Source organism: Phyllobates terribilis, unplaced genomic scaffold (genome assembly GCF_046119375.1).
Source record: "Phyllobates terribilis strain yellow unplaced genomic scaffold, ASM4611937v1 Scaffold_8__6_contigs__length_399053987, whole genome shotgun sequence".
Lineage (NCBI taxonomy): Eukaryota > Metazoa > Chordata > Amphibia > Anura > Dendrobatidae > Phyllobates > Phyllobates terribilis.
In genome coordinates this window covers 128,614,887-128,759,065 of record NW_027362768.1, presented here as the reverse complement: position 1 = coordinate 128,759,065, position 144,179 = coordinate 128,614,887, and the positions used below count along the sequence as shown (strand labels likewise).

The following is a 144,179-nucleotide window of genomic DNA, read 5'->3' as shown; positions in this document are numbered from 1 at the left end:
TGAGTGTTCTGCCGGTCGGTGCGGGTCCCAGCGGTCGGACACCCATCAATCACCAGGTTATCACCTATCCTGGATAAGTGATAGCTTGTTTTCACTGTACAACCCTTTAAGTCTGAGACAAGTAATCTAATAAATAAGATGCATGCAATCTGCTGTACTGCCTTCTTAGTCACGGTGAATTACCCCATACTATTGTCTGTATTGATTCTTCTACATTATAAATGATTAGGACCCTCATCAGTCTGTCCTCCTCCTATAGGTGCTCGCTCAGCTGACAGCTATACTTCCCAACTCCCTGTACACATGAACATGTTCTCTGCATGGGACGACCAGAGTAAGTTTTTGCCATACACTTCTGGCGGCAGAACAGAATGACTGATCAAACCAAGCACCAATGACGTGGCAAAACATTTAAGTACACCTTCCCACCTGCTTTTTTCCTCTCCATCTCCTTCTTCCCCTTTTCTTTGATTGACAGCTCTGGCTTTAAAGATGCACTTAAATATTTGGGCATGCCAAGGGTACACCGAGTGCCTGTGCTTGGTTTGAACAGACATTCTGTGCTGACCAGCTCCCTTTAATAAAAGGATCAGGCATATGGATTCACACTGCCCTATTCTTATCTGCCCCAACATCATTCGAGTCTGGAGACCCCAATACAAATTATATGTTTTGCCAGTCCTGTTGAAATTGGATTCAGCCAACTTTAATCTAATGTGTGCAGGGAGCCTCTACTAAACTGAAATATTCTGCGTTCCAGAACTTGTTTGTTTCTAGAAAGACTTTAGGTTCAGTTCACAAGATTGCGGTTGTGCACTCTGTGTGTACAGCAAGAAAATCTTATGACATACTCTATGTACCTTTTAGAAAAAAGTGCTCTTTGACATTTTTTCCCCTTAATAAATTTGGCTCCTGCTGCCCTAAATGTATTCAAAAGTGCAGTTGACAGCACAATGTACAATTTTTTTTCACTTGCGTACTATGGCAGACACACACAGTTGTATAGTCTCACATTTGCATAGTTCTGGCCATACGTGTTTGCATGGGTTTCCTCCTTGTTCTCCGGTTTCCTCCCACACTCCAAAGACGTACTGATAGTGAATCTAGATTGTGAGTCCCAATGGGGACAGTAATGATAATGTCTGTGAAGCGCTGTGGAATTAATGACGCTATATAAGCAACATTTGTTTGCAAATTCATGGCGATTTACTTCTACTTTAATATAGTATGCTTTATATAATAAGTCGTTTTGTTTTTTTTCCTTGATTATAGTATTTATATTAATGTTTAACTCATTTATATAGCGCCATTAATTCCACAGCACTTAACAGATATTATCATCACTGTCCCCATTGGGGCTCACAATCTACATTCCCTATCAGTATGTCTTTGGAGTGTGGGAGGAAACCGGAGAACCCGGAGGAAACCCACGCAAACACGGGGAGACCATACAAACTCCTTGCAGATGTTGTCCTTGATGGGATTTGAACCCAGGACCCCAGCGCTGCAAAGCAACAATGCTAACCACTGAGCCACCAATATTGAGTCAGTTCCCACGATGTAAAGTCTGTGAATGAGTTACACACATAGACTGGCATAATGACTCTACACACGGGCGAGAGTCTTGTAAACCAACTAATTGCATGTGATACGTCTATATAAAGTCCATGTTAACAAGCAGATTATTGGCCAACGTCACACCTAAGGTTAAGTCTTTTAACAGTAGTAGTTCTTTTGGATTTTGTCTATATACATTATTGGAGACTCAATTGGCCCGGAAGGGTTTAGTTAAATAGACAACCAAAAGCGCAATGCCCGACTGAATAATCCTCTCTCTTACTGGTCAATAAAATATAACTTTTATTTATTTAATTAAAAATTGATATTAATTCATATTCACCCTTATACGCTATTGTCTCATCCCCTGATGATGCCGAATTATTGGTGAAACATGTTGGAGGATATGTGCTGCATAACTGAATCTTATACACTGCTCAAAAAAATAAAGGGAACACTCAAATAACATATCCTAGATCTGAATGAATGAAATATTCTCATTGAATACTTTGTTCTGTACAAAGTTGAATGTGCTGACAGCAAAATCACACAAAAATCATCAATGGAAATCAAATTTATTAACCAATGGAGACATGATGTCCCAGATGTGCTCAATCGGATTCAGGTCTGGGGAACGGGCGGGCCAGTCCATAGCTTCAATGCCTTCATCTTGCAGGAACTGCTGACACACTCCAGCCACATGAGGTCTGGCATTGTCCTGCATTAGGAGGAACCCAGGGCCAACCGTACCGGCATATGGTCTCACAAGGGGTCTGAGGATCTCATCTCGGTACCTAATGGCAGTCAGGCTACCTCTGGCGAGCACATGGAGGGCTGTGCGGCCCTCCAAAGAAATGCCACCCAACACCATTACTGACCCACTGCCAAACCGATCATGCTGAAGGATGTTGCAGGCAGCAGATTGCTCTCCACAGCGTCTCCAGACTCTGTCACGTCTGTCACATGTGCTCAGTGTGACCCTGCTTTCATCTGTGAAGAGCACAGGGCGCCAGTGGCGACTTTGCCAATCCTGGTGTTCTGTGGCAAATGCCAAGTGTCCTGTACGGTGTTGGGCTGTGAGCACAACCCCCATCTGTGGACGTCGAGCCCTCATACCACCCTCATGGAGTCGGTTTTTAATCGTTTGTGCAGACACATGCACATTTGTGGCCTGCTGGAGGTCATTTTGCTGGGCTCTGGCAGTGCTCCTTGTAGCATCGGCGTCTCTGCCTCCTGCCGGGCAGAGACGCCATTCCCCTCACCGCCGCGGTCCAGGTCCGGTGTCCTTCCGCTCCCCTGCTGCTGTGGCACGCACCGCACGCAGCTTCCCGGGCTCTGTGCTTAGGGCACGCGCTCCCTCTTAAAGGGGCCGCGTGCGCCGTCCTATAGAGTACCCGGCCAATGGCCGGAGGACTGCACCTATATGAGGCACCTCCTCCAAAATGGAGGTGCCTGTGCAAGGTTGTTGTTCCATGTGCTAACACTTGCTTCAGCCCTCAGGTCCCGCTGTCTACAGTCCTGCCCGCGATCCTGCTTACCTGGAAGCACCTGCCAGTTACCTGCTGTGCCCATCCGCCTGCTTACCTGGAAGCACCAGTCTGTTACCTGTTGTGCCCGCCAGCCTGCTTACCCGGAGCACCCATCTGGCTATCTGCCGAACCAGCCTGCTTAACTACCCAGACCACCCGTCAGCCTTCCTGCCGTGCTCATCCGCTGTACCGGTCAGTTCCTGCCATCTGACCCGTGGGAGTCACCTGCTCTCACACAAGGTCGGTCCCAGAGTGGCACCTGGTCCACTTGCCCGGTCCCTCCCTGGTTCACGGAGTCGATTGAGCCGCCGTGCGAGCTTGGTCAAGCCGAGTAGGCACTTAGTCACGCCCCTCTGGTCCCTCCTTGCACCGACGGACAGAGGTTCCACCACCTGGACTGTAACATTGCTCCTGTTCCTCCTTGCACAAAGGCGGAGGTAGCGGTCCTGCTGCTTGGTTGTTGCCCTCCTACGGCCCCCTCCACGTCTCCTGGTGTACTGGCCTGTCTCCTGGTAGCGCCTCCAGCCTCTGGACACTACGCTGACAGACACAGCAAACCTTCTTACCACAGCTCGCATTGATGTGCCATCCTGGATGAGCTGCACTACCTGAGCAACTTCTGTGGGTTGTAGAGTCCGTCTCATGCTACCACGAGTGTGAAAGCACAACCAACATTCAAAAGTGACCAAAACATCAGCCAGAAAGTATTGGTACTGAGATGTGGTCTGTGGTCCCCACCTGCAGAACCACTCCTTTATTGAGGGGGTCTTGATAATTGCTAATAATTTCCATCTATTGTCTATTCCATTTGCACAACTGCATGTGAAATTGATTGTCAATCAGTGTCGCTTCCTAAGTGGACAGTTTGATTTCACAGAAGTTTGATTTACTTGGAGTTATATTCTGCTGTTTAAGTGTTCCCTTTATTTTTTTGAGCAGTGCATATTCATTAGTTGCCATACTATCTTTCGATGGCACCCCATGGTGCTGTATTAACAATTAAGAGATTAGCTATTGCTACTCAATAGACTAATAATAATGGAATAAAGGGGAATATAAATTAATTGTTTTATTTGACACCTCATAATATCAATTTGAAATTAATTAAATAAAAGTTATATTTTATTGACCTGTTTAGGTTGATCTTTTGATTTCATTAACAGGTCAATAAAATATAACTTTTATTTAATTAATTTAGAAATTGATTTTATGAGGTTTGAAATAAAACAATTACTTCATATTCGCCCTTATTCCATTATTATTAGTCTATTGAGTAGCAATAGCTTGTCTCTTTATTGTAAAGACAGCACCCCGGGGTGCCATCAATAGATGGTATGGCAAATAATGAATATATGAAATTCAGTCATGCAGCACCCCCCCCCCCCCCCAACATGTTTCGCTGATAAATCTGCTTCATCTGGGGATGGGACAATAGCGTACAAGGGTGAATATGAATTGTTTTATTTCAAACCTCACAATATCAATTTTTAATTAATTAAATGAAATGAAAGTTATATTTTATTGACCTGTTAGTGAAATCCAAAAGGTCAAAGTCCCACTGAATAATCCCCTTTCTAAGGATCCCAAACACATTAAAGAGGTTGTCCACTATTTTTACATTGATGGTCATTGGAGAGTCGGGAGGTGGGGGCCTTTACCTGAACCTGAATGAATTTGGGTTCAGGTAATAAATCTAAGCAGCCACAGTTTTCTTAATGAATCCATGGGCATTATTATTTATAAGATACAACCATTTTTTTATTGTACCAACTTAAAATACAAAAATGAAGAAACTTGATAAAAAATGATCCTGTAGTTTTAGGCTTACAGCTCCAGTGCAGACCTAAGCAAATACAGTGCCGTCATAATCCTCTCCAGTCTTCTTACTCATACTACAGTAGACGCAGAACTAACACCTAGAGCGATAGGAATATTACTAGTAAGTTTGTATTAATAGTAATTTTCTTAGTAATTAATGTTTAAGGAAAATCTGGGTGACAACCAAGGGGTTTTGCAGTTTTCATGGGGATCGACACTTTGCTTTCCTAATATTTTCTGGTTATCTAATTAAAAAGGAAAGCAGTCGCTGATATCTATGTAAATATCTCGTCAATAAGGGCCATCAGGCTTCCATTGTGATTTTCAGTAGGCTGCTATCAGGGACCAAAAGAATAAAAAAAAGTCATTTTACTGAGCCCCTCCATGGTTCCTATTCTTGGGGTGCAAACATGTAATCGCTGCTACCGATCACCGACAACAATGGGCACATGTCATCTAGTGCAAATATACAACAGAAAATAATGGATTTTAATATTTAGAATATCTTTAGCATTTTCTTAGACCGAGACCCAATTTACACAGCTATAATTTCTTATTAATTCTACATTGTTTTAGAATTTGTTATAGTCACAAGACATTGCCACTCCATTAATGTGCTGAACATATCTTATAGAAGTGAAGTATGCCGGCACCAGTTCCCAAATCTTGCTTGTTTAGTCAAAAAAACGTATATGACGGTTTTTCTAGCCCTCGGCTTTCCACATCAGGAGGTGCAATGTCTAAATAAGCAGTGCTAATCAAATGTCCTAGGAAGTATGAAAAAGACAGCACTCACCAATGGATGCCAATAAAAGATCCTTTTATTTCAGATCCAGCGTACAGACGTTGCGGCTGGTTCAGGTGTGCGGGGGTGAAAGAAGGACGATGGCCGTTTCGCGCACGACCAGCGCGTCCACGGGTCCAGTATTCAGTAGCCAGTCATACTGGACCTGTGGAAGTACTGGTCGTGCATATCTTAGCTTAGTCTTCTTTTAAACAACAGAGCTTTATGTCTTGAAGCCTTAAAGAGATATTCTGGTTTTGGAAAACCCTTGTGCTCCAGCTGCAATTTGTTTTAGAAGAAAAAAACTGTGCCTTACTCACCTTCCCTGGGTCCAGTGCTGAGTCTCCACCGCTCTAGTGCTGATGTCATGTTGCCAGCGCTGTGGCCCGTTGGTGAGCTCAGGGGCTCATGCCATCAAAGTGGACACAGACGCTGCGCTTAGTTATTGGCTACATCATACAGACGATAACAGAAACGGAAGCAGCGGCAGAGACTCAGCACTGGACCCGGAGAGGATGAGTAAAGCACAGTTTGTTTGGTTTCTTAAACAAACTGCAGCAAGGGCGCAGGGGTTTTTCCAAATCGGAAAACCATTTTTAAAATGCGTTAGCCTTATGTACACTTAACTGAAACCCTAGGAAATCAATCAAGTGAAGAATATTTTTGTATACCTTCTGTGGTTTCCTAGATGGCTTCTCAGCCATGTGCGTATTCATGTAACCCTTACTGCTGAAACTTACGACAGCTGAGGGACATCTGTGGCTCATATTTAGAGAGTAAAATCTGGTTCTCCTGGGGTAGGGCTAAATTTAACGAAAAAAAATGTTAGAAATGTCAGAGGACCGCAGGCGCTCCCAAATTCTGACCCTTCTCTAAGCTTTTTCATTGGTTGAATCGGAGTTGTGCAACCTGTAGGTCAGGTCGGGCCCCATTAAAGGGTTTTTTTTTGTTTAGATATTCAGAGATGTAACAGATTCCAGTGGGAAATTTTCTGAGGCTTTGGTACATTCTCACAGGGCTCAAAAATTGCCAAAACATCACTGGGTTAAATAGTTTAGAATAGCTAATGAGCTGCTTTACTGATAGAGCTGGTTCTTCTACTAGATTTGCTTTTCATTGCTGTTAGGATACAGATTACTACCTGTTTCTCTAATAAAACCTCTTGGAGAGAGTCGAGATGACTGACTTCTGAGGGTCAGAAATGAGTAAGTGATAAATGAATAGAAGCTGAGCTGCAGTACCCAGGAGGTGCCACTAGACAGTGTAGCGGCGCTGTGGTGTCCTGCGCGGTACATGGCTTACATCCTGCTGCTGCCAGAGCTGATAACAACTGATCGGACCCAGTGACAAGTGTCAGACCCCACTGATCTGATATTATGCTGAATATCATTGTAGTGCAAACCCCTTCAAGGGGGTTTCCTCACCTTATGTAATTTGGGCAAAATGTGGGGTCATTGGGGTCCGATTTCTGAAAATGAATGGAAAAAATACTGATATATCGTTGTGTCCCTTTAAATATTTTTCCCCTGTACAGCGGCCCCCTGACACAGAGGGATCTGCAGGACGTCATTATTTAAGTGAATGGGGCTAGCTGCAGTTCGCTGCCCAGCTGGGTAAATAGGAGATCTGCTGGACAGCAAAGTAGTTATTATGGTTAGTTGGTTGATTTCCTGGTAGTTATTATGGTTAGTTGGTTGATTTCCTGGTAGTTCCATAAGAGCAGAGCTGTTATTTATGACTACAGCATACCTAGAGTTCCCATAGGAAGACTAAGGTAGTCTAAGACACACCTCCTGACTCATCTTTGGTTCACATAGCTGCTGCCACTTCCTACTGCAGCTGTGTCTATTCAGCTTGGCTGCTGAGTATAAGCACAAGCTCACCATGAAGTCAGTGTGAGCACAAAAAAGCAATAAAAGAGAAAAAAAACTGTTTCCGTCTGTAGGATTGCAGCTGGAAAGGTCCTAGAAGGGAGGTATGAGTCACCGAGGTGGCAAGCCTCCATGATGTAGGACCCAGAGAAGCAGGCTCCAGCATGTACAGTGCTGAGAGGTGTTTTTTAATGGGCCTGGATTTTTGGGTCCGGCTTTTAGGAACACCCAAAGAGCTGGGTGGGACTGGCCGTTCCCTTACCTCCAGTTCCAGGACTTGGAACTGGCTATAAAAGGCAGGTCAGCTGTCTCATTTAGTGCTGGGAGTTGAGGTGGAAACATGTTTTGTGTACGGATCAGCTGTGCAAGAGGCTGACAAGGCCTGCGAAGCCTGTTTCTGGATATATGGATTGTTTTTTTTTGTTCCTTTGTGACAATACAAGGCTATTTTCCATTATGTCTGAGAGGTTTATGGACTAAAATAAATCTATCTCGTTAATGACCAAGAGACTTTGTGGCTACCTGAAACTGCTGCCAAAGAGTGGAACATTTCATATATTAAATGCACTTGCAAAAACTTTTATCCACTACAAGTTTTGGACACTTTCCTGGATTTAGGCAAACATCACTCAAACTGCAAAAGCGAGACTGTAAAAGCAGCATAGGGGGCTTTAATTCATTAAAAAGTAAGGAAACCAATGTTAGTACCAGATATGAACAATTGTGTCTAGAAATGAAAAATCTGTGCAGCTTTAAATGGCAGCCTGCCAAAACATGGAAAGAAAGATTCACTGTAGACCAAGAACTGACCTAACCCATAATTGTACTGGTGGAAAGCTCTTAGAAACCATAGACAAAGGGTTTACACTGTGGTGGGGAAAGGGGTGAAGTGGTGAGAACACAGGAGAGAGGGAAGAGGAGATGCAGCACAAAAGGTGGACAATCTACTTAATTTTACTGAAAAATCTGCGATCTCTGCAATTTAGATGATTCTTTCAAGTCTATACTGTTTACTGTAATGTGCAAAGTAAAATTAAACCTGATGAAAGTACACAGGGAAGAAGGGGGACTTCTCAAGTAAAAGGCCGGTTTAGTCACCCCATCAGGTTTCTAAAGCACAGGTGTATTGAAAATTTGCAAGGACAGCACTTTTAAAACAGGTTTGAAAGCTCTCAATGCACTCCACCCCAGCTGGATTCAAGCATCATATTGACTAAAAGGCTATGGACAACTTTGTATCCATATTTATTACATTGCACATATTTTTGGAAATAATACATTTGTGTATGTGCAATTTATCTGTTTGGCTTTTACAGCTTGCATGTAATACAATGCATTGAAAGCTGCTCAATGCCAGTTCAAGCCTTGCAACATAATTCAGGATATTAGCGAACCTGGCATGCTGTATGAAGGCAGCATGAGCTGAGCAGACTAATTGTTTAGTTTAGTGGAAAAAGATTCAGTATAGCTTGTATTTTATTCATTTTCAATTTTTCTATGCTTCAATCACTAAATAGGACCGCCCAATGAACTATTGAATATAGAAACAAAAGGATTTAAATAAATAAAATATAAGTTATACTGAATCTTTTGCCATCCAACTATGGATGAATCAGTGTAATTGGCAATGTCCCATGGAAAAACATGCAAATTAGCGATTTCTTGTAGGCCACGTTCACACGTTCAGTATTTGGTCAATATTTTACATCAGTATTTGAAAGCCAAAACCAGGAGTGGGTGAAAAATACAGAAGTGGTGACGTGTTTCTATCATACTTTTCCTCTGCTTGTTCCTCTCCTGATTTTGGCTTACACATACTGATGTAAAATGCTGACCAAATACTGAAGGTGTGAATGTGACCGTACAGAAAGAACATGAAAGGCAGCATAAATAACAGTCTAGCTCCATCATTTTCAGCCAGGTCAGCAGCAGCGTTAAAAGCCGGGTGAGTACTATGCAGTTCAAGTGACTGATCACCAGCGGCTTCTCCACATCTGCATATAGGGAGAGACCTGTCACTCAACAGGTGCAGCGTGGGAAGAAGCTGCTGGAGACTGGCCTTTTGGACTAGTCGCACGAGCCACATGTTCTTTGTCTGATTTTTAAATGTATGTTTTCTCTTAAAAGTCTCAGAGTTAAGCATACTTGGCGGAAATGACCTAGCCAGTGTCTGATACATGCTGCCTGTGGTTCGGGCAGCATGAATCAGCTGTCAGGTTCCCTTTGAGGAGCCTTTCAGCATGACCAAGGATCTTTGCAAAGCAAGACACCCATCTACAAACAGCTGTTTCAGGACAGTTGCACCTCATCAGTGCATAGCACGCTTAGGCAGGCTAAATGAGATGTCCTTGATGCAGCTTTTGAATTGCAGTAAAAATGCACCAGAGTCATTCCGAAAAACTCAGGCAGAACATCACCCATGTAAATCCCCAAAAATATCCATTCATTATATTTTCACCATGAAAAGGGATTAAAGGGTCATCCTGATGATTCTGCTTATTTCACAGACCTTTTATTTTATGCTACAGGGAACAACCTAATTTGTATACAGTACATGTCTGGGTAAGTATTTTAGAAACTTTCTCAAGAAAAGCAGCGGGAAATAAGACAGGAGTGCGGTAACCTCCAGCCTAATCAATAGCCCTTTTTAGTATTTTCTACGTGTTCGAGCAACGTAACAGGAGAGGAGACGCCGGCAGGGAAAGGGTAAAGGCGCAGGAATGTCTGAAGAGACAGCAGGATAGAATTCCACCAGTCCAGGTCTCATTGTATTGCAGGTTTGTGATCAGTTTGGTCTTGTCCATAAACTATGCATGAAAACCTAATCCTACCTGGATTACACATGAAGCTGAGGACTAAGCATGACGAAGCTTGCAAATAACCACTTCAACACAGGAGAGTCATCCGCACCCGAGGAACCGCTGCTAAATCCAACACTAATAGACCAAAATCTAATTTCATTTATAACAGTGTCACAATATTCTAAAGAAAAAAAGCAGCTGATACAAATGTAACATTAAAAAAGAGATTTTTTTTTGTTCATGTTGTGGGATGAGATGACAGTAAAATCTCCACCGCTGTTACAGATCTGCATTTTTGTAACATGCTCTCAGTGCAATGGTCCATTTTAGGTCACAGCAGTAGAGCATGTTCACACATGATATTTTTCAGGCGGACAATTCCGACGTGGTTTCGTAGAGAATCCAGGTGGTCAGGATGAGATTTTCGGATATGATGCAGTTTTTGAGTTTTTTGACTTGACAGTATAAACTGAGTCACTTCTTTTTCTTACACGGCCAGGTTTTCAAGACCTCATCGGAAAAAAAAATTGCCAAAAAATAGCTCACTGTATGAACAGCAATGTGGATTTCCCATTGAAATCAATAGGAAGAGTATATGAAGAACATAAATTATCACCTAATCACAGATGTATAATGGTGGGGGTCCATCTGCTGAGACCTCCAAAGACGGTGTGAGTGAAGCATTACAGAGGAGATGTGATCACCATGGCTAACGAAAGGCAATGGATAAGTGGTAGCACATGTTACACACTTCGGGAATTTTCTGCTCCCTTGGGGTCTCAGCAGCCAGACCCCCCTGTTCATATATTCTTAATTTTCCTTGTGCACAGGTGATATATTTTCATTGTTTGCTACAATCATGTCTGATTAGAATAGTGCTATGGACGTATTTGATTTAGCACCAGGACTGGATTTAGGGGGGGTTGCAAACTGGACAATTGTTTTCAACGTCCCCAGAAACTGGACCCCCAGCAGCCACCTGAGAATAAAAACATATTCAATAGAATTGTAAATGCCTAGCTCAGCAGAGAAGAAGCTATTAAGATGGCTTCACACATCCATGAAATGCAGTCCATGCTCGGATTGTAATACCTGGTCAGACCGCATGGTCTCCTGACCTGAGTTTGTTGCCTCCTAGGTGTATAAGAGGTAGTTGGCTCAGGTGAGGACATCCGGCGGTCGGTCGGGTAGTGCGATGCGAGCACAGTTCATGTTTCATGGATGTGTGAATCTGGCCTCATCCTGTACCAGTGGAATCAGCACCATTTTAAACTACTATCAGTATCCCACACAGGACTGCTATCCCACACAGGACTGCTATCCCACACAGGACTGCTATCCCACACAGGACTGCTATCCCACACAGGGCTGCTATCCCACACAGGGCTGCTATCCCACACAGGACTAGAATCCCACACAGGACTAGAATCCCACACAGGACTAGAATCCCACACAGGGCTGCTATCCCACACAGGGCTGCTATCCCACACAGGGCTGCTATCCCACACAGGACTGCTATCCCACACAGGACTGCTATCCCACACAGGACTGCTATCCCACACAGGACTGCTATCCCACACAGGGCTGCTATCCCACACAGGGCTGCTATCCCACACAGGACTGGTATCCCACACAGGACTGGTATCCCACACAGGACTGGTATCCCACACAGGACTAGAATCCCACACAGGACTAGAATCCCACACAGGACTAGAATCCCACACAGGGCTGCTATCTCACACAGGGCTGGTATCCCACACAGGACTGCTATCCCACACAGGACTGCTATCCCACACAGGGCTGCTATCCCACACAGGGCTGCTAACCCACACAGGGCTGCTATCTCACACAGGGCTGGTATCCCACACAGGGCTGGTATCCCACACAGGGCTGGTAACCCACACAGGGCTGGTAACCCACACACGACTAGAATCCCACACAGGGCTGGTATCCCACACAGGGCTGGTATCCCACACAGGGCTGGTATCCCACACAGGGCTGGTATCCCACATAGGACTCGTATCCCACACAGGACTGGTATCCCACACAGGACTGGTATCCCACACAGGACTGGTAACCCACACAGGACTGGTAACCCACACAGGGCTAGAATCCCACACAGGGCTAGAATCCCACACAGGGCTAGAATCCCACACAGGGCTGCTATACTACACAGGGCTGCTATCCCACACAGAACATAATGTGATCCGATTCTCTCGGATGAGGAGAAGATGGAGAATAAAATTTCTCCATATTCTCCATTCTGTCAGTCTGTGGAAATTGGACTGCACTCACATGTCATCTGAGTGCAGTTCGATGTTTTCTGAGGGCTCATTGACTTACATGGCCGAGTGAGATCCAAATATCTGATCAAACTCGGGTGCGCTGCAATTTTTTTCCTCTGACAGACTCTGTCCAAGGAAAAAATCAGACATGTAATCTCCAGTTATGGAAACCAGAGGAATCAGTGCATACTGGGAGTTGTAGTTCTGGAGAAGCTCGAGAGTACAGGATGACTTCTACTCCAGACCAATTACCTGCCTCAAATGCTAAACTGCATACATATCGGCCTGCACTTCTGTCCCAACTACAAATGGGTGAGTGCTATTGGACCCTCCAGCTTAGTGTTATTACTGTGGTTAATAGATGCATTAATAGAAAGAGACCAGAGATCTACCTGAACCTGAATTCCCACGAATCCTGAGCACAGGAGAATATGAATAAGTCATTGTAAGCAGACGGGATCTTCAGAGTATACAGAGGAGCTCATGTTACCTTCATTTACTACCCACTCAGTGACAGTCGCCTAAGGTGTATGATTACTGTGCTATATATAGCTTTTATAGATGTAATTGATCAATTACCATTACAGCTTATACACAGCAATCAGGTTGATTATGTACTATCTTTTTTATTTGGAAATAGTGAATTTACTGCTAATGCATCCTCATAGGAATTCATTCTCTCCAACTGGGTCACCAAAAAAAAGTAGAGAACTCTTAGATAAAGGGATTGTATAATTAAAAGCTTAAAGAGGACCTTTCACTGTATTTTTTTTTATATTTAGGGCACAGTCAGATGACCTTATAACACGGGCAACGATCGCAACACAATTCTTGGACTGGCCGGCGGCTCTCCTGACCTGAGCGTGACGGAATGTATTTCTATGTAACTGTCACGCTCGGGTCAGGAGAGCATCCGGCCAGTCCGAGCATTGTGCTGCGATCATCTGTCTTATACGGCCGTCTGACTGCCCCCTTAAGCTGAGTACCTCCTGCAGTTGGCACTGGTCTTCTGATTCTAGGACAGTTTTTCTTTTTATTCTGTGCCCCACCATTCCAAAGTTATGCCCCCTGGTAATTAGCTGCACATTTTACCTCCAACCGACTAGGTGGATACCACAGAACTTCTCTGTGGTCATTTGATTTTTCTCCTCTGAGGCTGGCCAATCAAAACATGGCCATGCCCACAGATAAGTTCTGTGGTACACGCCCAGTTGGTTGAAGGAAAAAAATTGCATTTTTATTTCCAAGGGGGATAACTTTGGAATGGAGAGGCATAGAAAAAAATAAAAAAAAAACTGTCCCAGAATCAGTGGAGCAAAGCTAATTGTAGGAGATGTTCAGTTTAAATTAAAGTCCAGGAAAGGTCCTCTTTAAAGGGGTCATATCTTGGACATAGGAAGAGGATTTGTTCAAAATGTCTGATAGATGCAGATCCCATACTCAGAATTGGGCTTAGTCTTGTTCCTCCAGGAATGGAAAGGTGCTCGTACTTCAGAAATTAAATTGAGAGAGCCATACCTGCATGGTCACCTCTCCATTTTCAGTGGAGCAAGATGAGGCTATATTCTTGAGATAGATGGGCATCCCAAAAGTTGATATGCCATAAATGTTTGAGATGGGACTATCCCTCTAATCATCATTCAATGAAAAGTTACACAAGTTTCTAATAACCTTTATCTATTCCTATGTAATAAACTGATTCTGAGACATTTATCTAGGTATCTGACCTAACATTACATGGCCTACGTTTCCGATATTGTACCCAAACTTCATCAAACAAAAGGTACATACAGAACTCAATCCCATCACATATCAGACAGTCAATGAGGTTGATATCTGGGTACTGGTTCTTTTTTAAAGAAGTCTTTCTGTACCTTCCAGAACCTGAATCAGGGACTTTTCAGTCCCTTTAAAATATGAGTGAAACTTCATTTTTTGTGTTAAATTTTCAGACAATTTATTACCCTGCCCAACCGTCCCATGTCCTCATCCTTTAACAACATCCCCATCCAGTTTGGGCCAGTCTGCCTCTTTATTTCCATGTATAGTGTTTTTCGTGTCCACCAGTTCCTCTCGCTCTTCCTTTCCCATCCAGATATCATCCTTCCTCTCGCTGCCACACTCTGCCAGATATCCTGAGGGGTGTGCAATGCTTTCCAGTGACCTCTGACTCTTGGCGAGGTGCCCTGTGGCTCTGGCTGCTCCTTGCATTAATCTCACACTAAGCTGCTGTCACGTCAGAGACAGACGGTTATGTCTATAAGACAATCTACTCTGCCAGTGCAAATAATGTAGATGAGTCGGGGATGTGTGACTGACACATAGCTAATGATCGGATGGATGGCCGCCCAGGCTAATGACGCTGGAATACTGCAGAGTAAGGTTCGGATCATCCATGATATGGATGATTTTCCCCATCAAAAACTGGTAATGGTTCTACCGAATGGGACTGGACTTCCCACTTCTACTGCACTTTGCATGGCCAATTTTAAAGAACTTGGAACGCACAATCAATTAATACAAAAATGATCTGCTGGAACAGGACTCTCACTTCATTGCAACAACTGGTGGGGGTCCCAGCACCCGTGACATCCAGAGATCAAAAATTCTGACTCGTCCTAGGTTCACGGTGGGCAGTGTTGGGCTGGGATGCCAATGGCCCACCAGTAACACTGACTCAGGGATCCCACTGTTCAGCTACATAGAAATATAACATTATCCTCATTCACAAATTTACCTCTGCTTCTATATAATGATACACTGGGTAATTTATTAAATTAATGAATGAGATGGTGAATCAAGCGTATAATGCCAACTACTGCTCATGTAGAGGGGTGGGGGTCACACTCCTGCATCGGGGCCTACCAGAGAATTCACCTTTTCTCCAGTGGGCCAGTCCAAGCCTAACAGTGGATAGCCTTTAATGTGTCCCTCCCTACTTCATTTCTTCTTTTAAAATTTTTTATTTTTTAAACACTGTTGCATCACCCAGTTATATGAAAAATGAGCATGATATGTTTGTAAGAGGGTCGGATTATATAGGAGGCTCGATTTTATATGCGTGGCCTTGGAACCTGATCATCTGATATTGATAATAGATTATCAATATTATTAGCCTGGGCAACCCTTTAATGGTTACAGTCAGAGACAGTTTGGCAATTATGGCAAAGGGTGCGGAAAATTGGTGGATACAGTTTATCAGCACAGATGCTGTCGGACTGGGGTGCCAAGGGCCCACCAGTAACCAACTCCAAAGCCCCACTTTTCAGCTCAATCACAAATTTATAAAACAATGAACTAGGTAGATTGTTAGATGAATAAGATGCTGCCTTTGTCTGTATATGGTGATTCAGGTATATTGTGCCAAGTACTGCTCGTATAAGAAGGTGGTGGCCAACTCTTGCACAGGGGACCACCAGAGGATTCTCCTGTTCTCCTGTGGGCCAGTCCAAGCATTTACACACCAACTCACAGGAACACAATTGGCAATCAGTGGGTGCAAGGTTGGTCAGTTTCATCGGGTCATACTTGCTGTTCGGGGTCATGAGGCTTCTGACCATCATTGGTAGAACTGCAGTCAGTCACAGGCTGCATTCACAATGATCTCAGACCACCCAAACCAGATACACAGAAGAACACTGGAGGTGGTCCAGGACAACTCAGACAGAAATGCCACACTTTTTAGCAATCGGAAGCTGGAAAATGCAAAGTTTCCAGTTACTCTGACATTGCAACAATGAAAGCTGGTTGGCCACAAAAATTTTCCACGGGACACAGATGCCACAGACAGGGTTGCACATTGTGTCTCAAATCCCTGCAATTTGAATCCTAGCTCCACCCTACAATAGAGCCTGTGCTGTGCCCCACTACCGCGTCTGAACACTTTACCAGGGCCGTAACATTGCTTACAATGGCTGCTAGTGCATGATGATCATTAACGGCAGATTACCCTGAAATCATGCATGTTAGTAACATATAGAAAAATAATGTACTGGCTCAAATAAGTAGACATCAACATAACACTCTACATGATCCCAATGTGCAAATTACCAGTAAGGTTCAGTTCACATATCATTTTGTAAGGGTCACAGTTTCACACACATACAAAACTCGAGCACCCCCTTATATACATGTATTGTCCTTCAATATATCATAAATCAAACTGTCCTCAGTTGCCCCGTGAAAGTGCCAGCAGAATGGAGACTGCTATTGTCTGTATTCTGCCTCTAAGGAGTAATTCCTCGCCAACTGCTACACTGACGCATCTACCCTGTGCCAGTCGTTGCACTGGTTACACATTTGCTACAGATCAATATAAACTCATCATTCTCACCCACAAAGTGCTCCACGCTTCAGCACTACACTACATTTCCTCCCTCGTCTCAGTCTACCACCCTACCCGTGCCCTCCGTTCTGCTAATGACCTAAGATTAACATGCTCAATAATCTGAACCTCCCACTCCTGTCTCCAAAACTTCTCTCGAGCTGCGCCAATTCTCTGGAATGCACTAACCAGGACAATTTGATTAATTCCCAATACCCACAGTTTTAAGAGTGGTCTAAAAACGCATTTCTTTAGATTGGCCTATCGCCTCACTTATCTAAGTATCCCTGTTTTTCCCATACAAAATTTCCTTCCAAATCAGGACCCTTGTATCATCTGTTCGCACACCCTAATGCACTTAATAGCCCTCTGTGTCTGTACTTGTTCACATACTGGTTGGCGACCGGTTCATGCAGCGTTATGTGATTACTCTATTTATTACATTGATGGATAACCGTACAATACAAGCAATTGTTACCATCCACCTTTCGCGTCTCCCCTGTTTCCTCATAGATTGTAAGCTTGTGAGCAGGGTCCTCTCTCCTCCTGGTATCTGTTGATTTATGTAATTATTGTTATTTTGTCTTTTAATGTCTGTACAAGTCCCCTCTAAAATGTAAAACGCTGTGGAATATGTTGGTGCTATAGAAATAAAAATTATTATTATTATGATAGGATATGGTTTACATTTAGATTCGTAGAATACCTTTACCCTTTATGGCGAGACATTTCCTACATGTAAGGTATAACACGTGGAGCGCTACACTACATGAGTAGTAGTGGTTGTGATAAGTGATTTCTCTTTATAAACCATAGAAGAAACCTCCAGAGCCTCAATAGATCGCACAAAACTCCTCTGCTGGTCAATGGTATCAGAACCGAAAACGCGTCACCCACACATGTGTCTATGACATTTGTCTAAAATCAGCCCCCTCTTCCTGTTCTGTCTCAGATCTCGGAGATAAGGAGGAAACCACAGCTGCAAATCTAAAGGAAGAGGAGAGCCGCAGCTGAATACGGCAATCAGCACAGCACAAAGCGGCAGACCGCCTATTACTGATGAAGCCGAGCTGCGAACGGAATCATGGGGTCCAAATCATCGCTTTCTTCTAATACCACCTTACATTGTCCAGAGGACTCCACTATGGCACGGCTCAGTTTAGGTCATTGCTACGGTCTTTGGGGGATCTAAGGCATAGGTTTCCATCTAACAGTCTTTAAAGAGCGGGGGCACAAGCCCTAAGGCACAGGTTTCCATCTAAAATATAACATTTGTAACATATGACCAGCCTAGATAAACCACCTCAGCTGTGCCCCGGCCCTGAATATACATTTATAACCAATATCCGTACTGTGTGGCCTACAGACGATTTGCCTCATCATAGACACTAATATGTGTATGATACTAAAAGTCTAAATGATATTCATGCCAAATAATAATATACTACAAGCAAATATTAGCATCATTTATTACTAAAAAACATTATTGGTAATATTGGTTTTAAAAACGTCTAACACTATATAAGGGACAAATAATACCGCCACACCATGACCACATAACGACTGAACATAACTACCCTACAGCTACTGAAAAAAAAGCACTAAAAAAGGGCCATTATTACCCCCATACCGGGAACAAATAATATTACCCCCCATATAGGGAACATATAGTATTACCCCCCATACAGGGAACATATATTATTACCCCCTGTAGGGTTTTTTACTCACTTCAGCCATGTTAGAGGTAGGCACAGGACACTGTCTCTTTAAAATGTCCAAGGCAGGTTTATTATGCTGCATAAACCTCACTTTCAGGAGTAAACAAAAGAAAAGCATTGTCCTGCACAGTGTAACAAAAACAGAATACAAACAGCCCATACAATATGGCGGGTTCACCCGCTCACGGTCACGGTCATAGTCATAGTCATAGTCATGGTCATGGTCAGTGTCCTTTTGGCAAAACCACTCTGGAGGTCTCCACACCTCCAGCCACAGACAATGAATGAGACACTTGGTCTCCATTTTATATACATGCCCTGGGGGTGGGGATATGTGAGCAGCCAATCCCCCCATCTCTTATGACTGCTCGAAAAAAAACAGCCCTGATACACCTAATTAACCCTCTCAGCACTACTTGTGCTGGAGCATGCTTTTCTGGTTTTACATCACTGAAGTTGCCAACCTCAGCGATACATATCACCCCTCAAGGACATGTCCAGTGGCCATTTTACACCCCATACAGGGAACATATAGTATTACCCCATTCAGGGAACATATAGTATTACCCCCATACAGGGAACATATAGTATTACCCCATTCAGGGAACATATAGTATTACTCCATTCAGGGAACATATAGTATTACCCCATACAGGGAACATATAGTATTACCCCCATACAGGGAACATATAGTATTACCCCATTCAGGGAACATATAGTATTACCCCATTCAGGGAACATATAGTATTACCCCTATACAAGGAGGAACATATAGTATTACCCCCATAGAAGGAGAAACATTTAGTATTACCCCCATACCGGGAGGAACATATAGTATTACCCCCATACAGGGAACATATAGTATTACCCCCATACAGGGAACATATAGTATTACCCCCATACAGGGAACATATAGTATTACCCCCATAGAAGGAGGAGGAACATATAGTATTACCCCCATACAGGGAACATATAGTATTACCCCCATACAGGAAACATATAGTGATAGTAACTAGTATTACATAGGCGATTTGCAGACCATATAAGTGACACATGTCTCCTCTGATTTTAAACTTTCTCTATTTTTTCTTCTTCATCCTGTGAGTCTATTATAATGACTTCTTTCGTCCACTACTTATGTCTCCCAAGTTTGCTGTTCAGATATGTTTGGCTCCTCATTTTTCCATCCACCTCCCCATCTCTACACAATCTTTCCATTCCCAGAGTCCCTGATAGAAGTAGTGCCCACTGTGGTAATATTGTCTCTCTTTGTGACAAAAACAGTACCCATCCTCAGGCCTCACACAGTAATAGTGATCCTTTGAGCACGTTCACAAAGTAATAGTGCCCCTTTAGGTTCCGGCCAGTAATAATGCCCCCATTGTGTCCGGTACAAAGTATTGCCTCTTTTCATGCCGTTACATTAGTAATGTCCCTCCTTTGGGCCCCTACACAGTTGTATTAGGGGCAGCACGGTGGCTCAGTGGTTAGCATTGTTGCTTTGCAGCTCTGGCGTCCTGGGTTCAAATCCCACCAAGGACAACATCTGCAAGGAGTTTGTATCTTCTCCCCATGTTTGCATGGGTTTCCTCCTGGTTCTCTGGTTTCCTCCCACACTCCAAAGACATACTGATAGGGAATGTAGATTGTGAGCCCCAATGGGAATTGTAAAGCACTGCAGAATATGTTGGCGCTATATAAATAAAAAGATTATTATTGTCTCCACCTTTGTTCCCCAGCATAGTAGTAGTGTCTCTTTTCTGTGCCCTCAACGCAGTACCAGTGTCTCCTTTAGGCCACATACATTAATAAGGCCACTTTTAGTGCCCCTTTATAATAGGGATCCAGAGGACATGGAGACAGTTGAAAGTGGCACTTGTCTGAGGGTACAAAACACAGGTCCAGAGATGCCGGGCACGTGCCCCAGATGATCCGTGCTAGCTCAGATGCAGTAGAGCTGAGAAGTGATCCATTTTACGTAGAGTTGGTGTTAATTGATTCCCTGAATGGGAGCCCCGAGAATCACCTCGTACATGACTCCAGTCCCGGCTCTTCTTTTGATTAGCTGGCCTGGGACAACCTCATTGTTGCAGTGTGATGCACATGTGCCGTTGTGCCAGTTCAGCTAGTCAAAAGAAGAGCCACAGATGCTGTCAGGTAAGAGTTGTTTCTTAGGTCTCCCATACAGCGACCACAGATCACTGAGGTGACCGGTGGACCGGGTCCTGCACATTGATTCTTATTTTAAGTGATCCATCTTTTTTTATATGATCTATTAGATAATTTTGAGTGAATGAAGGGTAGAGGGGGGGGGTCCTTCATTCAGGATCCTTATTTCTTGTCCATGGTAGAGAGCACTTACAAAGAGTGTCCCTCATTCTGGAGGACCTCATTGCCCTGTATTACACGACAAGACATTGATTTAAGCGGGCACTGTGAAATGCTTCATTTTCACTGATGTGGAGCTGCAGAGAACTTTGATACTTAAAGCTTATTTAAATGAGCTGATAGAAGGCTCAGCAGGGGGGACACTTTAAGATCTGCTTATCGTTAATGGACCTGTAGGAGTGGTGGAGGTGATGTTTGGCTCCCTGACACTTCAAGGGGTTAAATGTATTTTATATTAATGTATGTTTCTGAAAGTAAAACCCTCTGGGGATGCCGTTTAGCCTAGATAGGGTTAACTGTAATGGCCAGCCCAGGTTGGGGAGGGGGAATTGAGAGTTAGCGCCAAGTTCAGGAAGTGACAGTTCAGTTAGGAGAAGTAAGGAGAAGTGACAGCAGAGGTCACAGGCAATAGGCTGCTAGGGACAACATGAGGCTATTACTCAGGGCAGTGGATTGCCAAAGAACCCTTCTGTGCGAATCCGTTTGTCCGCCTAACACCTGCATCCAACACATACCCGCAGTGGGGGTAGGGCGAGATTAGTCCTAAGGGAGAGCACAGTCCCGGGTCCCTAGCCGAGGGGAGGTGCTATGTAGTGGGTGTGGGTGGAGGACGTAGTTAGGGGAGCACATGAGAGGAAGGTATATATAGAGAAGCCATCTTGTTTAGTGAGAGAGAACAGTGAGCAGTGAGTGAGAACAGTCTACAGGAGAGGAGTGGAGCAGGGCTCTGCAGGAGCTCTGCTCAGGTAGAGGGCCTGAGGAGAGGGCCAGGACTGAAGGAAGAGGAGAGGGAGCAGGAAGGGCTCCAGGAATGAGGAAGGGACCCCAGGGGTACGGGCAGTGCTGGAGGCCACCCATACGCCCGAATCTACCAGAAGGTGGAGGGGTCAGGCCCCACAAAGGAGGACTGGTCCCTCAACTAGCAGAGCACTTTATGTCTCAACTAGAAACCGGAGGCTGCAGTATTTCAAGTTCTGTAGTCAACAGTCCATATCAGTCTCACCAAGAAGGTAACTATAGAGGACCCAGGGGACGGAACAGACGTCACCCAACAAGGCCCGCAGGTACCGGATTGGGACACTTGGTATGAGGTGCAGGGAAATGGCCAGAGAAAGAGCACACAGAAGGGGGTCCCGCTAAGTACTCCGGAGATATCTGATGGTGGACTGAACCCCTCTCTGAGTAAGCGCAGCACGACGAGGGAAGTTACACTGGTACCTGTAACTTGGACTGCAATAGCCGTGAGTAAAGACCCTGAGGACTGCACTCCACCTTCTCTGTGATTATTAACTGCGCCATCACCCCTGCACTACAACGCCCAGCATCACCTATAGCATCTACCCTGCCCTGGAGTTAAGCTCTACCTGTGGAGAGCCACACCTGCTTTGCTGCACTAACATCAGCTCCAGAGGACCTGCTCCACAGCGGCAGCTCCCTTTAGCCGCATACCACAGGTGGCGTCACGAACTTTGTACATAAATCCCCTGTAAATATTCCCCTTTTGATTGACCGCCCTGGGTCACGGACCGGGTCACCGCCACTGTGACATCTACCCCCCCAGAAACGACCAGCCCGGCACCAAGTACCCCACGGCCCAGGGGGCGCGTCATCTTTGGCGTCACAAACAGGATATGAGCCCACCCGTTATCACTGGGTATTGTGCGCCTAGAGACTGTGTTTTATACTGAATGTGGCGCCCGCCCCGGAAGAACGGGCGTCATTATGTGCGAGCCAAAAGACAACAAGAAACCGCCTCCCATCGTGGGCCGGGTTCCAGAATGGCGCCAAAAGCGAGGCCCGCCCCGAGCAACAGTGACTATGTATGTGGATGTGTCCATCAAGCTGGAGGGGCTGCCCCAAGGTGTGTCCGACAGCAAGTTGCCATGGAACCGCCCCCGAAAGGGGAGAGGAGAGAAGAAACCTGGGAGACAGGGCGGGGTCTCCAGGAGTCCAGACAGACCGCATCCGGAGGGCAAGATGGAGAGTCAGGAGCTAGCTCCCATCCGTGGTCTGCAACAAGCGGCAAGGCCTCTCACATTGGAGGAGGCCATGGCAGAGCTATCCCTGGAGGATACTGAATTCCTCCAGGCGGAAATCCAGGAGCTGGGCTGGAGAATGGAGAGGGCCCAGCAGGACGCCATTGCCGGCTGGAAAAAGGAGCTGCTGGAGAAGCTGATGATCCGGCAGCAGCCAGCGCTGCACTCCACCAGCAGCGCCCCAGCCCCGGAGGAACCTGAACGGAGCCAGGAGGCAGAGGACTGCACAAGCGCGGCCGCGGGAGCAGGTAAGAAGAGACTCCCTGTCCCTGGCGCTGAGAGTGCTTGCCTGCTTCTGGGCTCCCTGGCGGAACCTCCGATACCGGGCGCCTGCTCCACTGACCTACCCCTGGCGGAACCTCCAACCCCGGGTGCCTGCTCTGCCGATTTGCTCCCCGGTCTCCAGGCGAAATCTCCCGTCCCGGGCACCTACTTCACTGACTGGCTCCCAGACCACCTAGCGGAAACCCCGATCCCGCGCGCTTGCTCCGCTGACCTGCTCCTGGGCCCCCTACCGGAGCCACCTGCCCCCACACCCGAGTGGGTCTATGGAAACACCGCCTATGACTGGTCCGCCCGATATGAGGACCAGCAATGACCCCCGCTAGCACCTGCACCCCCGGTTACCTGCCCAGGAGGAGAAGAGTTCCGGTGGGATAACTGGGAAGGGGACCTCATGGGGTTCCCGTGGGAGACGCAGGCCCTCCGGAGGGAAGAGCACTGCAGGAGGGAGCTCCTGCAGCTGGAGGGGGAAAGTCACGACCGGCAGGTGCGGTGGGAAAAGATGGAGGCCCGAAACATGGCGGCCAAAACCCGGGCCCGCCAAGCAAGAGCTGCCACCCCTAGTCCCCGTCTGGAGGGGATCGTAGTCAAGTTTGATCTGGACGCCGGGTGGGGCTTTGTGAGGGAGCCGCACACCGATCGAGATGTATTCGTGAACCGGCGGGATGTAGAACCCGACCTCCAACAGGGGCATCCCGGCCGAAACCATTATCCAGGTGACTACGTTACATTTACCCGTCACATGGGCGAGCGCGGCTGGTATGCCCTCCAGGTGTACCGAGTGGCGAAGAGGAGAGACATGCCCCTGCAGTGCGAGGCTGAAGACCCGGCTGGGTTAGCCTGCAGGAACCAGGAGTTCCCCCGGAGGGAGCAACCCTGTTAAACTGTTTATTCTAAAGAAACTGTTATAGTTACCTGGAAGGGTACAGCCCTGCCAGTCTAAAAAGTTAAAGAGTGTGCATTTTAGGTTTTGTTGTTACCCATTTAAAAAGACTACCAGGTTATGGACGGTGAATAACCAAAGAACTTTCCATTGTACATAATTGCACTTCTTAAAGTGCCCCTTATTGGTTTTATGCAACAACAAATGACCTCAGAACAAAAACCCGTTTGGCGTGGCCGAAGACGTGGTCCAACACCTGGATCACCTATGCCCTGCAGCCACGTCCAGGGCCTACGTTGAGGGTTTTCGGACGGGTCCCTCATGCTCATGTTTGCTACTTTGCACCTTGTTAAAGAGAATGAACACCCGGCTGCAGATCGTGCTGTGACCTGTTGAAAAATGTTTTATATGACAAATGTTTATTATATATGAAGAGAGTTTTATTGAAGAAAGTCTTATAATGTTTTGATAAAAACGTAACCAGTAACGTTCAAGAAAAAGTGCCTCCCATAAAGGGAAGAAATGTTATGTTTATGATCTTATATGTGATGCATCTAAAAATTTGCATGTCTGTAACATACCCTGTTTTTACTCTGTTCCAGCCTGCGGACGTGCTGTGTTTTACCAGGAGGGTATGTGGCGCCCCTGAGGGTTCGGTCGCCACAAAGGTACTGCATCTCACCCAGAGGTGTGGTATCTCACTCTCAGGTAAGGAAGGAGTACAGCTCGGGACCCTAACACCTGCATCCAACACATACCCGCAGTGGGGGTAGGGCGAGATTGCTCCTAAGGGAGAGCACAGTCCCGGGTCCCTAGCTGAGGGGAGGTGCTATGTAGTGGGTGTGGGTGGAGGACGTAGTTAGGGGAGCACATGAGAGGAAGGTATATAGTTTAGTGAGAGAGAACAGTGAGCAGTGAGTGAGAACAGTCTACAGGAGAGGAGTGGAACAGGGCTCTGCAGGAGCTCTGCTGAGGCAGAGGGCCTGAGGAGAGGCCCAGGACTGAAGGAAGAGGAGAGGGAGCAGGAAGGGCTCTAGGAACGAGGAAGGGTCCCCAGGGGTACGGGCAGTGCTGGAGGCCACCCATACACCCGAATCTACCAGGAGGTGGAGGGGTCAGGCCACACAAAGGGGACCGGTCCCTCAACTAGCAGAGCACTTTATGTCTCAACTAGAAACCAGAGGCTGCAGTATTTCAAGTCCTGTAGTGAACAGTCCATATCAGTCTCACCAAGAAGGTAACTATAGAGGACCCAGGGGACGGAACAGATGTCGCCCGACAAGGCCCGCAGGTACCGGATTGGGACACTTGGTATGAGGTGCAGGGAAATGGCCAGAGAAAGAACACACAGAAGGGGGTCCCGCTAAGTACTCCGGAGATATCTGAGGGTGGACTGAACCCCTCTCTGAGTAAGGGCAGCACGACGAGGGAAGTTACACTGGTACCTGTAACTTGGACTGCAATAGCCGTGAGTAAAGACCCTGAGGACTGCACTCCACCATCTATGTGATTATTAACTGCGCCATCACCCCTGCACTACAACGCCCAGCATCACCTATAATATCTACCCTGCCCTGGAGCTAAGCTCTACCTGTGGAGAGCCACACCAGCTTTGCTGCACTAACATCAGCTCCAGAGGACTGCTCCGCAGTGGCAGCTCCCTTTAGCCGCATACCACAGGTGGCGTCACGAACTTTGTACATAAATCCCCTGTAAATATTCCCCTTTTGATTGACCACCCTGGGTCACGGACCGGGTCACCGCCACTGTGACATCTCCCCCCCCCGAGCAACGACCGGCCCGGCACCGAGTACCCCTCGGCCCAGGGGGCGCGTCACTTGTGGTGGAGAATAATTCCTATTGCTAGAGAAGTTAGCAAGAGGGATGCTCTACCCATACAGAGAACAAGGGCTGAAGTTATGTCCGGTACTTGTGGGAAAGCCTGTAACCCGTTGGGCCCAATCCTATATGCCTGATTGTGCAAACTACAAGTTGTCAAGTAAAAGTTTGATTGTTTTTACGAATCTCGTGTTCCCTGGATTGTTTGCTGCAAAGGCTTTGGAAGAGGAAAGCCTGGAGCCAGTGGAGGCCTACAGGCCAGAAGTAGGTGTGATGCACCCCACACACAGCAGCACACCGGGACAGGGACACCTTTTGTCTGTAGGGTGCCAGAGCGAGCAGAAGCAACAGCTCGCCCACGTTTACCTTGCTCAGGCACCTTACAGACCCTCCTAACAACTACGGACTGCACCCATGTGTCTTCAGAAGCTGGATACAACAGCAGAATTTTTTATTAATGATTGGTCATTTACTTTAAGCAGATACGCCTGTCCTCTTTAACGCTAAGAGCATTCCCATCTTGAACACTCATGACATATCCGCAGGATAGGCCATAAACGTATAGCATATGTTGGTCCTACCAATGGGACCTGCGTATATCATGAGAAAGGAGTCGAGGCGCGCACCACTGTCTGTGAACAGGTGGTCAGAATTCCCATTTGTAGGTGCCGACCAGGTCACATTGGTGGTACTCCCATCTCCAATAAATCTACAGCATTTCGAGTGAATATGCAAAAAATGCACTCCCTATTTTACTATTTACAGCATATCTGCAAGGAGGGATGATACATATCTCAATTGTAGCAGGAGCTCCTATTGTGATAGACCCCCCACTATGATATATCTGGCCAGCTGGAGATTTGAATAAAAGACCCCCATTATTTCCTGAAAAAAAAAAAACTGTACAAAAGCATTGCCATAAACAGATTAGCTTGCAATCAGGCAGAGGAAATGGGGGCTCACGTTACCATGGAAATGTTAACTTCTCCTTATGCCGAAAAGCAGGTGAGATCCTGGAGTTTTCTGAAATAATGCCGAAGGTAAAGACGGGACTGTTGGATGTTTTCCAATATTAATCCCCAAACACCTCGATCTACCGCTCGCTGGGAACATCAACCGTATGGTCGGCTGCATATCCAACTTATTTCACAGTGGAAATAGTGGTAAAAAGAGTAAATGTCAGGTAATTACTGCTGCTAGGAATAAGGGCGTCCACCCTATGCCTCAGATCATTAGAAAAATCCAACCATCTACAGGAAAAATCTGAAAAGTCAGTTGCAGTAGGCATCAATTAATGTATTGTGACATCTGTAGATGTTTGGGATCATTGCACGTTGTAGTATTCAAGCCAGAATAGAAATCCAACATTTTAGATGCTTCATTTGCTCCGATCCTTGTATTTTCACAATGAAAATTCTGCTTTAGGAATTTCAGATGTAAAGGTTTCTTCATATGTCATACAGTAAGCAAGGACATAGCACAAGATCGGTGAGGGTCCGAGCTCTGGGATGCTCTACAATACTGAAAATGAAGGGGCTGCAGCTCTGGCTTTGTGCCGTGTCCTTCTCACTGTTTTTCCCGGTTGCACTCTTCTGTATGCAATTACTTTGTGATCGGTAGGGGTCCGACCCTGGTCCTCCCTGATCAGCAGCACTCCGGGCTACATGCAGGCGGCGGAGATCTGTATACACAGAGAGCCAACCAATCCAGCCAAAATGGGTGGATGCAGCCAACCAATATATGATGTGTACAGGTACCTAAAAGCCCTGACACCGTCCCAAATGATAGGTCCATGTTTTATGGATGAAGCTTCTTTCTTCAGCTTCTCATATCAAACAGTCCCTAAAAAACAAACACTGATGGCATTCAGGTGCTGTCCGATTTTTTTCACGGACCTATAGACTTCCATTGGTGAGATTGATCCGAGACTCAGATCAAAATCAGGCATGTCTCCGTGATTTTGTGCAGACCACTCAACCCACGAAAATACATGGACATGTGAACAGCCCCAAAGACTGTAATAGGTAAGAGTTATGTCTGCAGAAAATGTGGATAGAACTCGTACTTGAAAAACAGGTATCAAAATGAGCCCAAAAGTTGAGAATTGCTTCCAGACAGGCATAATCACTGATGGTCACACCTTTGCCCTCATTCATACTGGGTCCTAATACCTGCTATAATATGTGACGCGCCCCCTGGGCCGTGGGGAACTCGGTAGCCAGGCCGGTTGGTGCTGGGGGTGTCTCGGTGGCAGTGACCCGGTCCGTGACCCAGGGCGGTCAATTAAATGAAAAGTAAAAAGGGGAATAAAGTTTTTAGAGATAATGTTCGTGACGCCACCCGTAATATGTGGCTATATAGGGCCGCCGCTGCAGTGCAGATCCACTGGAGCTGATGGTGATGCAGCAGAGTTGGTTCAGCTCTCCACAGGCAGAGCTAAGCTCCAGGGCAGTATAGATGATTTTAAGAGGTAGATGTTGTTGGTGCGGTGTAATGCAGGGCTGGTGATGGCGCAGCAATTATTCAAGGACACAGTGGGGTGCAGTCTTCAGGTTTTACTCACAGTTGTTCAAGACTCGAGGTTACAGTTACCGGTGTGTAACCACCCATGTCGTCCTGTGTCCTCCGGGGGAGGGGTCCAGCAAACCGTCAGGTATCTCAGGAGCACTTACACGGGACCCCGTTCTATGTACCTTTCCCGGTCGTCTCACTGCGCTGGCTCTCACCCTCCTGCCCTGCGCCTCACAATCAGTGTCCCAAGCCAGTGGCCTTGGGCCTTGTTGGGTGACGTGTAGTCCCCTGGAACCTATGTGGCCACCTTTTCAGCGATGTAATTGTGGGTTTTGGCTGCAACACCTTATAAATGCTGCAGCCTCCGGTTGGCTAGCTGAGCCTGGTTGTTCTCCTCTAGTTTTGGGGCCAGTCACCTTCTGCGGCCTGATCCCTCCACGTCAGCGTGAATTCGGGCACACGGGTGGCCTCTTCACTCGCCATGCACCTGGGATCCCTTCTTTCTTCCTGGAGCCCTCCTCACTGCTCCTCTCTTCTTTCTCTCTCTCTCCCTCTCTCCTGGTCCTCTCTCACTAGGTCCGACTCCTCTCATTCTACTGAACTCCTGCTCCAAGCACTGGAGCCAGGAGCATGGACCCTTCTGCACTGCTCTCCTGAGAGCACTAGACCCTTATAGATGTTTCTCTCTGTCTTTTATACCCTTCTTTCTGTACTCCACTGAACTTCTTCCTCCACCCACACCCACTACATGGTTCCCCCTCTCTTGGTTTCCCCCCTTCCAGTCAGGGACAGGGCTCAGAAGTGAACAAGTGCATCTTGCCCCTCCTGCTGGTCTGGAGTGGTGTAGTGTTGGATGTAGATGTGTGAGTCCCGGGTAGTACTCCCTCCTTACCTGAGAGTGGGGTACCACACCTCTGGGTGAGATGCAGTACCTCTGTGGCAACTGGACCCGCAGGGGTGCCACATAAGAAGTCACTAGTATTATAATTGGCACACAGTAGATGGAGGCTCTCCTAGAGATTTTGCATCGGAGCCCTGGAGTGCCACATTGCACCCCTTTTTCTAGGCAGAATAGGGTGTGGCGGTACATTAAGCTCCTACAGGACTAACGTGAGGTGTCCATGATCACTGCTCGATATCACATATATTCAATACTGTGAAAATTTCAAAAACACCTACAGTCCAGATTCCCAAAGAGCAGCGCTTGGGTCCTGGGTTTGAATCCATAAAGGATTCATATAAATATATAAAAAAACAATTAATGAACAGTGTACATGCTGCTGATATAAAAAAAAAGACAGTTACATAATAAATAAATATAAGTACAAACAATCAAAAGAAAGAAGAAGAGTCAGAGAAAAACTTTATTAAAAGTTTTCTATTTTTTACCGTCTCAACAGCAGCGGCTTTGAGTCCATCACCCATTCCAAATTTCAACCCCCTCTTCCTGACCCCCCGCCTTAGACTGAGGAGCAGCTGAGCACAATCAGACCTCTGTTGCAGCATTCACAGCCGTATCCTTTGTGTCTGACTTCTGGCTGCAATTTATTTGGCTTCAATTTTATCCCAGAAGCAAAAAAAAAAAAAAAAGAAAAAATTCCCGCGCTCCTCCTTTCTTGGCAGTGCACTCCCTTCCTTCCCTCCATTACCTGTTTCCTGTCTGTTCTGGCAGCCTGTGTGGGTATCTCCTCCCTGCAAGGTTTTCTGGGGTCATGTGCTCCCACCCTGCTTTCTGGACAAACATGGAATGTAGGCAGGGGAACAAGCCAAGGTTTATCCAGAATCCCTGCCAAACTGTGCCGTGTGTGTGGAGGCCTTTGTCTGAGGAGGAGGTTACAGACGGCCATATAAATGATATCCAGGAATGCACCGGCCGGCCGGTGGACAGGTGGGCAAAGCGACCTTTACAGATAATTTCACATGATCCGAACAATAGGCAGAATCCTCATATTATATTTTTCATCCCCAAAAAAGACAGAATCTGTCTATTTTAAAGGGAAGGTGTCATCAGAAAATTATTTGTTGTTTAAATCTAATTTTTGTATTACATGTATTTTTTAAAAACATTTTGGTAAATTTTTCAGATCACGATCTTTATTTAAAAAAACAAAACAATATTAGTAATTTTTGAGATTTTTACGTTAGTCACTGGCGCTTTTTTAAATTCACACTTCCTGTTCTTTCAGGAAAAGTTTTCAGCAGTTTCCTTATGATCAGAGGCAGGATTACAGTGACCGATAACACCTCTATACATACCTGATAACACAGGATCCACCAATCACATTAGGCGATGTCATAGCTGTCCCTCCTCCCTTCACAATGACCTTTGCACACGCTCATTAGATGCTACAATACAAATGATAGGGTCAAAGTCTGTTCATTGCGGATAATGTACATGCGTTGTTTCCTGAAACAGGAAGCTATAATCTAAAATCGCTCTGGTGGCAAATGTGAAAATTGCAATTTTTCTAATTTTGATTTTTTAATAAAGATTGAGATATGGGAAAAATGTAACAAAAACATTTCTCGAGTAACGAGCATGCTCGCTCATCATTAATCAGCCCTAGTGATGAGCAAGCATGTTCTGTTAACCCTTTCGGCGAGCTCGGGCATGTGCATATGTATTCACCCCTTTTGCAATGAAGCCTCTAAAAATTTCTGGTGCAAGCAATTCCCTTCATAAGTCACATGCTTAGCGAAATGAAGTCCACCTGTGTACAATCTAAGTGTCACATGTCTGTCAGTATATACACTTTCCCTTTTCTGAATGGGCACAGAGGCTGCAACACCATTAAGCAAGAGGCTCCACTAACCAAACACCATGAAGACCAAGGGGATCTCCAAGCAAGTCAGGAACAAAGTTGTTGAGAAGTACAAGTCACGGTTGGGTTATAAAAAAAAATCCCAATCTCTGATGATCCCCCAGAGCAGCATCAAATCCATTATAATCAAATGGAATAAACATGGTACCACAACAAACCTGCCAAAAGAGGGCTGCCCACCAAAACTCTCAGCCCGGGCAAGGAGGACATTCATCAGAGATGCAGCACAGAGACCAAAAGTAACCCTGAAGGAGCTGCAGAGTTCCTAAGCAGAGAATGGAGTATCTGTTCATACAATCACAATAAGCCGCACACTCCATAGAGGTGACCTTTATGGAAGACTGGGCAGAAAAAAAAGCCTTTAGTTACACACAAAAATTGTAAGGCTTGTATTGAGTTTGCCAAAACACAAGTGGGAGACTCTTCAAATGTATGGAGGAAGGTGCTGTGGTCAGATGAGGCCAAAATTTTACTTTTGGCCACAAAGGTAAATGCTATGTCTGGCGCTGAACCAACATAGATAGTCACTTCAAGAACACCATCCCAACAGTGAAACATGGTTGTGACAGCATCATGCTGTGGGGATGTTTTTGGCAGCAGGGATAGGGAAAATGGTCCGAGTCGAGGGGAATACATGGTGTGAAATACAGGGACATTCTTGAGCAAAACCTGTTTGTCTGTCAGGGATTTAAGACTGGGATGGAGGGTCACCTTCCAACAAGACAATGACCCAAAGCATACTGCTAAAGCAACACTCAAGTGGTGTAAGGGAAAACGTGTAAATGTTTCGGAGTGGCCCAGTCAAAGCCCAGACCTTAATCCAATTGAGAATCTGTGTTCAGACTTGAAGATTGCTGTTCACCAGAGAAAACCATCTAACTTGAAGGAGCTGGAGCAGTTTTGCCTTTTGGAATCGGCAAGAATCCTAGTGGGAAGATGTGGAAACCTCATAGAGATTAATCCAAAGTGACTTGCAGCTGAAATTGCTCTACAAAGTACTGACTTTAGGGGGTGAATAGTTATGCACACTGAGGTTTTCAGTTATTTAGTCCTATTTGTTGTTTGCTTCACAATAAAAAATAAAATGTTCACAGTTGTCGGCATGTTCTTTACATGAACTGATGCAAACCCTCAAAAAAAACAGTGAAATTCCAGGTTGTGAGGTAGCAAAACACGAAAAATGCCAAGGTGGGGGGTGTGAATACTTTTGCAAGCCACTGTATATAAGTCTATATTTTTTAAAGCCATTTAGTCATGGTCCTCATCTTTTTTTATGTGAGTCATTATGAGGACCACACCCAGTTGGCTAAAAAGATACGATTTATGTACAGGGAATTGGGGATCATATCTCAGGAACAGAGTGACGCAGGAACAAAAGAAAAACAATTCCAGACTCTGAAGAATAACAGCATTTACACCAGCCAAAATAAAAATCCAGATTTTGGAAAGTGACAGGTCCTCTTTAAGATGGACATATGGCAGGTGGCAATTATAAATAAGTTGCAAGACCAAATAAATAAATCATGTCCAAAGGAAAAGTAACAATTTATGTTCCTGAAGCATCAAAAAGATTAACTACCCCTAAAATACATTGACGTGAGTGACAAATCAAAAGCTGTATTCAATTTTATTCGTACATGATCCATGAAGGCATGATTAAAAACCATACAAGGTCACAGACAAAGCACAACGGGTGAAACATATAGCACTGATTGAAGTCTAAGGGGTAACCTTTCTCCTTGTGGAGAGTGACATGCCGGCCCTGGCATACCAATGTTAGGAGGCTTATTCACCGTGCAATGCTTCTCTGGGAAATTAAATATGCAAATTGCCTCTTCAGAGAGAAAGAGGACTAGAACTCTATAGCGCCACCTTTTGGAAGAAACAACCCTACAACTCACTATTGACCCTTTAACGAGCCTTGCAATATGACTTAGGATAAAAGCTTCCAACTGCACTGATTGAACAAAGCCATAAGATTACAAAAGTGTATATAGATTAAAGGGGACCTGTCTTCAGGTCATAAGCGGACAGTTTTCTTACGTTATTCCTGCTGCTCGCCTGAATATTCTGCTTTATTAATTTTTGAAGTCCACCACGTGGTTCCAGACATATGGGTTTTTATATTTAGTGCAAATTTGCATAGTCTTGACAAGGGGGCGTGGCTCACAGGATCCTCTGGGACGTGTCTTTAGGCTGTTCTAAGTTATTTCCCTATGAGCAATAACCCTTAGCACTAAATAAAATGGCCCATATCTCTGGAACCGTATGACAGATTTAAAAAAAAAATAAAAAATACTCAGGGGAACATTGGGAATAAAGTAAGAGCAAAAACTGATCATTCTTGACCTGATGACTGGTCCTTTTTAAATGTATTATGGGGCTAAAGTATCCAAAGCCCAAATTATGCAAGTATCATATTGTCACCGGTGTGTCAGGTGTGACAGACAGTCGCTCTGGAGCCGACTGTAAAAGGTCACTGCAGACGCCTTCTTGATCCTCTCATCTCTGTGGTGTAGTTATATCCTTCTTCCTTTAGGACCCAGCAGCGACCTCCACCTTCTGCTGCTGATTGACACACCCTTGCTTGGTAGTTAAAAACTCTCAGTTTCTCCAGAGAGTTGCCGGTGATAGTTTTATGTACCTCTGTGCAGGCTTGGAGCACTAGCAGTTGGCTAGTTTCTTATTTGGTGCCCTTGGAGGCCAGTTGGCATAATCTCTCTGGTGTCTGCTTAAGCTAAGTGTATCCCCTTTGTTTGTTTACCTTTTTATCTTTAGTTTGTAGTGGAGCCTGACCAGTGATCACCCCGTCCCTTCCCTATCTAGGGCCAAGCTCTAGGGAGATTCAGGGATTAGGTTCCTGCTCGGCGATAAGTGTGGAACCTATATAGGGACTATAGGGTAGGCAGGGTGATATTAGATCTGACTAGGGGTCTCCACTCCCTCTTTCCCTAGTTGTTGGACTCGCTTTCCCTCTTCCCGTCATTGTGCACTTAGTCTTTCCCTCACCTTGCGTGACACATATATAGAAACAGAGGGCAATTTCCCCTAATTAAAACAACTGTCCTGAAGATGAATATATTAAAACAGGTAAATGTCCCAGTATCTGAACCAAGTCCAGAAGATAATGGGGCATTTGCCTGAATTAATCTATTCATTTTCAGGACTGTTGTTTTAATTAGGGGAAGTTGGCCTTTGTTTCTCTGTATGATAAATAATTATAAATCTATGATTATAATAAGTGATGATAATTCCTTGGTGCGGTTTACTGAGTGACTGAAAGCCAGAAGCTGTGAGTAATAGTCACAGATGGGATCAGGTGACCCCAATATCTTGTTATTATCAAACCCTCCATTTAGCACCAGGACTATTTTCATAGTGATGGCCATTAGCATCTTTCGCAGCCTGCAGGTGGCTAATAACAGGAGGCTGTGACCTGCAAATTGGAGATGGACTGTAAACTGATACAGCAGCAGGGAAGCCACAAGGAACCGGATCTACCCATAGGTTAACGAGACAATAACCTTATTTTAAGAATTAAGCAATTTACATACAGTTTATAGGGATTGTAACATACCTGGCGGCGTCCTTGCATAGTGGTCCATCTCCCACTGTGCAAGAGCGCGCACTTGATCTCCTGTCCAGAATGTCTCTCTGGCTTCCCTCCATGCTGTCTGTTTGTGTCTGTTTCTGCTGCTTAAGGGCGGCGCCCGATCACTTCCTGCTTTTTGTACCTGCTGTGGGTCACACCTCTTGTGCGTCCTCAGCCTATTGCTGTCTGTCACCTGGTATATAGCTCAGCTGCGCCCATCTATCCCTGCCTGAGCATAGTGTTTCTTTCAGTGTGTGCTCGCACTCTGAAGGTGCCAGGTCCCGTTCTGTGTTCTCTTTTCTGCCTATCCTGGAGGCTGTATTTCCAGGCCTGTCTGAACACGCTCCTAGCCTGTTCCTCCTGCCTTCTAGGGGCCGATTACCTAGACCTGTTCCTGTATCTTGTCTGACCTGTCTGAACACGCTCCTAGCCTGTTCCTCCTGCCTTCTAGGGGCCGATTACCTAGACCTGTTCCTGTATCTTGTCTGACCTGTCTGAACACGCTCCTAGCCTGTTCCTCCTGCCTTCTAGGGGCCGATTACCTAGACCTGTTCCTGTATCTTGTCTGACCTGTCTGAACACGCTCCTAGCCTGTTCCTCTCGCCTTCTAGGGGCTGATTTCCTAGACCCGCTTCTGTATCTTGTCTGTCCTGTCTGAACACGCTCCTTGCCTGTTCGTCCTGCCTCTCTGGGGGCCGTATTCCCAGACCCGCTCCTGTATCCCGCTGCAGTGTCGGTCTCCTCCGTACACTCAGTTCCAGTCTGAACTCTCTCCTATCCTTTACCTGTTTTGCCTCTATGTCCGTTCCCTTCCTTTTTCTGCAGAGTCTGAACTCGTACCTAACTCCTGCTTGTTGTCTCTGTACTCCCGTTTGTGAGTTTGTGGTCCACTCGCTACTTCACTGCAAGTACCCTGTGGGTGTCTGGCTCTGTCTTTCCCTTCCTGTCTGTTCCGTGTGAACAGAGCCCTGTCCCCCCTACTCAGCCTAGCCTGCTCTGACTCCTTTGCTCGCTGCTCCGGCAGTCCTGTCCTGCCCTGCTTCTGCCCGCTGCTCCGGCAGTCCTGTCCTGCCCTGCTTCTGCCCGCTGCTCCGGCAGTCCTGTCCTGCCCTGCTTCTGCCCGCTGCTCCGGCAGTCCTGTCCTGCCCTGCTTCTGCCCGCTGCTCCGGCAGTCCTGTCCTGCCCTGCTTCTGCCTGCTGCTCCGGCAGTCCTGTCCTGCCCTGCTTCTGCCCGCTGCTCCGGCAGTCCTGTCCTGCCCTGCTTCTGTCCGCTGCTCCGGCAGTCCTGTCCTGCCCTGCTTCTGCCCGCTGCTCCGGCAGTCCTGTCCTGCCCTGCTTGTGCTCGCTGCTCCTGCAGCCCTGTCCTGCTCTGTTCTTGCCCACCGCTTCGGGCGTTCCCTCTCTGCTGTGGTTGTCTACCGCATCTGCGGTTCTGTGACCCAGTCTGTACTGGGTCTTAACCTTTCTGTGCTCCAGCCCGTCCTTTCGGCCAGTACCTCCCTGCCTGCATACTCGCCTGTATCCACCCATCTGCATACCTGCCGTGTTTGCTTATATCCACCAGTCTGTGCCAGCCTAACCTGCCTGTTCCTGAGTCCCAGTGTGTACTGGGTCCTATCCCGCCTGTGTTCCTACCTGCTAGTGCCTCCCTGTCTGCACTCTAGCTGTGCTTGCCTGTACCCCTCTACCTGTATTGTTCCTGAGTCCCAGTGTGTACTGGGTCCTATCCCGCCTGTGTTCCTACCTGCTAGTGCCTCCCTGTCTGCACTCTAGCTGCGCTTGCCTTTACCCGCCTGCCTGCATACCAGTCGTGCCTGCCTATACCCTCCAGTCTGTGCGCCAGCCTAACCAGCCTGATCCAGTAATCCCTGTGTGGGTCAACCCCCGTGTCCGGAGTTTGACCTGGAGTAGCACCTGGTCCCTCTGCCCGGTTTCTCCCTGGTGCACTGGCGTCGTATGCCGTCGTGCCATCTTGGTCGGATCGGCCAGATACTTAGTCACGCCCCTCCAGGCACTCTCCGGTTCATGGTCCAGTGGAATCACTACAATCACACGCACACGCCGCTCAGCCCGGGCGTGTGCATAACAGGGATGAAGTGATGGTTGGATAAATATGATTGTCAAGTCACTGTGGCTACTAGAATATTTGTCCTGGTAGCCAGGTCATTTTTACATCCATGTTTGCATTTGGTGGCTCAGTTCTTTCAACCAGTGCTAAATGCATGACGCACGGCTGCATCCAGATACATCTGTCGCAGTAGAAGTCACGTAGTGACTGCCAGATACTGACAGCTCCGCATGCTTCTCCATCGCCACTCTCTATCAGCATCAAGAGATTATGATAATGGCAGGCACTGCACTGACGATGGGGGGGATAATAATATCAATTATATTAATCCTTATTTTTGTAGCGCCAACATATTCTGCAGAACGTTACAATTCAGAGGGTAAATGTAAAGAAAAAACATTGAAATAGCTAGAAAAAAATAAAAATAATAATTCTAGCAAGAGGAGTGAGGTCCCTGCTTACAAGAGGGATGACCGAAAAGGCAAAAGGGCTTTTAACTGCACAATGGATCAGACATTTTTTTATTAAAAAAAAATATTGGATAGTAGTATGTGTAAGGAGCCAGTCACGCAGCTAGTATTGGTGTGTCCCCAGATATGAAGGGCATGAGTGCATGAAATATGGGGGGAATTGTTCAAATAATGAATTGGATTCTGAGGATAGGGTTAAAGGAAAAAAGTCTAATCCGGTAACGTGATAGACGGAAGATGTCACTAGGGTGCATTTAAACCTGTGGATGTAGGAACTTAACCTGCCCAGGATAGCATATTCCAGAGAAGTGGCGCAGCATGAGAGGAGTTTTAAAGATGCGAATGGGAGGTTCTGATTATAGAGGTGGTATACTGTGACGAGGGAGGTGCACAGCGATGGAGAGTTTTGTGGGAAGGAGTAAGGCTAGGTTCACACTTATGTTAACCAGGTTTTTGCGCATCTATAAAAAAGCTGAATACTGTCAGGATGGAGGCCAGACAGTCTGCAGTGTCTTCATGGCTCCTTCGGGGCTCTGTCAAGGTTCTTGTCGGAGTACAGTCTATCAAGGATCATGGCAGAAACCCCAACATAGTTGTCAGTGTGGAGCCACGTATAATTGCGACTCTAGCCTCATAGGTGTAAAGTGAATGGGCAGCCAACACAGTGACTGGCACGGGTGGAGGCATTGGTGGAGGAGTTGAAATGTAAGACCTTATTCAGATGTCAGGTTTCTTTACATACGAAAAAAATGGACTGATTATTCTGATCAGACTTTGATCAGAGTAAGGTACGAGTGTCATCCGTTTTTTTTCGTACGTGGAGAAATTAAAGAAAAAACAAAAAAAGATTTCTCCATCTTCTCCATTTTGTGAGTCCGTGAAAATCAGACCAGACTCGGATGTCAGTCGAGTGTTGTCTGATTTTTTTCATGGACCCATTGACTTGCATTGTCTCCGATATTTTCCGAGGATCACTCGGATAGCACTCTACACAAAAAACGGAAGTGTGGATAAGGCCTAAGATGAAGTAAGCTGCTGCACGACCACTGATATAGTGACAGTTAGCTGGTTGCTAGTAGTCGTAACCATGGATACCTAAGGTCCTGCAATGTCTCCACATGAGGAAAGAAACAGTGAATCAGAAGAACTATACTACATTTCTAATTGGAGGTATTTGCTAATATTATTATTATTACACCTACTACATATTGGGATAGGATCTTGGAGATGGGAATACCCCTCTAAGGATAAATTAGAAGTGGGAGAGTTCATTGCACAAGAAGGTCATGACTCATGAACTTCTCAGTTTAATTAAAGGGATTGTTTTGGACTTTAACTTTGATGGTCATTCCTTAGGATAGGTCATCAATTTCTGATCATTGGGGGTGAAACACCCTGTACCTGTACTTGTACCCCCACCAATAAGCTGCTCTTGGAGCAGGTAGCGACTGGAACTGCTTGGTTATGGAGCTGCAGAACTCCATGGACGGAATAGTGGCCACGGCCGAGTACTGCACATCTGCCACCAATTCAAATCAATAGGGATGGGATAGGCCATCAATGTTTAAGTTCCAGACAACTCCTTTAAGTAGGTGGAGATACTGCTGTGACTGCTTTGGAGAAACCTTCTCTTCCCACAGTAGTGACAGTAGTGTCTCCACCGCAGTAACCCTCTGAAACAGAAATGACAACTGGGAAAGGGGAAAAAAGGGATCTGACTGCATGTGGGAGATGATAGACAAACACAATAGGAAAAAGGCAGACAATGCTATGACTACTTTTCAAAGGGGTAATTGCTGTGATTGTTGTGGACTAGCATACACTGTTATGAAGTGGAGGGGTCTATTGCTAAGGGGTATACTGCTGTAAAAAGATGGAGGTGTTAACCCACGTTCCCCCTTGAAGACATGTGTAATGTTGAAAATTATTTCGATGTGTAGTGCGTTTAGTGACATATGTTATTAGTAATATAGTTGTGTTCTGCCCAGTCACAGATAAGATTAACCACTTCGCGCCAGAGCCTGTTTTTGCCTTCGTGACTGGGCCAATTTTTTCAATTCTGACCACTGTCACTTTATGAAGTAATTACTCTGGAACGCTTCAACGGATCCCCCTGATTCTGAGAATGTTTTTTCGTGACATATTGTACTTCATGATAGTGGTAAAATTTATTCGATATCACTTGCGTTTATTTGTGAAAAAATTGGAAATTTGGCGAAAATTTTGAAAATTTTGCAATTTACAAACTTTGAATTTTCATGCCCTTAAATCAGAGAGATATGTCACACAAAATAGTTAATAAATAACATTTCCCACATGTCTACTTTACATCAGCACAATTTTGGAACCAATTTTTTTTTTTGTTAGGGAGCTATAAGGGTTAAAAGTTGACCAGTGATTTCTCATTTTTCCAACAAAATTTACAAAAACATTTTTTAAGGACCACATCATATTCGAAGTCACTTTGAGGGGTCTCTATGACAGAAAATACCCCAAAGTGACACCATTCTAAAAACTGCACCCCTCAAGGTGCTCAAAACCACATTCAAGAACTTTATTAACCCTTCAGGTGCTTCACAGGAATTTTTGGAATGTGGAAGAAAAAAATTAACATTTAACTTTTTTCACAAAAATGTTACTTTAGACCCAATTTTTTTTATTTTCACAGGGGTAATAGGAAAAAATGGACCCCAAAATTTTTTGTGCAATTTCTCTTAAGCGCGCTGATACCCCATATGTGAGGGAAAACCACTGTTTGGGCGCACTGCAGGGTTTGAAAGGGAAGGAGCGCCATTAGACTTTTTGAATGTAAAATTTGTTTGAATAATTAGCGGACGCCATGTTGCATTTGGGGAGCCCCTGATGTGCCTAAACAGTGGAAACCCCCCACAAGTGACACCATTTTGGAAACTAGACCCCTTAGGGAACTTATCTAGATGTGTGGTGAGCACCTTGAACCCCAAGGTGCTTCACAGAAGTTTATAATATTGAGCTGTAAAAATAAAATTTTCACATTTTTCCCACAAAAACGTTTTTCATCCCTTAATTTTGCATTATCATAAGGGTAATAGGATAAATTGCACCATGAAATTAGTTGTGCAATTTCTCCTGAACACGCCGATACCCCATATGTGGAGGCAAACCACTGTTTGGGCGCACGGCAGGGATTGAAAGGGAAGGAGCGCCATTTGACTTTTTGAATGTAAAATTTGTTTGAATAATTAGCAGACGCCATGTCGTATTTGGGGAGCCCCTAATGTGCCTAAACAGTGGAAACCACCCACAAGTGACACCATTTTGGAAACTAGACCCCTTAGGGAACTTATCTAGATGTGTGGTGAGCACCTTGAACCCCAAGGTGCTTCACAGAAGTTTATAATATTGAGCTGTAAAAATAAAATTTTCACATTTTTCCCACAAAAACGTTTTTCATCCCTTAATTTTGCATTATCATAAGGGTAATAGGATAAATTGCACCATGAAATTAGTTGTGCAATTTCTCCTGAACACGCTGATACCCCATATGTGGAGGCAAACCACTGTTTGGGCGCACGGCAGGGATTGAAAGGGAAGGAGCGCCATTTGACTTTTTGAATGTAAAATTTGTTTGAATAATTAGCAGATGCCATGTCGTATTTGGGGAGCCCCTAATGTGCCTAAACAGTGGAAACCACCCACAAGTGACACCATTTTGGAAACTAGACCCCTTAGGGAACTTATCTAGATGTGTGGTGAGCACCTTGAACCCCAAGGTGCTTCACAGAAGTTTATAATATTGAGCCATAAAAATAAAATTTTCACATTTTTCCCACAAAAAATGTTTTTCATCCCCTAATTTTGCATTATCATAAGGGTAATAGGATAAATTGCACCATGAAATTTGTTGTGCAATTTCTCCTGAGTACACATATACCCCATATGTGGGGGAAAACCACTGCTTTTGTGTACGGCAGGGTTCGAAAGAGAAAGGAGCGCTATGTTGGCTGGGATAGGTTGCAGACACCATGTCACATTTGAAGAGTCGCTGACATGCCGAAACAGCAGAAACCCCCACAAGTGACCCCATTTTGTAAACTACACCTCTCAAGGAATTCATCTAGGGAAGTAGTGAGTATTTTTTAACTTTTAAATTTATACCATTGGGCAGCGAAAAAAGCATAATTATATTTTTACCACAAAAAAATGTTTTACCCTCAGATTTTACATTTTCACACAGGGCAATGGGTAAAAATGGTGCCGAAATGTGTCAAACAATTTCTTCTAAAAGTGGCAATACCCCATATGTGGCTGTATCGTACCGCTCAGCCATACGGCGAGATCTGGGGGGGACGGAGAGCTATTTGACAATTGGAGAACAAATTATTGTAGAATAGGCATTTGGATTTGGGAGCACAAAATATTCTGAATTTCTTTTGGGGGCCAAGGGCCATTTCGCTTTTCCAGAGCCTTTCTGCTACCAGTAACTTGGAAGTCCCTTATATTTTTAACAGATGACGGACCTGAGTGGGGACTAGCTTTTTTTGAGGACTGAGTTGAAGCTTTTATTGGGAACATTTTACGTAACATTTATCCGGCGCTCTAGGCTGAGCACTTACATTGGGGTTTCCATCTAAATTTCCAAGTGATGTAATTCAGATGAAACCCCTGCGGATCCATTCACGGTAATGAGGCAGCAGAGTTACTCTGGACTCTGTCTGGCCTCTGTTTAGCGGTGTCCTTTTTTTCTGAAGTGCACAAAACTGTGGCCAACCGCACTTTTATGCACGCCTAAAACAAATGACACCGTGGCATCACAGGCCAGACGGCATCCACAGTGGCCTATATCTGCCTCATTACAAGGAATCTTCCGTCATGGGTTCCGTCTGAATCACGTATTTCAGAGATTTACACGGAAACTCTGGTGTAAGTGCTCAGCGCAGAGCGCAGGATAAATGTGAGCAGAGCCTTACTGCGATCTTTGGGAGACATAATAAACAAATCAGTAGCAGGTGAAGAATTGGTTTTATTTATTTTTTACGCCGCTCCCCGTGTGGTATACGTGATGAGATTACTTTATTCTTCGGGTCGGTGCGATTACAGAGATACCAGATTTATATCGGGCTTTTATGACTGACAGCTGTCACACACTAAGAGACGCTTTTTTTTGCAAAATCTAGTTTTTGCATCGCCATATTTTGAGAGCTATAATTTTTCCATATTTCGGCCGACAGAGTCATGTGACGGCTTGTTCTTTGCGGGACGAGTTGACATTTTTATTGCTACCATTTTTGGGTAATTGACATTTTTTGATCGCTTTCTATTATGTTTTTTGGGAGGTAAAATTAACAAAAAACAACAACTCAGGAATTGTTTTTTGAGGTTTTTTTTTATGCCGTTCTGCGTGTGGTAAAAGTGATAAGGCAGCATTATTCTTCGGGTCAGTACATTTACAGTGATACTACACTTACTGTATATTTTTTTATGTTTTGGCGCTTTTACACAATAAAACAATTTTATATAAAAAATATTTTTTTTGCATTGCTTTATTCTGAGCGCTATAACTTTTTTATTTTTTGGCTGATGGAGCTGTACGGCGGCTTTTTTTTGCGGAACAAGATGACGTTTTCAGCGGTACCATTTTTATTTCCATTTTGCTTTTTGATTGCATTTTTTTACACTTTTTATTTGGCGATATGATGAAAAAGCATATTTTTTTGCTCCGTTTTTTATTTATTTTTATTACTGTGTGCACAGAAGGAGTTAATTAGTGTGACAGTTTTATAGATCGGGTTGTTTCGGACGCAGCGATACCAAATATGTGTACTTTTTTGGGTTTTGCATAAATATACGGATTTATTGGTTTAATATTTTATTTATTTATTTTTATTTATTTTGTGATTTTTTTTTAACAGTTTAAAAACATTTTTTTTTAACTTTTTTTACATTTTTACTTAGTCCCTGTATGGGACATTAATTTTTATTTTTCTGATCACTGATCTCATGTAATGTAATAGACATGTATTACATTACATGAGATCTTTGCTGACTGTTTCACAGTCAGTGTGTCCTGCCAGGCTTCAGCTGCAGGCTGAGCCAGGCAGGAGACCATATATGGCAGATCTGGAGGCGGTAATCTGACCTCCAGCTGCCATAGCAACGCCAGGTCCTGGAAGGTATAAGGGGGCCGTCGGAGAGGTAAGTGGACGACCCCCTCTCCTCCTGCTGTCTTCTATATGCCGCGATCACTATAGATCGCGGCATATAGAAGACAGCGAAGGGTTAACATCACTGGGACCTGATCCAATCAGGTCCCGATGATGTTCCCTGTCAGAGCTAACGCTCTGCACCGGAATCGCAGCGCTTGCAGGACCCTGGGGGTCCTGAGCGCTGCGAGACCACCCACCGTTTTTAAACGTCGGCTCTGCACAGAGCCTAGCAAGCGCCGACGTCTATCTACAGTGGGCCGTCGCGAAGCGGTTAATAGTTGGAATTAGCCCAGAGTGGGAGGGGAGAAAGTGAAGGAACACAGACCGTTTCCTGTCAGGAAAACAGATACAGGTGCATCTCACTAAATTAAAATATCATCAAAAAGTTAATTTATTTTAGTTCTTCAATACAAATAGTGAAACTCAAATATTATATAGAGTCATTACAAACAGAGTGATCTATTTCAAGTGTTTATTTCTGTTAATGTTGATTATTATGGCTTACAGCCTATGAAAACACAAAAGTCTTTATCTTAGTAAATTAGAATAATTAACAATAAACACCTGCAGAGGCTTCCCACACGTTTAAGAAGGTCCCTTAGACTGTTTCAGTAGGCTTCACAATCATGGGGAAGACTGATGACTTGACAGATGTCCAGAAGGCAGTCATTGACACACTCCACAAGGTCCCAGAATTCCAATTTTCATTTGGAAATCAAGGTCGCAGAGTCTGGAGGAAGAGTGGAGAGGCACACAATCCAAGCTGCTTGAGGTCTAGTGTGAAGTTTCCACAATCAGTGATGGTTTGGGGAGCCATGTCATCTGCTGGTGTAGGTCCACTGTGTTTTATCAAGAACAAAGTCAGCGCAGCCGTCTACCAGGTAATTTTAGAGCACTTCATGCTTCCCTCTGCCGACAAGCTTTTTGGAGATAGAAATTTCATTCTCCAGCAGGACTTGGCACCTGTCCACACTGCCAAAAGTAACAATACCTGGTTTAAAAACAACAGTATCACTGTGCTTGATTGGCCAGCAAACTCGCCTGACCTTAACCCTATAGAGAATCTATGGGGTATTGTCAAGAGGAAGATGAGAGACACCAGACCCAACAATGCACATGAGCTAAAGGCTGCTATCAAAGCAACCTGGGCTTCCATAACACCTCAGCAGTGCCACAGGCTGATCGCCTCCATGCCACGCCGCATTGATGCAGTAATTGATGCAAAAGGCGCCTCGACCAAGTATTGAGTGCATTTACTGAACATACATTTCAGTAGGCCAACATTTTGGATTTTAAAAACATTTTTCAAGCTGTTGTTATAAAGTATTCTAATTTACTGAGATAATAACTTTTGTGTTTTCATTGGCTGTAAGCCATAATCATCAATATTAACAGAAATAAACACTTGAAATAGATCACTCTGTTTGTAATGACTCTATATAATATATGAGTATCACTTTTTGTATTGAAGAACTGAAATAAGTTAACTTTTTGATGATATTATAATTTTGTGAGAAGCACCTGTAGGGCGAAGTGTTCAATAGAAGCAGACACACGGTCTGACCAGCGAGCAGAGCTGCATGAAGTGGGTGTCCCTGAAGTTAGAGGAGACCGAGGCAACGGATAGCATGATCCAGGGTAGAGACGAGGAAAAGTGATAGAAGGAGTGAGTGATTCCCTGGAGACGGGATCTGGGGCAGGAGGCCTAGTGGGACGGTCCCGAGTTCGCAAGCCAAAGAGATAGTGGGACGCATCTGAGCAGAGAATGTGAGACGAGGAGAATGCCCCGGGTGGTACTTCCAAAGCATCGGCAAGCAGAGAAGCTAAGCAATGGCCATAGTGACCAAATAACTCTCCTAAGGGGAAAAGGACGTAGAACCGTGAGTTGAGACTTAGGACTCTCGATTACTGGACTGTAGTGCCGTTATTGGGGACAAGGGAAGCTCCTGAAGCACTGTGCTGGGTTGTGCTGAAGGCAGAGGAACTAACTGAAGCACAGCCAAGTGAGTCTAGGAAGGAGAGAATGAATGTGTATAAAGATGTTCCGTGTGTTAAGAGAAACGTCCATGAAGATTTGTACCTGCTATCCTCTGTACATACTCCTCCCCCTGTTATGGTTCAGTAAAAGACAGTTTATTTTTAAGGGGTGGTCTCCCTCATTGAACTCTAACATCCGGTCCTGGCCAGCCTAAGTCACCGGCACCAAGCAGCCTGCAAGGGCAAAGTGACCCTATAGCTAAAGTCCACACACCCAGCCAGGACCTCCATTTTCATGTAGCGTGCCAGGGCGTAAAACACGAGTACCTCGCCCACGGCTGCCGCCCCGCGCCACATTACACTGCTACAATGCTGCAACTGCTTGTAAGGCGGCTATTGGTGCAATTTCCAAATCCCAATACTCATGCCATTATTTCTAGCACGATATAGATAAGGTCCAAGGGGGTAAAGAACAAAAATATTTCCTTATCTTCACTCTTTAGGTTGTGATCTGGGTGTGTCCTTCCTGGCTTTCAAAGAAACATCTTTTAACCTTTTTCCCTAAATATGGAAGTTTTATTTTCTTTTATGTTTTTTTTGCTTTAGTTTTTTTTATTTTTAACTGAAGGTAATCAAGTTCCTGCTCTCGGCTATTTCCATATCTTCCATCCACTACAAAAGATAGTGACCGGTACTCCAGGTCACCAACCAGTCACTTATGACAATTCCACACAATATGTGATAATTCTTGCATTGGGAAACCATGTTGATCCCAAATACTGTGGGTTAGTAAATTGAGTAAATAATTAGGAATATAGGTCCAGATACAGATTATTTGGCAAGCACACAGACATGATAGGACTGCTCTCCTTCCCTATAATACAATATGGCAGCACACAATATAGTGTGTCATTTTGAGCATTCAGCTTGCCATTGCTATAGACACTTACGAACAGACGTATTCCTTCATCCAGTAGGTTTATATCTTTAAAGATGGTCAGAGATCTGTAAATGTTTAATAATTCATAACGCTAATGTGTAACAGATGGGAAAGTCTGGAGCCGAAACGTACTGCGTGCGAGAGCAGACCTTTCTCTCCCCAGAATAAGCACGGCACTTTAAGAACAGCAGCAGGTCTATAGCCAGTCATAGAGTTTCTATGGTGTAGATTAATGGCTTGACAAGCGGACTGTGCCCTGGTACTGGGTTGTCCTGCTCAGTGGAAGAGTTCATTGGGGGCGGTCAACATTCAGCTGCTATCAAAGAAGCTATTCAAAAGACCCCACTAAAATAACTTTGGTCACCACCATCCCGGAAGTGCGAGTACATTCTGTTATCTCAAGTGCATGGCCAACCTTAGCCTAACCTGGTACAGTTTTCTCTCAACCACAAGTCATAAAGAGATGATAGACATTAGTTTTAGACTCCTTTTAGACAATCGGTCACCACAATCCCGTTATGATTTCATGTTTTGTACAATATGAAAGAACTCTTGCTGTCCACTCTACATCACATCCATCACAATGGCATCTTTGATGTTGCCTAGGTTCCTTCTCAGACCACAGGGCACCAGGATGGTTCCCTTCATGAAATTTCATCAGCAACCGCAAAAGACTTCTTGCAGGAGGATCTATACGTTGTTTATGATAATTGCATTTTTGTGGTCTGCACATTTCCAGATGTCTCAGGCCTCTCTGCCAGGAAACAGGATGCGAACGTGTGCATTACATTCATCTGCAAACATATGTGCTTCATCTATGGGCCCAATGTTATGATTACAGTCAGAGCCCTATTCCTCCGCGTACTGTGCTGCATCTGTCTGGGGGACCGCCTCATGCACTGGGAAATTACCCCCCATGTAGTGAGATTTCCGTTAATTTATGCCTGGTCGTGTTTCTACATAAAACACTCAAATCATTGAGCTGCTAATTAAAGTGAACTACCGTACGTGGGATTTTACTGGATCCTAAAGTAGTCTAGCAATGGCCACAAAATCTACAATACAAACCGCCAAGTGCCCCAAAGTGATGCAAGCGGGAAAATATATGATTCCATGAAATGAATCATTCAGCAAAAAGCACTTCTGTGGCCCCTTCATGTGCTGATCGACTGATGGAATCCCATTGGTTAGACGCCTACCGATCAAACTTTGTCCATCCAAGAGACAATGATGTCTCCTATCTCCATCCAATTCCCCAGCTATCAGCAAAAGGAGCACAGGTCACCATTTAGGGGTCTCTATTACCTTATTCTTACCTTATATGCTCAACGCTAATGCTTTGGGAAATGCTGTATAGCATACATGTCAAACTCCTCCCTGTGGGCCAAATCTGGCCTGCAGGGTGGTTATATTTGTCCCTGACACAAGAACCGCCACCCCTATGTGGGGCCATTATTCTGTATGGAGGACTATATGGGGCCCATTATTCTGTATGGAGGACTGTGTGGGGCTCATTATACTGCATGGAGGACTATGTGGGGCCATTATTCTGTATGGAGGACTATGTGGGGCCATTATACTGTATGGAGGACTATGTGGGGCCTATTATACTGTATGGAGGACTATGTGGGGCCATTTTTCTGTATGGAAAACTATGTTGGGCCCATTAATTTGGATGGAGGACTATGTGGGGCCCATTATACTGTATGGAGGACTATGTTAATCCCATTATTCTGTATGCAGGACTATGTGAGACCCATTATATTGTATTGAGGACTATGTGGGACCCATTATACTGTATATACTGTATGGAGGACTATGTGGGGCCATCATTCTATATGGATGACTATGTGGGGTCCATTATATTGTATGGAGGATTATGTGAATCCCATTATTCTGTATGCATGACTATGTGAGACCCAATATATTGTATGGAGGACTATGAGGGGCCCATTATTCTGTATGGAGGACTATGTGGGGCCATTATTCTATATGGAGGACTATGTGGGGCCCATTATTCTGTATGGAGGACTATGTGGGGCCCATTTTTCTGTATGGAGGACTACCGTGGTGGCCAAAAGTATTGACACCCCTGCAATTCTGTCAGATAATACTCAGTTTCTTCCTGAAAATGATTGCAATCACAAATTCTTTGGTATTATTATCTTCATTTAATTTGTCTTCAATGAAAAAACACAAAAACAATTGTCCTAAAGCCAAATTGGATATAATTCCACACCAAACCTAAAAAGGGGGTGGACAAAAGTATTGGCACTGTTTGAAAAATTATGTGATGCTTCTCTAATTCGTGTAATTAACAGCACCTGTAACTTACCTGTGGCACCTAACAGGTGTTGGCAATAACTAAATCACACTTGCAGCCAGTTAACATGGATTAAAGTTGACTCAACCTCTGTCTTGTGTCCTTGTGTGTACCACATTGAGCATGGAGAAAAGAAAGAAGACCAAAGAACTGTCTGAGGACTTGAGAAACCAAATTGTGAGGAAGCATGAGCAATCTCAAGGCTACAAGTCCATCTCCAAAGACCTGAATGTTCCTGTGTCTTCCCTGTGCAGTGTCATCAAGAAGTTTAAAGCCCATGGCACTGTGGCTAACCTCCCTAGATGTGGACGGAAAAGAAAAATTGACGAGAGATTTCAACGCAAGATTGTGCGGATGGTGGATAAAGAACCTCGACTAACATCCAAACAAGTTCAAGCTGCCCTGCAGTCCGAGGGTACAACAGTGTCAACCCGTACTATCCGTCGGCGTCTGAATGAAAAGGGACTGTATGTAGGATACCCAGGAAGACCCCACTTCTTACCCTGAGACATAAAAAAGCGAGGCTGGAGTTTGCCAAAACTTACCTGAGAAAGCCTAAAACGTTTTGTAAGAATGTTCTCTGGTCAGATGAGACAAAAGTAGAGCTTTTTGGGAAAAAGCATCAACATAGAGTGTACAGGAAAAAAAAAGAGGCATTCAAAGAAAAGAACACGGTCCCTACAGTCAAACATGGCGGAGGTTCCCTGATGTTTTGGGGTTGCTTTGCTGCCTGGCACTGGACTGCTAGACCGTGTGCATGGCATTATGAAGTCTGAAGACTACCAACATATTTTGCAGCATAATGTAGGGCCCAGAGTGAGAAAGCTGGGTCTCCCTCAGAGGTCATGGGTCTTCCAGCAGGACAATGACCCAAAACACACTTCCAAAAGCATATAAAATGGTTTGAGAGAAAGCACTGGAGACTTCTAAGGTGGCCAGCAATGAGTCCAGACCTGAATCCCACAGAACACCTGTGGAGAGATCACAAAATGGCAGTTTGGAGAAGGCACCCTTCAAATATCAGGGACCTGGAGAAGTTTGCCAAAGAAGAATGGTCTACAATTCCAGCAGAGCATTGTAAGAAACTCATTGATGGTTACCGGAAGCGGTTGTTCGCAGTTATTTTGGCTAAAGGTTGTGCAACCAAGTATTAGGCTGAGGGTGCCAATACTTTTGTCTGGCCCATTTTTGGAGTTTTGTGTGAAATGATCAATGATTTGATTTTTGCTTCATTCTCTTTTGTGTTTTTTCCTTGCAAGCAAATTAAATGAAGATAATAATACCAAAGAATTTGTGATTGCAATCATTTTCAGGAAGAAACTGAGTATTATCTGACCGAATTGCAGGGGTGCCAATACTTTTGGCAACCACTGTATGTGGGGCCCATTATTCTGTATGGAGGACTATGTGGGGCCCATTATTCTGTATGGAGGACTATGTGAGGCCCATTATTCTGTATGGAGGACTATGTGGGCCCATTATTCTGTATGGAGGACTATGTGGGGCCCATTATTCTGTATGGAGGACTATGTGTAGCCCATTATTCTGTATGGAGGACTATGTGGGGCCCATTATTCTGTATGGAGGACTATGTGGGGCCCATTATTCTGTATGGAGGACTATGTGGGGCCCATTATTCTGTGTGGAGGACTATACGAGGCCCATTATTCTGTATGGAGGAATATGTGAGGCCCATTATTCTGTATGGAGGACTACGTGGGCCATTATTCTGCATGGAGGACTATGTGAGCCCATTATTCTGTATGGAGGACTATGTGGGGCCATTATACTGTATGGAGGACTATGTGAGCCCATTATTCTGTATGGAGGACTATATGGTGACCATTATTCTGTATGGAGGACTATGTGGGGCCCATTATTCTGTATGGAGGAATGTATGAGACCCATTATTCTGTATGGAGGATTACGTGAGGCCCATTATTCTGTATGGAGGACTATGTGGGGACCATTATACTGTATACTGGTTGGCCCGCAACTTTGTCCAAGTTTTTAATTTTGACCCTCTGTGTGTTTAAGTTTGACATCCCTGATGTACAGGGAAAGAAAGCGCACACAATAGGGTGACCCTATTAGAGGAGAAAAAATTGTATTGCTCACCTAGGAGGATATTGAGTGCCTTCTAAAAAAATAACAGTCGCTGCTGCCTCGTGACTAGGAGAGAACTCCCAGATAAAATTCACCAGTGGGAAAAAAAACACTTTAAAAATAGGCTGCGCGGCTGGATAAACAGTTTATGCTGCTGTGGTATTAGAATAGAGTTTATTCTATTAAACAACGCGTTTCAAAGCCGTACTAGCGTCTGGTCTTTTTTTTTACCTGAAAAGAAAAGTTCGGCCTCGAAACACGTTGTTTCATAAAAAAAACTGTTTTTTTTCCCCTACTGGTCAACTCTAAAGGTTGTCCCTAGAAGGTCACCTCCTTTTAACATCAAAGTGATTGTTGATATACTTTGGTGCTGTATGGCACTATTATGTAGACCTTATACAAGGCCATATTAGGTACAGTAGTTACCGCATTTGCTCTTCTGTTATTATATATTCTTAATTCGCAACCTAAGGTCCGGTTATTTTGGAAGCATAATGAGCGAATAGCTTATTTTCCTTTTTCTCAAAATCTGTAAGTCACTAATCATGGTCTTGGTGGAGTTATTCTTTAACTTTGAAGAGTAGAAATATATTTTTCATTTATTTTTGTACATGGCCTAAGGTTCGACTTATCACCTTTTACAGCTAATGGAAAGGTGGACCTGGCAACATATTACAATGGTGGGGAACTGGCAGGAGGGTAGTGTCTCCCTTCTCACTTATAAGCGGCTGGGAGGAGAGCTGGTGTAACGGACGTTGTGCTTCTCTTCCAATAACCAGATTGGGTTTTTTGTTGGGTTAAGGATGGACCCAACTTGCAAATAAGAATTACCACCATTTTTCCAAATCCAGAAATACAGATACAACGTCTCTTCATAACTAGAATCGGTCTCCATTGTAGAAAAACAATGGTGGAAGTCCTGGAGTTGGCCTCTCTTACAATGAGAACATTCATTTCAACACTAGCGGTTAGCAATTGCGTAACTTGAAGCTCATGGGCCCCAATGCAAAAGTTCCAACAGGGCCCCCAATTATTGCAAGTCTTGGTCTTTTCATGTAGGCCAAAGGGACTTTTTGGGCCTCATAGGCTCCAGGGCCTGGGTGTAATTGTAACCCCTGCACCTATTGTAGTTACGCCCCTTGCGGTTAGTTTCTGGTGGGTTTATATGGTGACAGCTCAATTCTCATATGCAATACATGATATGTCCCACTCCCTATGTGTCCTGGATCCCGGTCGGCACTGTGTTATCGGCCCCATGTCCTGTTTTATCGGCCCCATGTCCTGTTTTGGCTGTCATCATGTATGACTCATCGCTCGTAGATACTAACAGCTGGGGTGACGGGACTAGGAGGGATAATGTGAACGTGCACATTGCCCTTGACGTCTGCTCTTGTTTACTGCAAAGCTTCATCGTGCGCACTTTACACCTGGCCAAGAGGCCAAACAATCACATCTCAGGCTTCTGTGTACATACTGCGGGCTGAAGATATAGAGATATAAGCTTCCCAGACAAAGTCGAGATCAAATATTAGCCAAGACTAGTAGGGAGACCTCGCTGCAGCCCTGAGGATTGCGGTTTGAAATCCACAACAATATGTTTCATTGCAGAAGTATTGTGGATATTAACTTCCTCGTTGACGTTAATGGGGAAAATCCGTAATGGTGCAATGACAAATATGCATGAATTGACTTGATGCAGATCCACACCGCAGGTCAATTGGCTGAGAGCCTGACCCACTTTTGATTTTTCACATGCAAATCGGCATGGAAATTCTGCAACATTCCCACTACGTGTGTATTTACTCTACTGTCGACTTCAGCAGTCATCTATAACTTGTGATTCTTTTGCTAATGCAGGTCTAAGGGGTAACGGCATGCCAGTGTAAGGAGACTTATTCACCGTGCAATTCTCCTCTGGGAAATTTAATATGCAAATTCCCTCTTCGAAGCGGAAGACGACTTGAACTCTATAGCGCCACCTGTTTGAAGCAGCGATCCTATAAGTCACTATTGACCCTTTAACAAGCCTTGTAATATGACTTAGGATAAAAGCCAAATCAGAATCTCAATTTACCGACACAGTGTTTCGGACTATTGGTCCCTCATCAGTGCAAAGTATGAGAACTGGCTAGGTGAGAGGCTCTGGACTGAGGTCTAAGGGATGACGTTTCTCCTTGTGGAGAGTGACATACCGGCATGTCATTGCAAGGAGGCTTATTATGTCACTCTCTACAAGGAGAAACGTTAACCCTTACACCTCAGTCCAGAGCCTCTCACCTAGCCAAATCAGTTCTCGTACTTTGCACTGCCGAGGGGCAACACCCCGAAACACTGTGTCTGCAAATTGAGATTCTGATTTGGCTTTTATCCTAAGTCATATTACAAGGCTTGTTAAAGGGTCTATAGTGACTTGTAGGATTGCTGCTTCCAACGGGTAGTGCTATAGAGTTCAAGTCCTCTTCCTCTCTGAAGAGGCAATTTGCAACTTGCAAATGCAAATTGACACAATAACTCTCCACATGAACCTGACATTCAGGCAATTGTGGAACTACAGCACCCAGCATTCTTTGGCAGTCACATCCTGTGGCTTTCAGACTGTTATAAATCTATAACTCCCATCAAATCTTGGCAAATGCAGTCTACTAAAGAGAATCTGTCACCACCTTTATAATACCCATTCTGACAGCAGCATAAAGTAGAGACAAAAAGCCTGCATCCAACACTGTGTCATTTACTGGGCTATTTGCTGTAGCTTTGACAGAACAAGCTTTTACCTGCTGCAGCTCTGCTAGACCTCTCAGCAGTAAGCTTCTGCTATGTAGTCCCCCATATTCATGAGCTTTGGTTTGCCCTGCCCCCACCTTTGATTGATTTTTTTCCGCCTATGCACAGTGTAGACTCAGAGCTGTCAATCAATGACATGGGCAGGGTTATACAGAACGGTTATACAGAACTCGTCATTGAGAGGACTAGCAGAGAGATAACAGATAAACAGTGGTATTGTCAAAACTACAGCAAGTAGCCCAGTAAGTGACAAAGCACTGGAATTAGGGTCAATGTCCCTATTTTGTGTTATTTTCAGAATGGGAAGAATGAACCCAGTCACAAATTCCCTTCAACATATACTGGGAGTTAACAACAGGAAGAAAGGAACAGTTTGATGAATATACAACTATTGTATATTCAGGAATGAATCAGTGACACTATTTTCATCTACATATTATAGAGGAAAACCAAAGAAATGAGCCGGAGCATCAGTTGGTATATATGCAACATATAAGAGCATGTTCACATTCTGGCTGTTTAACAGACAAAAACTAAGATAAAAAAACAAAATGAGTATATACCCTGTAGTAAGTAATTAATAATAGTACATATAAATAACATAAGGTAAGTAGCAAACACTGTTTTTCATCAAAAAAGAGTAAAATCCATCCCACCACGACAAGGTGACCCCAATCGGGACGGTCCTATCCACTAGTATTAAAACCTCACCTTGTATCAGACGACCTCCCATGGCCAAGTCTCTGACCAGTCGGACCCTTGTCCATTTACATTGAGGTCATCTGATATAAGCTGAGGTTTTATATACAATTGTGCCAAGGGTGATGGAAGTATCCTGCACTGCTGATGAAATGACAAGCCACGATGAGATGAAGAAATGCTGGTTTAATGTCAACGCGTGGAATTAATGGCGTTATATAAGTGAGTAAAATACTAAATAATAATAATAATGCGTTTCGGAGTCACTCCGACTCCTTCTTCGGGACAACAAGAAAAAAAAGGTGAGGATATACTGGATATGGAAGACCTTGACGGGCCGCACAGAGCCCGGTCCTCAACCCCATCTGATAATACTGATCGTGACCTATAGACCCATCCTGATTTTTGAGCTCGCGATCTATAGCTTGCGTTAGTTTCTGCCACATTGGGCAGGATCGAGGATTGATAGGAAGTTGGCATTTACATCTGGCAAAAAGAGACTAGAAAAGGACGAGCGGTCTCAATAGTAAGGATATCACTGGATGGAAATAGAAGCTCTGTTACTAGGGAGACAATTGAGCAGATCTTCTTCAAAGGGTAGATGGAGAACGCTTTCCCTCCCCTTGACAAACCCTATCTGCTTCCATTGACAGCAATTCTCCTCTCCCCTCCCCGTTCTCACACCACGCCGTCTCCCGCCAGCCTCGTCTGTTGTACGCTGGTAACCATGACAGCCGGCTTCATAGCAACCAGATGACTGTCAACACAAGCCAGCATTCCCTGGATATCTGCTACTACCTATGCCCGACCCACGTAACAACACGGGAGCCAACAGCGCCGCTGCTTCAAGTGCTGGGACGCTCAGAGTTTTTATACCTTTCATTTCAATGTGAAGCCTAATCTCACACATTATACCAGGAAAATGCAGAAATAGCAAATACATAGATGCCAGACTTGTTATCTACAAGCCCTCTTGCATGGGACTGACTATATGTACCACCACCCAAAAGCCAAGTAGATAAAGGGGCGCACTGCCAAACTACGCATTTTTGCTGGGTTTTTTTTTAAGCTCAAGTTATTTTGATCTCAATAAGGAAAACTGCAGTAAAAATGCTGAAAAAATTAACATGCAGGTCAAAAAATGCACAGTCTGAATGAGATTTTAGAGATCTGAATCATTTTGCTGTTGCGATATAGAGGAAAAAAACACCATCAAAAACACAGTGTGTGAACAAGCCCTAAAAGTAACATCCGGCTTTCACTCTATTTGGACGGGGTCATTTCGGAGCCTTGTTCTGGGGATCGTGGGGGGGGGGGTGATAACTTGTAATGATGTTAAAAATCCTGTAATGACTTTCACATCTCACAATTACTATTGTATTGGTGGAGAGTCGTATATGTAGCAACAGAAGAAATACAATCCGACATCAATTTGCACCGCTTGCGTGGGCGTCCTCTTATTTGCTTTGCATGGTAATATGCACGCTGTGCAAATAGAGTAGGCACCATGGGGCCTAGCCCATATGGTGGTGGACCCAAAGGCCATGGCCTCACTATCAGTATTTGGTCAGTATTCGGTCAGTATTCGGTCAGTATTTTTTCTCAGGAGTGGGGGCCAAAACCAGGTGAGGAACAATCAGAGAAAAGGTATAATAGAAACAAGTCACCAAGTCTGCATTTATCACCCACTCCTGGTTTTGGCTCCCACTCCTGAGAAAAAATACTGACCAAATACTGACAGAGGGGCCGTGGCCTAATAGTGAATGTAGGGGAACCTCAGCAGATGACAGCTGTTACTAAAAAAAATCTCTATACAAAGACCAGCACTGATATTACAGTCATATGGTGACCACATAGTGATAGATATCAGTGCTGCAGAACATGTAAGACATTACAGTACAGTTATTGATGGTGACTTACAGCTGATGTTCTTTCTGATGAAATCGTTCACTTTTCCCATCTTTTCCATCTGGCCCAGACCGACATGACAACTTCTCCAGCCAGGACTCGGCTGCCGAAATTACAACAAAGACACATCTGACTTCTCACTTTTCCAGCACCGTCCCCATCTATTCCCAAATACCAGGTCCCGGGCAGACGTATGTGGTGACGTCATCACGCCTGGATTCACGTCTTGTGCTTGTTGCGGCATGATGACGTCATTGCGTCGCTCTGGACCTGCCGTTCTTTAGGCTGCAGGACTAAAACAACCTACAGCCCACAGGAAAGAGAGCGACAGTGCAGGGAAATCATCTCTCCCTACTCTGCTGCGGAGTTCAACTGTATCAGCACGCTTCGCACGCCGATACAGTTAAAAGTAGCGTAGCTCAAGGTGGGCCCTTCGGAGCACGCGACAACTGCACCCTCTGCCCTACTACGCTACTGGTGCAGGGTCTTCCCGAGTTAGTCGCTGTTTGCAGCTACTCTGCTCTGGAGATGAGAGTCCTCCATGGAGAACTAACCTCTATTCTAGCATAGAATTATCTAATACTGCATACTTTATCTGAAAACAGGTTTTATAAAGTTGAGTTCCCATGATGAGTTTCTGGTGAGTTTTTGGCGTTGTGTATTTTCTTGAGTGGATGGGATTGATAGAAATCTCCTGCCCGCTGTGCTTTTTTTTTTTGCATCGTTAACTGACCTGAGGTGCTATGTTAGTAATTCGCAACATGTTAACACTCAGGTTTGTGATTGGATCTTCCCCATAAAATTGCATTAGATGCAGAAAATCAGCAAGTAAAAAAAAGCATATGCATTTTTAGTGCGTTTCCACTGGACTAAAGAAAACACAATGAAAAAATGCAAATAACCTAATTTACCTAATAGGAAGCAGAAAATCTGCATCACAACCTCACCGAATACTCATGGTGGGAACAAAGCCTAAAGGAGACAACTCCTTTGAATTAGAAGACAATTCCTTTGAATTCAATGTATTTGGTGATGTTTCTGTATAACAACATTCATCATACAGATGTAAATTGGGGCGTTCAGCCTGGGGCCAGAACTTTGGGCACTAACTTTTTAAGCAACAGCACGTGCAAAATATGACACTTAGCCCCTCTATGGGCCAAAGTTAATAACAGTAACCAATGCACTTTTTAGCCCTGCGGGGATATATAACAGCTATATAGTCCTGTAGTCTGTGTGGACATGTAAAGGCCCCGTCACACTTAGCGATGCTGCAACGATCCCGACAACGATACGACCTGTCAGGGATCGTTGCTGCGTCGCTATGTGGTCGCTGGTGAGCTGTCAAACAGGCAGGCTCACCAACGATCAGGGGAGCAGCGACATCGTGGAAAGAATCTTTCCACGATGTCCTGCTCCTGGTTACCAGCCTGCTGAAGCAGGAGCAGGCTGGTAACCATGATAAACATCGGGTTACTAGGGGCACACACGCACCTAGTAACCCGTTGTTTATCATGGTTACCACTCTGCTACGGTGAGCGGGAGGTTACCGCTCACTTTAGCAGGCTCGTAACCATGATAAACAGCGGGTTACTAAGTGCGCGTGTGCCCCTAGTAACCCGATGTTTATCATGGTTACCAGCCTGATCGCTGCTCCCGCTGGTCACACACAGCGATGTGTGCTGACCAGTGGGAGGGCAACGACCAAGAAATGGTCCAGGACACTTTGCAGCGATCAGCGACCTCACAGCAGGGGCCTGATCGCTGCAAAGTGTCACACATAGCGACATCGCTGGTGAGGTCGCTGTTGCGTCACCAAAACCGTAACACAGCAGCGATCTCGCTAGCGATCTCGCTATGTGAGAAGGGGGGGGGGGGCGCTTAAGAGTGGTATTCATGAGGATCAATCATCCCTGTAACACCTCTGTGTTATTCAGAAGCTCCAACCACTTGACCCCCGCAGTGAACAAATCACTGACAAATTGTACAAAAACAATTAGTCTAGACAGATCAAACTCCATGTCCTAACCCCAATCCAACAGGTAAACAGGATTGACTGAATTAAGGTGATTATCATCTATGTGTGTTTTCATGACCTAAGTAAGAGTTCATCCTTCATTAACATCTTCTTTGTAGGCATTCAGATGGATGGTCCAAGGTGGAAGCAAAGTGTGGTTCCATTTGTGGGACTGTGCTAACAAAGACAACGAAGCCGCACTTGGCAGGTACTTTAAATTTATGTTCTACTTGTCATAGGGCATCTAACAAATATCACATAGGAAGGGAGGTGCACTGAGGTGACGGGCGTTTCGCTCCAGGTGACACTAGAGGAAGCGTACTTGATGCAAATAAGTATAGGAACCATAAGTCCCAATCTTTGGCCGTGCCAAATGCTCAAATTTTGCAAACCCTCTCTAAGGCTATGTTTCCACAATGAGCTTTTGGTGACTTTTGATGTTGCAGATTTTCTGCACCATTTCTGCACTTACTAAATAACTTCAGTTACTTGCTTTTTCCATTGCGTTTTTGAGTGCTTTTTTTCATTGCATTTTTTTAATGCTTCTTTTCATTGCGTTTTTTATTGCTTTTTTTCATTGCGTTTTTTCATTTCGTTTTTGACTGATTTTTTGTACATGCATTTTTATTGCATTTTTTTTTCATGTTTTAAATTAAGCTTATTTCTTTTTGATATTTCCTGGTATTTGGATTTGACAAAAGTTTATCGATACAGTCGTGTAGATTACATGTGTTTTTTTATGTGTTTCTGCTGTGGAAATAAGTGCACTAAAAATGCATGTGCGTTTTTAACCGGTGGATTTTCCACATCTAATGCAAGTCTATTGGAAAATTCTGCATATAAAACTCAGCGAAACCGCAAGAGAAATTGACATGTTGCGGATTTGAAACACGCACCGCAGGTCAGTTTACGCTGAGTTAAAAAAAAAGCCCAGTGGGTATGAGATTTCTATACATCCCATCCAGTTTGCTGGAAATGTAATAAGGCCACGTTCACACGTTCAGGATTTGGTCAGTATATTACATCAATATTTGTAAGCCAAACTCAGGAGTGGGCGAAAAATGCAGAAGTGGAAAAGTCAAATGAAAAGTATATATATATATTTAAAAAAAACACCTTGCTTTATTCACCCTCCCCAGGTCCAGTGTCTTTTCCAATGCTCGCAGTATCTGTTATTGTCTGCAGCACTAATATCAATCGCACTATAGTTAATAACTGAGCTCACTGACTGGCTACAGAGCTGTCAACAGGACATCAACGCTGCTGACAATAACAGAAACTGAACCAGTGGCGTACAGTCGACTCATCACTGGACCTGGGGAGGGTGAGTAAAGCGCAAAAGTCAGCCAGGGGACAGAGGTTTTCTGAAACTGAAAATCCCCTTTAAATGATTCTCCAGTGATGCCTACAACCGCACGCTGCATCGTAGATGTGGAAAAAAAAGGGGCAATGCTGGAAATATGGTTTTAGCTGAAACTACTGTCACTTTCTGTGTTTGGAAGAAAAAGCAATGCATGTGCAACTTACCGTAAGATCAGTAGAGAAAAAAAATTAATAATGTATGCTCTAACAGATCTAAAACCAAATCTACGAGATGAAAGAAGGTATTTTTTCAGATCCTGGACAGTCCTTTTAAGGTTGTTCCCCAACCTTATTATTTATTTTGCTTTGGTTATATAACGCCATTAATTCCACAGCGCTTCGCAGACATTATCATCGCAGTCCCCATTGGGGCTCACAATCTACATTCCCTATCAGTATGTCTTTGGAGTGTGGGAGGAAACCGGAGAACCCGGAGGAAACACACACAAACACGGGGAGACCATACAAACTCTTCTCACATGTTATCCTTGGTGGGATTTTAACCCAGGACCCCAGCGCTTCAAAACTACAGTGCTAACCACTGCAGCCTTGCATTGTCATTAAATACATTGTAATAATTGCAGGAAAGCATGTGATCCCAGCACCGCACATTGTGAACAAATCACTTGTGCTCTGTCATTTCACAAAAAAGCACATGGCAGAGCACAATCATTAGCGAAAAGCCTATGGGGCAGAGCACAGTGACCGCACCGCCACCTTGTGCTGCCATACAGTCTCCATTGGGTGCTGTATATACTCTACTCTCACGGAGAAGCAACATATATTTGGCAACAGATGGCATGATTTTTTTCACTATGATTTGTATGCTATTTTAAAGAAGCACTCCTCCTCCTAATCCCTATCAAAATGTGTATCCTCTTAATATATTGCAATCCTCATATTATATAGCACTGTGCACTTACTCATTTTGCCCTTCTACCCAGCTAATTCTTCTCTTTCCCATTAGGTGTATGATGTCACATTATTAAAAACTGACTAGTTCTATGTAGAGATAGGAGGTCAATTTTCCATGCATGAGTCATGAGTCACTGCAAAAGTCCCTGGCAGGGGGAAGGAGGGAGCAGCTGGGTCAGGAGGTGAAGAGCGGAATGATAAATTCAGGGAAAAGATACTAACTGTTTCTATATAGAGCAGAGAAAGGAGAAGAATTAGCTGGGTAGAAAGGCTAAATGAGCAATTGTGGCACAAACTGCTGTATAATATGATGATTACAATATATTAAGAGGATAAAAGCTTTGATAAGAGTGCTTCTTTAAAAACTGAGTATTCCTTCAAAAGTTAAATCAGTGCCATAATAGAAACCCAACAACTGGTCAATATAGAGATGTAATATGTGCACCAGACCAACCCAGAGAGAAACACTAGTGTGAGGACAGGCTTAAAGAGAACCTGCCACCACGTCACTTTTTGTTCTTATTTTATTCCTTCCAGTTCCCTCAGTATTCTATTTTTTTCTTGTTTAAATCTGCCATATAGTTCCTGAGATATGGGCCTTTTCTTTTTAGTGCATAAAGCTAAGATCAATCTAATAAGCTTATTTTTGGGCCTTTACCAATTGGGTGTTGCTCATAGGATACTCTGGGGACATGTCTTTATTACCCTGTGAAAATGCCCCCTTGGCAAAAAACATGAAAATTATCATAATGGGTGCGCTAACCTAGTCCATGGTGGTCATGAAGATATATTGCTGTCTATGTATTTCATGTTTGTAGGAACTCAATCCATGAGAATAAGAGCCCTGATCTTTGATCTGGGTCACAGAAGTGGACACCACCGGGCAAATGTCCCTCGCCCAGTGGGTTTCCCACAGCCAGTGATTTCCAGCATCCCGGGGTCAACACTCCTGCACCAATGCTTTTAAACAACCAGGCTCTTGGCTTCCATCAGGAGGGTCTGGGCCTCCTGCAGGTTGCCATTGGGCCCTGATGAGTACACCTACAAATTTCCAGTCCATGTGTATTATGCTTTCCATTCTCTACCAACAGCCCCTGATAAGAACGAAAACTACTCCTTATCCTTGGACCTCCATACCCATTATAGTCAGCTGAACCTTCCCAATTCTGTTGGAACCAATCGACCATCTAATGTTCACATGTCCAGCAATCATCCGTTAGAACGGATCCAGCAGCAATTCCTTGCTCAGACACAACTTTTTTATCCGGCTAAAAAAAATCTGATATCAACTGGATCCGTTTTTTTTTAAATTGATGTCTATGGAAAACTTATCCGTTAATTACCCATCCGTTTTTCTTTCATTTGAAAAGGATCCGTTTTTTTTTTGTTTACTGGATCAGTTTGAAATGGAAGAAAACGGATTTAATGGATCCGTATTCTATAGATTTTAATGTTGAAAAAAACGGATCCAGTTAAAATCATTTTTTTTAGCTGCACAGAAAAGTTGTGTCTGCACAACATTTTCTTGTCAATGGATTGCGGATCCGTTCTAACTGATGATTATGTGACATGTGAACACAGCCTAACGTGTGTAACGTGGCGAGTCTTCCCCGGCTGACAAGGATTGAGCTGTTTGAAGTCAAAATCCCAATTGTTTTGTTCTTCAAGCAAATAAACTTCTGGTGTTCATATCTATGGAAAAAATGAGATATATATACAGTTATATGAAAAAGTTTGGGCACCCCTATTAATCTTAAGCTTAATGTTTTATAAATATTGGTGTTTTTGCAACAGCTATTTCAGTTTGATATATGTAATAACTGTTGGACACAGTAATGTTTCTGCCTTGAGATGAGGTTTATTGTACTAACAGAAAATGTGCAATCTGCATTCAAACAAAATTTGACAGGTGCATAAGTATGGGCACCTCACCAGAAAAGTGACATTAATATTTAGTAGATCCTCCTTTTGCAAAAATAACAGCCTCTAGTCGCTTCCTGTATCTTTTAATGAGTTCCTGGATCCTGGATGAAGGTATTTTTGACCATTCCTCTTTACAAAACAATTCCAGTTCAGTTAAGTTTGATGGTCGCCGAGCATGGACAGCCCTCTTCAAATGATCCCACAGATGTTCAATGATATTCAGGTCTGGGGACTGGGATGGCCATTCCAGAACATTGTAATTGTTCCTCTGCATGAATGCCTGAGTAGATTTGGAGCGGTCTTTTGGTTCATAGTCTTGCTGAAAGATCCATCCCCTGCGTAACTTCAACTTTGTCACTGATTCTTGAACATTATTGTCAAGAATCTGCTGATACTGAGTGGAATCCATGCGTCCCTCAACTTTAACAAGATTCCCGATGCCGTCATTGGCCACACAGCCCCAAAGCATGATGGAACCTCCACCAAATTTTACTGTGGGTAGCAAGTGTTTTTCTTGGAATGCTATGTTTTTTTGCCGCCATGCATAACGCCTTTTTGTATGACCAAACAACTCAATCTTGGTTTCATCAGTCCACAGGACCTTCTTCCAAAAAGAAATTGGCTTCTCCAAATGTGCTTTTGCATACCTCAGCCGACTCTGTTTGTGGCGTGCTTGCAGAAACGGCTTCTTTCGCATCACTCTCCCATACAGCTTCTCCTTGTGCAAAGTGCGTTGTCTAGTTGACCAATGCACAGTGACACCATCTGCAGCAAGTTGATGCTGCAGCTCTCTGGATGTGGTCTGAGGATTGTCCTTGACTGATCTCACCATTCTTCTTCTCTGCCTTTCTGATGTTTTTGTTGGCCTGCCACTTCTGGCCTTAACAAGAACTGTCCCTGTGTTCTTCCATTTCCTTACTATGTTCCTCACAGTGGAAACTGACAGGTTAAATCTCTGAGACAGCTTTTTGTATCCTTCCCCTGAACAACTATGTTGAATAATCTTTGTTTTCAGATCATTTGACAGTTGTTTTGAGGAGCCCATGATGCCACTCTTCAAAGGAGATTCAAACAGGAGAACAACTTGCAAGTGGCCACTATAAGTAGCTTTTCTCATGATTGCATACACCTGGCTATGAAGTTCAAAGCTCAATGAGGTTACAAAACCAAAAAAAGGGCTTTAGTAAGTCAGTAAAAAGTAGGTAGGAGTATTTAAAACAAGAAAATGATAAGGGTGCCCATACTTATGCACCTGTCAAATTTTGTTTGAATGCAGATTGCACATTTTCTGTTAGTACAATAAACATCATTTCAAGGCAGAAACATTACTGTGTTCAACACTTATTACATATATCAAACTGAAATAGCTGTTGCAAAAACACCAATTTTTATAAAACTTTAAGCTTAAGATTAATAGGGGTGCCCAAACTTTTTCATATAACTGTATTCTTCTTTTAGTTATGAGGCCAAGAATGACGGGGCGTATGAAAGGGTGTTAAAGACACCACAATGCCTTGTGCACAATGTGCAGCCATGTGTCTGTTTCCATCCAGTTACAATGTTGCTATTATCATGACTCCGGACTACAGAACAGGAGAAGGACTTGGGTATTCTGGTTACAAGTAAGCTGAGCAGCAGTACTCAATGTCAGGCAGCAACCGCAAAAGCAAACAAGATTTTAGGGTGTATAAAAAGAGAAATAAAATCCCTCAATCCCAACGTACTGTTACCCCTTAAGGCCACATCTGGAATATGGGATCTAGTTTTGGGCTCCACATTTTAAAAAGGATATTCAGAAGTTAGAGTCAGTTCAAAGGCGGCAATTACATTATTACAAGGGATGGAGGCCTCTCATATGATGAGAGGTTGAAAAAGTTGAGCTTGTTTAGCTTAGAAAAACGGCGCCTCAGAGGGGATCTCATTTACATGTATAAATATATGCGTGGTCAGTACAAAGTACTGGCACATTCCTTCCAAAGACTATAGACTATACTAAGGACCAGGGGACACTCATTACGGGTGGAAGAAAGGCGATTCCGACACCTAAACAGGAAAGGGTTCTTTACAGTCAGAGCAGTTGGACTGTGGAATGCCGACCACAAGAGGTAGTAATGGCAGATACTGTAACAGCCTTCAAAAAAGGGCTGGAGGACTTCCTCGATACACATAACATTGTGGGTTATAGATAATTTAGTGACAAAATGTAGAATTGGTTAAGGAAGGTTGAACCTGATGGATCGAGGTCTTTATTCACCGTATGTAACTATATGATGGAAGGGCTCCGATAGTAGAGAAATACCTGGAGTTGATTTAGATCTTTTTTTCCTGATCAGTATGAACTGGGGATAAAAAAAAAATGTCTTTATGCATAATCCAAGCCTAAGAGGCGGCACATGAAGAATCCACAGCTGTGATTTCCTCTCTCCGAACATCCGCAGCCATGATCACTCAATGTCACCATGGCTGTCTCCTGAATGATTACTTGTCAACACCTCGTGAAGCAGGACTGCAGGACCCCAATGCTACAGCTAAAGCTCATCCATCACATGGAAAATATACATTCACAGCGGGAATCACAGATTCCCCCTATCTGCTCATAAGGACATAAAAAAAGGTATTAACTGGTTGGGCGCCTCTCGATGCAGTTGCTATGTCCTGAGGGCCACTAAACCAGAAGCCTTTGCATGGTGACGTCATGCTAATAAATGCTCGTTTCTAAGGGAGACTGTCATCACAATCCCAGCAGGAACATTGGTCCTGTCCTACCCCTGACACCAGTGGGTAATGTCTATAATCTCATCGCTGCCTATTGCTTGCATGCAGGGTGGAGTTGCATGGGACTGCGGTGGATTTTTGACCGTTATTGCAGCCATAGTTTAAAAGGAAAGGCACATCCAAATAATAACTTTGTTTTATGAACCATGCTGCCGATAGATAGTCCTAGACGTAAGAGGAAGACATGTCATATAATGTTCTCTATGTAGTAAAAATAGGAAATATTCAGTGCAAATGTATCTAAGCAATACAATGATGCTGCTTTACAGACACTTTGTTTTTTTTAAATACATTGCAACAATGAATCAAAACATTGGTTGCAAAGGAGAACCACTGAAAAAGAGAGCATCGATGTATCATAGTGACATAAATGTGTTTCGTCATATTTCAAGTGATCTGCAAACAGCTGAGTTTCATCAGAACTGTGTCCGGAAAACCTCGGAAAAAATGAATTTTTTGGATAATTCATAAGAAAATCTCAAGTATTTTTTATGATTCTGATTCCTTCAGTGCCATAAACATGGGAATAATATTGCCAGGATATCTGAGGTGTAAGAGGGGCAACCTGACTTTCTTCAGACAGCAGTTGTAAGGGGAAAGAAGGATCCGGAGTGATGGAATTCATCATATCCAATCGTTTGTTCTCATGGGAGATAAAGAAATTAAAATTGTAATATTTCTATAAATGAGGTTGCAAAGTGCACCTCTAGTTTTCCCCACCGATCCAATTCTGGGGGTCCGCCAGAACTGAGGCACTGCGCTTGTTTGCTGGGGAAAATAAGAGGCGAGTGGGGTTTAATTTATTAAATGTGCAACTGTTATTTTATTTATTTATTTATTTTTTTAATGGCTGATGATCCTAAAATGGATAACTCCTTAAAATTCATTGTTACAGAAGTACTGGTTATCCTTAAAGGATTTCTCACAACTTGCCACTCACGAGCACACCAGTCCCCGGCCTCCTGGCTTCCTGCTTGCTAGTAAGGGGAGCAGTGCACTCCTGAATGATTCACAGTTCAGGTTGATTGCGCCGTTGGTCCAAACTATCCGCTTTCTTGTGCTGCTGCACGAAGCAACTTCTGCAGCATCGGAGGAGCTGAAGATGACCCAATCCAGCCATCTTCAGAGCAGCACTTACAAGCTGCACAGCAAAGAGCTTTCACACCTTGACTAGGAGACTGGCCACCGCTGATAGACTGCTGAGGTGGTCGGTAACCCAGGCAGGGTGTAGTAAACAATTGCATTAAAAATCCCTCCATTCTTGAGAATGGAGAGAAACTTGCAATGCCGCCAAGATAGAAACTCCTCTGCAGACTCCGTATTTTGGGGAGTTTGCTTCTCATAGCTTCTTTTGTTCTGCAATAGAGTTAATTTTCATGAATATAATCAATCATTCCACAGCTAATTGGTATTAATACATTTGAAAATTGAGCCATGGTAACAAATACGATTGGTTTTCGGCCACACCATACCACCTCTTAACCGTCCGCTTTTGCTCTGCAGGACTGTACCCTAAAGATAATAAGGTACAAAGAAACATTTATAGATTCCAAAAAGTTAGTCTTTATTATCCTTTGTTGCTGTTGGTAATTGAGAGGAACATTAAATATTGTATCTGTCACCGTGCCGGCTCGTGCCAAGCTGGTGCGTAGCGGAAAACGAATCCTGTGTTAATTAAGCAAGAGAGCGATGGCTAACAGATGTTAAATAGCAGTAACACAGGAAAAGCAGCATTATCAGACTAAATAAAGGGGCGCTCTGTGAGGACTGCGCCAGCACCGCCGACAGGATAAAATACGGATCCTGGGCGTATGTTAATCATTCCAAGAACACACATTTCCATGTTTGCTTGACCCTGTTCCTACTGATGATTGTGTAATGTAGTCATGGAGGCTTTCATGCCAATAACTGACTTCATGCCAAGAAGACATTTCACGCTTGATCTTATGACTCCGGACACTTTAAAGGCACTCATTGGGGGTTTTTCTTGTTTTTTTTCTAAAAGTCCTAAAAAGGTCTTTTGTCCATGATGACTATGTGAACTTTGGCCCTTAATACAGGACCGCCAATGCCATGAAACAGGATAATTTTGGACTGAGTTTTCCAGTACCCCAACACATATGACACGTGTCTCAGGGAGTTCGAGTTTTTCCAGGACTTTTTTTTTTTACTATGGGCTTAAAAACTAACAGGCAGGTGGTTGCTAACTACCTGCCTGTTTTAGCCTGCGACGGCTGAGATTGGTCACAGACCGCTCCTCCGGCGATTCTGCTGCTGCATGTCAAGAGCAGCTCTTACCTTCCAGCTGCTCAGTCGACAGGACGGGACTGCGGACGTCATACTGATTGACAGCCAGCTCCCTGTAGTTAGGCAGCAACATAGCAGAGAAGAAAGAAGCTGCTTCTCTGTCGACGTGACGTCAGTGGAAGCCACTGAATCGCCATCAGGAGCGGACTGTGCTGGCAGGGATCGGCGCCAGGCACAACAGGCAGGTAAGTAGTACCTACCTGCTAGTTAACTTTTAGGCCGATAGTTAAAAAAAATTGTCTTGGATAAACCCTTTAAGAACCTCGGCTCTAAAATCTGTTGTTGCTACAATAGGAAATAATCACATCTTAGGCCACGTTCACACTATCAGTATTTGGTCAGTATTTTACATCAGTAATTGTAAGCTAGAACTAGGAGTGGAACAAAAAAGTATAATAGAAACACGTCACCACTTCTGTATTTTTCACCTGGGGCCGAGTATTGGCGGTAGTTACCCTACAAGCCAATGGCAGACAGTTTAACGAGTCTTTCAATATGACACCAACACTGATTTATAGGGTGGATACATCCTATAGGTGGCACTAGAGAGACAGTTTTCCTTCCTTCTGGAGGAGAGCTCATTTGCATACATTTTACCTAGAGAGCATTGCCTGGCCTATAAGTCTCCCTGTGCCAGATGGGGGATCTTTGCAAAGAAAAACATTACCCTGAGATTTAAGGACGCATACTCTATATAGAGGCTTATTGCCTATAATTGAACGAAAAAGCATTGGTTGCCTTTGCACAAATAATTCAGACCATTGAGGTTTTCCTAAAATCCAATTAAAAGGGTTTTACCAGTTTCAGAAAACCTCTCTTCTCCCAGCTGCAGTTTGTGTATTAAAAAAAAAAGGGGGGCTAATGTCAGAGTTCACAGCGCTGCAGCCAATCAGTGAGTTCAACGGCTATGATTGGTTCATGTCAGAACTGCTGCAGTGCTGTCGACGTGACGTCAGTGGTGCTGACACTAACAGACACCAGGAGCAGCGGCAAAGGCTCAGCACTGAACCTGGAGAGGGTGAGTAAGGCGCAGTTAGTTTTTGGTTGTTGTTTTTTTTAAAACAAACTGCAGCCAAAGAAATGGGGTTTTCTGACTTTAGAAAACCAATTTAATTACTGTACATCTCCATTTACCAAAACTAAATTGTACTTATCCATATGAAGTCCCTTCTAGATATCCTCTATCCATAAGCTTCAAATCAAGAACCCTTCATACCACTCAGGACTTCTGTAAGGATCTGCTATCGCCATGGAGGACAACTGATGTGTGCATCATATAGATTGGACTATCAATGATCAATGATTTCTCGATCAGAAAATTATGTAATGGTTATAAATATCACACACAAAAATTGAGCTTGGTTTAAGTTGGTATACATGCATCACATAAACGCATGTTCACAATGACCATAAATAAGACAAAACCTATAAGAAACAAAATGAACATAAACCCTGATGTAACAAAATAAGTAAAAAGCAAAAGTGCATTTCAATAACAGGGTTCTTAGTAACACTGTTTTTGATCAAAAATAGCATAAAAGCCATTCCACCACAGCAAGGTGACCGAATTCAGCGTAGGACCACCCCGAATAGAGTCACCTTGCCGCTGGTGGAATGACTTTTATGCTATTTTTGATCAAAAACAGTGTTACTAAGAACCCTATGTTATTGAAATGCATTTTTGCCTTTTACTTATTTAGTTACAGCAGGGTTTATGTTCATTTTGCTTCTTATAGGTTTTCTCTGGTTATAAACATTGTTTCAATTAGCTGGAACCAGATGACCCATATTGAGATGGTATACTGTTCCTCATCTGCGGAATGAGACATCCTTACTAAATATGTAGTCCTAAAAGGCAATCTATATTACCTATAGGGGGGACATGGATGCCAAAGGGGGAAACGGGTAGATGATACCACATCTTTGACAATGGAAATGAACATAGCTTTGTTCAGCACGTTAGACAATGCCCGCATAAATGATTCACACCAAACCTTTTGTCTAGTTGAATCTTTCCATGCTCCTATTAACCTGATTATTAGAATATTTGTGGGGGGAAAAGGGTCTAACGGCAAATGCACCATTTGGCATTTCATAAAATTCATCGCCATTAACGGCCGGTAACGTTTAGTGATCCTTAAAGATGATGGAGATTATGTTCCAGATCAATAGCAATAGAAAAAAGGAATTGTGTAATAAGCCATCTGACATCCGCTCCTTCATCCGGTATGATTAATGGCCCCACACAGCTCACGCTTTGATTCATCTCTTCCATCTCTGTTGTCCCCAGTGTCACATTTGTACAATACTATGCAGTAAATCTGCCCGGGGATCTCAGAATGTAATGGTGTGAGATACCATTTCACCTCATAAGATAACAGACGCCTTGGGGCCATATTCTCAAATCGGTGGTCTGAACTGTTATTGACGAGCTGCTTTCCATACATGACTTTAGGCAAGTGTGACATATTGTACAATGTGTAGCCATTACTTTTCCTATCCTAGAGAGCAGAAGTTCATCAGTTATGGCCATGAGAGGCTTCAACGGCACGTGGATTCAAGGCTACAAGGGCTGTAAAATGAGATGAGAAGTGGTGGAGGGAAGACCCAAATGTCAGACATTCACGCAACCTACGGAGATAAATAAGGGTATTGAAGAACGTCTTCAGTCAGGTCAGCCGATGAGAAAAAACTAAGCTGGGAAAATAATATGTTCTATCATCCAATCTACCAATCGGATGTAAGGTCTTAGGACCCTTAGGGCTCGTGCTCATGGCCGTATTCTAGGTCCGAGCGCGATCCGACAAAACATTAGACCAAAGTTATTCTAAGGGGCCGATTTTGTTCCTTGGAGAAAAAAATCACAGCATGCCAGAGTTTCATCCGATAGTTGAATCGCACTCGGCCATACAAGTCAATGAGTCCATGGAAAACATCAGACTGCAATCGGATGACATCTGAGTGCTGTCTGAGTTCCACGGACAGATAGAATGGAGAAGATGGAGACATTTTCTCTCCATCTTCTCATCTGAGAGAATCAAAAATAGCATAAAAGCCATCCCACCAGCGGCAAGGTGACCCTATTCAGGGCGGTTCTACGTTGAATAGGGTCACCTTGCCGTGGTGGGATGACTTTTATGCTATTTTTGATCAAAAACAGTGTTACTAAGAACTCTATGTTATTGAAATACACTTTTGCTTTTTACTTATTTAGTTACAGCAGGGTTTATGTTCATTTTGTTTCTTGTAGGTTTTCTCTGATTTATGGCCATTGTGAACATGCGTTTATGTGCTGCATGTATACCAAGCTCAATTTTTTGCATAATCGACCCGATGAGAGAATACACGCTGGTGTGACCCTGGACTTAGGCTTCTGTTACATAGAGATATCGGTGTGAAATTCATGCAAAATTTTAAAGAGCTAACTTAGCTATTTTCATTGTACCCCATGGAGGAAAGATCATAGGCTTCAGAATCATGCAGTCTACAGGATAAAAGTGGGGGGAATGATTGGTGATATTCCCATAGAAAGCTACCTAGACACAATGTCATGAAGAAAAATGATTTACAAGACCCCTCGTTATCCTGTCCGGCTACCATGGCTATCCAATATCGGAAGCAAATTAGACTCAATATGAGCAACCTTGGCCGAGGTGCACAGCTACGAGAATAAGATGAAACCCCTGTGCCTCTGCTCCGGAACATACATATATATTCATAAAGGAAATGTGTCATGGACCCATCACGGTCCGCTCCACCAGTGAATAATGCAAAAGTGCAACCCTGACCTGCTTGATGGAGACGACTGAAACCATATGTATACACTTGGGAGCCGCAAAATCCAATTGTTACATACAAAAAATCAATATATAGTCAGACCGATTGGGCCCGTGGATGCTTGTCCCAGACATGAGGGCTGGAATTTCAATGCCAGTGAATATTCTGTTCCGCTATATTTCCATATTGACATGTTTTATTGTATTTTTATTGAATAATAAAAATGCTAATAATTACAATATCTTTATTATTACTCATTATTATTTATTAATACTTATAATAATACTTATATGATAAATTATCGGTATATAATGATACTTATAATACTTGTATAATACTTTAATAATACTTATAATACTTATATAATTATATAATAATACTTATAATACTTGTATAATACTTTAATAATACTTATTATTAGTATAGTTTTTAATATAATATATTGAATAATAAAAATACTATTAATTACTATATATTATTACTTATTATTTATTAATACTTATACTTATAGTTATATTATATTAATATATAATAATACTTATAATACTTGTATAATACTTTAATAATAATTACGGTATTAATACTTATTAGTATAGTTTTTAATATAATATATTGAATAATAAAAACACTAATAACAACAATAAAACAAAAAACAGCATAAAAATACGGCGTGAACATGAGGTTTGGGTTAAGAGGTATACAAGTAGATAATGTAAGTGGAACAAAGAGTAGGAGCTTGTGCAGACGACCGTATAAATCGGATGAGTGCTATCCGTCATTTTGACGGTTTGCACTCGGCCCCAAGTTATTCTATGGGGTCGTGCACATGTCCGATTTTTGTCCTTGGACTGATTGGTCCGAGGAAAAAAATTGCAGAATGCACGATTTGCCTCCGAGAATCGGACGGCACTCGCTCATTCAAGTCTATGGGTCCGTGAGAAGAATTGGACTGCACTCGGATGACATCTAAGTGCGGTTCGATTTTCACAAACTGACATAATGGAGAAGGTGGAGAAACTTTTTTTTTCGGATCCCACTCTGATCAGAGTCTAAATAGTATAATCGGACTGATTTTTTGGGATGGAAAAAAAACGTCGTCTGCACCTGCCCTGATAGTAATGCATAAAGGATATGGACACTTTTTTTTCATTACCTAAATAAATGTATTTTCAGCTAAAAATAATTTTCTGCATTTGAGTTTTGTTCAATTTTGCACCATTTGCCTTTTATAGCTTCTATGCTGCAGTCTGTTGCTGGCTGCAGAATGAATCATTTGAGAATCCATCAGTGAGCTCGTTCTCACAAGAAAATGTATAACTCTTTTCTTTGTTTTTCCGAGCTCCTCTATATTTTAGCTTGAATGTCATGAGCTCAGGATAAGAGATAGTTTATATCTCTTAAACTATCCTGCCTGAACAAGCTCACTGACAGGTTCTCCGTTAACTCGTTCTTCAGCCATTATATTGATAAATCTGCCCCATAATATCCCTCTCACGATTCCAGAGCTTTGTAGGGTCTCATGTATTTGGCAATGCTATATGCACAGACCATAGTCCATAGAGACTAAATGTGCCGCCATATAGTGCAATGTGTGTCATACAGCTAACAAAAAAATGACATTTAAAAAAAAAAAAATCTTGCGATGGACACATACTAGAATGTGGGCAGCATATTACGGATTTAATCATGCATTAAAGAGGCTGTAATTCATGTATAAAGTCTAAAATGGCCAAGATTGATATTTTATACTTTTTTTTTTTTTTTTTTTAAACCATTATTGTATCATTGTCTGTCATCCAATGTGCATTGTCAGAGATGGAAGCATTATTTAGAAGGCTGCCACCTACAGATAACCACCAGGAAAAATACTACCGCCACTTCACCCTGCAATGGAAACAAAAAAAAACTTGAAAATAAGTTACAGAAAGAAATAGAAATGTCTCCTACAACTTGTGTAAAGCCCTTCTTTCTGACGCCGGAGCTTGGATATCTGCCTGGGGAACTCTTTCATGGGTAAAGTCTGCTACAATTCATGAATTTACCCACTTGGACTTTTGCCATGACCTTGCTAATTACAGAATAGGGACAGAAAATATACATAAAAATTGCTTGCCGACATCTGGCTCTGGAGTGAAGCCCCACTTTTTTGGCTAACCTTAGCGTCATTATTTCAGGAAAATAATTTAGTTGAAAAATGTGTCTTGTTTTATCAGTTTTTTTATTCCATTTGTGAAGCATAAAGGGAATGTGTCATCGGAAAATGACCTGTTGTTTAAATCAAAATTTTGTGTTCAATTTCTTTTTTACAATATTTTTTTTACATATCACAATCTTTATTAAAAATAAAATTGAGATCTTACAGAATCTTATCTTTATTCCATATAATTAAAAGGTAAGGATATCCATACAGTTAAATACTGCCCATTCTAGCATGGGCACAGTTTTTTACTGTATGGATAGCCTTACCTTTTAATTATATGGAATAAAGACAAGATTTTTTATCAAACTTAGGGCTCTTTCACACGTGCGTCCGAAACGTGTTGTGATAGTTTCCACACGTACCGGAGACACTGACACACGCAATGTTTCCACAGCTCTGGACTGAGGTCTAAGGCTGGTGTGTCACTCTCCATAAGGAGAAACACTACCCCTTAGACCTCAGTCCAGAGCCTCTCACCTAGCCAAATCAGTTCTCATGCTTTGCACTGACGAGGGCCAACAGCGCAAAACACCGTGTCTGCAAATTGAGATTCTGATTTGGCTTTTATCCTAAGTCATATTGCATGACTCGTTAAAGGGTTGATTGTGACTTGTAGGATTGCCACTTCCAATAGGTGGCGCTATAGAATACAAGTCCTCTTTTTCTCTGAAGAGGCAATTTGCATATTAAATTTCCCAGAGGAGCATTGCATGGTGAATAAGCCTCCTTACCTTGACGTGCCAGGGCTGGTGTGTCACTCTCCATACGGACAACCGCTACCCCTTAGACCTTAGGAGTAACTGAACTTTATATTACACAGTGAGGCTTTTCCTTTTGTTCCTTGCTATGTAGAGAAATATTACATTGTTCACACTCACCACTCTCATTTCCTTTTGTTTCAGGAAACAACAAGTGCACATTGACCCCAATAGTTGGATCCTGACCTTGCCTTTTATGTTGAAGCATCTAATGAGCGTGTGCAAATGTCATCAGCACATAGTATTGATGCCTGTGAGTTGATAAACAATCCACCACTTTTGAGGAGTCCAGGACCGCCTACCGGACTCTTTACAGTGGTGCATACTTCTGTAAACTAGATCTGTAAACCTATAGCAGCTGTAGATGTAATGACAGCTCGCTTTATCTTTATTCACACCAGGTCTTTAACTTATGCTCTTCTGTCTTTTATACCCCCAGGAGGTTTGCGCTCAGTGCAGACTGCAATGCTCGGAAGGATGTGAGTGCCCTTATATGACAACCGCGGACATTATTTGGTTAACCCTGGCCGGCTTCCAATTTTCCTTAAGTTGTGCTCCCTCCCCTTTCATTGATGTGTGGGCGAGACTGCTGCTATCTGTCTTAGTTTTCTCACTCCACTCAGTGACTCACCCACTTTGTGAATTTCTGACACTCTTCAGAATTTGTCTCCTGCTTCCAGCTAACAACATTACCATGTTTAACCCATTATGGCCGAAACAGAGTCACAAGACTTTCCGAAGGGCCGCAGAACGGTAATGATAGAAGATATTCATGCATTCATGAAACTCCTTCAAGGGAATCAAGTCACAAAAAAACACAAATTAAAGGGATTGTCCACAACTGGACAACCCCTTCTGAACCGCTAAAGTGGCCCATATCAAAAGAGGGGAAAAAAAATAAAATATATATATATATATATATATGTACAGTACAGACCAAAAGTTTGGACACACCTTCTCATTTAAAGATTTTTCTGTATTTTCATAACTATGAAAATTGTACATTCACACTGAAGGCATCAAAACTATGAATTAACACATGTGGAATTATATACTTAACAAAAAAGTGTGAAACAACTGAAAATATGTCTTATATTCTAGGTTCTTCAAAGTAGCCACCTTTTGCTTTGATGACTGCTTTGCACACTCTTGGCATTGTCTTGATGAGCTTCAAGAGGTAGTCACCAGAAATGGTCTTCCAACAATCTTGAAGGAGTTCCCAGAGATGCTTAGCACTTGTTGGCCCTTTTGCCTTCACTCTGCGGTCCAGCTCACCCCAAACCATCTCGATTGGGTTCAGGTCTGGTGACTGTGGAGGCCAGGTCATCTGCCGTAGCACCCCATCACTCTCCTTCTTGGTCAAATAGCCCTTACACAGCCTGGAAGTGTGTTTGGGGTCATTGTCCTGTTGAAAAATAAATGATGGTCCAACTAAATGCAAACCGGATGGAATAGCATGCCGCTGCAAGATGCTGTGGTAGCCATGCTGGTTCAGTATGCCTTCAATTTTGAATAAATCCCCAACAGTGTTACCAGCAAAGCACCCCCACACCATCACAACTCCTCCTCCATGCTTCACGGTGGGAACCAGACATGTAGAGTCCATCCGTTCACCTTTTCTGCGTCGCACAAAGACACGGTGGTTGGAACCAAAGATCTCAAATTTGGACTCATCAGACCAAAGCACAGATTTCCACTGGTCTAATGTCCATTCCTTGTGTTCTTTAGCCCAAACAAGTCTCTTCTGCTTGTTGCCTGTCCTTAGCAGTGGTTTCCTAGCAGCTATTTTACCATGAAGGCCTGCTGCACAAAGTCTCCTCTTAAAAGTTGTTGAAGAGATGTGTCTGCTGCTAGAACTCTGTGTGGCATTGACCTGGTCTCTAATCTGAGCTGCTGTTAACCTGCGATTTCTGAGACTGGTGAGTCAGATAAACTTATCCTCAGAAGCAGAGGTGACTCTTGGTCTTCCTTTCCTGGGGCGGTCCTCATGTGAGCCAGTTTCTTTGTAGCGCTTGATGGTTTTTGCAACTGCACTTGGGGACACTTTCAAAGTTTTCCCAATTTTTCGCACTGACTGACCTTCATTTCTTAAAGTAATGATGGCCACTCGTTTTTCTTTACTTGCTGCTTTTTTCTTGCCATAATATAAATTCTAACAGTCTATTCAGTAGGACTATCAGCTGTGTATCCACCAGACTTCTGCACAACACAACTGATGGTCCCAACCCCATTTATAAGGCAAGAAATCCCACTTATTAAACCTGACAGGGCACACCTGTGAAGTGAAAACCATTTCCGGTGACTACCTCTTGAAGCCCATCAAGCGAATGCCAAGAGTGTGCAAAGCAGTCATCAAAGCAAAAGGTGGCTACTTTGAAGAACCAAGAATATAAGACATATTTTCAGTAGTTTCACACTTTTTTGTTAAGTATATAATTCCACATGTGTTAATTCATAGTTTTGATGCCTTCAGTGTGAATGTACAATTTTCATAGTCATGAAAATACAGAAAAATCTTTAAATGAGAAGGTGTGTCCAAACTTTTGGTCTGTACTGTATATATATATATATATATATATATATATATATATATATATATATATATATATACTTACCCCCCGGACTGGTTCCTTCAATGGTTCCCTGTGGTCAAGAGACATTGTCAAATGACAGCTGCAGCCAATCAGATCAGCTGCAGCGTTTCAGTATTCAATCAGAGCGGATGTCCCATAAAAAGCCCAATAAAGCTTTCCTTTAGTGTTAGAGTTGGTTGTAATCGATCTGCAGGATCCGATCTTTCGGTCATGTCAATCATCTGTGGCCGTTGGATGGAAGCCATGAGAACGCTCTCTCACATGATGTCGTCCGTGGCTCTTCCTTTGATTAGACAGCCTGGTGTGATGTCATTGTTGCAGCAGTCTGTGGTGAGGGGAGTAAGTGACTGCCACACCTCTGGTGGTGGATTGTCTCCGGCCGGAACAGAAGGATCACGAGTTGTATTTCAGCATTACAGATTATTCCGGAGGCCCCTATATAGATTAGATGATGGTAATCGGTGGGTTCTGCTGACATGACTCTAATGTGTATGGAGGCCTTAACCCTACCCCTATATTCAGTGCAAAGTAACTCAACACATAATGCCCAGAACAAGATCCTCTGTGACTTGAAAGGTTAGTTTCGGTCTCAAGATGGAGGTTTCCATGTGTAGGTGGAAAAGGAAATATCACCATCAATATGAAACTTGAGTTCCACGATGGGGCACCTGATGTCTGAGGGCAGTATGCAGGGCTGGACTGGCCCACCAGAGAACCGGAGAATCCTTCGGTGGGCCCTGGCTTCTCCTTCAGGAGAGTTCATAGTGCAAACCTTGCAGCTGCTATGGGGCTCTCTAGTGGGGGAGAAAGGTGGGCCCTCAGAATCAAATCCTCTGGTGGACCCAATGTTCTTCAGTCTGACACTGGCAGTATGGTCAGTATATGTGGCAGCTAATGATCCTCATCTGAAACAAGAAAGGACATGTGGGGCTGGTGGCTACCGAGGCTCTACCACCCAGTTCTAATCCAATTGGGACATCATGATTTTTCCATGCTGGATGCCATATTGCCCTATTACTGTACAAACCTGATTAATATGGAGAAGAGGAGAAACCAAAGTCAAGATGGGAGACTTTCTGTCTTGTGGTAGCTTAGTCCACCACAAAACAACCCTCCATCCCCAGAAAAGTAGGATTATATCTTCCAGATGGAGATTGTCATGAACTCCCCTACATTTGTAATGGTGAGGAGAAGGTTCTGTAGAAAGTCCTGTAATACAAGAACGTCAACAGGATAATAAAATACTAAAAATACAGTTGTATTAAAAAAAAAGTAAAATATGACTTTTATTTTTTTCCGTACTCGTCTTAATGTGTTTTTACACTCCGTCGTCTCTGTCCCATATTCTCCCACCAATAACAACACCAATATCATCGCTTCCTCCTTTTACGTAACTTTCTATATTCCATGGCTGGACATGTCTGAACCTGTCCTTCAACTTTTCAGCGAGACTTGTACTAGCGGAAGCGAAAGAGAGAAAATAAAACCCATATGATCTTTTAAAGAGCGGGGGCGGGGAGGGCAGGAAAATCCACAGAATCACATGATGCAGGCGATCAGGGAAGCACAAATACAGCGTGATCCCCTTCTGAGAGTCAGCAGGCTCAGCCACCGGGCGCTTTACGCTTTGGCTTATCTCTCATTACGGAGTTAAAGAGCAGAATAAAGACAGCGGATCTTCTTTTGGTTGTGGCGGACGTGAACTGTAGCAATAGCTGTAATGATTTTACATCCAGTATGCCCAATAATGAGGCCACATTACACTACTGTACCAAAAAGATTGGATTGGATGAACAGAAATACTCTAAATTGATGGAAAAAAATTCTAAACGTTGATGGATTATCAGAACTAGAAGCACCTGGTAATCTGAGATCATAGATTGTAACCGAATGTAAGGATCATTCATGTACTGGTAATGATTGCCCTGGTCACATTGCACTGGTTAATGGATTGCCCTGGTCACATTGCACTGGTTAATGGATTGCACTGGTCACATTGCACTGGTTAATGGATTGCACTGGTCACATTGCACTGGTTAATGGATTGCACTGGTTAGTGGATTGCACTGGTCACATTGCACTGGTTAGTGGATTGCACTGGTTAGTGGATTGCACTGGTCACATTGCACTGGTCATGGATTGCACTGGTTAGTGGATTGCACTGGTCATGGATTGCACTGGTTAGTGGATTGCACTGATCACATTGCACTGGTTAGTGGATTGCACTGGTTAGTGAATTGCACTGGTGACATTGCACTGGTCATGGATTGCACTGGTTAGTGGATTGCACTGGTCATGGATTTCACTGGTCATGAATTGCACTGGTTAGTGGATTGCACTGGTTAGTGGATTGCACTGGTCATGGATTTCACTGGTCATGGATTGCACTGGTTAGTGGATTGCACTGGTCATGGATTTCACTGGTCATGGATTGCACTGATCACATTGTACTAGTTAGTGGATTGCACTGGTCATGTATTGCACTGGTCACATTGCACTGGTCACTTTGCACTGGTTATGGATTGCACTGGTCACATTGCAATGGTTAGTGGATTCCACTGGTCATGTATTGCACTGGTCACATTGCACTAGTCACTTTGCACTGGTTATGGATTGCACTGGTCACATTGCACTGGTTATGGATTGCACTGGTCACATTGCACTGGTTATGGATTATACTGGTCACATTGCACTGGTCATGGATTGCACTGGTCACATTGCTGTGGTTATGGATTGCACTGGTTATGGATTGCACTGGTCAGTGGATTGCACTGGTCACATTGCACTGGTTAGTGGATTGAACTGGTTAGTGGATTGCACTGGTCACATTGCACTGGTTAATGGATTGCACTGGTCACATTGCACTGGTTATGGACTGGACTGGTCACATTGCACTGGTTAGTGGATTGCACTGGTCACATTGCACTGGTCATGGATTGCACTGGTTAGTGGATTGCACTGGTCATGGATTTCACTGGTCATGAATTGCACTGGTTAGTGGATTGCACTGGTCATGGATTGCACTGATCACATTGTACTAGTTAGTGGATTGCACTGGTCATGTATTGCACTGGTCACATTGCACTGGTCACTTTGCACTGGTTATGGATTGCACTGGTCACATTGCAATGGTTAGTGGATTCCACTGGTCATGTATTGCACTGGTCACATTGCACTGGTCACTTTGCACTATTTATGGATTGCACTGGTCACATTGCACTGGTTATGGATTGCACTGGTCACATTGCACTGGTTATGGATTATACTGGTCACATTGCACTGGTCATGGATTGCACTGGTCACATTGCTGTGGTTATGGATTGCACTGGTTATGGATTGCACTGGTCAGTGGATTGCACTGGTCACATTGCACTGGTTAGTGGATTGAACTGGTTAGTGGATTGCACTGGTCACATTGCACTGGTTAATGGATTGCACTGGTCACATTGCACTGGTTATGGACTGGACTGGTCACATTGCACTGGTTAGTGGATTGCACTGGTCACATTGCACTGGTCATGGATTGCACTGGTTAGTGGATTGCACTGGTCATGGATTGCACTGGTTAGTGGATTGCACTGGTCACATTGCACTGGTTAGTGAATTTCACTGGTGACATTGCACTGGTCATGGATTGCACTGGTTAGTGGATTGCACTGGTCATGGATTGCACTGATTAGTGGATTGCACTGGTCATGGATTTCACTGGTCATGGATTGCACTGATCACATTGTACTAGTTAGTGGATTGCACTGGTCATGTATTGCACTGGTCACATTGCACTGGTCACTTTGCACTGGTTATGGATTGCACTGGTCACATTGCAATGGTTAGTGGATTCCACTGGTCACATTGCACTGGTTATGGATTGCACTGGTCACATTGCACTGGTTAGTGGATTGAACTGGTTAGTGGATTGCACTGATCACATTACACTGGTTAGTGGATTGCACTGGTCACATTGCACTGGTTATGGATTGCACTGGTCACATTGCACTGGTTATGGATTGCACTGGTCACATTGCACTGGTTATGGATTGCACTGGTTAGTGGATTGCACTGGTCACATTGCACTGGTTAGTGGATTGAACTGGTTAGTGGATTGCACTGGTCACATTGCACTGGTTAGTGGATTGCACTGGTCACATTGCACTGGTTATGGATTGCACTGGTCACATTGCACTGGTCACATTACACTGGTTAGTGGATTGCACTGGTCACATTACACTGGTTAGTGGATTGCACTGGTCACATTGCACTGGTTATGGATTGCACTGGTCACATTACACTGGTTAGTGGATTGCACTGGTCACATTGCACTGGTTAGTGGATTGAACTGGTTAGTGGATTGCACTGGTCACATTACACTGGTTAGTGGATTGCACTGGTCACATTGCACTGGTTATGGATTGCACTGGTTATGGATTGCACTGGTTAGTGGATTGCACTGGTCACATTGCACTGATTCTGGATTGCACTGGTCACATTGCACTGGTTATAGATTGCACTGGTCACATTGCACTGGTTAGTGGATTTAAAGAAAAAATCATTGCGCCTTTGTCCAATCTGATATATTCTACTCATTAATAGTATATAGAGGGGTGTATGATGGAGCTGCAAGGAGAATATTTGCAGAGCAATTTTCCAATCGAGTGACAGCTGCAGTTCACAGAGGGGGGGCACTGAGTCGCCTGAAAAGTATTCCTATAGATTGCAGCTGGAGCTCAAATTGCTTCCGCTTGCATAAGGAATGATTAGGATGATAACATCATTCCTTTAGACCCCATGAACACAGCACTGCTGGATGCACAGAGCTTTCATGGCTTTCTAGTACAAAGCAGGGTAGCCTTTAAATCGTATATGCACAGAACTATGCTACGGGCATAAATACGGGCACCGGTGTTTGGTGCCGGAAGGCTTCAGGGTATTTAGATACAAGACTGGGGCAGCAAACTACCCCGGGTGAAAGAAAGCCTAGCAATGGCTCTGGCTATCCTATGCTGCAAGCAAAATAGAACCATTTCTGAATGCCTGATACCAAATAATGGTGATTTGCCATTGAAGGGGTTGTATCACAGAATACATGTATGGCATTTCTATGGACTATGCCATAAATGTCTCATAAAATTCAATATTGGAAAGAAGTGGGTTAATTGTGCTGCTGATGATAACCTATTGTAGATTCCAGGGGACCGAACCATGTGATGTATTATCAACGCGTTTCGAAGACATCTGACTTCTTCAGGACAAACCACAAATACCCTGATGAAGTTGGATGACTTTGAAACGCGTTGATAATAAACCTGGAATCTTCAGCAGCGCAGTTAACCCATTTCTTTCCAATATTGATTTTCATTGGATTCCACTAGTGGGATTGTGGCAGCTGACATTTTCAGCTACTACAGTCTTTGTGTATCACACAACCTCATTGAGTGAGCACCTCCACGTACCCGGCTATCCTCCACCACCGGATAAGACCCTATTGCTTCTTGTTCTTCCAGCCTCCTTTACTGATAACTGTCTGATAGATGCAGGTCCCACCATTCGGACCCACGCTTATCTCCAAAACAGGAGTTCCCAGATACTGCATTTCGGTTGATGTCCAACTGCTAGTGAATGGAGAGGCGGCGGCGAGTGCACCAGCTCTCTCCACTTATTGCTATGGGAGTTCCAACTGCAGCCAAGAGTATTGTATTCAGATCCCCTAATGTGCAGATTGGAGTTTTTTGATGTGGATATAAATGGAGTTTTCGAAGAGGAAAAGTACTTCAAGAAACACTCCTTCTTTACGTAGCTCTTGGAGATTTTCCTTTCCCTGAAGCAGCTTTGAAAAGTTTTTAGGAAGAGCTTTTTTTGTAACAGAAGCACGTTTCCAGCCTTCTGATTGTGGATAGTTTTTGATCAGGTGCCACTACAAAGAAGTGACAAGCACTTCAAAGGCTGAAGTGGGAAAAAAAGAACTGCTCAAAGCACTGAACATGTGAACAGCGGGGTGGTGGCACAATAAAAACAATTAGGATGAGTCTTTTCGAGCATCTTTTGGTATTTTTCAGGCGCGCGCACCTCTCACTGGTGGTTGGACAATGAGGCATTCCAGGTCTGCGGATAGATGCGGGTTCCGTCTGTAGGATTTCCACCTATCAGACATTTAGGCTGTGAATGTTTTTTGTGAGTCGACCCCTTTATTGCTAGATCATTAATTATAGGACTTCCCATAAATGTGCCGGAATAATTTGTCAGAATTAATTCTCGATATTATCAGGCCTGTTTGCAGGTGAAAATGAATCTGACACCAGAGCGTGCAGTGGAGTCAATTTAGTGTGTAAATTACCTAATTGCTGTATGCCAGACGCCTATAGGTCTGACATGTCTGTGAAAGCTGGCACAGTCCTGTTAAAAGGCTCTGTGCTGCCTGCAATTTCCTGTCTCCTCTCCACATGGGTTATACTTATGTGACCAGACGTAGCGTCCTAATGTTAGTGTGAGTCATTATTTGGCCACCAAACCTTGCTGGTACCATTCAATGGTTGCTTTCACATTAGCACGTCGTCAATAGTTCATCCACTGTTTCCTGCCCAGAATATGGAGCTAGGGGGTTCTCCAATACTTGATAGCCCCTTAGTAATGGCTCCAGGGTGCAGTATAACATACAAAAAAAAAATCTATACTTGCCTCCCAGACCGACAACACTACTTTGCTCTCAGTCTTGTGTCCCCCACCTATCTCCTGTTCTTCAACTTGGATGGAATTGTAAGGCTGCAGTCAACCAGCAGCCAGTGATTGGCTGCAGCGGTCATGTGACTTTATGTCAGGAACATAGGGCTAAGGGTAGAGGAGCCATGCCAGTCTGGGAGGTACATATAGATTTTGTTTATTATTTATGCAGCACCCTGGGGCCAATATTAATGGGTTTTACAATAGTGAACAACTCCTTTATTCTGAGCCTATTCACACTGGCAAGTTTTGAACTCCCAGAATCTGTGAGCACTGCTTGGACAGTATCAGACTGTGCAGGTAACACCCAAATATCAATTCATGAGTTTCCAGGAGGAATAACAGAGGAACGTAACAATATATAGAAAAGATGATCCAGAATTGTTATCTGATGGGGAATACACAAATTAAGTAAAAGAATGGAGTCAGAAGAGGTGACAGGTCTTCCATAGTGCACAATTAATGTAATGTACATGCAAAGTGGCAGAATAACACATACAGCTCTGCTACATCTTGTGTTATTCATATGGGACTTTTGTGATTATGTAAGCAGCGGTATCAGGCTTCCATGGCTATATGAGCTTTACCTGTATAATTAGTGTAACACCAGCTCATATGTTCGCCTACAGTATCATGGCACAAATACAGTGAATTACAGTAATTATCCCCCTCTACTCCTCCTTGGTCAGACCTCATCTGGAATACTGTGTCCAGTTCTGGGCGCCACATTTTAAAAAAGACATAGACAAACTGGAGCAAGTTCAGAGAAGAGCGACCAGAATGGTGAGCAGACTGCAAACTATGTCCTACGAGGAACGGGTAAAGGATCTGGGAATGTTTAGCTTGGAAAAAAGAAGGCGAAGAGGAGACTTAATAGCTGTCTACAAATATCTGAAGGGCTGTCACAGTGTAGAGGGATCATCCTTATTCTCATTTGTACATGGAAACACGAGAAGCAATGGAATGAAACTGAAAGGGAGAAGATACAGATTAGATATTAGAAAAATCTTTTTGACCTTGAGGGTGATCAATGAGTGGAGCAGGCGGCCACGAGAGGTGGTGAGTTCTCCTTCAATGGACGTCTTCAAACAGAGGCTGGACAGACATCTGTCTGAGATGGTTTAGGGACTCCTGCATTGAGCAGGGGGATGGACACCAGGACCCTGGAAGTCCCTTCCAATTCTAACATTCTAGGGTTCTCTGAATTAACCCTTGCTACTTCTGACATAATTTGCCTCTGCAAACAGCATCACTGCGGGATATCTATTGGATCCATAGTATCTGAACCAGAAGCTTTTATACAAAGCTATGACTCATTTTCCCACCTCCTCTCCCACAACCACTAGATCTGTTTGCCAGTTTTCTCTTAGGTATTGTGGGAACGCCATTTCTCCACCACTGTGGATAGTGTAATATTGTGTTTTTCCATTCACGTCCTGGGATGTAGTGATGACTTGGCCTCGTTGACCTACTTGAGTTCTCTGCTCATCTACACAGCTAGGTCATATATATATTCAATGGCTCCAGCATTTCCCAGTGTTTCCTATCTGTATACTTTATTTAGACATCATCCAAGAATAATGTGAATATTAACAATTTGGAGATTTATTGCTCGAGTATCTGCTACTAGTCTTGGAAAAAAATTAATGTGTTTTAATATGTAGCATTATTATGATTAAAATGCAATGGTAATTTCATGGACGATTGTGGGTCATGGGTATTGACAGATCAAAAATCCTAAAGGTATATATATACAAGGCTTTTTGGAGAAGGTCTGCTGAAAAATCACTTCTAAAATTAAAATGAGTGAATCTTCATGTGCATTTTCATTGTGAAACCACTTTGCTGTCCATAAGTTTAGACTTTGAGCGTTCTTTTTTCAGAAAACATGTAGAAGGAAAAAAAAATAAAGTGCATGTCACTTCTGGATAGTAGATCTGGATGGAATCTGCTCCGAATTAGGCACTGTTCAATCAAAAGGCGACAAAAAAGTAAAAAGCTTCAGCAGAAAGGAAAAAATATTTCAAAAACTTTTTAAAACCTCTTCAGGAAACAAAACAAAAAAACATATCTGAAAACTCCCCGTAGGAGCGGTTTCCACTAGAAAACACATAGGCCTAAGTTTAGATGAGTGGTTTAAAGGGGTTGTCCAGGCTTGGGGGTCAAGTCTGTAGTTATTCTATGTGACTGCAGACTTGTGAATCCTCACAGCTTGCACTGTCAGGATTCTCCAGTACCGGGCGGCTATGTGACTTACATATTTCTAGCCACAGCCCGACTAGACGTGTCCAGTCTTGCTCAATGCACTTGTATTGAGCGTGGCCGTGTATGTCTAGTTGGCAGGTGACTGTATGTATACAAATCACATACTTGCAGTCACTCACCCACTGGCTCCCATCACCAAAGAATCCTGACAGTGTACACACTGGGAGGATTCAGTTCTGCACCCACATAAGAGTGACTCTAGACCTGAACTCCAAGCCTGGACAACCCCTTTAATTCCCAGTCCACTTAGTCATTGCATTTTCACACAGCGATTTGGGAATCTTATAATCAAAATTTCAATCACACATGAAGATCAGCAACTGCGATTTCGACCATTTAAAGTGGTCGTGTCCAAAAATTCAGGACTCTGCTGTCTATAACACGATGATCTAATTCTTCATGGACCTTGCATTTTTTTTGAAGGTGGAGGTTGAACCAGGTAAATTTTCCATAACTGTTCATATACAGACACGTGTACGTATACACGCTACCAAACAATGCCTTGACCCCCCGGGATCGAGGGAGCAAGATTCGGCAACGAGTATAGAATCTATTCAATGGTCCACATAAAGCGAAAAGAGAGACGTGGACCCTCCACCGTGATGAACCAATACAATCCGAGACTGTAGAAGGGGTTAAGATTTCCCAAACAGGACAATGCATTCCCCCCTCCTCTCTTCCTTCCACATTTTCCTAAAGAGGGCAGGATGTGTGGCGGCCTCCCTCCTCAGCCGCCTTCCCTGGGGAGAATGGTTGTGTCAGGAATGCAGCCCGCTCTTTTAGCTCACTGGATTCCAGAGCTGTGAGGCAGACAAGAAAAAGGAGGGGGATGGAGGGCGAGGCCGCCGGTATTCCTGTCATGTGATGATGTGGAAGGCTGAGAAAGAACAGGATCCGTCTGCGACCCACCCAACATTGCCTGGAGGGGCCAGGAGCAAGCACACTCCGGGCTCATGGACCATAAATGCCCACTCACCTAAAGTGACCACTTCCCGGAGCGTTCACCTTTAGGCACCTTATATAGAAACTCCGGAAAAAAACAAAAATTTCCCAGAGTAATGATTAACCATAGAAATCATTAACATTTCCAAAGTCATTATTTTCTTCGTGGGAAAAACAAGATAATCTTGTAGTTACGATACCTTTTAATGGCTAACAAAAATAAATGAGGATACAAAGCAAGCTTTCGGGACTACTTAGGTCTCTTCCTCAGGCATGGTGAGACCTAAGAAGTCTCAAAAGCTTACTTTATAACACTTTATGTATCATAACTACAAGATTATCTTGTTTTTCCCACTAACAGCAATCTTTTTTCAACTGGCTAACACGGTGCCAAACCCTTTATTATTTTGTTCGAAACCTTGCTTCCAGTGGGTGACAAAAAAAAAAAGTTGCTTTTTTCTTTACATTCCTAAAGCATTTATTTATTTTTTTACCTGATATTTTTTTTTTTGCAGTATTTTGATTCGACAGCGCCAAGTATGGAGCAGATTCGATCCAGATCCGCTTCCAAGTGACGTCACTTTGTGTTTCACCAAACCTTGTCAGATGGCAAAAAAGCTCAAAAACTCCTTGTACAAACAGCGAAGATGACTTGACATTGAAATGTATAGGAAGAGTATTCAAAACTTTTTTTGAGGAGTTTGGAACAGATCCTTCTGCAAATTGAGATTTTGGTTTTGGCTATTATCCTAAGTCATGTGACAAGGCTCGTTAGAGAGTCGATATTGACTTTTAGGATTGCTACTTCCAATAAGCAGCACTAGAGTTCTAGCCTACTTCCTCCATGAAGAAGCAATTTGCATATTTCCCAGAGGAGCATTGCAGCTTAAAAGTCTCCTCACCTTGGCATGTCAGGCTTGACATGTCACTCTCCACAAGGTAAAACTTTACCCCTTGGATCCCAAGCAGATCCTTCAAATTCCTCCCTTAAAATCTGTGTGTAAACCAAGTGTGTGTAAAAATCTGCCATGACTATCTGATGCAGACCATTGGATGGCTGTCGCGGGTTTGCAAAAGGATTCTTATGGGTTTTTTCATGTCAAATCCGCAGAAATAAGTAGCAGTAGGTCTGCAACAGCACCAAAAAGCTACATTGAAATCTTCAGTTGCTCCTCAAATATTGGAAATGGATGGTCCTTGATGTAGAATCTGCACTGAAATGTGCCCTCCAGTAGTATATACGCATGTAGTGTACAGTATATACACATGTAGTGTACAGTACATACAGCACCTTAGCTCCTGGCTGTCAAAGTGAGAAATAGTGCCCAGGATTGTGCTGTAAATGTGGCTGGAATATCACACAATGTACAACCTGTCGACAGAGGAGCCATGTTTTTGAGCTTTGTACATACAGTACATAAAACACAGTCATAGTGTAAGTTACTAAGTACTTTGGGTGTAGCCTGGGAATATTTCTTAAGACGGTGCCGTCGTTCAGTCTCTGAAGATACCAGATTACGACATCTAATTATCGGTTGGGATCAGTCGCTTTACCACGTTCTGGTTAATCCGGCAAACTCCTGTCCTACATCCGCATAACGCAGAATACGCTACATAAACCTGTGGTTGCTGTTCAGGAAGTCAGTTGTCACTTCATTAATGGATGCAGCGACTTCCTGCACTTATATAATATTACTACAGCTTCATTTACTCTCACATGCAAATCAGAACAACGTATCAGTCTACAAATACATGCATCAAGAAATCAAAAACTTTCTAGAAAAAGAAATATCTAGTCCCAAATGGGGACTGTGCAAAGTCCAGCAATGTGACTAAGGGTTTCCTTGTATTCCCAGTCACTGTAAGCCCTGGCCTTGCTGGAGTGAATGCATGGATGAAGTAATGGGGTTTTCTGCTCTTGATTTTTTTGCAGATTTATATGTTCCCTATTTTTCATACACGGATCTTAGGTCTTTTTTAAATTCTTACTGCTTCTGAAAAGTGGCCAATTTTTGCTCTTATGTAATTCGAGCAGTGAAATGTTCGAGTGCTTGGTACTCGAATTGAGCAGGTTGGGCGCTCCGACGCGCTCGACACGAGTTGCGAGCATAATGGGAGTGAATGTGAAAGTCGAGAATTTTTACGGAGGACTCTCTCTCGTTCTACAGTTCACAAAGAGTCCGGCTGACAGAAGAGTCCCCGCGCTCACAGCAGGGGAATATCCGCACGAGGCTCCGATGATTCAGAGGAGCTTCTTACGAGGACTCGAGCACCACGCAATATTTGATCGCGCACCAAGCAGTGCCGAGCACGCTCGCCTATCACTATTCCTGATGCTTCCCTGAATATTCCGCTTTTCTCAATCCATCATGTGATTCCAGAGATGTGGGCCTTTTCATACAGCGCAAATTTTTATGGTCTTTACCAAGGGGAAGTGGCTCACATGATTATAGGTGGATGTGTCTATTACTAGAGATGAGCGTACCTAAACTTAAAAGTTCGGGGTTCTTACCGGACACTTATTGTCCTGTGCTAAACAGGGCTGTGGAGTCGGAGTCGGTGTCCATTTTGGTGGAGTCGGTATAAAATGGACAGACTCCGACTCCTAACATATATAATAAATTGGGTACAGTAGTTCAATGCAGTTTTGTGGGGAATATATTTTTCATAAGAATTTGGGAAAGTTATGAAATGTCCTATAAATGTCTGTCCTATTCCTGATCTAAGGGTCTAGGCTTTTAGCGGAGATGAATCTGTGCTACAGTAAATGTATCACTTAAACATGAGCCATGTATGAGGGAGTCGGAGTCGTGGAAATTGAGGAGTCTGAGGTTTGGCTTACCGACTCCACAGCCCTGGTGGTAAACTCCGAACACAGACATCCCCCGGAAGTCTGCTTTAATGTTTGGAGTTTCGGGGAAAGTCCAGAGACGAGAGATTTTTTTTTCAGATCCAAAGTTCGGGTCTTCATTGTTTTCAATGGGGTTCAAGTTCGGGTGCAGTCCTCGAACCCGAACTTTGGAGTAAATTTCAGGTCGGTTACCTGGACCTGAACTTTCTACAGGTCCGCTCATCCCTATCTGTCACCCTATAAGCACCAATCCCTTGGTAAAGACTATGAAAATTAGCACTAAATAAGAAGACCCATATTTGGGACAGAATGGTGGATAGAACAAAACAAAAAACTAAGGAAGAGGGAATAAAAAAAGCCAAAACTGGTCACAATCTGGTGACCGCTCCTCGATCAGTGGCAGTAGCCAAATCTGTTGTACCCATGTGCACCCCCTTATGCATGGCCTCTATCCCTTCGCCATGCAATTCATTTTTGTTGCCACACAATAGAACAATTTTTGCTTTGGTGATTTACACTGGAATTACGGGGAAAGGAGAGAATGAAGGGCAAGACCTTGTCACCTACACATTAACTGTTTTGGAGCACAGTCGGCTTGAGAGGGGTCTGAAATCTTATCTGCCATTATTCTAAATATCCGCCACTGAGAACAGTAAATAATCGCACTGTAATCCGGCTGCAGGCGCAGTGCAATTACCGCATGCAAAATGCGCCACATTAGAAGGAATAATTCATGACCCACGAGCAAAGGATGGTGGGAGGAACAGGCACAAATAGCAGCGCCACTTCTGAATAACGCGTCTGATATCACTGTACGCCGAGGCAGGTGTAAGAAACCAGATCTCCTAAACACGGAACCGGCCAGAATACCAGAGTAGATCTGTACATACTAGGAAGTATCAGCCGCGGCCAGTCCTGATGCCAACATTACATGGCGCACACAGGGCTGCCAGCTCCTAGTAAACAAGCGCTCAGAAGTGGACTTTGCTTCTGATGATTACACTATGATTTTCTACCAACCAAAGCCGGGGATAGATGGGACGCTCCCCCGACCGATCAAGGAAATGCATTCTTACCAAGTGTTAATTGTGCAGATGTCAGAATTATCCTGTGCTGAAACGGATTTCTATTAATATTACATTTCCTAGGAATCAAGGGCATGCACCTTTAAATCTTATGCAAGAACAGCTTACACAAGTGTGTATGTATGTATATATATATATATATATATATATACACACACATATATATATATACACACACACACGCACACAACAGAGGCTCAAACTGTCGAGACTACGACTCACAAGTATGCCATGGTGTTGTCTATATATCTACCCTCTTAATTTATCCATACTATACACACATCTCTTTAAAGAAGACACCCCCCCTTTCCTATCCAGACCTGATTACTTGGGACAGATTTGCAGTTTCCCCATATGATATGCAGACTCCAAGACGACTACTTCTCAATGCAATTGTGGGAGGTCAGCTCAGATTTCAGATTGTTATCAATAAGTTAATGTGACATACACATTGTTATAGATTGGTGATGTATTAAAGTTTGCTGCATAGTACGCAATGCATGTAATGTTAAATATTGACATATATATATACATATATATACACACAGACAATACACAATGGTAGTTCATTAAACCAGTGTTACGATTTCATTCTGCAGACCACTATTATAGGAAGCATCCCCCAAACGAGTAGCTAATAATACTTAAGGTCCTTGGCTCTATGCACACACACCAGCCTTAATAAGCGCTAATAGCATGTAGGAAAGGGTTAATGGCGTGTGGGTGACCTTCGGTCAGATGTGAGGTGACCATGTATTGCACACCTGCTCCCTATATGAGATCACTGACCGCCTATCACAGGAGGTGAAACAAGGAAGATCATTTGCATCAGCTCCAGGAAGGACTTTACAGTGAGGACAGAAAGGGACTGTCAGGGGAAACAGGATTGTCTGCAGCCAATTAAAAATACAAACTACTGAATATACAAAGTTGCAAAAAAGGAGAAAAAACAAAACAAAAACCAAACCAGTGCTGAACAATGTAATCAGAACTTATAGTCATTGATATCTACTGGTGGCCACAATCACTGTGTGTAAATAGGCACAACTTTAACCCGCTCTCCAAAATTGACTTAGGGTCCAGATTAACACGAATGGGGCTCATCTGAGCAAACTTTGGTGGTGGTGGGTAATTTGTATTTCTCTGCATGTCCATATGTAACTGGAGCGGAGATTTTGGGGTATTTCGGCCCATAATACAGAACTGCATTTTGGCCTGCTTACTTATAAAGCTCCACTTGGTAAGTCTTACTCAAAAGTATCAGTCCATTATAGTAGCCGCTTAATACCATGTACTTTAATATTACGTATATGAACCCATAATATGTTTATGGGCACAATTCATTATGTAAACCGGACCTAAATCATGATACAGCCAAACACATTAGGACTCCCCTAGATCACCAGAGAGCTTTATTTGGGGTCTTCTACAGGTCAGTATATAGGATCACTAAAGGGGTTTTCTAATAAAACACTCATTAGGTTTCAATGTACAGTATGCAGTCATAGAGGGTAAAAACAGAAGCTCCTTGTACTGCAGATTGGTGGGGTCCCATCTATATTGTCTGGAAAAACCCTTTGAGTATATAAGCTGGCATCCACCAAACCATGACCATCCCCCAATATACAAGGGTACATACACCATACCACAGTTATATCCCAATATACAGGGGGGAATCCACCATACCACAGCTATCCCCCAATATACAGGGGGGCATCCATCATACCACGGCCATCCCCCAATATACATGGGGGCATCCACCATACCACGGCCATCCCCCAAAATACAGGGGGGCACCCAACCACACCAAGGCCATCCTCCAATAAACAGCCATTCATCTATATACAGAGGGTGCATCCAGAAGGCCAGAGCCATCTCCCTATATACAGGCGTGCATCCACCATGCCACGGCCATCTCCCAATATACATCCACCATACCACGGCCATCCCCCAATATACAGGCGTACATCCACCATACCACAGCCATATCCCAATATACAGGCGTGAATCCACCATACCACGGCTATCCCCCAATATACAGGGGGGAATCCACCATACCACAGCTATCCCCCAATATACAGGGGGGCATCCACCATACCACGGCCATCCCCCAAAATACAGGGGGGTACCCAACCACACCAAGGCCATCCTCCAATAAACAGCCATTCATCTATATACAGAGGGTGCATCCAGAAGGCCAGAGCCATCTCCCTATATACAGGCGTGCATTCACCATACCACTGCCATCCCACAATATACATTCGTGCATTCACCTTATCATGGCCATCCTCTCAATATACAGGCGTGCATCCACCATACGGCCACCCCCCAATATACATGTGTGCATCCACCATACCAAGGCCAGGCGTGCATCCTCCACACCACTGCCACCCCCCAATATACAGGCGTGCATCCCCCATATGACTTGGACGTTACCTTATAGCATTTCTGTATTGTATGAAGTCCTGGAAGGAAATGCCACACAAGGAATGGATAAAACAGCAGAAACTTTTCAAAATATTTAATACGTGTCAAACACGTAGAAACGTCATTTTGTACAGAAATCCAAGTTACAGCATTGTGCAATAAAAACACTGTAAACTCCCAATGTAATCAGCTTCTTGTCAGACAGACCCCAATCTTCTAAAACAAAGACGGGAAGGTCCGGGGGGGTTACGGACAAGTCTCTCAACACAAGCACCAAATCTGACCAGAGCCGGCGAGAAATACATATACAATATACTTAGAGGGTCGAAACACAAACACTTAACAGTCACTTCCTCATGCAATGGGGTCCGGGAGCTGCTGGGAAGGTAGTACCGGGAACTGCTGGGGGTCTCATCACCAACAGTGCAGCGTGCTCCGTGACAAGATGGCTGGTCCCTTTAAATTTTAGCGTAGGCAATGACTTTGGTAGTTGTGGCGGAGGGGGGGGCACCTCCATGTTGTCAGTTGTTCGGTATTTTCCTCAAGTCAAGACATGTAGCCCGAAGGAGTGGCTGAGCAAACTGAAGGAGTGGGGCCCCAACATACAATGGGTGGCAGAAGGAGGGGAGGGGAAGCAGATGGGAACTTCCCTTCCCCCTCCCTAGAAGAGAACTCCCCTTGCACGTGGTGACCAAAAGATAGATGTTGGGGGATGGGGAGACATTCTTGAAAGGGGAAGGGGGATTTTTGTGAATAGACATGAAATGGGGAAGAAGGGGGGTGTAATGACCAACTGTAAAATGCCCCAGGGGGGATACAATCAACCCAAACATAGAAGCTGGAGTCAAAATATCCCCCACCTAAGAGTAGAGAACTATCACACCGGGGAGGGGGACTTCCTGTGACTAGTCACAACTTTAGGTTTTGACCCCCCCAAAACAGGACAAGCCATGATCGAGTCTGTAAGGCACATAACCCTCCGCCTTGTCAGCAGCTCCCCCTGCAATGAATGGGTTAATCCGAGAAAGTGATACATTGTAACTGACAGGTTCCAAGTCGGACGTCACGTGGTCTCTACATTGAAAGCGGCTGCTCCAGCGCACATGGACACGGGACACAACGGCGTCACGTGGCTCCGGGTCAGACCACCCTGCAGCGTCCCTGCGCCCCCCAGTGTCTCTGCCCCGGGGGTCAGAAGGCCTCTATGGCCGTGCTCCAGGGGGAGATGGTGGCGCTGATGGCCGGCTCGCTGCAGCCTTGTCCTGCGGAGGGGGCGGCGGGAGAGTCCAGCTCCTGCACCTCCTGCCCCGGCTCCTCGTCCGGCTGCGCCCCCGGCTCCTTGGTGAGCAGTCCCGAGAAGCTGGAGCCGAAGATGCTGATGAGGTTGGCCACGTTCTCCGTCTCCATCTCCTCCTCCACCTCCTCCCCCGGCTCCGGCACCTCCTGCTCCCTTTGCTCCCGCCGCGCTCGCTTCATCAGCGGCCCGTCCGCCGTGCGGCCCCCGCTCCTCTTCCGGCAGCAGGCCGGGCTGGTGGGCTCGGCGGTGCGGCTGCTGGCGTCGGCCTCCGGGCTCTGCGGGTGCGGGCGGCAGGACTCCGGGAGGGAGCAGCCAGCGTGAGACTGGCAGAAGCAGCAGGGCACCTTTCGGGAATGGCGCGTCTCCTCCGGCGTCCGGCAGCTGCGGGGGGCCGAGCACGAACAAGTCCGGGGGTCCCTGGTGTCGGGGCCGGCCGCGGGCTCCTGCTCCGGCGGCGGGGCGGGATATACCGCATAGTCCTCCGGGCTCTGGCTCAGATACACCTGCTGGGCGCTGCGCAGCACCAGGGACACCATCAGGTTCTTATGCAGCTTGATCCCGCCGCGCTGCACCCGGGAGTGGTAGATCTTCCCCAGCGATATGCTGACGATCCTGTGCGCCTCCAGGCGGAAGCCCAGCCCGGGAGGATGCGTCTCCCTGCTCTCCGGCTCAGGAGCTGCGGCTTCGTGCTGCATTTCTGCGATAACAGGACCCGGCTCTGTATGACAGCGTCCCTGCCCTGACGAGGTCCTAGCGCCAACTAAGCGCGGGCGCGCAACCTTCAATGACTTATATAGGTGATACGTCACAGCCTCGGCGGCCAATCAGAACGCCCCCACGCCTCCTTCCGTGCTAAGGCGCCTGTTTGTCCTCATGTGATTTCTGACCAATCAGCTTCTACGAGAGCGACTACCCAGAATTCGAACGACGACCCGCGGAGATGGTTCTTAAAGCGGCGATGCCGAGGTGCGGCCTTCCTGCCAATGTGCGCATTCTAGGTAAAGCGTACAAGACTCATTGCACACTGTGCTGCGGACCGGTGTCAGGAATGGCCGAGAATTGTGACTGATCAGATCACCACAGGCAGGATCTCCTCCACACAAGGGGGTTAGTGGTGTTGCCGCTTTAAGAGTAGCTGTGTTTTGATCGTGTGTTGGTTCCCAGGCTGATGTAATGCTTCTGCAAGTTTCAGACTCGGTCATGTGATGCTGTGTGAGGTCAGGGCCGGCCGGGTCTGTGCGGCTGCTGATGCCTGGATCTGCTGTATATGTGCATGACTGCACGCACACAGCCGGCACTGAGCACCGGGCCCTGCGGGGAGGTCAGGCCCATGGTGGGGCCACAGATCCCTATACTGATTGATCCCAACAGTGATTGATTTATTCTTATACTGAGCCCTATACTGATTGATCCTTGTACTGAGATTGATGCCTACACTGATTCCTATACTGATTGACTCTTATACTGATGCCAATATTATTATTATTGATTGTTCTAGTGCCATTTATTTCATGGCGCTCTACATGTGAAAAGGGGTATACATAGTAAAAACAAGTACAATAATCTTGAACACAATGTGACGGCGACTGGTACAGGAGGAGAGAGGACCCTGCCTGTGAGGGCTCACAATCTACAAGAGATGGGTGAGGATAAAGTAGGTGAGATTAGAGATGTATGGTGGAGTGAGGGTTACTGCAGGTTGTAGGCTTGTCGGAAGAGGTGGGTCTTCAGGTTCCTTATGAAGGTTTCCACGGTAGGCGAGAGTCTGATATGTTGGGGTAGAGAGTTCCAGAGTAGAGGGGAAGCACGGGGGAAATCTTGTATTGTGGGAAGAGGGGATAAGAGGGGAGTAGAGAAGGAGATCTTGTGAGGATCGGAGGTTGCGTGTGGGTATGTAACGGGAGACTAGGTCACAGATATATGAAGGAGACAGGTTGTGAATGGCTTTGTATGTCATGGTTAGGGTTTTGAACTGGAGTCTCTGAGCAATGGGGAGCGAGTGAAGAGATTGACAGAGAGGAGAGGCCGGGGAATAGCGGGGGGACAGGTTGATTGATCCTTACATTGATCCCTATACTGATTGATCCCTATACAGATTGATCCCTATACTGATTGATTCTTACATTGATCCCTCTACTGATTTGATCCCTATACTGATTGATTGATGCCTACACTGATCCCTATATTGATTGATTCTTACATTGATCTTTTCTCTTATGCATTATTGCATTACACAGATATGTCAGCGCCCCCAGGTGGCAGCACACGGAAGCCCCCACTGTGTCAATCAATGTTTTGCGTTCTTCTGAGACGTCGCAGCACATATTGTAAATGCAGAAGAAAATCAGCAATAAAACGTGATATTTTTTTTGTCTCCCATCTTCATCCGCTGTTGGCAGCACAGTCTGTACACGTCCCATGAAGCCAACGATCCAACTGGGACTTGCCCGGCAGCGACGATCGTGCTGATGTAAGTCCCTATTGGATCGTTGGCTGTGATTTTTTTCACACCATCGGTGTAGGAGGTTTTTGAGAATGTGTAAATCTGGCCATGTACATTACACGTCATACGTCAGACAAGCCTGCAGTTTGGGCAGGACCAGCCGACCATTTATTGTAGGGAAAGTGCCCCAACTGCCCACCCCCCACCAGCAGATATCTGGGGTAAGGCAGGGTCACACCAGTGTGCCATCATCGAAACGGGCTGATTATATACAAATCACACTGATCAGAATATCAGTATTGTGTGATCCGATTCTCTGATGAGAAGGTGGAGAGAAAATGTCTCCTTCTTCTCCATTCTGTCAGTCTGTAGAAATCGGACTGCACTTAGTTGACGTCCGAGTGCGATCCTAATATCACGATCCTAATATCACATCGAACTCTGACATGCAGAGATTTTTTTTTCCAGAAAAGCCCATTTGTGGGTTGGTTTTGTGAAAATCCCATCTGTTTTACTCCAGGGCGACACATATTTGCTAGGATCAAATGTTACATATAACAATAGTTTGTACACATGGGAGGTAAATGAGGATTTTCTAAAAAAAAAAGAGATTTTTTTTTCCTGGCACCTTAAAGAAATGACCCCCTCATATATGTTTATTCCTTATGTCAGTTGGTAATTGGCTTAAGAAAGGCCTATTGTTGGCCAAAACGTTGCCATTTATTTTTTATGTATTTTGGGCAATAAAGAAATGAAATAATTACTCTGATGCCTTGGAAACATTTACTTTCTGGAATTGTTTACAGCTTGGTGGGAAGTTGTCCCAAGTACGTACGGACCTTGTGGAGTGGAAGAATCCCCACAGATACCCTCAAGGATCTCATCAGATCCCATTCTGTAGTATTCTGGGCCCTAGTGGTTTCTACTTTTCGTGTAGATGAGGGTTGGCCAAATATACAGATTTCTACACAACCAGCCGATGATTTGATATGTACGGGGGTCTCCTAACTGTCCCCTGATAAATGATGTTGGGAGAGAGAATGATCAGGTTGTTAGATGGTCCACACCTGATCCTTTTCAGGGGAGATCAGCCGTTGCTAGAGGCCTCTGGCAGCAGCTTTCCCTTCTATTCCCCTAAAAACACTTGGCTGAGTCAAGCACCCTGGTAATGCTCAAAAGTATTGGGCATGTTGATATTTAACCGGACTCTTTTTTTTTCCCTGACATCTGCTTTTGGGGGGAAAGTTCAGATACCCCCATACATATTAGGCTCATCTGCATGGGGGTCTCTATCGGTCAATGTGTCCATTGTGCGCCACTGGTGCAGGGGCTTCAGCACTGCTATTATTTTCTATAATGAAGCAGAAATCCAGAAATAACTAGCACAGGTGTGAACAAGGTCTTAGTACCTGGCCGGTCTCATGTTTATGGCTCCCTTTAGATGTTAGACATATCTATGTGTCTGCCCGAAAACCATCTTATTTGCTCTCTGGGGGTTAATCATGTGCCCTGTTCTTATTTTAAGCAGCTCTAGATATGTCTGATCTCTTCTTTCCCATCCCACTTTGATAGGTTTTTCCCTGGGTTGTGTAGATGTTCTTTTTCCTACATGACAGGTGACCAAGTGAGTAAGTGTCACATATTCAATGGTATTTATGGATTAGTGCTTTTTTTTTTCCATCGCTTTTTAAGTGACCATCAAAATGAAATCCATTAAAAGAATTTCCCTCCATCAGAAGCTCCTTATCCTGTCCGGGATCATCACCGCACGGCATTGTAGCACATAACACCGTCCTTTAATATTATAAGAAGCTAATCTTTGTCTGAGCTGCATGGGGATAAATAATGCGCTGCTCCCGGATGAGAGTAGGAACTAATTTAAGCCCGTCAGGCGACAGCCTGATGCACAGTAGGGACCCGACAGGCGGCAGGGTTCATAGCCACTAGCAGTGTGAAGTAGCCGAAGTCTGGGCCAATGCCGAGGAGAAGGACATTCCCTCTATTGTTCCACAAAGTGCCCCGATATCGGCATCCTAATTTCTCTTTAAAACTTACATTCTGGAAATGGAATAGTTCCAATGTATGGAAGATAAGAGTGAAGCTGCCCACAGACCTTGGATTTGCTTTGGTGGTCCGCCTTCCTTTTTGTTGGGTTTTCAAAGCAATCTAATGTGTATGGGAGTCGCTAGACATCCCCAGGGGCTTATTTGCTTTCCCTGCTGTGAAAATCAGCAGGGTTCATTACTCGACCCTGAGGTTACAGATATTGTGAGCTGAGACTCACTGAGGCCTCAACCAAAGCGCACCGTCTGCCAACCATCCTGATTTTTTCAGACACAATGTCATCAAATTTAGGTACGTTTTGGTCTGAAAAACCTCACCTAAAAGTAGGTGTTACTATCCAGTTTGGGCTTCTGAGGCATAACTTACCCCATTGGGATGTTGGTAAGAATCAAAGTGGCCCTTGAGCCTAGAAGAACCCGTAAGTTCCCTTTTCCCCATGTGAGAAGGTCAATACTTTTAAAGACCCATTGGGGAACCTGTTGGAGATTTTGGAGTGGGGCTCACAAGCTTCAGGTTATGTCACTGATGACTTGACCAATTTGTGAACAAAGATTTGTTGTATAGTCAGCGTTATAGGTGTTCTCCACTACATTGATATTGATGAACTATCAGTTCTTGTCAGCTGTCACTACACATTGAACGGAGCCATTCTTTTTACCTTTGGCCACCACCAGATCCCTAGTGATGGACCCCCCCCCCCTTCCTCCCTGATTTGGTATCAATAACCCATGTGGCAAAAATTCCTGTGAATGTCTGAATTGCTTTATTAAGATGAATTGAACTGAAATTTCTGCAACAAATTTGACCCATCACTCTGCTTGTGATGACTTATCACTGTCCCTTGATGTCAACTTGCCACGAAGGGTCCGTACAGAGTGGCTCTTCAGGAGAGAGACGCCTTCTTCCACCGTCACATTTACACTTCATTTTAAGATAATGAAGGATCATAAAATATGTACTGGGACATATTTAGACATATAATAACCAGCTATCAGGTTATCACAATCTAATCAGGTTGTGTGGGGCATCGTATTCCAGGGCAGCACGGTGGCTCAGTGGTTAGCACTGCAGCCTTGCAGTACTAGATCTGGGTTCAAATCCCACCAAGGACAACATCTGCAAGGAGCTTGTATGTTCTTCCTGTGTTTGTGTGGGTTTCCTCCGGATTCCTCCTATACTCCAAAGACATACTGATAGGGAATGTAGATTGTGAGCCCCAATGGGGACTGTGAGGATAATGTATGTAAAGCGCTGCGGAATATGTTGGCGCTATATAAAAAATAAAGATTATTATTATTCCAGAGAACAGGTGCAGCACAAGATAAGTCTTGGAGATGTTGTTTAAGACAGGGAAATCTTGGTTGGGGTTAGGGCTATGAGGCAAATTGTAAAGTGCGACAGCAATTTTCAGACAAACCACACAACCAAAAAGCATCTGTGCAACTTGCTGTCTTTGAACTATTTTAGAGCTGTCATTTTGCTGTAAAAAAAATAGTCAAATACAGACAATTTTTGTACACGTTGACGTAATTCGTGACGGGCTTTGAGGTCAAGTGAGTCGCATGCAACTTGTGACCAAGTCAGAAAATCCAAGACATTTGGAAATATTCGCAACTCTGTGGCAGTCGTGGTAGGTCGCGATGTGACACCATAGGGAGTCATTAGATGCGATCTCAATGTTGCAAGACTCACATTGCCTTAGTTCTAGTACAGCGCTTTATCAGTAACAGTGCCAACGTCGATAATCCGGGGTAGGGGTTGTGTAAGTCCGAAAGTTGAAAACTAGAAACTCCTTTCAGTTTCACTGATGACTCGCAAGGTTATCGGCACTAAATAAAATAATCTGCAGAATCCAATCCTTATAAAATCTGCCGCCACGGGGTATCTCTGCTGTACGTCTTTGGTCACATTTGAAGACTGTTATTGTAGTGTAATGTGAGTTTCTTGTGTGTATAGGGGACACAGTGTAAGAACCAGTCTGGGCAGCCTGGACAGAGCACTTCCCGGCCTCAGCTGCTCTTTCCCAAAATAACCCTTCAGAGGCGGAGGGGGGAGAGAGACAAAGACACAACACAGAGCAGCATTATCATCTCCGCATGGGGGGAGGGTTATAGGTGTTCTCAGAAGGGAAATGGGTTTAATCTGTTTCTATTGACATAAGTGTGGCAGACATAAACAATTGTGTAATGGTGTTTACCTACATTGTAACCTCAATGGGATAGTTATAGGAAAACACAATGCAGATTGTAATTGCTCTGGAATTAGCTGTATAGATTGTTTCCATTATCAACATACCAGATAAACACTATATTGTGATCCTTAACAAATGCAACACCACCACCCCCAAGTAAATAATCACTAAAAGGAATTCCTTCAGGCCATTAATCTCTTGGCCTCTGCGTGTTTCCAGGAAACTTGGGTGCCAAGTTCAACCATACAAACATACAGTGCCACTGGTTCCCGCTGCAGCCCCCCGAGATCGAGAGCCGAGCACCAGACCCCCGGTGTCAGAGCTGCAGCCCCCCGAGATCGGGAGCCGAGCTGCAGCCCCCCCAAGATCGGGAGCCGAGCTGCAGTCCCCCGAGATCAGAGCTGCAGTCCCCCGAGATCGGGAGCCGAGCTGCAGTCCCCCGAGATCGGGAGCCGAGCTGCAGTCCCCCGAGATCGGGAGCCGAGCTGCAGTCCCCCGAGATCAGAGCTGCAGTCCCCCGAGATCAGAGCTGCAGTTCCCCAAGGTCGGGAGCCGAGCTGCAGACCCTGAGATCAGAGCTGCAGTTCCCCAAGATCGGGAGCCTAGCTGCAGTCCTCGAGATCAGAGAAGCAGTCACCCGAGATTTGGAGCAGAGCTGCAGCCCCCCCCCCCCCCCCCCGAGATCAGAGCTGCAGTCCTCGAGATCAGAGAAGCAGCCCCCCCAGATCAGAGCTGCAGTCCCTGAGATCAGAGCTGCAGTCCCCCGAGATCAGAGAAGCAGTCCCCCGAGATCGGGAGCAGAGCTGCAGCCCCCCGAGATCAGAGCTGCAGTCCCCCGAGATCGGGAACTGGGTTACAGTTCTTTGAAGGGATTTTTCGGCTTTTTTTTTTTTTTTTTTTTTTTATGGTAAAAGTTTTCATGTAAAAAAATAACACTGGGGAACACAAGAAAATTGGTGCCTGAGATATTTAACCTGTTTTTAGGTAAATTTTTGTTGCTGATTATAAATCTGCCCTTATTTTTTTTCCATCAGCTCTAGTTAATAAGATGTGATATACCCAGTAATATAGGAAAAAATCCCAAATTCATATGTGGGCAACAGTATATTATCTCAAAAAGTAGTAGTAGTCATTTGTACTTACCCCCAGTGTTCCCTCAAAGCTGAGTGATATGGAAAGGTATAGAACTGCCAATAATGAGGTTAATGAGACCAATTACATATATACAGTTAGGTCCATATATATTTGGACAGAGACAACATTTTTCTAATTTTGGTTCTAGACATTACCACAATGAATCTTAAACAAAACAATTCAGATGCAGTTGAAGTTCAGACTTTCAGCTTTCATTTGAGGATATTCACATTAAAATTGGATGAAGGGTTTAGGAGTTTCAGCTCCTTAACATGTGCCACCCTGTTTTTAAAGGGACCAAAAGTAATTGGACAGATTATATAATTGTAAATAAAATGTTCATTTCTAGTACTTGGTTGAAAACCCTTTGTTGGCAATGACTGCCTGAAGTCTTGAACTCATGGACATCACCAGACGCTGTGTTTCCTCCTTTTTGATGCTCTGCCAGGCCTTCACTGCGGTGGTTTTCAGTTGCTGTTTGTTTGCGGGCCTTTCTGTCTGAAGTTTAGTCTTTAACAAGTGAAATGCATGCTCAATTGGGTTGAGATCAGGTGACTGACTTGGCCATTCAAGAATATTCCACTTCTTTGCTTTAATAAACTCCTGGGTTGCTTTGGCTTTAAGTTTTGGGTCATTGTCCATCTATAGTATGAAACGACGACCAATCAGTTTGGCTGTATTTGGCTGGATCTGAGCACACAGTATGGCTCTGAATACATCAGAGTTCATTCGGCTGCTTCTGTCCTGTGTCACATCAATAAACACTAGTGACCCAGTGCTACTGGCAGCCATGCATGCCCAAGCCATCACACTGCCTCCGCCGTGTTTTACAGATGATGTGGTATGCTTTGGATCATGAGCTGTACCACGCCTTCGCCATACTTTTCTCTTTCCATCATTCTGGTAGAGGTTGATCTTGGTTTCATCTGTCCAAAGAATGTACTTCCAGAACTGTGCTGGCTTTTTCAGATGTTTTTTAGCAAAGTCCAGTCTAGCCTTTTTATTCTTGATGCTTATGAGTGGCTTGCACCGTGCAGTGAACCCTCTGTATTTACTTTCATGCAGTCTTCTTTTTATGGTAGATTTGGATATTGATACACCTACCTCCTGGAGAGTGTTGTTCACTTGGTTGGCTGTTGTGAAGGTGTTTCTCTTCACTATGGAGATTATTCTGCGATCATCCACCACCATTGTCTTCCGTGGGCGCCCAGGTCTTCTTGCATTGATGAGTTCACCAGTGCTTTCTTTCTTTCTCAGGATGTACCAAACTGTAGATTTTGCCACTCCTAATATTGTAGCAATTTCTCGGATGGGTTTTTTCTGTTTTTGCAGCTTAAGGATGGCTTGTTTCACCTGCATGGAGAGCTCCTTTCACCTCATGTTTACATCACAGCAAAACCTTCCAAATGCAAGGACCACACCTCAAATCAACTCCAGGTCTTTTATCTGATTAATTGAGAATGACATAACGAAGGGATTGCCCACACCTGTCCATGAAATAGCCTTGGAGTCAATTGTCCAATTACTTTTGGTCCCTTTAAAAACAGGGTGGCACATGTTAAGGAGCTGAAACTCCAAAACCCTTCATCCAATTTTAATGTGGATACCCTCAAATGAAAGCTGAAAGTCTGAACTTCAACTGCATCTGAATTGTTTTGTTTAAAATTCATTGTGGTAATGTCTAGAACCAAAATTAGAAAAATGTTGTCTCTGTCCAAATATATATGGACCTAACTGTACCTCTTTGCAGTGTCTGCTATTCTTTAACTCTATAATTTCCAGAACCACATCATATAGAGGGATCAGTACATATTGCCCTGCCTTTCCAGTGCTGGCTCTCTGCTGCTGCCCTTGGTATTTTTTATATAGCTCACTTGACCACTGCAGCCAATCACTGAGCTCCATGGTCTTTTACCATCCGCTTAAACATCACCATTCAGTCCATGGAAAATTAAAATAAGAGCACCCCTATAAATTGCCTATACTCATTAGATAAACATCAGCCAAACCCCTGACCTTGGTAGTCCAAGCTGACTATTAAAGGAAATATTATTAAAGCTGAAATGGGAATAACTCAATCCACCTATGACCACTAAAGCTGGAGATACAGAAACACAAATATGCTACACTGTTTATAACTCCCATAGAAATTAATAGGAAACAGTCTAGCACATCCGCTCTAAGCTGTTTCCACCTTTGTTGGAGAGACTTATTCCCATCTCCACCATAAAATGTTGAATTGGCAAAAACCCTTTAAATGTGTATTGGCTGCCCCAATAATTCTCCCCTGGTAACAGATGTAAGGAGAGAGATAGATTGCACAGAGGAGCATGCATATAATGGCTAGAGTGGGAGAAGACTGGAACCAGAGTGTGCATAGTGTGATATTGCAGCTCAGCTCGATTCACAGTTGAGCTGCAATACCAAAAACGGCCTGTGGACAAGAGTGGCGCTGTTTCAAAAAGAAAAAAAAAACAGGATTTTTATATGGAGAAAAGCGCTCTGAACCAGCAGGTTGCTGGTGGCTGTCCCGTCTTCTCGTTATGTGAGGTGCACCCGCCTTGCGCACTGTCTGTACCTGCGTCAATGGGGCTCAGGTGGCAGGTGCCCTGAGTTTGAGGCTGGTGCTCAGCTGGGTGCACACCAGGGTAGGGGGATTTATTAATCCAACCCTCAGCCATTTTTCTACCCAGCTATTCTGGCAAGGAGAGAGCGGTGGAGACAGATCAGGAAGCAGCATGTGGCTTCTGCTGCTCCTCATTAGCACATTTTTCTTGTTGATAAGTCTTGGTTCCTGCCTGAAAGAAGCATTGACCGGTCTGTCCCTGGAGCCTCCGCAGCAGACACTGCACACTCCAACCCCAGGGCAAAGCTGCAAAATTATAATCATGTTCTCCCACCCAACCCCCCCAGCCTGAGCCTAACAATGAGCGCAGCAGCAGCCAGGGAGAGATTAATGGCTTCCCCATGCAGCCCCTTCCCCATGTCTTGGCCAGTGTCACTTCTACAATAAAGCCATAGTCTGGAGACATCCACACAAATTAACTCCTTAGCAACCAGAGTCTGGAAATACGCTATTGCGCCGACACGACGCAAGCTATGCATTATCAGATCACAAGCTGACAACCTAATGGGGATAAGGTGAGAACAGACTGCGCCAAAAACACCGGACGTCGCCTCTGCTTAAGAAATTCCAGTTTCATAGATCATGTAAATGGTAAAGAATGTGAAAAAATGTAATGATGTTCTCGGATTGTCGATACGTCTTCTTGTAAATGGGCCTCAAACACCCATCTATGTGCGGCACCTGGAGGCAGAGTGGTCATCATTAGCTGACTGCTCTTCTAGGGACTAATTGCTGCAGGAGACAGTTCACACCATACATATCCCTTCCTTCATTCCTTCCTGTCATACTCAAGGGTTACTACCGAAATACAGATTAATGGCGGTGCAGACACTCTCCTGTCTACAGATCTCATCTGGTAATGTGCGTACAGAAGATAACAGCAGACCAGGCAAGTGTGGCACCTATGGCCCTCATTCACACCTCAGTGATTGTATGCCAAAGCCGGGAGTGGAACTTACAGAGGAAAACTATGATTGAAAGATTGACGCCTGTTCTGTGTTTTGGAGACATTCCTGGTTTTGGCATAAAAATACTGATCAAAAATACAGATGTGTGCATGAGGCCATAGTCGGACACTCATCCTTTCTAACGTGACAGTAATATCTCCCGAGTTCGGCGGGATGTCACAAATTACAGTAAGGGGCTCTCATGTAAAAATAAGTTATCACCTATCCATAAAATTGATCAGTGGGGGTCCGACCGCTGGGAACACCATCGATCAGCTGAATGGGAAGTTTTATCCTTGTTAGAATGGAGCGAAAGTGCACATGCTCAACCGCTGCTCCATTCATTCCCTCTGAACCTCCCGACCGCTGCTCCATTCATTCTCTCTGGGCCTCCCGGCCGCTGCTCCATTCATTCCCTCTGGGCCTCCCGACTGTTGCTCCACCCATTCTCTTTGGGCCTCCCGAGTGATGCTCCATTCATTCCCCATGGGGCTGCCTACCGCTGCTCCATTCATTCCCCATGGGGCTGCCTACCGCTGCTCCGTTCATTCCCCATGGGGCTGCCTACCGCTGCTCCATTCATTCCCTATAGGGCTGCCTACCGCTGCTCCATTCATTCCCTATGGGGCTCCCAACCGCTGCTCCATCCATTCCCTATGGGGCCCCCGACCGCTGCTCCATCCATTCTCTTTGGGGCTCCCGACCGCTGCTCCATCCATTCTCTTTGGGGCTCCCGACCGCTGCTCCATCCATTCTCTTTGGGGCTCCCGACCGCTGCTCCATCCATTCTCTTTGGGGCTCCCGACCGCTGCTCCATTCATTCCATATGGGGCTCCTGACTGCTGCTCTATTCATTCCCTATGGGGCTGCCAACTGCTGCTCCATTCATTCTCTAACGAGGATAAAAATTCCCGATCTGCTGATTGATATAGGTCCCAGTGGTGGGATTCCCATGATCAGCGAGTTATCACCTATCTTGCCGCTATGTGATCATTATTTTAACTGGACAACTCCTTTAACTTTACATATTTGTTATAGTAAAGTAAATCCAGAAGGCCCAATTTGGACCTATGATGGGACGTCCTCCATTACTTACGCACACATATCTTCACCATTAGCGCAGCTAAAAGAACGTTTCTTTTTTGAAGAGACAGAGCTGTTTGTTACCAATGATTTCATTCAAATGAGAGGTGAGATCACTTAAAGGGGTTTCCAAGTTTAAGCAAGGGTGCATTTACACTGGATATTATCTGATAACTGGCCCATGTAAACAGGCTCAACTAGCAGTTATATTTAACCCATTTGTGTCTTCACACTGATAATGATGAAACATAGGACACTTCGAACATTGCAAAAGTTATATTTTTCCATTCAGGTTACAGAGGACCAACCCAGGTATTTGCATCTTTAGACAAAGCATTGTGATGCTTTACTGCACTCCTGGGACATAGTTTAACTCTAGAGCATGTCTAGACATGGGAGAAGAGGGTTCACTTACTTTGCTTCTTCTCCAATTCTGTTAGTAGACTTGAGACTAAAACTGGCAAACAGATTCTCCACCAAGTAGTGGGACCGTCATAACGTCACAACCATTTAACACTGACAATCTGCCGGTATTTAACTAATGTTATGTGGCGCTCCTGAGGGTTCAGTCGCCACAGAGTTACTGCACCTCACCCAGAGGTGTGGTATCCCCTTCTCTCAGGTAAGGAGGGAGTGCTGCCTGGAACCCCGACACCTGCATCCAACACTACACTGCTCCAGGCCGGCTGGAAGGGCAAGATGCAATGTGTTTTCCTGCTGAGCCCTGTCCCTGGCTGGAGTGGGGGTAACCAGTAGTGGGTGTGGGTGGAGGAAGTAGTTTAAGGGAGGACTATAGTAGTAGGTATATATAAAGGGAAGCCATCTTAGGGTGGCAGGAGAGTTTGGTAGAGGAGTCAGTGGAGAACAGTCAGGGAGCAGAGGCTCTTTAGGAGCTCTGCTCCACAAGTAGGGCCCAGTCTTAGAGGCCCAGGTGGGGAGCAGAGGAGTAGGCTCCATTCTAAGGAAGGGATCCTAGGGGGTACGGCAAGTGCAGGAAGGCACCCATACGCCCCGCATCTGTCAGAAGACAGAGGGATCGTAGGCCGCAAGAAGGGGACCAGCCCCTGGGCCAGCCGTGTTTCTCGGCTGGGAAAACCGGAGGCTTCTGGCTTCTATAGCCAGTTGCTGAAGCCTCATTCTAATCACCGTGAGGGTCAAGCAGGTCTGGGAACTCCGACGAGACAGGAGGGAATTCAGAGCACCCGAGCGGGATTGAGAGTGAGAAGCGCAGGGCAGGAGGGAGAAAGACCCAGCATGAAGATGGTCTAGCTAGGAACACAAGAAAGTGGGGTTCTGTCAGGTGCTCCTAATCTGCCTGAGGAAGTGCTGAACCCCTGCCTGGTGAACGCAGCGCGACGTGGGAGGCCGACAACTGTACAGTGCACCAGTGGAACTGACATAAGAACTGTGAGTAAAGACTCGGATGACTGCACCGCACTGCCTCCGTCCATTCTTTATCTGCGCCACCTTTCCCTCACTGCAATACAACGCCCAGCGCACCTTACAAATCCTACACTGCCCTGGAGCTAGCTCTACCTGTGGAGAGCCACACCATCCCTGCTGCCGTAACACCAGCTCCAGAGGACTGCTCCGCAGCGGCGGTTCCCTTTAGCCGCAATCCACAGGTGGCGTCACGAACATTATTTCAAAACCCCCATATAAATAGAAGATCCCCCCCCCCCCCTTTTTACTGACCGCCCTGGGTCACGGACCGGGCCAGCCACCGTGATATCCCCGAGCGACCAGAGGCCCGGCTGCCGAGTACCCCACGGCCCAGTGGGCGCGTCAGTTACTATAAACTTCAGGTTGTGCAGATTGAGGGAACGTCCACATGGGGCTGATCCCACAGTGTAATATACACAGCGCTCTCCAAATTGTGCAGATTTTGTTGTGAAAATGCTGTGTATTTGCTTCACTCTTTGCATTTCCATTGCTGGCATCACTAGCCTAATGATGATTATAGTCCTGTCGCTCCTAGTGATTGCGTCCACTCCGTGTAATACGGAACAAATTAGCACTTAATACTTTCCATGGCAGTTACCAGACTGCAATATGCCACCATTGGTATTTGTGACCTATGACTAAAGCATGGTTTCCATATAGGCAGACTACCCCTTATGTCCACACTGTGTTCTCTCTCTCGGGAGTTGGCGGATCACTGTGGACTTTCGAAGTCCAGGTTTGGTTTTTGTAGTAATCAGGCAATTAGACCTTCTATAGACTTCAATAAAAACAGTCCAAGAAGATAAAAAGCCTTCAGCGGTAGAGATGAGCAAACCCGAACTTAAAAGTTTTGGGATTCGTACCGGATAGTTAGTGTCAAACACAGACTTCTCCCGGAAGTCCGTTGCACTGTTCGGAATTCCAGGGGAAGGAGAGTGAGATTTCCAAATTTTTCCAGAATTTTCAAAAGTTCGAGTCCCCATTGTTTTCAATGGGATTCGGGTTCTGGCTCAAGTTTGGGTACAGTTCTGGTACCCGAACCAAACTTTGGAATAAACTTAGGGTCTGGTCCTGAGCTTCCACGGGTCCGCTCATTCCTAATCAACAGATGTCCAGCTGCATTTGCCACCTGCCCTTGCTGGGGCAGCGCTTGCACACATTCATTTCCTGGGGTTTTCAAGCAAAAAGGTCCAGGCGGCGACGCAAGCGTATAACTCAATATGCGCATGCGCAGTCACCGGAGCCATTTTGCTGGAGAACCCCGGGACATGAATGTGCGTAAGAGTCACCCGCGGCAACGGCGGTACTAGCGTGAAATTTAAAAGAGGAGTCTCGTACAAATGCGGAGGGGCCACGGCATAGCTGAAGACCTTACCCACAGTCCTGGGGCTCAAGTCTGCAGTTACTGTATGTGATCGCAAGCAGGAGATATTCATACTTCCACCCACATTCCTACTAGACGTGTCAAGCCTCGCTTAATTCACTTGTATTGAGTGAGGATGCACATGTCTAGTTGTCAGGTGACCGTATGTATGCAAATCACATATTTGCGGTCATGCGCCAGCCTGTGCATGGCACTGGAGAATCCTGACCGCGAGCATAATGCATACTTACCATTGAGTTCATAGTTCACTCTACCATTACCAAGGTAAAAAGGTTGGTACGTTCAAAATTGCTTTAAATACAGTCTTCTAGATGGGTGATTGACTTAAAGAAGATGACAAGAATGACTGACTAATATGTGATGGAACCGAGAATCTGTCAAAGAGTCTGGTCTAAAGTTGTGGTCTTCTCAAAGAGATGGATCTGGAATAATTGATGGAGCCACCCATGTATTGAGATTAAGATTTGCTGAGATACCCCGCTACCATTATAAAATCGTTCCACCCTATAAAATATTGTTATGATTGTAATGATCGGATTGGAAAATTTAGTTAAGGGACTCACAGAATCATTTGCAGTTTTGATGAATCCAATCAATTTATGCAGAAAGTGTTAGTTTCTACAGTCGGTATTTTTTAGCCAGGCCATCGTGAAAATTGCAACCTAGCCAAAGAAACTGATTTCTTTTTAAATCAGGAAGCAGAAAACCGCCGGGACTTTTCATTATTCAGATTTAGATTGCAGACCAGGAAGTGACCATTCGTGAGTGGGAGAATTACTCATAGGGTTCTGTGGAAATGGAGAAACAACAACAACAAGCTTTTCTATAAGATTTACTTTCATTTTTCGGTACTCTAGTGTCCTTTCTTCAGACACAGCTTTGGGGTAGCAGCTTTTTCACATAGGATAGCCTCCCATAAAACTGGGAGGAGGAGGGAGAAGGGTTGTGGTGGGGAGGCTGTAGATCTGAGACAAAGAATGGAATGTCTAAAGAAAAGAATAAATGGGGAGGGGGAGGCGTAACACCTGGGGGGTCTCAGACCACTGAATGCAGAGAGGTTACATGCAAGGGCAGAGGTCAAAGCAAGACGTGACCAGCAGGATCTGAAGCTGCCAGCCCCGCAAGGATTCTCTATCTATTGTTCTATTGTGTATTATGGACAGCATCGTCCCACAAGTTGGATATTTTTCTAATACCAAGGTTGTTTTGCAGGAGATCTCATTTGCATACTTTTCTCCCAAGGATAAAGACCCCATACTCAGCTTGAACCAGTCAGCATGTTTTACATATGGAAGTAGTGATGTGGTATGGCTGTATAGCAATTTGTCCCCCCAAGGATAGTGATACATTTTTTTTTTTGGAGAGATCCTATGTGGCAGTCATGGAAAATCTAGTGTAGAAGCCATATGCAAATCAGGCTGGAAATGCACTGGGGAGAGGGCACCATCTAAGTGTATTGACACACCCCCATTGCACAACCAGCATGATTTGCATATGGCTGGATTCCCCATGACTGGCACATGGGAGCTCTACAAAATAAGGCATCATTTTCAATGAGTGAGAAGTACATATACAACCATACTGTGACGCTGAGTAACTACTCACGGGCATGCCGTGAGACAGGGTAGTCAGGAGATCCGAGGTCAGATACCAGGAGGGCTCGTAGTACAGAGGGGTATGTCAAAGTCGTGGTCATGAAACAGTCCGGGGTCAAATGCCAGGAGAGTACGTCAAAACCAGGGAATGCAACAAACTGATAGTCAGAGGTCATATCCAGGGTCAGATGCCAGGAGGGTACGTGAAAACCAGAAGAGGGAATCCACAAGAATAGTCACGATAAATCCTAGGTTCAGCAACAGGGTCAGAGGAGAGAGACACAGAGCTAAGCAAAGCTACAACTAACACAGACTACTAGCAGATAGCCAGCTAAATGCCTAGCAAATAATTAAGGATGGGAGACACCTGGGGAAACTCCCACAGACTAAACCAGATAGGACAGTTGGTCTGTCAATAAAAATACTGGCCGCCAAGCACACTCCAGAGTACATAGGGCGGCCGAGCTGTCACTCACAGCATCCCTAGCCCGCAGTCAGTTATGAAACCGTGACACATACCACTACTTCCATATGTAAAATCCTGCTGAAAGGTTCCTTGAAAACCAGCGCTTTCTCCATACTGGACATTTTATATTGTGAATTCAATTCTTAATATTTAAGTGTTTTATTTCCATTATACAACTCATACTTACCCATATCATCTGCTGCTCCGTGGGAAAGGGATGCAAATCGGCTCTGTCCTGGAAGGAAAAATATCTTGCTAAGTGCCACTTATTCTCATGGGAAGTAATCTGCTGTCAGAGGTGTCAGATTACAAGTGCCCACCTGGTGCACTAAATGACCCCCGATCAGCTACTTGCTGGTCATTTAATGGCCCGTTTACACAGGCCGACCCGGCTTCAGACGCGCACTGAATGACCTGTATTGGATCGCTCGGCGCGCAGAGGCTGCCGCTGTTCTCAGCAGTGCGAGTTGTGTTTACAAAGGACAATGTGCTGACGAGAATGATGATCTTCTGTGCAGCACAAAAGAAAATTCCACCCAACGAAAGAGCATTTTGCTCATTCGTTAAGTGATTGGCAGCCTTGTTGAGACTGAAAGGTTATCATGATCGAAAGTTCCTAGGACGTGACCTTTGTTCCTGTTTTCTGATAGCACAGTATTTTCTGCATTTATGTGTATGAGGAAGGTGATGAGGAATAGCCGACAGCTACAGAAGACTATAGCCACCTTAACATTGGAGGTTAGATAAGAGTGAAAGTTTGCATGTTCACACTGTGGTCAGAGACAATGTAGTGATTCTTGTAGAGCAATTAGTAGAGTAATTTGCAATTCAAAAGGAGATAAAGCCAACCTGAATGTGGATCCTTTTTATAGTAGTGGCAGGGTGCCTCTGTGTGGTGCATCCTCTTAACACTGTATAAGTAAACAGTACTAAGTGTCTGAGTCTCACCATAGTGTAGGACCCCATACATATCCGACTACAATTGTCCAATCCCGCTGACACAGTCTAATGTGTATGGGAACCTTCCAGCTCTCCCCCAACTTGATATTGGGGGAGAGAAGGATCAAACATGTTGGATTTCCACCAGCCGATCTTTTCGTTCTCCAGCTGCTGTAAGAGGAGTTTAGCAGCGGCTCCCTCATAGAGAAAAAGGGGGTACTCTGCCGATGGTTCCTGTGTATGGTGGAGTCGGAGCAAATGTATTTATTTATTTTACTCACTTATATAGTGCATTTAATTCCATAGCGCTTTACTATCCCCATTGGGGCTCACAATCTAGATTCCCTATCAGTATGTCTTTAGAGTGTGGGAGGAAATAGGAGAACCCAGAGGAAACCCACGCAAACATGGGGAGAACATACAAACTCCTTACAGATGTTGTCGGTGGGATTTGAACCCAGGACCCCAGCGCTGCAAGGCTACAGTGCTTACCACTGAGCCACCAAACAGTGCGAACCATGTCTCCTTGCTGTTGACTGAATGAACAATTGTCCGGCAGACCACTACCTAATGTGTATGGGGGCTGATCGCTGCATGTGGCCGCTATATCCTTTGGGTGATGGATTTTAATTCTATTAGGATTTGTTTTGTGTTTTCTTAGACACGCAGTAATGTGATACTTCAAAGCTATGTTATTCTTACTACAGCTGTGAGTCAATCGGCAAATAGGGAAACTCCACAAATGACTGTACTACTCTAGGAAAAGCACAGGGAATTTGTGTACACAGCAGTGTTTGTCAAATTCTTGTGTGACACAATGACTAGTGATGCGCACACTGCTCTGAGCAAACTGAAAAATAAACTGGCATTTAGATAATCCTTCAGGTTCTAAAGCCCCCGTCTCACATAGAGAGATCGCTAGTGAGATCGCTGCTGTGTCACGGTTTTGGTGACGCAACAGCGACCTCACCAGCGATGTCGCTATGTGTGACACTTTGCAGCGATCAGGCCCCTGCTGTGAGGTTGCTGATCGCTGCAAAGTGTCCTGGACCATTTTTTGGTCTTTGCCCTCCCGCTGGTCAGCACACATCGCTGTGTGTGACCAGCGGGAGCAGCGATCAGGCTGGTAACCATGATAAACATCGGGTTACTAGGGGCACACGTGCACTTAGTAACCCGCTGTTTATCATGGTTACGAGCCTGCTAAAGTGAGCGGTAACCTCCCACTCACCGTAGCAGAGTGGTAACCATGATAAACAACGGGTTACTAGGTTCGCGTGTGCCCCTAGTAACCCGATGTTTATCATGGTTACCAGCCTGCTCCTGCTTCAGCAGGCTGGTAACGAGGAGCAGGACATCGTGGAAAGATTCTTTCTACGATGTCGCTGCTCCCCTGATCGTTGGTGAGCCTGCCTGTTTGACAGCTCACCAGCGACCACATAGCGACGCAGCAACGATCCCTGACAGGTCATATAGTTGTCGGGATCGTTGCAGCGTCGCTAAGTGTGATGGGGCCTTAATGGAAACAACCCTCTTCACGATACTGGTGTGGTGTGGATGGGTTGAGCGACTGAACGATGTTTCCAAAAAACGCTTGTTCATCGTGCATGAAATAGTTTATGTGAGCCAAAAATTATTGTTCATCTATTAAATTATGAAATGAAAATCATAGAATCCTAGAATGTTAGAGCTGGAAGAGACCTCCTGGGTCACTGTGTCCAACCTCCAGCTCAATGCAGGAGTCCCTAAATCATCTCAGACAGATGTCTGTCCAGCCTCTGTTTGAAGACTTCCATTGGAGGAGAACTCACCACCTCTCGGGCCGCCTGTTCCACTGATTAATCACCCTCACTGTCAAAAAGTTTTTTCTAATATCTAATCTGTATCTTCTCCTTTTCAGTTTCATTCCATTGCTTATCGTGTTTCCATGTACAAATTAGAATAAGGATGATCCCTCTACACTGTGACATCCCTTCAGATATTTGTAGACTGCTATTAAGTCTCCTCTTAACCTTCTTTTTTGCAAGCTAAACATTCCAAAATCCTTTACCCATTCCTCGTAGGACATAGTTTGCAGTCTGCTCACCATCCTGGTAGCTCTTCTCTGAACTTTCTCCAGTTTTTCGATGTCTTTATTTAAAATGTGGCGCCCAGAACCGGACATTCCAGATGAGGTTTGACCAAGGAGGAGTACAGGGGGAGAAATGGAGATTGTTCTCTCGTTCAATGACTAGATAGGCAAAAAGGAGGAGTGGAAATTCAGGTATGGCTTTCAGTGATTGGTTGATTATCTTCCGAGGCAATTGTTCAGTAGCAGTTGGAGCACTCGATCGAATACATGTTTATGTCGTCTTGTTCATTGTTATTATTGCAAATGCCATCGTTCATATAAAACCATGAAATTGATTATCGAACATTTTATCAGTAATTAAATTACATTTTCTTTGTACAGAATCAATGGAAATATTTGTACAATACTTTAGGAATTCATATACTCAAAATAATAAGTATCACTGGGATTTGAGCGTTGTACACAAATACACTTCAGCTTATCTGTGTGTGTGAACACAGTGCGCGATTCATCCATTTCATTCACAATTCTCATCCTATATATCTATGTATCTCAGTCATAACTTACGATCACATTGTTCATCTTTTAAACAATTATAAACCCGTGCAAACAAACTTTTAATATCGCATATACCATTGTCTACCATGTACCTACCAACAATGACATAGTTGGAGCTTTATTGTGACCTAAGGTGGCCTAACACGCTCTTGGTAATGCTCGGCACACATGCGGCAACACCTTCCTGGTGAGATATACTGATGGTTGACATAGATCTCACAAGTGGCTCATTTAGTCTCTTGTTACATATTTTGCAGATTTAATTGATTATGGAGATAAACTCTAGGAAGTTATGTCTATAGGGTGGTTGGGGTGACAACTACGGCCAGCTTAATTTGTAGTTGATAGCATATCTGTAGGATAGATCATCAATATACGATAGTCCCTAAAGAGGCAATCCCAACTGTCACCAATTAAACTAACCAAGGGGTTGCAGTGTCCTCCCTCATTCTGATCCAAGTGGACACCCACTGATCATACATTAATGGCCTTATCCCACTAGGAATTCCGATTTAATAGAGGGGATTCCCTGTTCGGGACCCTCATCTATGCAGTAAGAGCATCTGTCATTCTTGAGGACGAAACACATCAGTGATTTCCAAGACTGTGTAATTCTTCGGTTTCCCTTTGGTGGAGCCACAGAGAAACTCAACACCTGCTGACAATTTCCTCAACCAAAGAAACTGAAAATTGTCAATTTTGGCCACCATAGTTTGTGAACAAATTCTACAGATATGGACTTCTCTTCTTGAATGTCATTAAGCTATGGCTGAATTTTAGACATCCGTGAAATACAGTCCATATACAGACCGTGAAGTTTGGACCAGCTGGAGGTCCTACAACCTGAACTCAACAGCTTCATAGGCAGATAGGAGGGTGTTGAGTTTGGATCAGGAGACTTTTGGCCAGTCTGTATTTCACGGTCCAGACATAGATGTCTGAATTCAGCCTAAACGTACACTGCATCTGTGCACAAAAATAAAAGCAGTAGTGGTGTCACTAGCACCAAAAATCGAAGGCAGCTGATATGCCCGGACTTCCGGCTGGATGCCCTGGATCACCAATCAGGAGCCACTTTCAACTGTATCGGCGTCAATATGAGATCAATACAGTTGGATCTTGTTGTAGAGATCCCTGTCCAACCCATACACGTCCTGTGACAGACGTCAGCTTCCTGGCTCAGGCAGAGCAGTGACGTAACTACATTGCACCACCTGTGCCATTCTTCTCGGTGTGCATTGATGTAGAGAAATCAATCGATAGGATTAGAAGGGTGGATAAACTTTACTTCTTGCAGAGGTTGGCATTATTACCTTTGAAAAGGGAATTCAGGGGTTATTACATTTTAAGGGGGCATTAATACTTTCTAAATCGGGCAGTAAGAGGCGTTATTTCTTTTAAGGGGGCAATATTTGTATTGCTCTGTGTGTTACCAACCCACACTACGCCATTAGCTTTGGCTGTATACTTGTACATTTACATAGTCCCCCATTCTTTAGATGGAGACTAAAAGCGTGTCCTTTTACCCTATATCTGGCCAGCATACATCATCATATCATTTATATAGAAAAGCACAGCAGACTGCACTTTCTGTACAGAAGGTCACCACAAAAAAATAAATCTATATATACTGTATACAGTGCTGGTCACCATTATTGTCACCCCTTCATTTTTTCATAGACTGTATAATATCTTCAGAAATAAATGGAAATGTACCAAAGTTATATCCTCAGGATTTTTTAATTAGTGGTCCAAAGTAATACAACAATAAAACATTGTTTTTCAACTTCCATGTTGCGATTTCAAAGAAGAAGCAGAATAAACAGCATGTGCAGCAATAAAGGCACCCCTAATTAATACTTGGTTGCACACCCTTTGGCATTGCTGACAGCCTCCAAACGTTTCTTGTAGCCATCTATCAGCTTCTTGCACTTCTCAGCTGGAATTTTCTCCCACTCTTCCTTTGCAGGGTTCTTTTTCCCAATGCAGATTTCAGCTCACCCCAAATATTTTCAATGGGATTGAGGTCAGGACTCATTGCTGGTCATTTTAAAACAGTCCATTTTTTCTTTTTCAACCTATCCTGTGTACTTTTGGATGTGTGCTTTTGGTCATTGTCTTGCTGGAGGACCCATGATCTTCAACTCAAACCAAGTTTTCTTACACTGGGTAGGACATTTCGCTCTAAAATCTCTTGATAATTATCTGATTTCATGATTCCTGTTTTATGGTCAAGGCCTCCAGTACCAGACACAGCAAAGCAACCCCACAGCATTATGGATCCTCCACCATGCTTAACTGTTGGTAAGGTGTTATTTTCCTTATTAGCTTCATTGCGCCATCTGTAAACAAACTATTTCTTCGCATTGCCAAAAAGCTCTATTTTTGTTTCATCTGTCCATAGAACATTTTCCCAGAAGGATTGTGGTTTGTCAAGGTACTCTTTGGCAAAGATTAGTCGTTACTTTTGATGTATTTTTTTTAGCAATGGTTTCTTCCTTGGCCTTCATCCATAAAGCTCTGCTTGGTTTAGTGTGCGGTGTATGGTATTTGTTAAAACCATGACCCCAGACTGTTCCAGGTTGGCCTTCAGGTCTTTGGATGTTTGACATGGTGTTTTTTCCACCATTCGCACTAACCTTCGAAGACATCTCTTGTCAATTTTCCTCTTTCCCCCACGTCCAGGGAGGTTCGTGACAGTTCCATGCTTGGCAAACTTTTTAATAAAATTGCGCACTGTTGAAACTGGGATACCAAGGTCTTTGGAGATGACCTTATTACCTTTGGAAGTCTTGTGCTTGCTAATAATAGCAGTTCTGATGTCCTCAGACAGCTCCTTTGTCTTCACCATTGTGACAAAGGAACAGGGCCTACCTACCATGTGGCTTTTTAAAACACTGAAGTCATCATTCATTGGCTAATTCATGTCACATGGGTACCGACAATTAATCAAAGGTGAATCTCTTTTGTGATTTACCACAGGCGAGTCAAAATGTGTTTCCATGCTAAATTAATGTAAAGGGTGCCAACACCAGTGTCACAGCAAGCTTTAGATTTTTCGATTTATTTATTTTTCCATCCCATTGTTTTTTGTTTTAAATTATTGTTTATCATTTGCTCTTTTGTATTTAACACGAATGCTCTATACAAAAAAACTGTTTCACTTGATTCATATTTTCAGTAGATATTCCACATTATGTACTTAAACTTCATGGGTGCCAATAACAATGAGCAGAACTGTATCATGTGGTATACAGTTGTGCTCAAAATTTTACATACCCTGGAAGAATTTTTCCTTTCTTGGCCTTGCTTCAGAGAATATGAATGATAACAAAAAAACTTTTTCTTCACTCATGGTTATTGGTTGGGTGAAGCCATTTATTGTCAAACCACTGTGTTTTCTCTTTATAAATCTTAATGACAACCAAAAACATCCAAATGACCCTGATCAAAAGTTCACATACCCCAGTTCTTAATACCGTGTATTGCCCCCTCTAACATCAATGATAGCTTGAAGTCTTTTGTGGTAGTTGTGGATGAGGTTCTTTATTTTCTCAGATGGTAAAGCTGCCCATTCTTCTTGGCAAAAAGCCTCCAGTACCTGTAAATTCCTGGGCTGTCTAGCATGAACAGCGAGCTTGAGATCTCCCCAGAGTGGCTCAATGATATTGAGGTCAGGAGACTGAGATGGCCACTCCAGAACCTTCACTTTGTTCTACTGTAGCCAATGACAGGTCGACTTGGCCTTGTGTTTTGGATCGTTGTCATGTTGGAACGTCCAAGTACGTCCCATGCGCAGCTTACAGGCTGATGAGTGCAAATTTGCCTCCAGTATTTGCTGATAACGTGCTGCATTCATCTTTCCTTCAACTTTTACCAAGTTTCTTGTGCCTTTTGTAGCTCACACATCCCCAAAACATCAGTGATCCACCTCCGTGCTTTACTGTAGGAATGGTGATCCTTTCATCATAGGCCTTGTTGACCTCTCTCCAAATGTAACGTTTATGGTTGTGGCCAAAAAGTTCAATTTTGGTCTCATCACTCCAAATCACCTTGTTCCAGAAGTTTTGAGGCTTGTCTCTATGCTGTTTGGCATATTGTAGGCGAGATACTTTGTGGCATTTGCGCAGTAATGGCTTTCTTCTGGCGACTCGACCATGCCGCCCATTTTTCTTCAAGTGCCTCCTTATTGTGCATCTTGAATCAGCCACACCGCTAGTTTTCAGAGAGTCCTGAATTTCAGCTCATGTTATTTGTGGGTTTTTCTTTGCATCCCGAACCATTTTCCTGGCAGTTGTGGCCGAAAATTTTGTTGGTCTACCTGACCGTGGTTTAGTTTTTACAGAGCCCCTGATTTACCATTTGTTAATCACAGTTTGAACGCTGCTGACTGGCATTATCAATTCCTTGGATATTTTTTTTGTATCCCTTTCCTGTGTGTTCAACTACCTTTTCCCGTAGATCCGTTGACCATTCTTTTGCTTTCCCCATGATTCACAATCCAGAAACGTCAGTGGCTGGATGACAGATGCAAGAGTCTGTCTGGATCCCAGAAACTCACTCAGCTTTTATGCAAATACACTGATTACAAGCAAACAGGTCACAGGTGAGGATGTTACCTTTAGTAGCCATTCAAACCCATTTGTGTCGAATTCTGTGCATGTTATCAGACCAAAATCACCAGGGTATGTGAACTTTTGATCAGGGTCATTTGGATGTTTTTGGATGTCATTAAGATTTGGGGGTCCCAGAGCTCCATTCTTGAGTCACTGGGGGTCTTACTATCTTGGAATAACTTACTATCTTGGGGAAGTCCCTTTAATAGAGGAGAATCCCTCTTCAGGACCCTAAACTATTAGGCAGAATGGTTACGAAAAGCAAACTGATTTTGATGTAAACTGTGTAAGGCTTCATTTCTCCTGCAGAAATTTAAAGGGTCATTTCCATCCTATTGAGATGCTATCACTCTATGATTGGTAGGAATCCAATCTCTGGGGCCCCCACAGATTCTGAGAATAAAGGAGCCACGTATTTGTGGCCAATTCACAATTTTACAGCAGCATAGCTCTATTCAAATTAATGGGTCCGTGCCACATTTTCCTGCATAGCTACAGGACTAAACAGTGCTGCGGCTCCTTCATTCTCAGGGTCATTTGGGGTCCCCGAGGTCAGACCTGCACTTTTCATAAGGTAATGGCTCATCCGTGTGATCCGCTATCCCTTTTGGTAATCTACCTTTAACACTCGCCAATGGGAATGTTGCAGAAATGTGAGAGACGACCCCATTGTAGTATCGGCGTCTCTGCCCCCTGACAGGCAGAGACGCCGTCCCTCTTACCGCTGCGCTCTCCTCCCGGTGTCCTCCGGCACTCCTGCTTCTGCTGCTGCCAGCGCGGGCAGCTTCCCGGGCACTGTGCTTAGGGCGCGCCATTTTGGAGGAGGTGCCTTTTATATGAGAGCTCCTCCGGCCATTGGCCGGGGACTCCTTAGGACGGCGCGCGTGGCCCCTTTAAGAAGGAGGGAGCGCGCGCACGCCCTAAGCACAGTACCTGGGAAGCTGCCCGCGCTGGCAGCAGCAGGAGCGCCGGAGGACGCGGGCGGGGAGCGCAGCGGTAAGAGGGACGGCGTCTCTGCCTGTCAGAGAGCAGAGACGCCGATACTACAGTACCCCCCCCTTTACGCCCCCTCTTTTTTGGGCCAGAAAGAAATTTTCTAAGGAGAAGCGGGGCGTGGATGTTCTCCCTGGGTTCCCAAGTTCTCTCCTCTGAGCCAAACCCCTTCCAATCCACCAGAAAAAAAGGTTTTTACCTCTTACCCTATTGGTGGCCAGAATGTTCTCTACCTCATAGACGTCCTCAGCGGAGACCGGAGCTGGGGAGGTACCTGGATTGTCGGAAAAAGAATTAAGCACAACTGGTTTGAGGAGAGATACGTGGTAGGAGTTGGGAATCCGTAAGGTGGCCGGGAGTTTTAACTTGTAGGCTACTGGGTTGATTTGCTTGAGGACTTCAAATGGACCGATAAACCGTGGACCCAACTTATAGGAGGGTGTTTTGGGACGAACATGTTTGGAGGAGAGCCAAACCTTGTCTCCCGGACGGAATTGCGGCAGATACAGACGTCTCTTATCAGCATGTTTCTTCATCCGCTCGGAGGATTGAAGAAGTGCGGATCTAGTGTCCTCCCAAATAGTGGAAAATTCACTGATCAGAGACTCCGTGGCAGGGTTGTCCACTGAAGCGGAAACGGGAAACGGAATCCGAGGATGTTGACCGTAGACCACAAAGAACGGGGACTTGGAAGAAGTGTGGGAAGATCCGGAGAGAAGACCAAGATGTCGTCCAGGTACACCACCACACAAGAATATAAGAGGTCCCGGAAGATGTCGTTAACTAATTCTTGGAAGACGGCGGGAGCATTACAGAGGCCGAAGGGCATCACATGGTATTCATAGTGACCGTCCTGGGTATTGAATGCCGTCTTCCACTGGCGGGCTGGCTACCAGCCCAGTCCGCCAGCCTGACTATCTGCCCTGTTCGCCAGCTTGTCTACTCTCCAACCCGACAGTCTGTTTACAGTCCAGTCCGCCAGTCTGTCTATGGGCCCTGCCTGCCTGCTTACCTGGAAGCACCTGCCTGTTACCTGCCTTGCCTACCAGCCAGCCTACCTGGAGGCTCCTGCTTGTTACCTGCCGTGTCTACCAGTCCGTCTGCCCGGATCACCGTCAGCCTGCCTGCCGTGCTCATCTGCTGTACCAGTCAATCCCTGCCTTCTGACCCGTGGGAGCCACCTGCTCTCATACAAGGTCAGTCCCAGAGTAGCACCTGGTCCCTCTGCTCGGTCCTTCCCTGGTCACGGAGTTGATTGAGCCGCCGTACGACCTAGGTCGGTCCGAGTTGATACCTAGTTACGCCCCTCTGGTCCCTCCTTGCACCGCAGTACAGAGGTTCCACCACCCGGATCCGTAACACCCATGCGCCTTATTCACAGGGCCAAAGTGCGGCACCGAATCCTGGCCTGCCCATGGGTCTAATGCTGTGAATTACAGCATCATCCATGTGGATGAAATGTGTCCATTTCTGTTGTGGATTTCCACCCCAGATTTTCCCCTTGTATCCGACGCAAATGCTCCGAATAATGGAGAACTATGGCATCATGGCAGCCAGGATTTTACTGAAGATTTTGGTCGTTCTCCAACAACCTGAACTGGCACCATAGGGATCTGCAACCCCCCTACCAGCAGTAACCAGATCCGCACAGGCATCGGGACCGGCAACCACAAGTGGCCACATTACAGCTGTGTGGATGAGGCCTTATACCCCTGGCCATAAGGGAACTTGTGAGACATGGTGCGGGGGCCGGGCATCATGTGCCGTATTCTGGCTGTATGTTCTCACCCGGGTATGTGTTACTCTGGGACGCAGCGGCATTACCGAGGAAAACGTACATGGAAAAGCCGCCAGGGACCGTGCGGATCGGGAGACGAGTCCACAGGCCGCTCCCTGTAATCCAGAAGTGTGAATGATCCCATATATTGTAGAGGTGTATATAGTTAGACGAGATATACTCCTCATAAGGCACACATCCTCTACTGATAGTTGTATATTGGTGTGCACAGAAGGTATACAGATGTACATGAGTACAGAGGGGGTATATAGGTGTATATCTCTGTACACAGTCGGTATATAGGTGTATATCACTGTACACAGCGGGTATATAGATCTCTGTACACGGCCGGTATACAGGTGTATGTGAGTACACAGCCGGTATATAGGTGAATATATCTGTACACTGCGCACTGCGGTATATAGGTGTATATCTGTCTTCACAGCCGGTATATAGGTGTATATCTCTGTTCACAGCCGGTATATAGGTGTATATCTCTGTTCACAGACAGTATATAGGTGTATATCTCTGTTCACAGACAGTATATAGGTGTATATCTCTGTACACAGCCAGTATATAGGTGTATACCTCTGTACACAGCCAATATATATTTTACAGGAATGAGGAAGGAGACAGTAGGTTGGGGGGTTGCAGTAGCTCCGGCGTTGTTGGGGGTGGCAGGAAGCAAGGTCATGGCAGGCTGTAAGCTTGTTTGAAGAGATGGCTTTTCAGGTTCCGTCTGAAGGATCCAGGTGTGGTGGATAATCGGATGTGTTGAGGCACAGAATTCCATAGGATGGGGGATATTCGGGAGAACCAGGGGAGGAGTCCTGAGGAGATAATTTGCATATTCTCACTGCATTTTGGGGTAAGTGAAGAGTCTCCGCGAGCTCAAAGAACACTGGATTTTGGCTGTTGGAGCTGAAAAGAGGACATCGGTAAACCAGGGGAGGAGTCCTGAGGAGATAATTTGCATATTCTCACTGCATTTTGGGGTAAGTGAAGATTCTCCGCGAGCTCAAAGAACACTGGATTTTGGCTGTTGGAGCTGAAAAGAGGACATCGGTAAACCGCGCGCCGATAGGCGCGCGCATTTTGAAGCTTTTTTTTTAAGATTTTTTCACTGTTTTCAGAACATTAACAATAAGAACATGGAAGAGTCCAGGAGCCATTTGGTGAGCTGCATATCCTGCTACATGTTCACAGACTTGCCAGTGGAAAAGCCAAACTTCACATGCCAGAAATGCAAGCTTGTGTCCCTGTTGGAGGAAAAGTTGCGAAATCTAGAAGAGAGGTTAACTACCTTGAAAATCATTAAGGAAGGTGAAGAGTTCTTAGACAGAGCAGAATTATCTCTTCATGATTCAGAAAGAGAAGAAATTCGAACTGCACCTGACGAAACAGAGGAATGGAAGCATGTGACCCACAGAAGCAGGAGGATCGAGAGGCAGTCAGCACCCATACTGCTCAGGAACCAGTACCAGGCTCTCACGCAGGAGAACCATGAAGAAATACAGCAAAATAAGACTTTGCCAGCAATGAATAACCTTGTAAGCCCTCAGAATCCTCCTGGATGGAGAAAGAAGAATGTTGTGAAGAAAAAACGGAGAGTGGTGGTCATGGGGGATTCCCTGTTAAGAGGAACAGAGGCCGCTATCTGCAGACCAGACATAACCTCAAGAGAAATGTGCTGTCTTCCAGGAGCAAAAATTAAAGATGTGTCTGACAGGATATCAAGACTCTTCAGACCTACAGATCACTACCCATTCCTGCTAATACATGTGGGGACAAATGACACCGCAAGAAAGGACCTGGAAACCATCTGCAGTGACTTTGAAGACTTAGGCAAGAAAGTGAAAGAATTGGGAGCGCAGGTGGTCTTCTCATCCATCCTCCCAGTGGATGGCCATGGAACAATGAGGTGGAATAAGATTCTACAGGTGAACAACTGGCTACGTCGATGGTGCCGTCAACAAGGATTTGGATTTCTGGATCACGGAATGAATTACCTATACGATGGACTACTTGCTAGAGATGGGGTGCACCTTACGAAGACTGGAAAACATGTATTTGGAAGTCGCCTTGCTACACTCATCAGAAGAGCTTTAAACTAGAACAATGTGGGAAGGGAAGCAAAAGGCCAGAAAAAGCCATACAGCTGACAAATACTATTGAGATCTCTGCTACTGGAAGTGGAAAAGAAGAACAAAGACAAAACAATTTAAATAATAAAAATATGGGAGGAAGAGAAACCAATCACAAACTAAAATGTTTTTATACAAATGCACAAAGCATGGGCAACAAGCAAGGAGAATTGGAACTACTAATGCAGGAAAAGGAATATGATGTCATTGGAATCACTGAAACTTGGTGGGATGATACACATAATTGGAATAAAAGGCTAAAAGGATACAACTTATTTGCAAGAAACAGACTTGATAAACGAGGAGGAGGTGTTGCATTGTATGTTAGAAAAGCGTATATCTGCACAGAGATTGAAGCTTCAGAGACTGGGAGTTCTGTGGAAACTGTTTGGGTAAGAATACAAGGAGAGAACAACGGAAAGGACACCATTGTAGGCATTTACTACAGGCCACCTGGGCAAGCTGAAGATATGGATGAACTCTTTATGTATCAACTGACCAAGTTCTCAAAAAAATATGACGTAGTGGTCATGGGAGATTTCAACTATCCAGACATTTGTTGGGAATCTCTCTCAAGTAAAACTAACAGGTCAAGCAAATTCTTATCCTCTCTTGCTGACAACTTTATCTTCCAAAAGGTAGGGGAGAAAACAAGGGGATCTGCTACTTTGGATCTAATCCTTATAAACAGGGAGGAAATGGTTGAGGAGGTAAAGGTGGCTGGGACCCTTGGAGGCAGCGATCATGCTATTATAGAATTTTGGATAACTAGAGGAGGAAGACCTGTGAAGACTCAAACTTCAAGGTTAGATTTTAGAAAGGCAGATTTTAAGAGACTCAGAAAGAGAATATGAGGGATCCAATGGCTGGATGTCCTTAAGGACAAAAATGTCCAGGAAGGATGGGAAATTTTTAAAAATGAGATTCTCAAAGCACAATCGTTAACAATCCCGAAAAGTAGGAAGAATGGGAAGCATTTAAGGAAACCAGGATGGATGAACACAGAACTTAAACACATGCTAAAAAGAAAGAAAGAAATGTTTATTAAATGGAAAGAGGGAGGCATATCTAAAGAAGATTATAATGCAGTCTGCAGATCCTGCAGGGCACGTATCAGGTTAGCTAAAGCTGACAATGAATTAAGGCTTGCAAGAGATGTCAAAAGCAATAAAAAAGGATTTTGGGGGTATGTCAAAAGTAAAAGAAAAGTCAAAGATGCTATAGGATTTTTACAGGATGAAAATGGAGAAATGGTAAGAGAGGATGTTGAGAAGGCCGAACTTTTTAATTCCTATTTTGCATCTGTTTTCTCTCAGAAAGAAAATGTAACATCAACTGATCTTCACTGTCCTTTTAAAGGAATAGAGGAATCCAAGTTATCTGTAAACAGAAAGATTGTGAGGGAATATTTAGCTAACATAAATGAGTTCAAGTCTCCAGGTCCAGATGAATTACACCCCAGAGTACTGAAGGAGATCGTAGAAGAAATTTTAGAACCACTCTCCATAATCTTTGAAAATTCTTGGAGAACAGGAGAAGTCCCAGAAGACTGGAGAAGAGCAAATGTTGTTCCTATCTTCAAAAAGGGGAAGAAGGTGGACCCAGGGAACTATAGGCCGGTGAGTCTGACTTCTATACCAGGAAAGATCTTTGAACAAATTATTAAACAACATGTATGTAAGTACATGGATAAGAATGAAGTGATTAACCAGAGTCAGCATGGGTTTGTAACTAACAAGTCATGTCAGACTAACTTAATTTCCTTCTATGACAGAATCACTGACTGGGTGGATCAGGGAAATGCTGTAGATATAGTATATCTTGACTTCAGCAAAGCATTTGACAAAGTATCTCATACCATCCTTATTGAAAAAATGACCAAGTATGCAATGGACCAGGCAACTGTTAGGTGGATTCATAACTGGCTTAGTGATCGGACTCAAAGGGTGGTTGTAAATGGCTTCACATCCAGCTGGATGAATGTCTCAAGTGGGGTACCACAGGGCTCCGTCCTGGGACCTGTATTGTTCAACATCTTTATCAATGATTTAGATGAAGGAATTGAGGGTAAACTGATTAAATTTGCTGATGACACAAAGCTAGGAGGGATAGCTAATACTAGAGAAGAGAGAGAGAGGATTCAAAAAGACCTAAATAAACTGGAGCAGTGGGCAGCAACCAACAGAATGGTTTTTAACAGGGAAAAATGCAAAGTACTACATCTGGGCAATAAAAATGAAAAAAGCATATACAGAATGGGAGGAATAGGACTAAGCAACAGTACATGTGAAAAAGACTTAGGTATACTAATAGATCATAGACTGAACATGAGTCAACAGTGTGATGCAGCAGCAAAAAAGGCAAATACAGTTCTGGGATGTATTAGCAGAAGCATACAGTCTAGATCACGTGAAGTCATTATCGGTCTTTACTCCTCTTTGGTCAGACCTCATCTGGAATACTGTGTACAGTTTTGGGCACCACATTTTAAAAAAGACATAGACAAACTGGAGCAAGTTCAGAGAAGAGCGACCAGAATGGTGACTGGTCTGCAAACCATGTCCTATGAGGAACGGTTGCAGGATTTGGGAATGTTTAGCTTGCAAAAAAGAAGACTGAGAGGAGACTTAATAGCTGTCTACAAATATGTCAAGGGCTGTCACATTGTAGAAGGATCATCTTTATTCTCATTTGCACAAGGAAAGACTAGAAGCAATGGGATGAAACTAAATGGGAGGAGACACAGATTAGATATTAGAAAAAACTTTTTGACAGTTAGGGTGATTAATGAGTGGAACAGGCTGCCACGAGAGGTGGTGAGTTCCCCTTCAATGGACGTCTTCAAACAGAGGCTGGACAGACATCTGTCTGAGATGATCTAGTGAATCCTGCTTTGAGCAGGGGGTTGGACCAGATGACCCAGGAGGTCCCCTCCAACTCTACCATTCTATGATTCTATGAGAAATCTTGGAGGCGATTGGGTGAGGAACGAATAAGTGTGGAGGAGAGAAGGAGGTCTTGGGAGGACTGGAGGTTACGTGAGGGAATGTATCGGGAGATTAGTTCAGAGATGTACGGAGGAGAGAGGTTATGAATGGCTTTGTAGGTCAGTGTTAGTAGTTTCAACTGGATACGCTGGGGAAATGGGAGCCAGTGAAGGGATTTGCAAAGGGGGGTAGCAGAGGAGTAGCGAGGTGTGAGATGAACGAGTCGTGCAGCAGAGTTGAGGATGGACTGGAGGGGTGCGAGAGTGTTAGCAGGGAGGCCACAGAGGAGAATGTTGCAGTAGTCGAGGCTGGAGATGATGAGTGCATGCACAAGCAGTTTAGTAGAGTTAGGGTTGAGGAAAGGACGGATTCTGGAAATATTTTTGAGCTGGAGGCGACAGGAGGTGGCGAGAGCTTGGGTGTCAGGTTTGAAGAACAGGGCAGAGTCAAGGGTTACTCCGAGGCAGCGGATTGTCGGTACAGCGGAAAGAGTGATGTCATTTATTGTGATACAAAGATCGGATGGGAAAGATATGCGAGATGGGGGAAAGATAATGAGTTCAGTTTTGTCCATATTGAGCTTGAGGTAGCAGGAGGAGAAGGAGGATATGGCTGCTAGACATGCTGGGATTCTGGGCAGCAGAGAGGTGACATCTGGGCCAGAGAGGTAGATCTGGGTGTCATCAGCGTACAGATGGTACAGAAGCCATGGGATTTTATGAGGTGTCCCAGGCCAAGGGTATAGATTGAGAAGAGTAGGGGTCCTAGGACAGAGCCTTGAGGGACTCCAAAAGAGAGGGGGCAGCGTGAGGAGGTAGTGTTGGAGTGGGAGACGATAAATGTGCGGTTAGAAAGGTATGAGGAGATCCAAGATAGGGCAAGGTCTTTGATGCCAAAGGAAGAGAGGATCTGTAGTAGGAGGCAGTGGTCAACTGTATCGAAAGCAGAGGACAGGTCAAGAAGAAGGAGTACAGAGAATTGTCTGTTAGCTTTGGCTGTAAGTAAGTCATTGGTGATTTTGGTAAGGGCAGTTTCGGTGTAATGGGGGCGGAAGCTGGATTGTCGGTTGTCGAAGAGAGAGTTAGATGAAAAGTGGGAGGAAAGTTCAGCGTGAACGTGTTGCTCAAGGAGTTAGGAGGCAAATGGGAGCAGCGATATGGGGCGATAGCTGGACAAGTCGGTTGGGTCGAGGGATGGCTTTTTGAGGGTGGACGTGATTGTGGCATGTTTGAAGGCAGCGGGGAAAGTACCAGAAGATAGTGATAGGTTGAAGAGATGGGTTAGGGATGGGATGAGTGTGAGGGTGAGGTTGGGGAGAAGGTGGGATGGGAAGGTGTCGAGTGCACATGTGGTGAGGTGTGATTTGGAGAGGAGACAAGTAAGGTCTCTTTCCGTGATGTTGGGAAGGGAGGTTATGGGGGTAGGGGAATGGTATGGAAAACAAAGGGGCTGTGGTAGTCGGACAGTAAAGACTTGCCGTGTTTGGTCAATCTTGTTTTTGAAGTGTGTGGAAAACTCCTCAGCAGAGATGACGGAGGTCGGAGGGGGCAGTGGAGGGCGGAGGAGGCAGTGGAGGGCGGAGGAGAGAGTTAAAAGTGTTGAATAGCTGTTTGGGGTTGTAGGATAGGGAGGATATGAGGGTTGTGAAGTAGGCCTGTTTAGCAGAGGTGAGTGCTGATTTGAATGTGAGTGTTGCTTGTATGAATGTAGTGAAGTCATCTTGAGAATGTGTTTTCTTCCAACGCTGCCCCGCAACCCTGGATGCTTGTCAAAGCTGTTTAGTGAGGTTGTTGTGCCAGGGTTGCCTGTTGACTCGTCGCGCTCTGCCATCCACAAGAGGGGCGACCGAGTCAATAGCTGATGCGAGAGTGGCATTGTAGAAAGCGGTGGCGCTGTCTGTGTCATGGAGTAAGGATATGGATGTCAGTGGTAAAACAGAGTCAGAGAGTGTGTGAGTGTCTAGATGTGCAAGGTTTCTGCGGGGGTGTGCTAGTTGCCGGACATGGGTGACAGGTGAGGAGGACAGGGATGAGAATGTGAGTAGATGGTGGTCAGATAGGGGTAGGGGGGAGGTTGTGAGGTTAGATAGGGAGCAGAGTCGGGTGAAGATCAGGTCTAGTGTGTGTCCGTCTGTGTGGGTGGCTGAGGAGGACCACTGAGTAAGTCCAAAGGATGAAGTAAGCGACAGGAGTTTGGGTGCTACTGACTGGCGAGTGTCAGTGCGGATGTTGAAATCGCCCATGATGATTGTGAGAATGTCAGCAGAGAGAAAGTAAAGCCAGGAGGAGAATTGGTCAATAAAGGCAATGACCGAGCCTGGAGGTCGGTATATGACAGTGACGCGCCGCCTGGGCCGTGGATGCTGGGGAATGTCACAGTGGCGGTGACCCGGTCCTTGACCCAGGGCGGTCAATAAAAGGGGTTATGGATAGGGGATTTATAGTGTTTTTATAGAGTTCGTGACGCCACCTGTGGTATGCGGCTAAGGGAGCCGCCGCTGCGGAGCAGTCCTCTGAAGCTGATGTTACTACAGCAGGGATGGTGCTGCTCTCCACAGGAAGAGCTAGCTCCAGGGCAGTGTAGATGTTGTAGGTTGTGCTGGGCGTTGTAGTGCAGGGGTTGATGGCACAGCAAGAAACACAGAGACAGGGAAGTGTTGTCCCAGGGTCTTTACTCACAGTTGTTGCAGTCTAGATTACAGGGATCCATGTAACTTCCCTCGTCGTTCTGTGTTTATTCAGAGAGGGGTTCGGTCTACCCCCAGGTAACTCCGGAGTACTTAGCAGGACCCCCTTCTGTGTCCTCTCTCTGGCCTTTTCCCTGCACCTCACACCTAGTATCTCCAATCCGGTACCCGCGGGCCTTGGCGGGCGACGTCTGTTCCGCCCCCTGGGTGCTATGTGGCTACCTTCTCGGTGAGACTGGCGTGGACTTGTGGCTAAAGGACATAAAGTTCTGCAGCCTCCGGTTTCTAGTTGGGCATAAAGTCCTCCGCTAATTGAGGGACCGGTTACCCTTTAGATGACCTGACCCCTCCACCGCCTGGCAGATGCGGGCGTACGGGTGACCTTCTGCACGGCCCGTACCCCTAGGGTCCTTTCTTGGTTCCTGGAGCCTTTCTCCTGCTCCCTCTCCTCTCTTCTCTCCTTCTCTTCAGACTTGGGCCTCACTGGCTAGGCCCGCCTGTGGAGCAGAGCTCCTGCAGAGCCTCTGCTCCTTCACTTCTCCTCCTCTGACTGAACCCAACTCTCTAAGATTGCTTCCCATTTTATATCTTCCTCTCATGTGCTCCCCTAAGCTACTTCCTCCACCCACACCTGCTATGTGGTTCCCCCCACTCCAGTCAGGAAAGGGGCTCAGCAAGCATCAGAGGCATCTTGCCCCTCCTGCTGGCCTGGAGTGGTGTGTGTTGGATGCAGGTGTAAGGGTCCTGAGCTGTATTCCTTCCTTACCTGAGAGTGAGATGCCACATCTCTGGCTGAGATGCAACACCTCTGTGGCGACCGAACCCTCAGGGGCGCCACAACAGCCACTTGGAGGTTGGAGGGAGAGTAAATGCGAACAGAGTGGACTTCAAAAGAAGGGAGAATAAGAGAGTGAAGAGGAGGAGTAGGGCTAAAGGTGCAATTGTTAGAGAGGAGAAGACCCACTCCTCTACCAAGTTTGTTACCAGGGCGAGGAGTGTAGGTGAAGTGGAGGCCGCCGTAACACAGCGCAGGAGGGAAGGCAGTGTCAGAGGGTGTTAGCCATGTCTCTGTGATACCCAGGAAGGAGAGATGACGGGCGGTAAAGAGGTCGTGGACAAAATGGAGCTTGTTGCAGACAGAGCGTGCATTCCAGAGTGCTCCAGACAGAGGGAGCAGGGGGGGTGGGCGTCAGGGGGACCGGTTTTGCGTAAGAGAGGTTACTGTAGTTTGCAGTTGGTTTGATGCGATAGGTGGGGGAATTGGTGGAAGGTGCAAGCTGTGGGGGTCCAGGATTGGGAGATATGTCACCAGCAGTGAGGAGAAGCAGAGAGGGGAGAGCAGGTGGGAGAAGGAGAGTGTCCGGCTGGTTTTATGTTTTGGGAGGATTGATCTGAGGTTGAGGAGCAGGTCTGTAGATGAGGTTAGGTGGGGAGGTAGGAGGGAAGGAGAGATGATGATTTGGTTAGAGGGTGCTGGGGTTTGCGGATAGTGAAGGAGAGTGAGGATTAGTGGGGCAAAAACAGTAAGGGCATACTGTATGTAAGCATGATGAAAGTGTAAGGGAGAATGAGAAAGAGAATTTAAGTACAAATAGTATATAGTTATCCGTACCTTCTGGTCACTTCTGGAATATTTAATTTTTAGCCCCTTAGGGTATGTGCCCACGTTGCAGAAAATGTCTGCAGCGTTTCTGCATGTTCTTGGCAGTGAAAAACGCTTGCGTATTGTACACGTGTTTTTGCAGCGTTTTTACATGCGGATTTGACTTGCCTTTTTCAAATGCATTGGGACCTCAAATCCGCATGCAGAAACGCACAAATAATGGACATGCTGTGGATTTTTCCACAGGGAAAATCCGCAGCAGAAAATTCCGCAGCATGGGCACAGAACATGCAGATTTTCATTGGGGATCATGGGGCACGGATTACCAAGCGTTTTTAAAGCGTTTCTGCTGCGGAAATTCCGCATAAAAAACGCTTGAAAAACGCATAGTGGGCACACAGCCTTAAAAAGCAACCCTTTAAAAGCCAGACTTGGCTCCCTTGATTTATGGAGCTCTGGACAGCACATTAGGTGGGTCAGGTGTGCAGGAGTCGCAGGGACCCTGCTCACAAAAGTATGGGTGGAGGGGGGAGTAATTAGGACACAGAGGCTAAATGAATTCAGGAAACAGACAGATAGGGACCAGTGTGTATTGGGATCAAAGGATTGAGGTGATGAACATGCAGATTGGACTGAACATACCAAGGATAGAGAGAATGGAACTAGCAGGGATCAGTGGATACACAGCAGATAATGATACAGGGAACGTAGCGGGAGACAGATAGATACAGTTTAGACGGAATATAGGTGTATATCTCTGTCTCCCGGTACGTCCATCTGACCCCATCTGCAATGTCCATGCTGCACATTTGACTGTCTTTCAAAACTGTATTTGTCTGTCTCCCGGTACGTTATCTGACCCCATCTGCAATGTCCATGCAGCACATTTGACTGTCTTTCAAAACTGGATTTGTCTGTCTCCCGGTACGTCATCTGACCCTATCTGCAATGTCCATGCTGCACATTTGACTGTCTTTCAAAACTGTATTTGTCTGTCTCCCGGTATGTTTTTCCCAATCTGCATGTTCCCAAGCTCAGTCCTTTGATCCCAATACACACTGGTCCCTAGCTGTCTGTTTCCTGAATTCATTTAGCCTCTGTGTCCTAATTACTTCCCCCCTCCACCCATGCTTTTGTGAGCAGTGTCCCTGCGGCTTCTCCCCCTCTGCACACCTGACCCGCCACATGTGATAGCCAGAGCTCCATAAATCAAGAAAGCCAGGTCTGGCATTCAAAGGGTCGCTTTTTAAGGGGCTAGAAATGGAATATGCCACAATTGGGCCAGAAGTGACCAGAAGGTACAAAGAACTATTTACTACTTGTACTTAGATTCTCTTTCTCATTCTCCCTTACACTTTCAACATGCTTACATATGCTTTTACTGTTTTTGCCCCCCTTATCCTCACTCTCCTTCGCTATCCCCACACCCCAGCACCCTCTAACCAAATCATCATCTCTCCTTCCCTCCTTCCTCCCCACCTAACTTCATCTACAGACCTGCTCCTCAACCTCAGATCAATCCTCCCAAAACATAAAACAAGCCGGACACTCGACTTCTCCCACCTGCTCTCCCTCTCTCTGCTTCTCCTCACTGCTGGCGACATATCTCCCAATCCTGGACCCCCACAGCTTGCACCCTCCACCAACTCCCCCACCTGTCGCACCAAACCAACTGCAAACTACCGCAACCCCTCCTACGCAAAACCGGTCCCCCTGAAGCCCACCCCGCTGCTCCCTCTCTCTGGAGCACTGTGGAATGCACGCTCTGTCTGCAACAAGCTCCATTTTGTCCACGACCTCTTTACTTCTCTTCATCTCTCCTTCCTGGCCATCACAGAGACATGGCTAACACCCTCTGACACTGCCTCCCCTGCTGCGCTGTGTTATGGTGGCCTCCACTTCACCCACACTCCTCGCCCTGGAAACAGACATGGTGGAGGAGTGGGTCTTCTCCTCTCTAACAACTGCACCTTTAGCCCTACTCCTCCTCTTCCCTCCCTTATTCTCCCTTCTTTTGAAGTCCACTCTGTCCGCATTTACTCTCCCTCCAACCTCCAAGTGGCTGTCATATACCGACCCCTGGGCCCGATCACTGCCTTTATCGACCAATTCTCCACCTGGCTTCTTTACTTTCTCTCAGCTGACATTCCCACAATCATCATGAGCGATTTCAACATCCCCACTGACACTCGCCAGTCAGCAGCATCAAAACTCTTGTCGCTTACTTCATCCTTTGGACTTACTCAGTGGTCCTCCTCAGCCACCCATACAGACGGACACACACTAGACCTCATCTTCACCCGACTCTGCTCCCTATCTAACCTCAAAACCTCCCCCCTACCCCTATCTGACCACCATCTACTCACCTTCTCATCCCTGTCCTCCTCACCTGTCACCCATGTCCAGCAGCTAGCACACCCCCGCCCCGCAGAAACCTTGCACATCTAGACACTCACACACTCTCTGACTCTGTTCTACCACTGACATCCATATCCTCACTCCATGACACAGACAGCACCACTGCTTTCTACAATGCCACTCTCGCATCAGCTATTGACTCAGTCGCCCCTCTTATGCATGGCAGAGCGCGACGAGCCAACAGGCAACCCTGGCACAACACCCTCACTAAACAGCTTCGACAAGCGTCCGGGGTTGCGGAGCGGCGTTGGAAGAAAACACATACTCAAGAAGACTTCACAGCATTCAAACAAGCAACGCTCGCATTCAAATCAGCATTCAGGCCTACTTCACAACCCTCATATCCTCCCTATCCTACAACCCCAAACAGCTATTCAACACTTTTAACGCTCTCCTCCGCCCTCCACTGCCCCCTCCGACCTCCTTCATCTCTGTAAGGAGTTTGCCACACACTTCAAAAACAAGATTAACCAAACACGGCAAGTCTTTACTATCCGACCACCACAACCCCTTTGTTTTCCACATCATTTCCTTAACCCCATAACCTCCCTTCCCAACATCACGGAAAGAGACCTTACTCGTCTCCTCTCCAAATCACACCTCACCACAAGTGCACTCGACCCCATCCCATCCCACCTCCTCCCCAACCTCACCCCCACACTCGTCCCATCCCTAACCCATCTCTTCAACCTATCACTATCCTCTGGTACCTTCCCTGCTGCCTTCAAACATGCCACAATCACGCCCATCCTCAAAAAGCCATCCCTCAACCCATCCGCCCTGTCCAGCTATCGCCCCATATCGCTGCTCCCATTTGCCTCCAAACTCCTTGAGCAACACGTTCACGCCGAACTTTCCTCCCACTTTTCATCTAACTCTCTCTTCGACAACTGACAATCCGGCTTCCGCCCCCACCATTCCACCGAAACTGCTCTTACCAAAATCACCAATGACCTGCTCACAGCCAAAGCTAACAGACAATTCTCTGTACTCCTTCTTCTTGACCTGTCCTCTGCTTTCGATACAGTTGACCACTGCCTCCTACTACAGATCCTCTCTTCCTTTGGCGTCAAAGACCTTGGCCTATCCTGGATCTCCTCATACCTTTCTAACCGCACATTTATCGTCTCCCACTCCCACGCTACCTCCTCACGCTGCCCCCTCTCTGTTGGAGTCCCTCAAGGCTCTGTCCTAGGACCCCTACTCTTCTCAATCTATACCCTTGGCCTAGGACAGCTCATAAAATCCAATGTCTTCCAGTACCATCTGTACGCTGATGACACCCAGATCTACCTCTCTGGGCCAAACGTCACCTCTCTGCTGTCCAGAATCCCAGCATGTCTGTCAGCCATATCCTCCTTCTTCTCCTCCCGCTACCTCAAGCTCAATGTGGACAAAACTGAGCTCATTATCTTTCCCCCATCTCGCATATCCTTCCCACCAATAAATGACATCACTCTTTCCGCTGTACCGACAATCCGCTGCCTCGGAGTAACCCTTGACAAATATGTCAAGGGCTGTCACATTGTAGAAGGATCATCTTTATTCTCATTTGCACAAGGAAAGACTAGAAGCAATGGGATGAAACTAAATGGGAGGAGACACAGATTAGATATTAGAAAAAACTTTTTGACAGTTAGGGTGATTGAGTGGAACAGGCTGCCACGAGAGGTGGTGAGTTCCCCTTCAATGGACGTCTTCAAACAGAGGCTGGACAGACATCTGTCTGAGATGATCTAGTGAATCCTGCTTTGAGCAGGGGGTTGGACCAGATGACCCAGGAGGTCCCTTCCAACTCTACCATTCTATGATTCTATGACTCTGCCCTGTCCTTCAAACCCCACATCCAAGCTCTTGCCACCTCCTGTTGCTCCAGCTCAAAAATATTTCCAGAATCCGTCCTTTCCTCAACCCTAACTCTACTAAACTGCTTGTGCATGCCCTCATCATCTCCAGCCTCGACTATTGCAACATACTCCTCTGTGGCCTCCCTGCTAACACTCTCGCCCCCCTCCAGTCCATCCTCAACTCTGCTGCATGACTTGTTCATCTCTCGCCTCGCTACTCCTCTGCTAAGCCCCTTTGCAAATTGCTTCACTGGCTCCCATTCCCCCAGCGTATCCAGTTCAAACTACTAACACTGACCTACAAAGCCATCCATAACCTCTCTCCTCCGTACATCTCTGAACTAATCTCCCGATATATTCCCTCACGTAATCTCCGGTCCTCCCAAGACCTCCTTCTCTCCTCCACACTTATCCCTTCCTCACCTAATCGCCTCCAAGATTTCTCCCGAATATCCCCCATCCTCTGGAATTCTGTGCCTCAACACGTCCGATTATCCACCACATCCGGATCCTTCAGACGGAACCTGAAAACCCATCTCTTCAAGAAAGCTTACAGCCTGCAATGACCCCGCTGCCTCAACAACACCGAAGCTGCTGCCTTACCAACACCAGACCTGCGACCCACTAACACCGGAGCTGCTGCAACCCCCAACCTACTGTCTCCTCCCCACTCCTGTAGAATGTAATGCTCGCAAAGGCAGGGTCCTCTTCCCTCCGTACCAGTCTATCATTGTTAGTTTGTTTACTGTAAGTGATATCTGTATTTGGTATGTAACCCCTTCTTATGTACTGCACCATGGAATCAATGGCGCTATATAAATAAATAATAATAATACACAGCCAATATATATACGTATATATCTGTACACGGCCGGTACACTGGTGTATATATCTGTACACTGTGGTACATAGGTGTATATCTGTGTTCACAGCCGATATATAGGTGTATACATCCGTACATATCTGTACACAGCCGGTATATAGGTGTATATGTGTTCACAGCCGGTATATAGGTGTATATATCTGTACACGGCCGGTACACTGGTGTATATATCTGTACACTGTGGTATATAGGTGTATATCTGTGTTCACAGCCGATATATAGGTGTATATCTCTGTACACGGTCGGTATATAGGTGTGTACATCCGTACATATCTGTACACACCCGGTATATAGGTGTATATGTGTTCACAGCCGGTATATAGGTGTATATCTCTGTACACGGTCGGTATATAGGTGTGTACATCCGTACATATCTGTACACAGCCGGTATATAGGTGTATATCTCTGTACACGGTGGGTATATAGGTGTGTACATCCGTACATATCTGTACACAGCCGGTATATAGGTGTATATCTCTGTACACGGTCAGTATATAGGTGTGTACATCCGTACATATCTGTACACAGACGGTATATAGGTGTATATCTCTGTACACAGTGGGTATATAGGTGTATACATCCGTACATATCTGTACACAGCCGGTATATAGGTGTATATCTCTGTACACGGTGGGTATATAGGTGTGTACATCCGTACATATCTCTACGCAGCCGGTATATAGGTGTATATCTCTGTACACGGTGGGTATATAGGTGTGTACATCCGTACATATCTGTACACAGACGGTATATAGGTGTATATCTCTGTACACGGTGGGTATATAGGTGTATATGTGACACCCCAGGGGTCTGGTTGCCACAGTGATAGAGATGTTATGTCTGAGAGCAGGTGGGAGGTCCTTTGGTCAGGGATCCTGTGCATGCCACACCTCCTGCCCAGTCTTGGGAGGGGAAGAACTTCCCCTATATAAACCCGGGGCTGAAGCAGGGTTAGGAGTCAAGGAGAGTAGAGACAAGAAACAGCAGAAGCAATACTACTACGAGTCAGGGGCTGGCAGCTGCAGAGCTCGCCCTGACTGAGAAGCTTTCTTACCGGACCCGGCGTCCGAGGCTGTGGGGACTAACTCTTACCCAGCAGCAGAAGCCGACCGGCAGGGGATTTCAGGTCCTCAGGCCCTGAAACCCGAAGGCACGGTCACACGCGTGGGACCAGCACCGCCATCGTGGAGCGGAAGCCATTAGAAGGCCCCGAGTCACCGGCCATACGGGTGAGCACCACACGGTACACTCAGGGACGTGGGCTACTTATATCCGCTTCTAGCAAGGTAGCCAGAAGAGTACAGTCAGTTTGGGAGGCCTACAACTCCGCCTGGCCAGGGGAGATCCCATCTGCTCAAGGACTGACCAGGCCCCGTTCACTAGCAAGTACTCCGGGAGGGTCTATCGTTGTTACCAGTAAAGACCCTGAATTACACCGCACCGTCTCTGAGTGGTTCCTGCTACCCCCATCATCCACATCTGCTGCCCTGAGGCCATACCCCTCCCGTTGGGGGTTATACCATCTACGCTGCACCATCCATCCACCGGCCTCAGCGGACTGTCCTGCAGCGGCAGCTCCATAGCTGCATTCAACGGGTGGCGTAGTCGTCCTGCATCTACCGCTGTTACATCGCCGCTCAGTTTGACTCCCTGGGCACGGACCGGGTCACCGCCACGAGACTACAACCCTCAAGAGATCCGGCTCCGGGTAAGCTCCCGCGTGCGCAACGCAGCGCGACACAGGCCCAGGGGCGCGTCAACTTTGGCGTAGTCGGCAGGATTTCGTGCCCGCAACCACCGGGTACTGCGTGCCTGAAAAAGAGACTTTTCAAACTTACCTGTGGTCAAGATTCCCGCCATCCGGCGCAATCTTCAGCCTTCTTCCCGCCATCGGTGAAGTTTCCCGCCATCCGGCGCCATCTTCTGCCTTCTTCCCGCCATCCGTGGAGTTTTCCCGCCATTGGACGCCATCTTGAGGACGCCGCGCGGGAAGAAGAGGGGCGTGGACTCCGAAAGCGCGCGAGAACTGAAGCCCCGCCTCACGTCCGGACGTTGCGTAAGGTCCTGGAAGGAGCCCAGCAGACGCCGACGTCACAGGAGCGCGACGGAAGGTCCTCAACCCTGACGATCCACTGCGGAGCCGCGGCCTACGGAAGAGGATCATCGCAAGGTAGGCCACGGTCCACTAGGGGGGAGGAAGATGTCGGATACGGAGGAGAGCTTCACTGCCTCAACCCCCGCCAGCGCTACCGCTGCTGCAGTTATGCCCTTCACCATGCCCTATATCCCGGGAGCAGCTTGGCTACCCCAGTACTCAGGGGAGTCACATACCCTGCATGACTTTAGAGAAAAGCTGGATAGCCTCTTCCAGGTGTACCCCCTCACAGAAGAGCAAAAAGTGAGCATCCTGGTGGCCCAACTAACCGGGGCAGCCAAAAGGGAAGTAAAATCCTGGCCACCTGGGAGGAAGACTGTCGCAGGGATACTAAACCGGCTGAAGGACACCTTTGATACCCGCACCTCAGCCGAGATTAAGCTTAGATTCTACGGGTGCAAGCAGCGAGCGCATGAGAGTATAAGGGACTATGCACTAAACCTACAAGAGGCCCTGAGGGCCATTAAGCAGACCGACCCTGATGGAGTGGGAAACGAGGACAGGCTGTTGACCGAACAGTTTATAGAGGGACTGTATTGTAATACCCACCGAACCCAGTTGCGGGCAATGGCCTTACAGGATCCCCATCTGGGCTTTGCACAGTTCAAGGACAGAGCCATCCGGGTGCTCCGAGAACCGGCACCGGGTGGCGTTGTGACCCACAAGCGCCCTGCTATCACTTACCACCAGGAGGCGGCGCCCTTGTCGGCAGGGCCTGTGGGAGCTGATGCGCAGGCTTTGGACAATGACCCGGCTCCAGACCTACACCATCAGGTCCAAGAGCTAGCTAAGAGCGTTGCGGCGCTAACCCGAACTTTGCAGTCTTTACAGGCTTCCACCCCAGGGAAGATCCAGCTGGCATCCGGACCGGAGGACATCCCGTGGCGTCGACCAAGGAGGACCCCACCGGCCAGAGGGAGACCCAGTGACCGATACAGCGAGGACGGACGACCCATCTGCCGCCGCTGCAATCAACCTGGACATATGGCAAGGTACTGTTCTTTAAACGGGCACAACCTGGGGTAGAGGGCCAACCCCCAGGAAAAAGATCACCAGGCCCATCGAACTGGCGCGACAGATATGTGGGAGGACATCCAGTCTTGCCTGTGGTACTGGATGGCATTCCCATGAGTGCCCTACTGGACACCGGGTCACAGGTCACCACCATCCCGTACGTGCTCTTTAAGCAGTACTGGAATGACTCGGATATTACCCGCTACCCTGACGACGACTTGAGTATCATCGCCAGCAATGGCCAGCCCGTGCCACAGATCGGATTTAAAGAGGTGACCATCAAAATCGGTAGAGTCGAACTGGCAGCACAGGGACTGATCATTGTAGATATTGACAAACATGAGAGTCACCCAAAAATAACTCTAGGAACTAATGTAATTGAAAATTGTCTTGCAGAGGTGATTTTCCTTTTACAGCAGGTTGCCAAGAACGCCAGCTCCGGCGAGCAGCGGGTGCTCCAGAAAGAGATCCGGGCACTGATGCGACGGCAACAGGTGGAACTCTCCGGCGGTGAGATTGGTAGCGTAAGAATGTGTGACCCTTTTCCTATTGCCATGCCCCCAAAAAGTGAAATGATGATTTGGTGCCGGGCAGCTATTGGTCTGAGAGGTAGAGATTACCAGGCAATGGTAGAACCAGTTTACTCGGACAGTAGGCCCACCATTTTGACAGCACGGGGGGTGGTTGATGTACGCCATGGGAGGGTGCCCGTTCGCATAATAAATATCGGGGAGAGGGAAGTGTACCTGCCCCGGTATGCCACGCTAGCCAAATTATATACCATTAACCAAAATTCTATACAATCTGTGGAACCCTTGCCTCCATCTCACCCGGAGGAAGGTAACGGCTCTAAGAAAAACATGGAGGACTGGTGTCAGCAACTACATCTGGGTACTGACTCCACTCCCGCCCACCAGAAACAAGGAGTCTATCGGGTGGTTCAGGAGTACGAGAGAGTGTTCAGTAAACACCCGTTAGACTTCGGGCGAGTCAAGGGGGTAGAACACCACATCCCCACGGGAGACCATCCTCCTATAAAAGAGAGGTATCGACCCGTACCCCCTGCCCACTACCAACACGCCAAGGGGATGCTTAGAGACATGAAGGAGGCTGGGGTGATCAGGGATAGCTGTAGCCCCTGGGCAGCTCCACTAGTCTTAGTCCGAAAGAAAGACAACACCATGAGGATGTGTGTAGATTACCGGAAAATCAATCGTATCACACACAAGGATGCGTACCCCTTACCAAGGATAGAGGAGTCATTGGCTGCTTTAAGATCTGCTAACTTCTTCTCTACCTTGGATCTCACTAGCGGGTACTGGCAGGTTCCTGTAGCAGAGGCGGACCGGGAGAAGACCGCATTCACCACCCCGATGGGACTTAGCGAGTTCACCTGCATGACGTTCGGACTCTGCAACGCACCGGGAACCTTCCAACGACTAATGGAGTGTTGTCTGGGCCACAGAAACTTCGAGACGGTCCTGTTGTACCTGGACGATGTCATCGTATATTCCAAGACGTATGAGGACCACCTGAAACACCTGGCGGAAGTGTTCGAAGCTCTGGCAAGTTACGGCCTAAAGGTGAAACCCTCCAAGTGTCACCTCCTGAAACCAAAGGTGCAGTCCTGGGACACGTGGTGAGCGCTGACGGAGTGGCTCCCGACCCTGATAAGATCACCGCAATTAAGGAATGGCCAAGCCCCTCCAGCGTAAAAGAAGTGCGGCAGTTCCTCGGGTTGGTAGGCTACTACCGAAGGTTTATTCCCGGTTTCACCAAAAAGGCAGCACCTATGCAGGACCTCCTGATAGGCCAGTCCCGGAAGGCCAAGAACCAGAAGCCACCCTTCAAATGGGAGGAGCTGGAAGAAGAGTCCTTCCGCCAGCTGAAGATGGCCCTCACGGGGGACGAAATCCTGGCGTACCCGGATTATAGCCAGCCCTTTATCCTCTACACCGACGCCAGTAACATCGGGCTAGGAGCCGTACTGTCCCAGATCCAGCAGGGGAAGGAACGAGTAATCGCCTACGCCAGCCGAAAACTGCGACCCACCGAAAGGAACCCCGAGAATTACAGCTCATTTAAGCTAGAGTTCCTGGCCGTAGTATGGGCAGTCACCGAGCGCTTTAAGCATTACCTCGCTTCTTCCCGGTTCACCGTGTACACGGATAACAACCCGTTGACACACCTGGACACGGCAAGACTCGGTGCCCTGGAGCAGAGGTGGATGGCCCGTCTGTCCAACTACGAGTTCACAATCAAATACCGGGCAGGACGCTCCAATACCAACGCGGACGCCCTGTCCAGGATGCCCAACCTGCCGGACGGAGGAGAAGATCCGGAGGGACTGGAAGAAGTTGAACTCCCTGCGTTTCACCGTCATGGGACTATCCAGTATTCCCACCGGGTAAGGAGTAAGCAGGCTGCTACGTTGAACCCCTTACCCCACTACAACTGGGCGGAAACGCAAGACAGCGACCCTGCCGTCCGACTGGTGAAGGAGATGCTGACTCGGCCGGAGGCTCGCCTTGAACCAGACGCTCCGGAGGAAGCCAAACAACTATGGGCAGAGAAGAGTCGACTGTTCCTTTACAAAGGGAAGTTGTGCCGCAGAATGGTTAACTCCCGGACGCATGAATTACTCTGGCAAGTAGTGGTGCCACGAAGAGACGCAGCCATGGTGATGGAGGCATACCACGACGGAGCTGGACACTTCGGGTGGAAGAAGCTGGAGTTCCTGCTGCGCGAGCGGTTCCACTGGGTAGGCATGAGGGGAACCATCGAGAAGTGGTGCAGAGACTGTGGCCCGTGCAACCTGAGAAGGAAGGACCGTGCCAGCCAGAAGACTCCCCTGCAGTCCATCGTCACCCGGCAACCGTTGGAACTGGTAGCCTTGGATCATGTAAAACTGACCCCAAGCAGAAGTGGCTACGTCTACGCGTTAACCATCGTGGATCATTACTCCCGGTTTCTGGTTGTCGTCCCCGTCAAGGACTTAACGGCTCAAACAGCAGCTAGAGCCTTCCAGCAGCACTTTTGCCGTCCACACGGGTACCCGGACCAAGTGCTGACGGACCAGGGACCTGCCTTTGAAGCGGAGGTCTTCCAGGAATTCTGCAATCTGTATGGCTGCCGGAAGATAAGGACGACACCCTACCATCCGCAAACTAATGGACTTTGTGAGAAAATGAACCAGGTGGTAATGGATCTTCTAAAAACGTTGCCCCTGGAAGAACGCAGTCTGTGGCCTGAGAAGTTGCCCGATCTGGTGGACCTATACAACCACATCCCGGTAGGTTCTACCAACTGTACCCCGGCTTACCTAATGAGGGCAAGACCTGGTAAGTTACCTGTTGACCTGGAAATGGGAGTCCTGACACCCGAGGACACTTCACCAGAAACA

General features: G+C 45.2%; 1 protein-coding gene and 2 long non-coding RNA genes across 3 annotated transcripts in view; 2 read left to right on the top strand and 1 right to left on the bottom strand.

Annotated features, from left to right (window-relative positions):
• Positions 1-18,305, top strand: part of LOC141156413 (uncharacterized) — an 18,639-nt gene extending 334 nt beyond the window's left edge. Inside the window, exons 2-3 of the long non-coding RNA XR_012247611.1 lie at positions 260-334; positions 17,922-18,305. This is a non-coding gene — a long non-coding RNA (uncharacterized lncRNA). The remainder of the gene's footprint in view (positions 1-259; positions 335-17,921) is intronic.
• An 11,971-nt stretch (positions 18,306-30,276) lies between these two features.
• Positions 30,277-75,452, top strand: LOC141156412 (uncharacterized). Its single transcript, XR_012247610.1, has 3 exons — positions 30,277-30,514; positions 74,679-74,787; positions 74,974-75,452. It is a non-coding gene; the product is annotated as an uncharacterized lncRNA (long non-coding RNA).
• An 18,039-nt stretch (positions 75,453-93,491) lies between these two features.
• On the bottom strand, positions 93,492-95,486 carry IER5 (immediate early response 5). Its single transcript, XM_073643288.1, has one exon. The coding sequence runs from the start codon at positions 95,402-95,404 to the stop codon at positions 94,604-94,606; it is 801 nt and encodes a 266-aa protein (XP_073499389.1). The 5' UTR covers positions 95,405-95,486; the 3' UTR covers positions 93,492-94,603.
• Positions 95,487-144,179: the final 48,693 nt, after the last annotated feature.

Bases quoted from the DNA above. Each gene is read 5' to 3' on its own strand.
- IER5 (XM_073643288.1), bottom strand. From the start codon at position 95,404: ATGCAGCACGAAGCCGCAGCTCCTGAGCCGGAGAGCAGGGAGACGCAT.